The 121,896-nt window shown below is 34.0% G+C and overlaps 3 protein-coding genes, 1 long non-coding RNA gene and 1 other non-coding gene across 12 annotated transcripts; 2 read left to right on the plus strand and 3 right to left on the minus strand.

Annotated features, from left to right (window-relative positions):
- The first annotated feature begins 14,169 nt into the window (after positions 1–14,169).
- Positions 14,170–28,261, plus strand: LOC122139483. The gene is made up of 3 exons (XR_006156341.1): positions 14,170–14,182; positions 23,985–23,987; positions 28,125–28,261. It is a non-coding gene; the product is annotated as an uncharacterized LOC122139483 (long non-coding RNA).
- LOC109065493 (mitochondrial import receptor subunit TOM20 homolog) lies at positions 21,865–24,728 on the minus strand. Its single transcript, XM_019082460.2, has 5 exons — positions 24,513–24,728; positions 24,091–24,137; positions 23,230–23,311; positions 22,997–23,139; positions 21,865–22,308 (listed from the first exon to the last, which is right to left on the minus strand). The coding sequence occupies exons 1-5, from the start codon at positions 24,634–24,636 to the stop codon at positions 22,264–22,266; spliced, it is 441 nt and encodes a 146-aa protein (XP_018938005.2). The 5' UTR covers positions 24,637–24,728; the 3' UTR covers positions 21,865–22,263.
- On the minus strand, positions 22,834–22,966 carry LOC122139514. Its single transcript, XR_006156356.1, has one exon. It is a non-coding gene; the product is annotated as a small nucleolar RNA SNORA14 (small nucleolar RNA).
- A 2,289-nt stretch (positions 28,262–30,550) lies between the features above and the next one.
- LOC109065494 (AT-rich interactive domain-containing protein 4B-like) lies at positions 30,551–97,801 on the minus strand. Of its 5 annotated transcripts, none has more exons than XM_042737572.1 (24): positions 97,595–97,801; positions 92,273–92,337; positions 69,409–69,519; positions 66,358–66,423; positions 63,925–64,015; positions 62,461–62,540; positions 61,279–61,379; positions 58,771–58,909; positions 54,762–54,841; positions 52,989–53,065; positions 51,931–52,079; positions 49,702–49,774; positions 49,312–49,406; positions 49,137–49,234; positions 47,905–48,124; positions 47,232–47,434; positions 42,268–42,450; positions 39,846–39,930; positions 39,078–39,282; positions 35,614–36,777; positions 34,469–34,579; positions 32,879–33,046; positions 32,650–32,796; positions 30,551–31,317 (listed from the first exon to the last, which is right to left on the minus strand). In XM_042737572.1, the coding sequence occupies exons 2-24, from the start codon at positions 92,276–92,278 to the stop codon at positions 31,184–31,186; spliced, it is 3,786 nt and encodes a 1,261-aa protein (XP_042593506.1). In that variant the 5' UTR covers positions 92,279–92,337; positions 97,595–97,801; the 3' UTR covers positions 30,551–31,183. The 5 variants fall into 5 exon arrangements, with proteins under 5 accessions (XP_042593506.1, XP_042593509.1, XP_042593505.1 ...); XM_042737575.1 differs by having other exon boundaries at positions 30,551–31,314; positions 92,273–92,331; positions 97,591–97,801; XM_042737571.1 differs by having other exon boundaries at positions 92,273–92,331; positions 97,591–97,801.
- Positions 97,802–98,028: 227 nt separating this feature from the next.
- Positions 98,029–121,661, plus strand: ggps1 (geranylgeranyl diphosphate synthase 1). Of its 4 annotated transcripts, XM_042737579.1 has the most exons (5): positions 98,225–98,298; positions 99,680–99,717; positions 103,220–103,300; positions 109,077–109,147; positions 120,476–121,660. In XM_042737579.1, exons 1-5 carry the CDS (start codon positions 98,225–98,227, stop codon positions 121,298–121,300), a joined length of 1,089 nt encoding a protein of 362 aa, XP_042593513.1. In that variant the 3' UTR covers positions 121,301–121,660. The 4 variants fall into 4 exon arrangements, with proteins under 4 accessions (XP_042593512.1, XP_042593511.1, XP_042593513.1 ...); XM_042737578.1 differs by lacking the exon at positions 99,680–99,717 and having other exon boundaries at positions 98,029–98,318; positions 103,203–103,300; positions 120,476–121,659; XM_042737577.1 differs by lacking the exon at positions 99,680–99,717 and having other exon boundaries at positions 98,030–98,318; positions 103,206–103,300; positions 120,476–121,658.
- Positions 121,662–121,896: the final 235 nt, after the last annotated feature.

A 121,896-nucleotide genomic window follows, 5' to 3' on the forward strand; every position in this document is an offset into this window, starting at 1 on the left:
ACAAATGAGAAAAGCACATAAAACTGAACTTAAAGTAAAATTAAAAAAAAAAAAAAAAAAATACAAAAGCTAATTCAAAATATTAATACATACACAGAACACCCTAGCAACGCCCTAGAAAGCACTCAGAACACTGAACTGGAGGCTGGATGCAAATCATGGCTGAGAGTTTTGCGCCAAACACTTTTAGTATACATAGTTTTTTTGTCCATGCTGTTTCTGTCAAGAAGCCTGACATTTACTCTCAACCTGCAGACATTCAAAATACGGACATTCCCTGTTCACTGGTGAGCTCTGAAGTGAATTTCTCTTCAGAGCAGATAAACGGTCACAGAGAAATGAGTCAGCTATGAATTTCTGGGCAGCTCGCCTCTCATGAGGTCACACTCGCACACACACACACACACACAGAGAGAGAGAGCGATTATGAAACCATGTGCTGTCCCATGTGCATTTCATCATCTGACTCGCAGGTGTTTTCCCAGGCGAAAACTATTTTTGCCATAATGCAAAGGGTGTTTGAAATTCCCCTCGAAGCAAACGGCTCATCATATAATCGACAGATTCCACACACATCATACAGAAATATCCCATCTGAAAGAGAAAGCACATACATCTCCATTGCCTCAGAATACAAGCTTGTTCACTTCTGCTTTGGTTTGCAAACATCTCATTTTCACTTCTACATTCATTTCTACATTCCCATGTCCCCATCAAGCACATACAATATATAGCATAAAATATTAAAGTTAAATTTTTTTTTTAAATATGAAAACTCACACTAGTTTAACATAAGTTCATAGGTTACTCCTGTAAGTTTTTCATCAGATCCCTAAACCCAAATGACATCATCCTCCAGGGAGTGACATCATTTTGGTGGGAAAACAACAGTTGATTTTAACATAATATTGTAGAGTTTTTACTTTTACACAAACAAACAAATAAACAAAAAAACTACAGGGAAAACAGATTATTTCAAATGTTTATCATAATGGTTATTGGCAGGGTTGTTGTTGTTGAAGTATTAAAAATCATTTTTGTTGATTAAAAGAAAGCTAAAGTAAAATAAAATATATTACATTAAAAACCTAAGCTTAAAAGTTTTAGAAATTGAACAATATTGCCTTGGCAACTAAGTGAAATAAGTTTAAGTACAAAAATTCCTGAAACTAAAAACTGAAAAAAAAAAAAAACTAAGTAAAGATAGAAAGACTTTGTAAAATTTAATAACCGACAAAAGCACATAAAATGACTAAAACTAACATTACAACAAAAACCAAAAATATCAAAATAAAAGCTAATTATTATTTCTTTTGTTAAATAAAAGCAGAAATAAAATATAACTACTAAAATATAAATATTATTTTTATTAATATTTAGTATGAAACAAATACTAAAATATAAAAATTACATTAAAACTAAGTTTTGTTTAGAATTTATGTTTTAAGATTTTAGAAATTAAATGAAATCAGAAATGTTGCCTTGACAACTAACTAAAATAAAATAAGTTCTAAAATTAATATACTAATTTTACTATAATATTACTAATATTACTATAAAACTGAAATGAAAATAAAAAGATAAATAGAAAATATATATAAAAAAATAAAACTATATGCGTGTATATTTGTATATATACTATATATATATTATATATATATATATATATATATATATATATATACATACACATACACATACACACGCACGTATATAGTTTTATTTTATATATCAATTAACAACTTGACTAGCAACAGTATAATAGCATGTTCAAATATCTAATGTAAATGTTGAAATAAAATAAAATAAAGTTGAAAGTTTCATAAAAAGGTAAACCTCACATTTCAGCCTTCAAAATAAAGAAAAGAGTTAAAAGTCAAAATGATAATTGATTAATAAATGATTATGTATTTCATCTGCTCCATAAATAATTCTAGATAACTTATGTGAATTGTTTAAATGTGTAGAATCCACAGAAGCTTGTTTTTCATCAACCAGTCAAAATTTACAGCAGGGCATGCAAATTCGGTCCGTTTTTGGCTGAATGTAAATATAAGTCTCTGTTAATCCACTCACTGACAGCAGGTGGCGCTTCTGGGACAGCAGAATTACAGCCGTTTCCTGTAAACTCCATGGACAAAGCAGTATTGTGATTAAGAACACTTCCTTTAGGTATTACATGGAGCGAAGATGAAAACAACGCCATTGAATCGCTTCTGAAGACCGTCAGAACTTTCAGAGGTTCATTCATATAATTAATTGACAAAGCAGTATTTTTATTTCTTTTATATATTCATTCTCTTTTGTTTATCTTTTTTTATTTGTTTATTGTTATTTATTGCATAACTAATATCAATATTAAAATAACACTGGTTATTGGTCATAAAATTAAATGATTATCTATCCATTTCTATTTCTTTCAAAATCTGCAGTCATCTCTTTGGACTAATTATGATTCTGGTTATTGGTCAGCATTGTATTGAATGATTAACTGTTCATTTGTTTTTTTGGACTACAGCTCTTATGGTGTTTTGTTTTGTAAGTGTTATCCGCAGTGAATAAAGACATGCACCTGGGCAATCGAGCGCTCTATGTGAAAATTTAATATCTTAGATGAATCTCGCGCCAAGGAGTGTTTTTATCTGCCTCTCATGCAGGTAAGAAACCCTTCACACATCCTTCATGTCTGCCTCATCTCTCCTCATAACTCAGCTGTTACTTGGCAACATGGTGCCAGTGGCCACATTTAGCCCAGTTGCCATGACAACGGAATTCACAAACATGGAATGTTGGAATGTGCCTTTGTAGCAGTTTGTGTGGAAAGATAAGCACTGGCAACCAGAGCACACTCACTGCAAACAAACGGAACAAAATAACAGTAAAACACAGATTACGCAAATGTACTGTAACAATCAACTGTGTTTATTAGATCAAAAACACAGTAAAAATTGTGAAATATTATTACTATTTAAAATAACCATTTTCTATGTGGAAAAAAGTTAAAATGTAATTTATTTCTGTGATGCTGAATTTTCAGCATCATTACACCATTCTTCAGTGTCACATGATCTTCAGAAATCATTCTAATATGATGATTTTACTGCTCATTTAATGTTTCTGGTTATTTTTATTGTTGTTATCAGTTTTGATGACGGTTGTTTTTATGGAAACCGTGATACATTTTATTTTTCAGGATTATTTAATTAATAGAGGGTTCAAAAGAACAGCATTTATTTATTTATTGTAACATCATAAATGTCTTTACTTTTAGTCAAGTTAATGCATACTTGCTGAATAAGAGTGATGTTTATTGCTTACATTAAAAATAAGAAGCTGAATTACAGTAAAGAAAGTCTAATGAGACTCAGTGTTGTTGGTATTGTTAAATAAAACTATTAATAATCATTTTTTTTAAACGTAAAATAATGCTTTAAAAAAAGAAGAAAAAAAAAAAAAGTAACCTGCTTTAAAAAAAAAAGTAAACATTTGCCTATGACAACAGTCAAGTATACATTTTAACATTTATTGTTCTTTGAATAAATTTAATTTAATTAAATTTAATGAATTTTTTTTAAATAAAAAAGTTAAAATTTGATTATTTACAAGAATTAATTTAAAAAAAAAAAAAAACAACACTAAAACATTTGAATAGTGGTGTTACATTTTCCACAAGAATAAAGTGTGTTAAAAGTGTTAGAGAGTTAAAGCATCCAAGTATGTACAAAATAGTAACACTTGATTGATTTTGAACGCTTGATTGAGTAATTTTGAGTCATTGCATTCCGCACACATGTACATGCAATGCAAATAAAAGCGATTTTTAAGTAATGTTTATTGCAACATAGTAAAAATAAAATTCAGCACAACAGTGTTATTGTTAACTATATTTAAGAAAGAAAAAAAACGCAAACATAACATTTTCATAAAGCAACACAAATGTCAGCCTTCTCAAAAACACTATAGCTGTATAAATGGTCTTATCTGAATGAAGAGATCTACATAAACATAATATTTTGATTATTTAATTTAATGGAACAGACATCTAAAGGAAACTCGATTGCAAGCGCAATCTGGTTGCAAATGCATTTGTATTCAGGTTTCTGGTCTAAAAACAGCTCTAAATAATGTCTCTTAGAAGGAGTGGGTGATCAGCTATAGACTTCCTAACAGCAGCTGCAATAAACACTTCAACACAAGAGTCATTTTTCCATATGAGGCACTTTCACTCTTCACAACGGATGGCACTGTAGGAGTCGCTCTGCTTTCAGCCCACGTCTTTCTGCTTCTACTTCAGCACATCAATTATTCATATCCCGAAGTCAGGGAGAGTCGACCGGCCCAGACTTTCTGTCAGACTCCTCTAATGTAATCATTACAGGCCCCAGAACCCAAGAGAGACTCGAACTGATTCCCCACCAGAGTGAAGAAATCAAGCATTGCAGCCAGAGTATATGTGGAGTATTTGACCAATATTAACCAGAGCCGGACGCTAATGTACTGAACACACACCGTTACTGGCCTCCGACTGTCAAAGATCATCATGAGATCTGAGTTTGCATGTGTGATCTTACACCTGGGGTTATAGAGTACATCTCACCAAACCTGTCAATAACATGCCTGACTCATATTCCATCTAGAAAATAAAAGAAAGTAATAAGAAATATCTCATTCGTTTGAAGAAAATTAAGCCTATTCAAAAAAAAAAAGATTGCTTGCCAATTATTTTAATCAATCAGACTTTCTCTCCAAATTACTGTAATGCATATACTGTCCTATACAGTGCTAATGTACTGCCTTTAATTAATACTGATTTGGATTTTTCAAATATACAGCAACTTTTAAAGTAATGTTTTTTTTTGCAATACAGTAAAAATTTAAAATTCTCCATTACAGCAAAGAAAGTGTAATGAGAATCAGTGTTGCTATTTTTAACTAAAAATTTAAATCATTTTCTTTAATAGAAATAAAACCAACTAAAGACTAGAAATGTCACCTTGGCACCTTAATGAAATTAAATACATTTAAGTTTGACATTACTGAAGTTATACTGAAACAAAAACATATCAATTAATTTTATTATTATTCATATTGATTTTCATATATATTAAAATTTTTAAAGCTAAACAGAAAATATTTAAAAAGAAACTAAACTAATAAAATGACTAACTTAAACTACTACACTAATTTAAGCTAAAACTTCAATTACTAACTTACTAAAATGTTAACTGAAAGCTGAAAATATAAAATAAAAGCTCATTTAAAATAAAATAAAAATTGTGTAATTAATACTAAAAATGACACTGATCAGAATCAAAAACAATAAATGTTGGGAAGAAAATGTGCTTAACTGTCATTAAAAGATGTTACAACGTACAAACCCATAATGCATTTCTTTTGATTTTAGGGTGAAATATGACCTGGATATGTTCTCATTGGTTTTTAATCAAAAGAAACCTCACAACTAAAGTCAAATCTCAAACCTTATAAGTAATCCTAGGGCCAGAATGAACTCGGGTCAGTGCAAAAGCAATAGAATTACTGTAATAGAATATCATCTACTGTAAATGTAGATTTGTTAGCAAAGGTTCAACATATAACGCATCCAAGTCAGTACAGGTCAGAAAGTTATTATGCATGCAATGCCAATCAAAAGGCAAAGAACACTGACAAAAATGTTAATTTTAACAAGCTTTTCTGAGCAAATATAACCAGTCAAAACAGTTTCTTCTGCTTTTATTTTTCCATCATTGGTTAATCAGACGTATTTCAGGTTCAAAACGACCATAAGGTTCATTACGAAGTTAACAGACAGAGTAAATGTCCTCATAGGGTTGAATTTTCATGTAACACAATAGAAAACCCCAACCATTAAGAGCTCAGAAACAACAGATGATGTCATCCGACAGGCCTCATCTCAAAGGAAATGACATCATCGCTTCCCTTCCCCGGCCTCAACGCCGAACAAGACACTCTGATGGACGAAACCCTTCAGACAAACCGCTTTAAATCGATAGCAATCCAGTTTGCCTCCCTGCAAAGTTCAGCCACTTCCTTCACAAAACTAAAGTTGTCTTCTCTGGTTTAATTTAATCGCTCATAAGAGGACCACGAGGTTCTAAGGCAGGAAGTTGAGGAGTGCATTGCCAGGTCTACTTTTCAGACATGTGTATCCTGTTACAACAGCGAGAGAGCATTTCCAAACACGCCTGTTCTAAATGAATTTCACGCGGATCACCGTATCTTCTGCACACGCTCGAGAAGAGTGATAAGATTTGAGCATGCCATTCCCATCGCGAAGCTGCTGGTAAAATATGTGATCTATTTGAATTATTCAGAGAAACAGCTACTTTAAACAATATGGAGAAAGTCGAACAGTATCTAAAACAGGCAAATAAATAAAAAGACTGATAAAAAGACCAGCACTAACATATATATATATATATATATATATATATATATATATATATATATATATATATATATATATATATATATATATATATATATTACGTAAACAAGCAATTGTTAACTATGATGTTACTTTATTGCACCAACTTTGCATAGATAATAGCACAAAAGACCATTTCACAAAAATAAATATATAAGCAAACAAACACATAAATAAACCTTATGAGGGAGCATCACCCAGGACTCTAAAACAGTTCACACTTCAACCCCCCAATGTTCAAACCAAAACTACACCCTTGACATACAAAGCTGTAACTCAAAGCTGTGTTGGTGTCCTTCCTCCATATAATGGCCTACTTAGGGGAATATTCATCCAATAATTGAGATGTTGATATTTCCGTACATTTAGATTTCACATGTGCAAAGATAATGCATTTCATTTAAAAAAAAAAAAGTTGAATATAAGAAATAATGGTGCACTGTAAATGGCTCTGTCCCAAAACATAGCATGTAGGCATTTTATCCCTCATGATGCATTCAGGGCCATTTTGACGAGACATAACTTTCTGAAAACTGACTAGATTTTAGTAGGTGAATGAAACTTTGCAAGTGTGGTTGCAAGTCTAAACCCTCAAAATACACGTTTTTTTAAAGATTTTTTCATTATTATTTATTTTTATTTATTGATTTTTTAATTATTATTTATTTTGTTTGTGACTTACTTTTTTGCAGTACAATTAGGCGTCAAAAATACTTAAAAAGTTAAACAAAGTTAAAATAATGCGAAGTCAAAAAAAAGTTAAAGTTAAACTAAAACTGAGTAAATAATGACAATTTCACTTTTTGAGTGAACTATCTCTTTAAGTCTCTATTTGTATGACGCACAGAGTTGTTGCCTACGTAGAACGTTCTATATCGGTCACTTATGAGGATGCCGCCTTAGAAGGGAGCTGCTAATGTAAACAGTAGACAGCAGCTCTAAGTTTAGGAGCAGAGCCACTGTAAATACTATAAAACATTTTATGGACATATTCATCTTCAGGAAGTCAAACTTCGCTTTCTTTACCAACATAGTCTCACTTCTGAAAAATTCTCAAACAAGATTAAGATTTTGTCAGTTTCATATGAAACGATGTTAAAAACAGGGAAGAATGAAAAAGAAAAACTGACTGCAAAGATGAGGTTTGGTTTGCAGAAGTAAAGCCTTTAGAAAAAAGACTATTTTTGTTGGTGTTTCTGCAGGTGAAACTAACTCTGAGTACATCATGTTCATGTTCGAGATAAAAAAAAAATTGAGCTTTAGAGAGTAACAAACAAAACATACAGACCAAAGTTGCACATTTGAAGTCAAAATGTTCATGCTGAAAACAACTTTATGACCTCCAAAACAAAATCAGTCCTCCAACTCCAACTGATTTTATATGCTTGTTTATTTTTGCATGCTTGGACCAAAAAGAAAGAAACTATTTGTGAAGTTGCCTGCTGTCCCTCGGCCTAAAGAGAAATATATATCAAAGGTTTACTGATGTATAAAAACCCTCTGGGTAAAATGTTTTTTTTGTTGGTTTTTTTTATGTTTTTGTGAAACAAATGTGAAACATGTGAAAATGTTGTTTTTTTATTGTGATGTTATGAGAACCTGTTTCAGATAATATTGCGAGTAAATGATAAAATATACTAGAAACGACAAACTAAACCTTTGCAGTAAATACTGCATAATTAATCTCTGAAGTATCGTTGCAACATGTTTAGGCAAGCCATGCATTGTCCTCCACTCCAAAATGAAAATTGTCAATTAATCACTTACCCCCATGTCGTTCCAAACCCGTAAAAGCTTCGTTCGTCTTCATAACACAATTTAAGGTATTTTGGATGAAAACCGGGAGGCCTGTGACTGTCCCATAGACTGCCAAATAAATAACAGTGTCAAGGTCCAGAAAAGGTATGAAAGACATCATCAGAATACTCCATCTGCCATCAGAGGTTCCATCTGGGTTATATGAACATCCTTGCCACAAGGATGCACTGTTTCTATGTGTATTTAGCTTTGATTTGAAATAAAACAGCGCATCCTTGTGGCGTGGATGATACAGAAGAGCATACACAGCATACGGTGATATGAAGAGACACAGAGGAGACTGCTGACAAAGAAATTGTTGAATAAAGTCGTTATTTTTGTTTTCTTCGCTTACAAAAAGTGTTCCCGTCGCTTCATATAACCCAGATTGCACGTCTGATGGCAGATGGAGTATTCTGATGACGACTTTCATACCTTTTATGGACCTTGACCCTTCATGTTGACTTTTAAAGAAACAGTTCACTCAAAAATGAAAATTTGCTGAAAATGTACTCAGCCTGATTAGGATGAGTTTGTTTCTTCATCAGATTTGTAGAAATGTAGCATTGCATCACTTGATCAATGGATGCTCTGCAGTGAATGGGTGCCGTCAGAATGAGAGTCCAAACAGCTGATAAAAACATCACAATAATCCACAAGTAATCCACTGCACTCCAGTCCATGAGATTAACATCTGGAGAAGACAAAAGCTGAAACAAATCCAGCATTAAGATATTTTTAACTTCTGATCATTGCTTCTGGCCAAAATATGAGTCCATAATCCATAATAATGCTTATTGTGATAATAAAGGATTATTATGATGTTTCTATCAGCTGTTTGGACTCTCATTCTGACGGCACCCATTCACTGCAGAGCATCCATTGCTGAGCAAGTGATGGAATCCTACATTTCTCCAAATCTGATGAGGAAACAAACTCATCCTAATCATGGATGATCTGAGAGTGAGGACATCTTCTGGAAATTTTCATTTTTGGGTAAACTGTTACTTCAACATTTATGACTCTGAATGAAGGACTCACAGCTAGAGAAACATCAATGCTGTGATGTGAAGTGGCCGCAGCTGTTGAAAGGTCAAACGTACACAAGAAATTCTCAATAATAGTCAGATGCGCTCAAGTGACCTCGACGTCAAAGTGTGGGCCGCCGCTGCGAGATCCATCCCTTGATCTCTCTGAATAAAGCAGAGATGTGTGGAGCAAAGCATGCACTTTCCAAGCAGCTTTGGAAGTGTGTGGGAGATATGAACGGATCTGTGCATTTGTCGACAAAAGACGTGGGTTGGCTTTCTTTATACTTACAGGCCATGACCCTTCAGTATAGCATCAATCATTCAAAATGCATCAAAGACGAAGAAATCCCATGTGAAACAAAGGTACCCTTTAGCACACTTTTACAAAGAGCGTTTATGTAAATGATATACTGCAAAAATATATTCTTAAGTGCAAACTGAATTGAATGTTCTCTAACACTTAATTGTGTGTTATTTGCAATTAAATGAAAATTTGTTATAGGATAAATTCAAAATAAATGCAACAAGTTAAGAGTGTTTTTGGCTAAATGAGTACATGCAATTTCATAATTCTATTGTTCCTTGAAATATGATTAAAGTGCACTTAAATATACATATTAGTAATACACATGTGTCAGTAAAGATGAAATGTAAAATATATTAATGTTAAGTATAATATTAAATAACACTAGTAAAAATAAGTTTGCGAATGCTTTATTATGTTAGTCAACACTAAAATAAGTACTTTAAAAACACAACAAAAGATTAAAAAAAAATTATTGTATTTTTTTAAAATGTACTTAAGTGTGTTAAGAAACAGTCATGACAGTGTACTCTCTTTAAGTACACTCAAGTTACCTTGAATTTCATTATTTTAACTTCAAGTACAGTTTTTATTTTTATTTTATAAATATATACTTTTAAGATTTGAATCACACTAAAAGTGCACATTCAATGCAATTAAGCATTTCCCCTTCAATGGGATTAAGTTTTTCATATTTTTCCAAGGGATAATTTCTTATTGTGGAAATAATATACTTTAGTGCAAACTGAATGTTAAGTTTTAACTGCATATGTGTATTAAAATTACTTAACATGCATTAGTTGAAGTTAAGAGTTTTTACTTAAGTTTAATTTAAGTAGGTCAAAAAAGCCCTCTTTAAATATTCTTCATACACTCTTCAACTATACATTATGCACACCTTTATATATAATTTCATAATTACTTCTATTGTCTTTGGAATGTGGTTAAGTGTACTTAAGTGTATTTGTAATGCACATTTGTTGAGATTTAGTTCACTTAAAACATTTACATTAACTGTAATAGCAAACATACTACTGTTCAATATAAATCAAGTACTTTACATGTTTACATTTTGTTAGTCAACACTGCAAAAAAAAAAAAAGTACTTGGTAAGGTACATAAACCTCATTAAAAGTTTAAAGAAAAAAAACTAATTTGACATTGCAAGTAAAAGAAAAAGAAAAAAGTGTGTTAAAGTGTAAGTGAAAGTGTTAAGAAATCCCAGTACACTGATCGGACCTTTTATTTCATTAACATTATATTATCTGCAAGCACTTAAAAAAAAACTTTAAAAGATATCTAATAAGAATAAGATATGAAGTACACTACAAGTGCACATTCGATACAATTAAATGCTTTTTTTTTCATAAAGATACATTCCTGTTTATGTCCTCAAACAAAACCATATGAAAGAGCTGTACGAGTAACAACCTAAAAGCTGCACACACAAAAGCACCTAATTCTAAAGGTAAAACATGAGGGCGGCAACCATTTTCAGTTTCAATCTGAACTGCAACAGGCTTTTCATGCAAGACACTTGAGATGGGCTTCAGTGCTTAAAAGGAAGCCATTTTATCCTTCCTTTGGGAACAGCTTTCATGCACTTATGTCTTCAGATGCTGTCTTGGTAAGCAGCTCACTAGATTTGGGAATATTCTTTGGATTCAGTGCATTCTGCCATCTTGAATCTGAGATCAAATCACAATCATAAAAATGTGTCCATTTTTCAAAATAATTGTATAATGGGTTAACGTGTATGTGTGCATCGATCAGCAGCCCTACAGTGAGCAGCGAGCGCCGAGCGAGATTGGATGATCTCCACACAGCGCTGCATTCATGCGGCAACAGATCATCCATTCATGTGTTCAGCAGTGTTGTGTGTCTCTCTGATCGCTCGCAATATGAAACTACACAGCGCTAAAGATCACATGCTCTCATCCCGTGCGGAAGACAGACCTCATTGTTGACACCAGCTTTATCCTTCTGCTGCTTTGAGAAGGAAAAATGACTCAAATCATGTTCCCAGAATCAAATCCAAAAAGTTTTTGCAGTTGTCCTCTTATAGCGGGACAGGCCCATGGAAAAGCTCAAATAAACAAACCTTTAGAACAGACACTGACACTTCATTTCCACAGTTTCGCAAGAATATGTGAAAACTGGGTTGTATGTGGTTGCCATGGTGTTGCTATGATGTTCCCAGCATTTTCTAGCATGTTTCTATGTACTGTAGTTCCTAGGGAGTTGTGGCTGGTTGCCAAGGTGTCACTATGCGGTTGTCAAGGTGTTGTGAGGGATGTTAGCAAGTTTCGGTGTACTGTACCTCCAAAGGTGTTGGGGTGGTTGCCAAGGTGTCGCTATGCGGTTGTCAAGGTGTTGTGAGAAATTTTAGCAAGTTTCGGTTTACTGTACCTCCAAAGGCGTTGGGGTGGTTGCCAATGTGTTACTGTGTGGTGGTTAAGGTGACAAATTTAGTGTTTTGCAAAGTTTGCTGTTTAAGCTGTTGTGGTGTTCATTCACATTGTTTCTAGATTACTGTGTAGAGTGATCAGATGTATTTTAAACAACTACTAAAAGCTTCATTGGCCCCAAAAATGAACTTTTCACAAAAAAACTAAATTTCACAGTTTTTTGATCCTGACACTTAATGACCAGCTAACATTAATTGACTAATCATATCAGCAGCACATGTGAAAGTGTGAATGAGTACTTGTCAGGTGAAATCACTAATTAGATTGTAAGAGCAGACTGATCGCTATAAAAGGAGGGAAGAAGCGCTTCCAATCACTGTGTTCTTGTTAGCAATGGTTACCCCAAAGAAACACGTGCAGCCATCATTGCTTTGCATCAAAATGGCCTCACATGCAAGGAAATTGCTACAAAGAAGATATATGTATATAAATATATGTTATAAAATATACAAGACTGTAATGGCCAGAGAAAGCAATATAGATGTTGTGAGAAAAACAAATAAAACTTGCAGTGCTACTGCTATGTTTCTCTCCTCCACCATATTTATAGTTAATGGCTCACCCAACTCGGAAACTTGGATATCAAAATTATCTCTGAGTTTCCCAGTTGTAAATATGACTAGTGATGGTGTTCATGTCCAATTTCTGACTAGGAAACTCATATTTATGATAACGCCAATAGCATGTGAAGGCAGCATTAATAGCTCAAGTACCAATACCAGTTAACAACAAGAACGATAACTATAAAGTTTTAATAAAAAAAAATACTGAAATCCACACCAAAACCATAACGTTAACAACATAAAGGTCTCTTTGAAATCACTTCTAGAACATTTTTTCCAGCTTACGATTTACGAATGATAAAAAACATTGCCAATCAAAATCCATCCAATTTTAAAGTGTGCAACTAAGCATTTAAAGTCGTAGATGACATAACTACAGTAAGTGCTTATAATTAACAGAATGCTAATATATTTATCGTGATGGTTATCATTCTTGGTGTGCCTTTGGAGTCCAAGTCGCAGTTTTGTATTTATTAGTTTTATAATACAAACAATACGGGATAGAAATCAGCACAAAAATCATAGTAGAACATATGCAGTATAGTGATTTGTTCTCGGTCGTCTATTTTGTCTAGCGTGCTGGCTTAGTGCCTCATCATGGCCACCACAGTGCTGCCTTCAGCTCCCCTGATACATTATTTACATGTTCCCCTCACAGCTCGTCTCAGAGAATCAGGGCATGAGGAAACAGGAGCTTAGCTTGGGCCTCCGTTCCCTCGGCTGGGATAAAAATACAGAGCGGCTGGGGTTTGCCTCTCCTGAGGGCAAGGATTTGTTACAAGTCAATGCAGCACCTACAGTATGCAAAACAACAATCCCGTCTCGGGATTTCAGAAGCGGATCGCGCTGAGAAAACCAGTGTTTATTTAACCTGTTGTTTACCTCTTCTGCTTCGAAACGTCACAACAGAAAGGAAGGGAAAAGAAAAGAAGGTTTTCTCTGGGAGTTCCTGCCAAGATCTCAACTGACAAGCGCTGACAGAGAACAGAGCTCAAGTTTTATATAATCTCCTTCACTTCGAGAAGGAAAAAAAACTTCTACGCCTTTAATGTTTTCGCTCAAGGCATCCTCCCTGTTCGGAGCAGTCATTTAACACTTGTATGATGTTCCGGGTCAATTTGACCCATTTTGATTTTCGAGCTGTCGAAATACCAGTTAATCTGTGATTTCATTCTTGATATTTTGTGACTTTTTTTTTTTTATTTAGGGCCATGAACATGCATGCAAAGTGATGTGTTTTGTAGTGCACATTATTTTATTTTGTTTTTGTTTTTATTTTGTTGGTTTGAACCAATTTGATTTTTTTTTTTTAAGTGTAATGTAAAAGACCCAAATTAAATATATTTCTTGGGTATATGTTGTTATTTTGGTGTTTTGCTACCCTGCAAAGAGGAAAAAAAAAGAGCTTTTTCTAATTTTCAGTGCTAAAAAAGACTAAAAGTGAGCTATAATTTCGATTTTCAGTGTATATGAAATACTATTTAACTTATCTTTTTCTTCCCAAATTTTTTTAACTTTTTTGTCATGTAGGGCCATGAACATGTCTAAATAAGTTGTGTTCCAAATTTGAAGTTGATATAAAAAAAAATTGAGGTTCCTATGCAATTTTGTTTAGGCATTATACCAAAACTAGCCACAAACTCCACTGATTTTTTTTAATGCAATTTTTCTGTCACAAATGTATAACTTTTTCTCTCAATATTACTTCTACCACAAAATAACCACCAAATATGGAATCTTGAGACTCAGACCTTTCCAACGATATGTATTTTGTCAAGATTATAAAAAGTTTTGATTCTAAAATGTAAAATGACCCCCCCCCCCCACACACCCCACTAAGGGGGAGGAGCCTGCTAAAAGATTTTAAAGTACCATTTCCATGTTAACACAATTTCCCGATTTCAAAAGGGTTTTCACAGGATGATATATAATTTATGATGATTACTAAAACATGTGATAGGGAAAAATGAAATGAAAAAAATTGTGACAAAGGTCAGAACTCCTGTTATGATGTAGTATATGTTTTGAGGTGCACTCTTGTCATAAATTAATCTATTATTGTTCCTACATAATTTGTAACAAAGAACAGTGGTAAACTATCTATTTAGGTGTTTTATTAATTTTTTATTGTTTATATAGTTTGTCATTATTAGATTAGGATTTAACTGTAGTAGTATAGAATATAGTAATATAGAAGTAAACTTCTACCAACGGGAGGGTAACCGTTAAGGGGTTAAAAAAAAATGTGGTTTAAACATTTTTAAAAATCATAGATTTTGATATTTATTGTTTACACTGTGTGACAAATACTGATACATTTCATCTGTTCATACCTGATTCCTTCTTGTTTTTAATAATGTGATATTTTGGGAATTGCATTGAAGGCAATTAGGGTCAATTTGACCCGCTCCATCAAAATCGTACCCAGAAATCGAACAGAATACAAGGGTTAATCTGCCGTGCTGCACTTTCAGACAAAGCTATGTAATGATCTGTCGGGGTGGATGAGTGTCAACAATGTAAAAAAATGCAAAGCCCCTACGGCCCGATTTAAAGCGGTGAATGGCATTCCTGCAACACATATGCAGGCAGGACACATCACCGATGTGATACTCTTTCAACCAATCAGCATGTCATGAAGGTTTCCGAAACGTGACTCTGCATTTACCCTGACCTTCAAACCATGTGGCACCTAGTTGAGCTGAACCAAGCAGCGCTCTTTAAACTGAAGTATATGCTTGTTGCATGGATCAGGGGTTAAAAAAAATGGTCTAAAAAAAAAAAAATAAATAAGTAAAATAGGGCTAAATTAATAAACTGGTTAAAATGAATAAATAAAGTGGATTACAATAGTGTCAAATCAACCAAATTTCAGAAATTTCCCCAGCTTAAATTTTTTGATTTAGCTAATATTGTTTTCTGAGGAAAGATAAACATTTGTAGTGATGATAGTCCAAATATTAAATGGCATGGATGAATATTTACTAAGTAATCCACTATTTTGCAGAGGTGGGTCAAAATGGCAAACAAAAAATTACAGGGGGTTAAAAATGACTTCAGAAAGATGGCAGCATCACAATGTTATTTTTACCCAGAGATCTGTAAGTGAAACCTGTTGAATTTAGCAATCTTTGTTGCATTATGTGCCAGTGGTGACTATTCAAAAAAATGGGGAAAGAGCACTTTTCAAGTTTTTCCTCCAAAGTTTGCATGCCTGTAACTCAAGAAGTATAAATGATATCTTAATGCCCTTTTAAATATTGGGTCTTAACAAACTTCTCTTTTCCCATTGGCAATTTCAGTATGGCTTCAGGAGTAAATTGTACACATTTTCAGTCGTCAAAAACCAAATGTGGGTCATTTTGCAAAAATATGATACTTCTTTTCTTTTATAGAGGAATGTCTGAAGAACACATAATGTTGAAACTAGAAATGTATCTTGTTTCCTTCTGTCCAAACAAGTGCATTGAACATGCCAAATTTGAGCTGGGGACCTCTGGTTGAGTTGACATGGAATGACCAAATAAATAAAATATTTAAATAAATGTAAAAATATTAATTAAAAAGTTTTAAATAATACATATCAGTACTAATAGAAAAATAGTGCAGCGTAACAGAAACTCAATATTCCTTAAATAATATTTTACACATTTATAATAGCCTATGAATTTTTCACAGTATAAAATTATGAAAATATATAGCTGTAAACTATATTTGAATTTTGACATTTACGCTTTTGTTTGGATAAAAGTGTCTGCTAAATACATGTAAACATTTATGCACTAATCTAAAGTGACTTATACTGAATTCAAGGTAAACATTTTAGCACTTCATGCATTGTTTGGGAATCAAACCCATGACCTTAGCGTTGCAAGCACCATACTCTTCTGTCTGAGATTTTTAAAAACAACATTTCTCCCAAAAACAATTATTTTGTCATCATTTCAAATCAAATACGGTGCTTTTTGGTGCACCACATCAAGACATCAATACAATCACCAAAAGATGTTGGTTTTGCAATATAAACCTGATGCAATGTTTGATTTGGAGAAGATCTTCAATGAACAATGAATGGACCGAATTTTACTCTGTCTGTCACATTAATGCGGTGTTCCTCTTTTGTACATCACTTAAGATAAAAGTGCCTGCTAAAAGATTGAAAGCAAAATTCATAAATGAAAATGAAGCTACAAAGAGGGTATATAAACAAATAATGACAAACTTCAATTTTAGGTTAACAGTTCCAATAAATGTTTTAAAGAAGAATGCATCTACTTTACAGAATTCTGCATATTTTCCCTAAAAGTCAGCACAGAAATGGGAAAAGGGCCAGATTTTGTCTAAATCCCTACAATGAGCTGCCATGCTGGATCAGATGGCACAGCTGTTAGCACTCCAAGCACGTACACCTCTCTTTATTTTTAGGACGTGCCAAGGATTTTTCACCCTCCCCACTGTATTTTTTGCAACGCATGACACAGGGCTTAAGACTGCTTTGGTAATTAAAATCCCCCCGCTGCTGGCCCTGCAACACGCCACCATTATTATTAGCACGACTGTGACTCGGTTTACATTTCCTCAGCGCCTGCTGGCATGACAGCGCTCCACTTTCTCCTCGCTTGCACCATGATCCATTTCAGGCTGCACTCTCTCTCTCTCTCTCTCTTCCACTGGCACGTACACACAGTTGGCAGCACATAGCAATGTATTTCTGATTGTCTGTGGTAATCTGGTGGCCTGTTTTGAAATGCATGCATTGTGATCAAGGCACATGCATACGAGTATAAGCAATATTTGCACAATGCATGCATGCAAAATGTCAAAAACATTTGTCCAGTTATTCACATGCAGAGAATTAAACTCTTCAATTATTTAACACGTTACTGCAATGCAAACACACAAAGCACATTTAATAGTGGAGTTGCCTCACATAAACTAATAAAGTAATGACAGGGTCATTTGTCAGAGATCTCCTTTAATCATGTCAGCCTACAGGTTCTGGTGGTAAACTAGTCAACACCATGAGGACTAGAGAGCCAGGGAGGTTATTCAAGAGGCTGGAGCAACAGTGCCCCCTGTTGAAACTATGACAGACTCACATTCACACCAGGTTTACAGGATTATATTCTGTACAACACAAGCTGTTTGTTCTTTCGGTCTAATGTCATACACTCACACCCCAAACTGTCTTATCCAGTTAAAGTATGGTAAAGTTAGGTTTACCACAAGCATTTTACTCATAAATGGAAAAACCCCATAATAAAACCCTATATATATATTAGCAAATTCGTCTTACAGGTTCTGACGTAATAGTACATGCACCACTCTCTTACCAAAAGCAAACACTTGGCTACTGCATTTTGCATTATGTTCCAGCACCAGTAGTTTTGAAGAAGAACAAAGTTTTCTATATTGGCCACAGTATCATTCACACACAACACCACAAATCAGCTTCACTTCCTCTTATTGACTTGCTGAGGTCAGGAAGACATGCTTATTAAAACTTAATTAAACCATTCAAATGGAATCCAGAAAACATTGGGGGGGACATCTAGAAAGATATGGGGAAAATAAAATGGAAATTAAGAAAAAATTAAATATTTCATAGTGCCCCAAAATAGAATTTTTGTAATTAAACTCTTACTGAAATGTTAAATTGTAAGTTTCTTGATTTTAAAAAGAGTACAGAAGAAAAAAGTTGAATTGGGTTTAAAAAAAAAAATTAGAAATTGGGAAAAGTAAAATAAAATTACACTTTAAAACATATTCAACTTTTTACTTAATTTCACAATATTATTGTTTTACTCTATTTTTGATCAAATAAATGCATGTGTATATATATTTACATAATTAATGCTCGTTATACTGCCTTTAATTCATGCTATTTTTTAATTTATATAAATGAGGATAAATAATTTTTTCATTTCAGGATCTCTATCCCTTTAAAGCCCAAATCAAATCTCAGCAGCTTCGCTCTTAACACACTTTTCCCGTCTTATAAAAGTAAGGGAGGGAGCAGCTTTGGTATGAGTGCATGAGTTCATGGAAAACACACGGTCTGTCATTATGTTTTTATTCGACGGTTCTTGGCTCCAGTTGCGTTTTCATATTTTATTTTCTCTTTTACAGAAGTATTTTCCAGTTCCTGTCTCTTGGCAGCGCCGAGCGCCAGACTACACCTTCCAAACACAGTAAAAAAAAGAAAGAAAGGAAGAAAGAAACCAGCTGCAGACTTGGATAAAAATAATTAGGCCTGTATTTGTCTTCCAGAGCGACCAAACCCTTTCCTGTGCTGCGGTCATTAGAAGCTCTCTGCAGTGTGAATGAAGCTTTAAGCAGCTGAACATATTCCTCCAAAACAAAACTAATTAAGGCTTGAGTAAAAGCGGATAAAATACATCACAACTCCTATTTTCTCAGGCCAAACAGACCCTCCCAAACTCCTCTGGAGCCTCTGGAGCTGGACTGAGCCTAAAGTCTGGCGCACATTACACTTTAAACTATATTAAAGAGCATCAGACTGACATTAATAACCATGCTGTAATGAATATCACCCCATGACATCATCACAGTGTTTACGTCATTGTAAACTGATGAATCCGTCAATCTGAAATTAGATTCAGGTCGAAAATCCCATTCATTTTCTCCATTGAGCAACTTATAAACCTTCAGTGACAGACTGAGGTGAGCTGAGGTTGCTAATCAATTAAATATGTATTATTTTAACTATTTTTAATGAAATCATGCTCTCACGCAGTTGAAAATACATCGCTGCTCAAAGAGGACACTGACAACTTGTCGAGAGGAAAGACAGATCATTTCAAGCAGCACATGGACTGATGGTCTTTTTATATTTACTACTATTTATAACACAGAATAAACATGAATGAACATCTGAAGGCATGTTGTTTCAGCCATGGAAAGATGTCAATAAACAGTAGTTTAACGTCGGTGGACTTTAACTTGAACTCTATACACACCTGTGTGTGTCTGGGAGCAGATTTAGTATTATGATTGGTCAGACTGCCTGTCAATCAAACTCCAGGCGAAGGGTGATTTATTTTTTTTTAATCCCTGTGGGAAAATGAATGGGAAAAGACTCCAACTCACTCTTCATTTGTCAACATCCAGTAAAACTCTGGTTTTATAAACTTTCCAACATTGTACACACACAATGTACACAGTGCAAATGACAAAACCAGCAGCAAAAAATACACAGCAACATGAAGCAAATAAAGATATTAATAAGACAAGAGTTCACCACGGTTATACCACACTACAACCCAACAAGGCAAAACTCAAAAACACAAAAGTACCCAAGGATGGAACTAGGAAATGGCTTCAATATAACTTCAATATAATAATTTTTAGAAGATTATGTAAATCGGTTCAGCAATATGCAAAACAGGGAGGACCTGTGATCTCTAATTTCTATAAAATCTGGAGTTTTTGTGTTTTGCCTTAAAACAAAAGCATAGGGAAAACTCTCAAATTGATTATTTTTTTATTTTTTTTTTAAACACATTTCATAGGAAAACTGAAATATGCAGCTCTAACACTTTCAAAAGATCTGATGCCACTAACCTGATATACTTCGGCAAATCCCTCATCATAAGCGCTAATTGTATCATTGCGTGTGGTTTAAACACGTGCGGCTCAGTTGTTTCCGGTTATCAGCGTGCTACGGTGTTTGTTTTTACGTTCCACTCACTGCGCTGACTTTCGTAAACATGCGCTACAGACGCGTCTGTGTTGCCAAGTCTTCGGTTTTCCCGCGGAAGTTAAAAGGATAGTTTGGACAACTTTTGACTAGCAGTCGGGCTGGTTTTGTTTCGAAGACCTGGCAACCCTGCCTTCGACCGAAATGTCATTTATTACATACAGCAAAATTGTCAACCAAGTAACAATAATTGTGTATTGAATAATACATTCATTAGATATAAATTGAGTTTGTTTTTTTTGACGCTGATCTGGATTGACGCTGATGTGAGTTTGTTTTGTTTGAGATAGTTTTTATTTGATGAAAACTATTTAAAAATTGTACAAAAGCATGTAACAAAATTCCCAATACTTAAAATAATATATTAGGTGAAAAACTTAACCTTAAAAATACAAACTGAAAAATACACATAGCAAAATTACTAAAACTTAAAATATAAAAACAATTTATAACTCAAAATATTAATATATACTATAATATTAATATACTAAAATAACACAGTAACCCAAGCATAAGTTGTGAATGTGATTGAACCTTAAACATGACACAATCATGAGCATCCTTTAAAATCTGAGCGCAGAGCAGAAGGTAGATTTATTTCTGCAGTGAACATTGCAATTATTAATCATTTACACAATAATTGATTGCATTTTAAAGTTAAAATGTCAGTTTTCAGCTTTGCAGGTTTGTGTTTGATTGTTTTATTATCAATTTACTGTTGTGTTTTTTTTTATGAATTTAAAATGTTAAATTTTTCGTTAAATTTTTTGTTATATAAATTTAAGTTGAAAACTTAAATTATAAAAGTTGCCTTCACAAAACTAACTTAAAATAAGTTTGATTTGAAGTACTAAAATTGCTTGGACTGAAATAAAATCTAAACATTTAAAATAAGACAAAAATAAAATGAAAGCAAAAATAAATGTATTTTTAACTTTAATGAAAACCATTAAAAACCTGCACCTTTTAAAGTTTTAACTTCAATCAGAATGAAAAAGGGAATCGTTTTGTTAAGAGAAATAAAGCCACAATAAAAGAAAATAAAAATATAAGATGGAATTTTGAAATGAAAATTAGAAATATTTCCCGTTTTATAAAATGTTTTTATATTTGTGCCTCTTAGTAAAACAACAATCAAATAATCATTCTGTATTTCATTTGGTTTATTCATAACGCACATCTGAGCTAATTAGTAGTCTATCTGAATACTTATGAAAACTTCAACCATATGCACATAACATTTAATGTAGTGATTGTTGTTATATTTTGTAGGATGCCATTATAAACATATTTTGAAAAAGTTCTGAATTCCTGTGTTGACCAATAGCTTTAACGGTCTTTGCTCATTAAACCAAGACAGATGAGTTTTAATGTAAAATACCCTTCAATTCTCTCTTCAGTTCAGACGACTGTAAATCTCAAGTGAAGTTTGTAGTTTATAATAATCTGTGTGTCTGCACTGCCTCCAAGAGGAGGAAAAAGAGCAAGTACAGCAGCAGGAGCACATGTAGAAATGTGAGCCAGAAGACATTCTTGATTAAAGTATTTAATGAATAATTAAAAAAAAAACAAAAAAACATTATTTAAAGTTCAGTGCATACAAATTACAAATGTGCCCAAAACACTTTCACACTCAAAACGATTGATACACAAAAACATCTGATTACATTGCAGATAGATCAGCCGTCCTAATATATGATTAACCCCTAAACGTGAAATATCCAAAAACGACTGTCTGTAACATGATGACCTTATAATCAGTAATATATTCAACTCATACTTGGATGCTTTCGTTTGTATTCAAAGATCTGTTATTGTTATTAGAAATCATGTTTGGAATGAAAAACAGCAGCTCTTTATATGAACTATGATACTGCAAACTATGAACAGAGAGAGAGTGCAGCGATCAGGAGGACCGTGAATCAAAGAGCTTCACTCCACGTCATCTTCCTCCAGACTCTGAGAGCTTACTATCCGCTGTGAACGGGAGAAATGATCAGTAGTACAACTAAAACAAACATGTGCAGAAAATGTACCCATCCTCGGGCTATACGTGAACGGGAGAAATGATCAGTAGTACACCAGAAAATGTAGCATTGCATCAGTGTCGATAGCAATGAATGCTCTGCAGTGAAATGTAGCACTGCATCAAACAGTGTCTCATCAATGGATCCACACCACTCTGCCGTGACATGGAGAAGAAAAACTGTGCACGTCCTAACAACATGAGAGTCCATGTTTTACCAACCAGATAATTTTTGTTTTGTTTCTTGCAAACACATCTTTTGTCTTCTCCAGTGCTGACTGGATTGTTATCGAGTGTGCGAGAGTGTGTGTGTGTGTGTGAGAGTGTGTGTGTGTGTGTGTGTGTGTGTGACATACATTGCTGAGACACTGATGCAGTGCTACATTTCTACAAATCTGATGAAGAAACAAACCCATCCTGATCTCGGATGACCTGAGAGTGCAATTTTTCATGTCTAGGTGAAGTGACAGGTATGTCAATGTCCAAGAGGTGAAATAGCTAATAGTCACTGTGAAGACTTGTAGCTTTGGAAAGTTCTTGGTTTTCTCTTGCATTCCTTCTTGTCCCAGAAGCTACAGCAGCAGCTCACGGGGGTTTTAAGGACTGCGGTGATGGGTGTGGTGTGTATGTGGAGCTCACCTGACTGATCGTGGGCAGTTTGGTGAGCAGCATCTGGAAGACGGGTGCAGGCAGAGTCTGCTGGAGCACCTGCAGGAGCTGCTGTGGTTGGCCGCAGACGGCGATGGCGTTGGTCAGGTGATCAACACCCTTCTCGTAGTCTCCTGAGGAACACATTTGGGTGTGTATCACTTCATGGCAGTCAGAGTAGATCTAGAGACCTCGTGAAAAAGATACAGAGACAAACATCTCACCCTGCGCCAGCAGCTCCTCGCCGAGCTGGATCTCATCCAGGAAGAACTTCTGCACGGCTGCCGCATCTTTAAGATCTGGCAGCTGAAAGATAAAGAACCAAACTTCATCACTTCATAAAGCTCTAGAGACGCTTTTAAAACTGAGGTCAAAGGACCACAGTGGTGTGCAAAAAGTTTACAGGAAAACATAAATAAAAATTAGATCTGAATCATAATAAATAAATAAATAAAAAGATCTGACTAACTAAATAACTTGATTTTTTAAAAAAATATTAAAATTAAATAAAATATTTAAATAAATGAAAAAATTAAAATAAAGATAAAAATAAAATAAAAAGAGCCAACCAACTAAATTTGTTTAAAATAAATAAAAAAGATAAAAATGAGAAGATGAATACAATAAAACGGATTAGACAAAATAAATAATGAACAATAAAGTCTAACTAAATAATTATTAAAATAGAAATAAATTGATTAAAAATAAAAATGATTAAAATAAACAAAATAAATAAATAAAAATAAGATCTAACTAACTAAATTGCTTAATATGTATAAATAACAAGTAAAATAAAATAAGTGCTTTAAAAAACATAACAGTAAAGTACTATAGTGATAGAAAAATAATAATGTATAATAATGTAACGTAACATAATCTTAGGTCTTTATACATGATGAAAACATACAGCTGTCTTTTCAACTGTAAAAATAAACTTTAAAATATATATATTTAGCATGAGGTTGATCATATTTGGGAGTCTGTGGCATTTAATGCTTTAAAATGAAATTCCTGCTCCAGAGGAATATCTACTGAATTAATGACGAGATTGATAAACCTGTAAAGTGATCAGATGTTTGACCTACTTCAGCGAGTCCAGATTTATTCTGAGCAGCTCTCTGCTTCTTCCTCCCTAAAAGAGAGAGAGAGAGAACGAAACAGCACATCAAACTACAGATATATACATTTATTTATTTTCTATTAACATATTTAATGCACATATGATCATGAAAGCATGATCACCTTATGACTCACAATTGAACCGTTCAAACGAGTCATTCAAACGAACCGATTCAATGAAGCGTTCATCAGGGGTCAAAATACAGTCTATTATCTGAAGGTGACTGACCTGCTAGTTACTATCAACACAGCGTGCTACATTTACTTTATAATTAAGTTACGTAATTCCGTTACAGGTAACTAGTAACTCCCCAACACTAGTGTGTAATCTAAACACCCGCGCGCTAGTAATCTTTAGCTAGTCTCGCGGATCTCAGGACTCACTCACGTTCACGCAGTCTAGTTTTGAAGTTCGGATCGCTGCGTCGTTTTCTGTCGAAATAGACACAGTACCCGATGAAGATCGCGCCGCAGACCCCCGCGGCGATCGCGCTCGGTTTGCCGCCCATCATCGCGGCGCCGTTACCGGAGATCTTCTGCGGCTTCTGCAGGGCACGTGCTCACACAGCGGCGAAAGGACCCCTCTGATGATGACGCAAGCTCCGTGGGAGTGTTCGCTGCAGACGCCTGAAAGATTCAAAACATCTTCACGGAATACTGTTTTCTAAACAGGGTGAAAATGCTTTTATTTTTTATAGTTGCTTTCAAATATTCCCTGCCCTTTTGTTCTGATTTATTTTGTATGCATAACTGTATAATATTAAATATTTGCATTGAACAAAAGTCTTTCTTCAGGTTTATAGAAATCAAATTTATGGAACTCGTTTTACTAAAATTAACAAACTGCATATAAGCATTGTTTTTTTTTTTTTGTCAGTAAACACTAATAATAACATTAGTACAATATTTAACATAGTGTTATGAAAAAATTCTATATTAATTTTTCAATTGAACGTCCATTAATTTCCATGAACTTTCCAGTGTTCATGGCTGTTTTGTTTTACAGTGATTACTGGATATATTTCTATTTGTATAACATGTATCAATCTTCTGTATTAACAGATACAATTGATTATGCTTATTATTGTACAAATGTTTTTATAATATTGTTAATAATAACTCATCCTGGCCTGATTTTTTATTCTACACAAGCTCTCCCAACAAGCATATAACCCATGAACTACTAAAGCGCAGATCAAAATAAGAGAAAAATAAAAAATAAAAATATACTACAATTAATGGCATCCAAATTAAAAGTTTGTTTTCATAATGTATGCGTGTGTGTACTGTGTATATTTATTTACATGTATATAGGCTATTCATATTTATGATTTATACTTTACATGAATATTATAAATAGGAATATTAAATAAACAATATTAGACAAATAATATTATATAAATGTATATGTGTGTCTGTGTAATTTTATAAATAAAACAAAAATTATAATAAAAAATATATAAAATTATAAAGTACACACACATATATTATGTAAACAAAAACTTATTTGGGAAGCGATTGTTTGACAGCACTATTAAGTTTATATGGAAAATTAAGATTTGAGAATACACACACACACACATATGTAGATATATATATATATATACAGTAGTCAACATTTAATAAAGTTGTTAATAGATGGTTAAAGATGTCCTTCAAGAACAATTTTGGTTTCAGGTTTATAGGACAACTTTGATTAAAGGTTTTGATCCACTTCAAATGTTGACTACTGTGTGTGTGTGTATCAAAAAGTTAAGTGTGTGTGTGTGTGTGTTTGTCTGAGTGTGTATGTATGTATATATATATATATATATATATAATAATATATATATATATATATATATATGGGCTGTCAGTCGATTAAAATATTTAATCTAATTAATAGTGTCCTGCGATTAATTAGAAACTAAATTTGGCTGTGAAAATACCCCCAAAAGATCATTTAAACCTATTATTGTGTTAAATGTTTAGGCTACAATGACCTAACATTAAAAAAAGATAATTCGAGAAACATCCCTGTATCTTTTGTTCATGCAATGAAAGTCACTAGCGACCAAAACAGCTTAGTTATTAAAATACCTTTTATGTTGTGAAAAAGTCAGTCAGTCATACAGTAACTTTATCAAGAATGTATTTATTTATTTTTGGTGAACTATCCCTTTAAGATTTTTTTTTTTTTTTTTAATAAATGAAATGATTCTCCGATGAAGAAACTAAAACTACCAGCAGGTGGCGGTAGATGTCTTTAGGAGTCGATTCGTTCGAACGGCTGATTCATTCAGGAATGAAGTAATCGGCTCTCTGTATGAACGGGCTTTGAATCATTGATTCACGCGATTCGTTCAAAACGCGGATTCATTCAGAAACTAAACACGCTGTGTTGCTCACAGACACACAACAATTCAGCTGTGGCTTTATAGGTTATAATCTCGTTGGCAAAAGTTTTGCACAATATTAACTTATTTACTGAACTGTTGTATAAAATCACATTTGAACTCGTGATATTCGGGACAAAAACAGTTGTTGCCTTGCATCATTTATCAACAGTCAACTGTATGAAGCGTAAGATGACGTACAGGTCTGGGGGCGGGGCCAGTGCGTTAAAATATTTATTTTTTTCATAACTAATTAAGTTAAAGTGTTAAAGTGACAGCCCTAATATATATAACGTTATATGTCACATACAGTAAATGAAGTTAAAAATAAACTAATTTCTGTTCCAAACTTACAGGTTTTTGTTTATATTATTTCGTTTTGCATTGTTGGTTATATAAACCTTTGTGCCATATGGTCAGAGTCTCAAGTTGTGCTGTTCTTCAGAAGATGTTTTAGATCAAAACAGCAGCAGATCTAGTATCGTGAAACACATTTCTCATCACTCCTCTCTGATAGGAAACAAAGTGGACATTCGAGGTCACAAACTATGGCATTTAATTCAAAGGCTTTTCTGCTTACATTTGTACAATAAATTACACACGGTCCATCTTCTGATGAGCTTAATAAATATGATAGAACTTCCCGTTAAGCTTTGACACTCTCTCTCTCTCTCTCTCTCTCTCTCTCTCTCTCTCTCTCGCTCGCTCGCTCGCTCGTCTTTACAAACACCTCTGAACATTTTTGTAAAGATCCATAAAACTTTACAGTTCATGTACAGACTGGAAAATACCACATTATAAGAAAAAGAAAACCTTGTACAAGCACAGTTTAACAGAAACACACAAAGACGGGAACCAAAAAGTATGAAAAACTGAATCAAAACTAACTTCTATGCGAGAACCAAACACAAAAGAGCGGAGAGGAAAATGAACATGCTTCTACTTTCCGGATGTACACAGATGCTACGGTTAAAACAGTAAAACTGTACAGAAAGGTACATGGTATTAACAGTGCAAGATATTAAATAGCTCGACTCAAAACACACTTCTCAATATACAAATGTGTAACAAAGGCATACAGTTACGTACAAGTGCCAACCGCTACAGACCTTCAGGTTATGATACAAGAGGGAGTCTATACAAAGGAAACTCTGGAGATCTTCAGGACATACGACGCTGTTTGACCATCGTGACCCTTTCCCCGGTCAGATGGAGCAGGTTTAGAGATGACAGCGCTGACGCTTTCAAAGTAAAGAGAGCCACATCAGATGTTCCTTGCTTCTCGGAGCTTCTCCTGGTTTTACTGTTAAAGCAGTAGTTCACCCCAAATGAACATCGACTCGTCCTCATGTCTTCACTCAAACCACGCTGTTGTTTCTTCTTGGAGTGGCTGTTGTGCTATATTAGAGGTCTTGTAGATACGTAAAAAATAAGGTAATAGCGACGTTTTATCTCGCAATTCTGTCATTTTCTCGCATCTTCATTTTTACTTTTTTTTTTTTTTTTCTTTTTTTTTTTTCTTGCAATTGCAAGTTTACATCTACGCGATTCTGCCATATTTTTTTTTCTTTCAGAATTCTGAATTTTGTGACACAGTTTTGACTTTTTCTTCCTCGGGAGTTCAGCATAAGTTTGACTTTACATGGAATTCTCGGACAATTTTGAGCTCGTCACAATCCCGTTGTTTTTATTTAAATCGGAATTCTAAGTTTAAATGTTGCAATTCTGATGCATTTTTCTCAGAATTCTGCATTTACATCTCACATTTTTTAAGAATTCAGATTCACAATTTTACTTTTTTTTTTCCTGAGAATTGAGTTTGCATCTTGCATCTTAAAATTATGTTTTTATATTTGAGTTTTCTTTCTTTTTTATTCTGTATTTTTTCTGAGTTGCAATTATGCCATTCTTGTTTAAATTCTTTATTTAAATTTGTCATCTCGCACTTCTGAGCTTTTTCTCAAAATTCAAAGTTGCATGTCAATTTTTTTAATTTTTCTCAGAATTCTGAGTTTAATTCTTGTAATTCTGATGTTTTCTTCTCGAATTCTAAATTTACATGTTGCAATTTTGACTATTCTCAGAATTATTAGTTAACATCTCACAATTCTGCCATTTCTTTTCTTGGGCTTTCTCTCTGCAATTCTAAATTTCAGCTCACAATTCTGCCATTTCTTTTCTTGGAATTTCAGTTTAAATCTGCAATTCTAAATTTGCATCTCACAATTCTGTAATTTTTTTTTTGCGAGATTAGGAGTTAGCTCTTATTTTTTTATACTGTGGTGGAAACAAGCTTCCTCTGATAGATTTGTGTGAGAAACAGACTGAAATTATGTTGTTTTCAGAGACTGACAGATGTTGGAGGAAAAACAAACATCTGCTTTTGTGTTTCACGGGAAAATATCATCAAATGGTTTTGGAAGAACATGAAAGCATTTTCATTTTTAGGTGAACTCTTGCTTTAACCCACAGTCCGTCTGTCACTGCAAGCACAAGCCACCAAACCAGCGGACCGTTTCTTACAGAGGCCTACACTTACGGCAGTGGAAAAAAGAGGTGGGAAATGGAAATAAGGAAGACATAAACACACAAAGGCTTCGTACAGAACAGAACGGCATCTGTCATTGCACACGATCACAGATGAATCTGCCATTGCACTTCTGAATACTGCCACATTAACCATTTAAACCCCACAGGGTCTGGATAGATTTCAGTAGTAAAATACATTTAGAATCCTGGCTGCCAGAAAAGTCATCAATTCTCAAATTGTCAACAATCATAATACATTTCACCTCCAGAGATACTGAACGCAAACTCTGTCCGTCTCCAAACGTGAGCGCGTGGCTCATTAGCCCTTATCCCGGCTCGCTCGCTTCTCCATCGACGAGACAAACACATGAACAAACGCAGAGGATCGAGCGGGGAACGCTGAAGATGAAGGGCTGAGCAACATATCGTTCATAAGGCTTTCTGAAATCATTCAAAATAAAACAATGGACAAATTGGGATTTAAAATTCATAAGGCGTGATCTGAACCAAAACACATCCAAGTCAAATTTAACCCTAAAACTAAACTAATTCAATTGTGAAATTAATTTATATATAATTATTAAATATACAGTTCTTATCACTTTTAACAGTGATTTTCATTACGGCAATATGGCATTTTTAATTATCTATTTAATAAACAATAATATGCAAAAAATCTTTCATAATGAAACCAATTTTTAGGGCCATTAAGATTTCTGTTTTTCATTATGACATGATTTATATATAATTATTTATTAAATATATAATTCTCAATTGCTACTGTAACAGTATTTTAAAAAACTGCATATTAAAATAATAATAATAAATAATAATAATAAATATGATTATAATAATATATAAAATAATAATAATTTAACATGTTGATTAAAAAAAAAATCTAATTATTTTGAATGTTTTTGTAAAATTACTGTAATACAGTATATTTTAATTATATATTTAATAAACAAGTACATATATGAAACGTTTCACAATTAAAAAATGAAACCTATTTAAAGGAGCGTTAAGGTTTTTTTTCATTGTGAAATTTATATGTAATTATTTATTAAATGTATAATTATTATTGTCAGAGGTGATTCTCAGTACTCAAATACAGTATTTTAAAAGTCATATTAAACAAATTATACAGAAAAAAAATTCACAATGAAAAAAATCATAACGAAACCTGTTTTTTTTTTGTTGTGAAATTGCTTAGATCATTTCCAATCTCAGTGATTATCATGAATCTCATTACTGTAATACAGTATTTATATTAATATACTGTATATATCAATGTGAATTACATTCATTGTGAAATTCTGAATCAGTGGTGATTCTTATTACTGTAATACAGTATTTTTTAAATGTTATATTTAATAAATTATCACAATTAAAAAATGCAGTAATTTACTTTCATATTTTAGTTTTTTCTGAGCAAAAAAACAAACAAACAAACAAACAAACAAACAAACTACTGTAATACAGTATTTTATATATAATATATATACATATATATATTATATACATATATATATATATATATAAAATTTTTAGGGTGAAATATGACCTGGACAGACTCTTGATTCCTGTTATGATTAAAAAGAAAAGCAGACATTCTGTTTCATGTGAGTTTGGGCTCTGTTATGAAACACGTATCTACCCCTGGATTACAGGTTAGCCAGCACTGAGCGTTTCCCAGCATTCCTCACGAGTGCCCAAACCGTAAGGCACTGCAGCGTCGACTGACCGTCAGTGAACGTCCATGTTTCTAAACTCTGCCGCCTCTTTAACGGCCCGGGACCGCTGGATCTGAGGGTGAATTACAGTGTTCAGTCACTGTAGACGAATTCATATTCAAAGACAGAATCAAATATTCATAATGGTCAAAAGTGAATGGGATTGGTTTGTAAAACGAACGGACGAAGAAACAGAAATAGTCTTTGTCCCGTTGTCAAACCCGACCCACCCACAACTCTCAGAAAGAAAGTGCACTTGAGTGCAATTAGCTTGCCAAGGAAACAGTTGTCGATATAAAATAGTGCTTGTTGCTGTCTGGTGGCTCTGGTTTCGTCCCGTCGCTGTGTCCGTCAGTGTCTCTGGGGCGGGCCGGGTGCTGGTTAAGTGCTCTGTGCTGCTCGCCGCCGGCGTCCCGCTGCTGTCACCTGCACTCCACAGACAGCCCCGAGGTCTGCGGCGCGCTGGACACTGTGGGCTCGGCCAGCGTCAGCATGACAGCCGCCGTCAGAGAGCTGGAGGAGGGCGAGGATGAGGACGAGGATGCCGCTGCACCTGCTGGGACACAAGAGGGGTACGGGTGAGCAATCGTCTTGTTCAAACTCTTGTTCTGTCCAGGATGGACTATTGCAGTGTTCTCTTCCAGCCAGTTCTATCAAACCTTTACAATTAATCCAGAACACGGCAGCAAGATTAATTTTTAACGAACCGAAAAGAATGCATGTCACACCTCTGTTTATAAATTTCCACTGACTACCAATAGCTGTTCGCATAAAATTAAAGGCATTGATGTGTGCTTACAAAACCAGCACTGGCTCTGCACCCCTTTAACTAAATTCATTCCTTCAGACTTATGTGCCTCTAGAAGCTTGTGTTCTGCAAGTGAACGTCACTTTATTGTTCATCTCAAAGAGGCACAAAATCACTTTCACAGACTTTTACATTAACTGTTCCCTCCTGCTGGAATGAGCTGCTCAACTCAATCTTAGCTGAGTCCTCTCTATTCTAATTCTATTTCATTTGTTGACTCTACCCTCTAACTCTAGCACTTTCTATTTTAATTCTATTCTTTAAAAAAACTTGCCCCTTTTAGGCTTGAACTCTATTCCTTTACTAACTACGTTTTCTTAAAAAAAGAACACTATCTTCTCTATTCTTTTTAGCTTATAAGAGTGTTCTATCATAAATTCTTTTGCTACTATTTGTGTACTTTAGAAGTGTTTTGTTTTAAACTGTTTTGCTGACTTTAGAGTACTTAATCTTTTATTTTTTCTAACTTGTACAGCACTTTGGTCGGCCTGTGGCTGTTTTTATTTGTGCTTTATAAATAAAAAATAAAAAAATAAAAATAAATAAAGCTAAACAGAAATATATATATATAGCTAAACAGAAATATATATATATATATATATAACTTTAAATTTTTAAAATGACAAAAGCTCACAACAAAATTTCCAAAAATTAGAAAGGTTGCCTTGGCAACTAAGTGAAATAAAATTACCAAAGTTATCACGGGAATAAAATATATTAAAATTACATTGAAACATACGTAAAAACAACAAAAAAATGACAAAAGTAAAAAAATATAATAAAACAAAATTAGAAATGATTTCTTGGAAATAACTAAGTACTTAACTTGCTAAAGCTGACAGAGAAATATAAATAAATTTAAGGTTAAACAGAAAAAAATGAATGTATACATTAATAAATTAACAGAATTAACAATGCCAAAAGAATGACATAATAACTAAAACTTGTACCCAAAATATACTAATAAACCTCATTCCAAACAGTAATAAATACTATATAAGTGTATAAGTAACACTAAAATAATACTGGCCAACACAAACCGGAAGGTGATTAATAAAGGCGCGAGCTGGAAGCACTCACTCTCTCTCTCTTTCTTCTTCATGCGCTTGCGTCTCCTGTCGATGGAGGCCACCTCAGATTTGAGCAGGAGGTAGTGATTCCTGATGTCCTGCAGTTTCTCCTGAAGGAACGCTATCCGCTCTAGACTGCTCATCTTCTCCAGGTCCGCTGGAGGGACAGGAGACAAAGGGATCAGCATCAAACATTCGTGTCTTCTCACTGAGAATCTGTGGCAGTCTGTGGCACTTACACATCTGGAAGCTCCACTTGCTCCGGCCGTGGGAGTGATCCGGATCGCCGTGTTTGTGGTACTTGTGGCCTGAGGGGGGCGTCCGCTTCAGCTCGCTGCTGCTCTTGGATGTGGGGGATTTGGCAGTGCTCTCGCTCATACACTGGTCCTCACTGTCACTGCTGTGAGCTGCAGCGCCACCCGGAGGAGAGGAGAGGACAGACAAACATGAAACCTCTTCATGAACGCTCATATGGTACATTAAACATTTTACATTTGCCTTTACATTACATTTAGCAGATTATTTGCAACCCTGGAGCACAAAACCAGTCATAAGGGTCCATTTTTTTTTTAAATTGAGATGTAAACACCATCTGAAAGCTGAATAAATAATCTCTCCATTGATGTGTGGTTTGTTAGGAGGACAGTATTTGTCTGAGATACAACTATTTGAAAATCTGGAATCTGAGGGTGCAAAAAAATCTAAATATTGAGAAAATCATCTTTAAAGGTGTCCAAATGAATTCTTAGCAATGCATATTACTAATTAAAAATTACGTTTTGATATATTTACGGAAGGAAGTTTATTAAATATTTTCATGGAACATGATCTTTACTTGATATCCTAATGATTTTTGGCATAAAAGAAAAATGGATAATTTTGACCCTTACAATGTATTTTTGTTTTGATCATTTTGACTCATGCAATGTATTGTTGGCTATTGCTACAAATATACCCCAGCGACTTAAGACTGCTTTTGTGCTCCAGGGTCACATATATCCAAAGCGACTTAAAAGAGCAATGATATGCAAGTGCTATAACAAGTCTCCGTTAGCTTAACACAGTTCATGTAGCGAGTTTAATTTTAATTGTAGTTCTATTTTATTTGTTGTTAAATTATTGAAATAATAAATTAATACCACAGCTAGTACTTTTCAGCTTCAATTTCAAACATTAAATCATCAAAACGTTCATTTTGATAAAAAAAAAAAAAACAAACAAAAAAAAAAAACGGCACCTTTAAACCTTCCCTTTTTTTGTTAAGCACTTATTGTTACAGGTAAGGGAAGATTTGGCGCATGGTACCAAATAATGCAGCCCTAATATTAATATTACATTACAATAATCTAACCAAAACACAGTACTGAGAGAAAAGTGTGCTGAGAGTTCATATTCATGTTAAGATACAGTGTGAATGGAAAAGAGAACTAGACTCTTACTCCACACAGATTGAGAGGACTTCAGTGGAAGAAAACCAAACCTTAGGTATCTGTTTTGACTGCCAGCAGAGTGTGAGCAAACCATCACTTCATAAGCCAACACTTAAAGTGAGTTACTGAAGTCACTAAACCCCTGCAGCTTTTCATCACAGCTGATGCTACACTGCTGCAATACACACTCGAAACGCTTTAGACAAAGATGTGCAGAGACACTTGAGCACGCTCACATCTCTCCAGGAATAAAAGACTGGAAGGACTACAGAAGGACTGAATTACACAGAAGCTGCTTTTTTTATAGAAATAAAGCTCCTGAGCAGTTGTGCTGAAGCTTATCAACGCTCCACTGACATCTATGAAAACGCTCTTCAAGCAGATGTCGATTTCTGTTACCTGGTTTGCGGTTCTTCTTGGGATGTAAGCTCAGGTTTTTATGACTGCGCTTGTGTTTCTTTGATGCTCCGCCGCCTTGAGACTCCTTGTGCCGCTTCTGACTGGATGAGGCTGAGAGACGGATGAGAACTCAGTCAGAAAATGCATTTCTTGGAATGATGATGATGATGATGATGATGATTATTTTTTTTAGATTTTAACTAGTCAAGGTTCAACGCGCCATATCGCCCAGCCCTAACTCTTCTAAATGAACGCTTCGCCACCATTGACGAGTTGTTACGGCTTTTCGTGTTTTCACTGTTATACACTTGGGGGCGCTATTACACATCCTTTGAATGAGTACAAAACCTCCCGAACAAAAACACACGTGAACACGACTGAAAAACTAGCGATCTCTTATGTAAACAGATGCATATGATAAATAATGCGATCATCAGCAATAGACAGCATATAAATGAAAACTGCATGATGTTACAGAGTAAACTGTTGATCCAGGAAGTGGTATATCTCTGTGCAAGCTTTGGAGGTGTTGATGGAAGCGATTTACTGGATTTATGCTTGTATCCAGATGTAGTTTTTGATAAAAATGTGATTTTATCACCTTTTTGCTCAAAATGAAAAAAAAATTATGAAAACTACCTATATTCAAGTGTTGATAAAAAAAAGAGAATGCTTTAAGCTAGAATAAAACTGATTTTTTTGTTTAAAAGTAGAGGCTTTGATCTTTATTTTGGTGTATTGCATATTTAAATATTCATACAGCCAAAATATACTGTACGCCATCAAATTTTAGTGAAAATCATCAAAATTGCTGGCAGAGGCTGGCAACTTTTTTCAAAAATGCTGGTGGCGAAAGAGTTAAAGTTGCTGCTATCTCATAACCCTCTCATGCAAGCACTTCTCAAAGCAGCAGTCTGTTGTTGTTGCTATTTTGTTATTGTCATAATTCCGTCTCTTTAGTTTCATTTTCTTCTCTGAAACAGCAGCCTGGGCTAGTCTTGCCACCTTGTGGAACAAATGATTAGTGCAAAACCAAGTCAATGCGCATGTTGGTCATTATAGTGGAACTTGGAGAGACCAATATTTTCTGAGGTGGTACTTGGCATTAAAAGTTTAAAAAAACCACTGATGTAGTACGTACGTACCTTTATTTTTCTGCTCGCTCTCCTGCTGGCTGCAGTTGCTTAGCGTGAGGCTACAGTTGCTGTTACTGTTGCACGACAGGTTTCCATCGAAAGCCTTGGAAGGGGAACCTGCCCCCTCTTCTTGAGGAATCTCCTGGATTTCTCCACCCAAGCTCTCCACCTCCACCGTGCTGCTGTCGGACTCGCTGCGCCCCCCCGCCTGCTCCTCCAGCAGAGCTCCTGTCGGTGAAGACACGGCTGGAGGACTGGCGGGCGGCGACGGCGCTCGGACCTCGGCGGGTCCTTCTCCCGCGGCGGGCGACTCCGGTGTAGTCGGAGGAGTGTTGAGGACCGAATTGGTGCCGCTGCTGGGATGCTCCTGCAGCTTGTCCTCGGCGATCTCCTCGTCCCGGGAGGGTTCGACGCAGGGCTCGTCCGGGGCCGTTACGGCGGGCGGAGGCGAGTTGGCCGCCTCGGTATCCGAGTCCGAAAACAGCTCCTTTAGGGTCTTCTTGGGCCACTGAACTTGGATACTGGACCACACGTCCTTCTGGCCTTTGGTACGACAGCCAGGCGATCTTTCTTCAGTCCCTGTGGATATTTTGGCTCTTTTCTCAGGGATCTCCCAGAATCCTGAACGCCCGCTTTTATTTTTCTCCTTCACTCCGTTATATTTCTTTGAAGGCGAGCCCTTAGTTTTGGGATTCCCTCTTTGCTCTTCCTTGGTTTGTGGTTCTGTTGGAGGTTCTGCTTCATCTTCAGAGCTGCTACACGACTGAGAGCCTCTATCCTCCACCGGGCCTCGTTCTTCTAACTTTTTGGGCGAACTACTTGGCAGCCAATCGCCTCCTCTGCTGCTTCTAGTTCTGCCTTTCACTGGGCTTTTCAAAGTACGTTCGCCCTGACCTTCTGCCTTTTTTCTTCTGCCGCCGGATCCTTCGAGCTCCACCTCAAATTGGCCCTTTCTCTTGCTTGTTTCGGGGCTGTCCTGGACGCCCGGCTCCTCATCTGTGGGAGCTCTGAAGGCTTCAGACGGGCTTCCGCTCTCCCAGTGCTGTGGCGTAAGCGGGCGCTCTGGAAGACCTGCTTTCCGAAGGCTCGCTTGTGCTCCTGGATGATCCTCTTCGTCGAGATCAGCGTCACCGTCGTCTTCTCGCTCACTGTCATCTGTGGAGCTTTCAGAGCCTGTGGGGAACAGAGGGATGGCACTAAAACATTAGCTCTGCTCCAGTGCTAAATTAGACAAATGAAACTGGTTTCCCCTTACCTTTTGATCAATGGATTTTCATGCAATTTTATTTTAGTATCATTGATATACTATTAAAGTTTATGTTAATATTTTGAAAATATTGATTGTATTTTTTATTTTAATAAAGTTTTAGTAATTTTGTTTTTGTCATTTTTATGTCTACATGATTTTAATTGTTTTAGATTTTAGTTTGTTTTTTTTTGTTTTTTTTTTGTTTTTTTTTTAAGATTAAAATTTATGTGAAATAATAATTTATTTTTTCCAGTTAATGTTTATTTTACTACAAGTGTTAGAAATCCAACCACCAACATTTTCTAGTTGTTGTAACTTAATTTTTTTTTTTTTTTTTTTTTTTTTCACTTTTTTAAAAGAAGTCTCTTCTGTTCACAAAGGATGCATTTATTTGATTAAAAATACAGTAAAACAGAAATATTGTGAACTATTTTTACAATTTAAAATTGTTTTCTATGAGAATATGTAAAACTGTAATTTATTTGTGTGTTTAATAGATTTGTTTTTTTTATTTTTTTTGTGTTATTCAGTGTTGTATTTTCTTCAGAAATCATTCTAATATGCTGATTTGCTGCTCAAGAAACATTTGTTTTTTATTATTATCGTTTATTATTATTTTTATCTATTATCATCATCAGTGTTAAAAACAGTTGTGCTGATTCATATTTTTTGTGAAAAACGATGATACTTTTTTCCTGGACTCTTTAATGAACAGAAAGTTTATTTGAAATCAGAATCTTTTGCAACATTATAAATGTCTTTACATTGACTTGATCAATTATGCATCCTTGCAGAATAAAAGTATTAATTTTCCTAAAAAATTATCTTACATAAAGAATCTTACATGTCATGTCTTTAGCGTCAGTCATAATTAATTTAAAGCAAAAAAAAAAAAAAAATTCAAGTTCAATAATTGCCTAACATTACCAAGATTTCCATGATTGTGGGAACTCGGTAAACAAGTAAGCTTAAAGGTGAAGTGTGCCATTTCTCAGCTACTAGTGAAACAAAACATGAACACAGGCAATGACAAGAACAATCATTTTTCCAAAGAAGTTTCCAAAATGCTAGCAATGTACATATAGATTTTTGCCAATTCTGATTTTCTTTCTAAAAACTATAATTGACAGCATATACGAACAAAAATCTATACTTTTTTTTTTTTAATGCAAAATTATTAAACATTACAATTCCCCCAATCTGGACAAAGTTACAGATGTTCTCTCACTTAAACAACTCTCAAAATAAAGTGCTCTGTGACTAGAAAGGAGGTAGAAATAACAACTGAAAAGGAGTTGCTGTATATTACAAAACAGATTTTCCTTACCACTGTTTCTTAAATTGTCATTTTTTCACTAACCTTATAAAATGTGTCATCTTACAGTCAAATTCTTACATTGTTTCAATTAATTTAGTTACAATAATAAGAAACTGTAGAGCTGTTACCATTCAAATGAAATCAGTATCAACAAACTCCATCTTTCCACTGCAGGAAACACAGAAGCTGCATCTGAAGTGACATTAGATGCATTTACACACTGTTTGATGAAGCTGAGCTGCTATGAATGCATTTACACTGCTAAATTTCGAATGCATAAAGAATTTTATAATATTAATGCTTAAAATATTTTTAAACATACAAATAAGAAACGTTGGGGAAAATGCAATGATAGTTTTAAATATGAAACCAAACCAGTAGGTGATGAGTCATTTAGTCATTCATTCAACAGATTCATTCAAACGGCTGATTCATTCAGAAACGAGGCGAGTGTCTTTAAGAATAGGTTACTGAATCATTGACTCACTTGATTCGTTCAAAACGAGGATTCATTCAGTAACGAAACACCGCTGTGTTGCTCGGAGACACAAAACAGTTCCGCTGTGGCTTTTGTTTGTGTTTTATTGTTTTGAGTGGTTGTGTTTTAATCAGTGAATTTTGGGTATAATATTTAATTTTGTTTATTTTGTGTATTTTATTTGATTTTTATTTATTAGCGAAATTGATTGAAATCATTTTGTATTGTTTTTGTTGTGCAATGATGCGTACCTGAGTCATATATTATACTTTTTTTTTTTTTTTTTTTTTGTGACACTCTGTAGGAAGTCAAATTACTAATGACTGTCGTATAGTGACTCTGAACACAAGGAAGTATTTTAGCATTTAAAATTGCACACTTCACCTTCAAGTAAGACTTGTAATGAAGCAGTGTGAATATAAAGGTACCTGGGAGGCCGTTGAGAATGGATGTGATCTCAATGGGCTTGACGGGCGTCTGCTGGCTTCCTTCATCACCATACTCCTCCTTCGTGGAGAAAGCATCACTGCCGGAGTTTGGTTTGGACAATCGGTTGAAGCGATTTTTGGCTGAAGGAAGATCCTCTATGTCTGTCAGTCTCTCTATTCGGTCTCTTTCTCGTTCTCCTTTATTCTGCGATTAAACAAAAACCAAATTAACAATGCAACCTCTCTAAATATGAATATTCATAAAGAATACACTACAGTTTAAAAATCTGGAGTTAATACTTCTATTCAGCAAGGATCTATTAAATTGATCAAACCACAAATATATGCTGTTCCTTGAACTTTCTGTTCAAAGTAATAATAAAATGTATCATGGTTTCCACAAAAATATAAAATGTTCAGCAGCACAACTGTTTTCAATATTGATAATAATCAGAAATGTACAGCAAATCAGTATATTAGAATGATTTCTGAAGATCATGTGACACTGAAGACTGGAGTAATGATGCTGAAAATACAGCTGTGCATCACAGAAATAAATTACATTTTAAAATATATTACAGCAGAAAACAGTTATTTGAAATTGTAAAAATATTTCATAATTTTTACTGTATTATTGATTAAATAAATGCACCCTTGGTGAAGATAAGACACATTTAAAGATATTTATAAAGTCTTACAGAACGCTAACTTTTAAGTATGCTGAAGAAAAAAAAAAAAAAAGAAAATCTTAAGGAAATCAGACTGTACCTTTATTTTTTTGCGGTGCTTTATTTTAGGGACGTTCTTATTGGCTGGTCTGACAATCTTATCTGCTTTGATCCACTCGTCATACCTGTTTAAGAGAGAAAGACTGGTCAACATTTACTAAATAATATGGCTACAAAACTCACAAAACTCTCTTTTGTTGCAATTGCGAGATGCAATGTACAAATAATGAGATATTACATTGCACAAGTCACAACTGCAAGATACAAAGTCACAATCAACGCTGCGAAAGAGACAACATGACTAGTGTAAAACACCAAAGCTTCAGAAGACCCTGCTCTGCTATTTTTGTCAGAAAATGTCCACGCAACACAAACTCAAAGTCTGAGAAGAAAAACCTGAGTATGTCATGATGACATGTTCTAGTTTTAAGGGTTGTTCATACTGACAGCAATTTGCAATGACAAAGCAACCATAATCATTCCTTTTCAATGAGGAAGAAAAAAACATACACTCAGAATTGAAATGAAGACGACTGTGTGCTTCGGTTTCATATGGCAACTAAAGAACTGCCCTTGAGATGAATGGGAACGCTAACGGACCGAACCCTGAGTTCACGTGATCCACGTCCTCACACAAATGACTACAAGTGTGAACGTACTTTCACACTCCATTCGTCTCTGATCATCCTCTTAGATGCAGTAAAAGAAGAAGTCAAAAAGACTTTAATGTGTCAAGTATCAAATTCACAACTGACTTATTTCTATAAACCACCCAGAAACCTTCTTCAAAGATGATAAGAGGCTGATAAGTCTATCACTTAGATTTCCACAAGATGACACATGAAACTAGAGAGCACCTCCTCAATCTGGCGAGAATGGAAACCAAGACGAGTGCACAAAGTATCCAGTTTGATATTATAAACGCTTAGGAAGAACTAACTGCAAAAAATTACCAAGTTTTCCAGGTTAGTGCATCGAATCTCTGACAGGAACTTGGTAATATCGAAGTGCAAATTCTGCTTCGTTTTTGGACTTAGATCTGTGAAACAATCCGTATTTAATTACTTTTGAATGAGCAGGAAGTATTATTTAAACACATTTCCACATGTTAAAACCAAAAAAAAAAAAAAAAAAGCTGTGTTCGGTCAACGCAGCAGCAATGATGTGTTTTTGTAGGTCGACCTGTAGGTTAGCATCAACCTGGTTCCACCCACAAAGCCCCAATAGGATTTTTCCATTGGCTCTTGGATTATTGCAGAAAACACCAACAAGAGATCGATTCTTACGCATTTTGCTCACGCTGATCTTCACAAATGAACACATTTTAAAGCCTCAACACAATCAGCAGAAAGCTAAACGTAGGCTATAAACGAACAACAGACATCAACACCACCACCATTGAGTTTCGACAACTCTCTTTATTTAAAAACATTTTCAATGAAAGTTTGAGTTAGAAGAGTTTGCCAGATAAACACGAGTTCTTGTTCGATTGATGACGTTTAATGTCCCGACAACCTCTGCAGTGCCGTTTAACTACTCGTTAGCAGCTGTAAAATCTTCCAAAAAACTTAAAACCTCACAAGGTGGCATTACTGATGCAGTTTGTGTCGAGAGTGAAACTGTTCACCAGTTGCCTTATTTCAGACATTTAACCAAAAACACACTGATTTTGAGTCAATGGAGCCGGAAGTGCTAAAATGCCTATTTCTGGGTTTAGGCCTAAAAACCAATGTGAAAATTAGATTATATTCACAACAGACCTTATTTCTACACAAAAACCCAATGAGACTGAGACGATGGAAATGGAAGTGCTAAAATGTTTGTTTTTGTGGTTTGGCTTATAAAAACAATGTGAAAATACCTTGAGATCATGTTCACGACAAACCTTATATCAGGTATTTAACCAAAAACGCATTAAAAAAAAAAACTGACTTCAGGACGATGCTATTGGCAGTGCTAAAATACACTTTTTTAGGTTTTGGCCTAAAAAAAAAAAAAAAAAAAAAAAAAAAAAAAAAAAAAAAAAAAAAAATATATATATATATATATATATATATATATATATATATATATATATATATATATATATATTGAAAAATGTATATATATTGAGCTTGTTTTATACATTTTGCTTATTACATACTTTTTTCAGGAAGATGGATGAATTAGTGATGATGTTTCCTGTTGTTATGTTTTTGCTTGTTAAAACAATGTGAACATGTCTTGAGCTTTTGTTCACCACTGGCCTCATTTCAGACATTTAATCAAAAACCCATTCACAAACCCACGGACTTCATTGCAATGCAAATGAAAGAGCTAAAAAGCTTGCTTCTGGGTTTTGGCCTACAAAAACTCTCGATCCCTGCAGACTTTCTGACTCCATTACCATAATCTGACTGGGGCTACCAGGTTTTTGGTAAATGCAAACAGATTAGGCGTGAGCTCCCAGGGTCCTGCCTTACCTGACGTTCCAGCCACAGTAGTGCACCAGGTAGAGCACCTCTCCCCCCTCCAGGTCTGACTCTTTCACAGTGGCTTCGTACGTCTTCTGATTGCGGCCTCGCCCATACCTCACCTGCACCTTCATCCCAGGAGGGTAACACTCAAACTCCTCCCCTTCCTCCCACTCCTGACTGCTGACATCCCTGCAAGAAAGACAATTCAGTACTTCCTGATTCCTGGCACTAGACTCCCCCCCCGACTGCCCTCCCCAAAAAACCCTCCCCAAAGTGATCTCGCTGTCTCAGCCTAGTGCTTCTGGAATCTAATTATCCTCATCTTTCCCTGTCGGATAAGTCTAGCAATCCTCCTGATAGGATGAGATTATCAGAGGAAGACATTATGGGGTCATCAGCCGGCTGTCTGAACCTCAACCTGGAATATATTAAGAACTACTGCCTGTTTAAAAGGAATATTTCACCCAAAAATGAATCTTCTGTCATCACTTACTCACCCTCATGCTGTATTTCTTATGTGGAACATGTCAGAAATCTTCCAAGCTGTTTTTTTTTTCTCCGTATATGGTGACCAGTAGCTGTCAAGCTCCAAAAAGTACTGAAATAAAAGTGCTCCATACAATCTGTGCACTACATCCATGTGTCCTGAAGCCAATGTATTTTGTATACTAAGCTGTTATTTACTTTCCACACTTTAAATGCTCAAAAAAATTATTATAAAAATATTATAATAATAATAATAAAATTTATAATATTAAACCTATTATAAAAAATTATAAAATATATTAAAAATATTTTTATTATTATTATTTAATATTTTAAGTAAATAATTGTATACTTAAAAAAATCGTATAGTAAATATAGTATCTAAATATACATGTAGTACATATAGTATCCAGTTATTTAATGTATTATACATAAAATTGTTAAATATATCATCAAATATATATACCATTTTTTTTTTACAATTAATTAATTAAATTGTTTTTATATACAAAATATACAGATGTTTCACCATTACCTAATTATGTACTGATTTATTGTCACAAATATACAGAATATAAAAAAATATAAAACATTAAAAAATAACTGGAGACTGGTGAAGCATCTACAATAATACCATGAAATAGTATCAATTAATATGCTGCTTGCAAAAAGTGCACAGTCACTTTAAACTGGCCGTAAATGGAGAAAGATGCATTTTGGTGTAGTTCCAGCATCTACTAGTAGGGACTAACTATTCATGCTAACCAGCCAAACACTGTACAAAAGTCCTCAATGACCTTAAAATTACCTTTCTGGTGTTTTTGGTCTTTTTTTGGAGCTTGACAGCCTGCGGTCAGTCACTATATGAACGAGCAGCATTAACATTCTGCTAAACGTCTCCTTTAGTGTCCCACAGAAGTCAGACAGTCATACGGCTTCGGACCAACATGAGGGTGAGTAAATGAGTTTTCTAACCTTAAAGATATTTCAAATGTGACTTTGAACTTGAGTTCGGGATGTGTGCGTGTGACAGGGGAAGGGTCAGAGTGCAGCGAGAGGCACAGCGAAGCTCAGCAAGGGGCAAATCACAATCACGTTAGAGAGCAGAGAGGAAGCCACGTTAGACAGTTAGCACACTGAACCCTACCGCTGCGACTACATCGTGTGGATAGCTCCACTGAGAGACAACCCTGGTTAGTTAGCAGCAGACAACTCAACTAGTGATGCAACAACTGAGCTGGGACTAGGCAGGACCCTGGTTCCACATAGTTATTTGATTCACTCTGAGCAGAACCATACAGGAAACGGAGGGGGAAGCATCACTTGAAAACCACCACTGCAGGATGATCGTTGAGACGGCGGCGAAAAGCATCTACGAACACCAGCTAACTCGAGAAGACTGGATTAGTTAGGCAAGTGTGATCTCAAAAGGCATTCAAGTTGAGTCAGCGCAACCAGAATTAATATATGAAGTAAAGACCAGCAGTAGAGGAGGGAATCGCTAGACATATAATGGTTGTGATTCCAATTTGGTTCTGGTTTCTTAAAGTAGTAGTTCACCCAAAAATGTGCTGAAAACGTGCTCACCCTCAAGCCATCCAAGATCAGGATGAGTTTGTTTCTTGATAATGTTTTGAGATTTGTAATTCATAGGTTTGTCATTAATGTTTGGTCTGCAGTGAATGGGTGCCGTCAGAATGAGAGTCCAATCAGCTGATAAAAACATCACAATAATCCACAAGTAATCCACACCACTCCAGTCCATCAATTAATGACTTGTGAAGACAAAAGTTGTGCGTTTGTGAGAAACACATCCATCATTAACGTGTTTTTTTTTTATTAAAATCCATAATAATGAAAAAGTGTTCAGGTCTGAATCAGGAGATAAATCTGCACAGATCAAGCACCGTTTACAAGCTAAAATAGCTCTAAACAAATATGTTGCTGGATTTTGATGTGAGAGACAACTGGAGGAAGTGTTATTATGGATTATGGACTCGTATTTTGGCCAGAAGTGAAGTTAAAAACATCTTAATGCTGGATTAGTTTCAGCTTTTGTCTTCTCCAGATGTTAACTGATGGACTGGAGTGCTGTGGATTACTTGTGGATTATTGTGATTTTTTATCAGCTGTTTGGAGTCTCATTCTGACGGCACCCATTCACTGCAGAGCATCCATTGATGAGACACTGATGCAATGCTACATTTCTACAAATCTGATGAAGAAACAAACTCATCCTGATCTTGGATAACCTCAGAGTGAGGACATTTTCAGCAAATGAAAATATTTGGGTGAACTATCCCTTTAATGATTTCATGATTCTGTTAGTACTGTTGAGTTAGTTCAGAGTTCAACGTGACTAAAAACCTGCAAGTACAAACAGTGGGCAAGCCATTAAACCAAATGAGTTCTACAGCTTAGAAGAAGACAAAGAACCATTTATGAGACAATAACAGAACAACAGTCTTATATAATTCTATTACACTCTTAAAAATAAAAGTTCTTAGAAGAAAGTGTACTTCACACTAAGAAAAAAGGTTCTTTTAAGAATTCACTGTAAGGTTCTTTGTAAAACCAGAAATGGTTCTTCTGTGGCTTTGCTGCAGAAAACCTCTTTGGAACCTTTATTTTTAAGAGTTTTTTTTTTCTCTTTTTTTTTTTTTTTTTTTTTTTTTTGGGAGAATAGAACAGCTTCTCGATTCCCAACCCTAACCAGACACAGATCTCCACACGATCTCAGCATCAGGGTCTGTTTCCATCCACAGAACATCTCACAACATCACAGCAGAACACTAAAGGCATGATATGAGAGAGCAGAAAGCGTCAGGGCAGCAGTGGTAGAGCTCAACTGATCAGTCCATCGCTTCAAAGTCACACCTGAAGAGTGTAAAACAAAACCTAAAACACCCAAATCAGAGATTTGACTAGAAACAGTGAACACAAAAACAGTGCCAGAATAATTCAGATCGACTATTTCCCCTAAGAAATTAATACTTTTATTCATCAAGGATGCATTCAATTGATCAAAAGTGACAGTAAAGGTGTTTATAACGTTACAAAAGCTTTCTATTTCAAATAAATGCTATTCTTTTGAACTTTCTATTCATCAAAGAATCATGGAAAATAAAATGTATCACAGTTTCCAACAAAAATATTGGGCAGCACTACAGATTTCAACATTTATAATAATCAGAAATGTTTCTTGAGCAGCATATTATACTGATTTCTGAAGATCATGTGACACTGAAGACTGGAGTAATGATGCTGAAAATACAGCTGCGCATCACAGGAATAAATTACTATTTTAAAATGTATTAAATCACAAAAGTTTTTTTTTAAATTGTATTAATATTTCACTATTTTTACTGTATTTTTGATCACATAAACGCAGCCTTGGTGAGCAGAAGACAACCTGGTTTTGAATCTTATTGGTAAGAAATTCAATCTGATGAAATGTAATGGCTGTGTTCATTCCATCACAAGCTGGCTGTGATATAGTGGCTGCAATGTGTTATATTCTATAACAAAATTCACAGGAACTGTCACATGATACAGATCATTTAAATAATTTCAAACAGACAGAGGAAAAATAAATTGTCCAGTGCAACGGAAAGTAAGAACTGTGGTTTTTTCGGTTGATATATTTTCAAGGTAAAACAACCTGCCGCTGGAAAAAAAAAAAACAGGGGTAGAGAGAGAAAGCAAGCTTAAAAGAGCAAATGCTTCGGCCAACATGCAGTTTCATTAAGGACGTCATGCTGGGCTTTAACGTCTCATCCGTCCTGCTCAACATCCACGAATAAAATCAATGGAATATTTTCACAAAAACTAAGTGCTTTCACGATCGATCGATGTAATCAGTCCATCCCTAAAAACAACTTTTGAGTCACACATAGCAAAAATACTGCATGAACAGTTACTTTTGTGTACATTTCTCACTCAGTCTTCCTTAGTTTTGTCTTCTGTAGAGCTGCTTAGAACTTGGTTCATAATTGATGAACTTCACATTTATTAATCTGAACTGAGCTGAATACTGTTTTTAGAGCAGAATCTGAATTTGTCTTGTATTTGAAGCACTTGATTCTGTTATTTCCCTGTTTATTTCAGAGAAGCCACCTCGAAACGATCTGCACTGTATAAAAGTGTTCTAGAAATAAAGGTGACTTGGCTCTTCGTTCCTCTGGTTCCTCTCATCAAAATCTCCAACACAGGCTCGTTGGAAATACGTGCCTCTACCTACATTTCTGCAAAACTCAAAAAACGTACTTCTACATCCGAATCCAGTTGAAATGAACACTAGATGCAGTAAAACTCCCACAACTTTTATTCCTTTTCACACAAAGTATGATTTGAGGGTCCACAGATTCGATATAATTTAAAAAAAAAATTTTTTTTTTTGACAGCCCTAATCCAGAGATCCACATGCTCAGACAGGAAGCACTGAAGCTCAGACAGGAAGTGAGGAGGGTTTAGGCTGCACCTACCCTGACAGATCTTTGTTATGGTGTTCCTCACACGGTTCCTCCTTCACGCTCTCAGTGACGGGACTCTGCGCTGTCCGGATGCTCTCTTCGGCCTCCTCTTTCGTATCGTTCTCCTCTTCATCAGCGTGGTAATCCTCCTCCTCATTTACGCTGCTGATGTCCGCTTTATCTTCACACGGCGCTGTGGATTCTGCGTTCTCCTCCTGAGATCAAACAACACGTCATTCTCACCCATACGTACTTGCAATTAATATCATTTGACCCTAATTAAACTCAGCCTTAGCTACATTTGTAAATGCATTTGTTGTTGTTGTTGTTGTTTCAGCAGCTTGTGTCGGGGAAAAAAGCATGACTTACGAATATACATGAGGTCAGACAATCCTGCTGAGAGATTAAATAAACAGCTGAAGATACTGGCTGTGCTGCAGATGCAATAGTAGTGTACTGCTTACTGCACAGTATGTAGTGTATACTGCTTACAGCAGCTTTGAAAAAAATAAAAATAAATACATGATAAATTATACAGCTGTTTAAAAATGATCTGAAAATATGTGAAGTAGAACTGAGGATGTAGTAGGTAATGGTTGTGTATTCAATGCTTGAGGACAGACGCAGCATGAGAGGTGTGTTTAGTTTGCTATATCAGACACACCCTGAGACGATGCTTCAGTACCTTGGCTGCATGCTGCGTGCTGAAGGTCTCTGGTTCTTTGAGGGCTTTCTGTTCTTCTCCTGCGCTGGATGTGCTTAAAGAGACAGCGTTTCCGCCGCTGGCCGTTTCCTCCGTGTTCACCTCGCTCTTTGAGCTTGTCTTCTCGGCCGTCTTATACGGCAGATCCATGCGGAACGTGATTCCTGTGGAGGCGCAGAAGTCCTCAAAGCCATACAGATACCTGCAGGAGGTTCAACAACACATAACCACGTCACATGATGGTAAAACTAAAGTCAACTTATCATCACTGCACCTTTAACCCCCTAACTGCTGACAGGTATATCAATAATAAGATGATCTGATCCAAATTAAGCAATTTAGTTAAAAAATTATAAGCTAAAATGAGCATGAAACTTTGAAATACTGGTGGCTCTATAGGCTTTGAGCGAGGCAGCGTTATTTTAGAATTATTTATATACTATTGCAGTTTTTTATTAATGTTTTGAAATGGTTTTTATACTTTTATAATTTCAGTTTTAATTTTATTTTGTTACAACTAGTAATTGACTATTTAAGGTTTATAAATTATTTAAGGTTTAACTCATTTTTACATTTTTAATTTTATTTATATATTTTTTATATTTTGCAATTTATTCTTATATTTTTTTTTAAATTATAATCAGTTTTTTTATGTCCAGATTGTAATTAGTGCTTCAGCTTAATCTAAATTAATATATATATATATACAATTTAAATTTTTTTTTTTTTGCAATTTTATACCTTTTAAATTGCATTTTTTTAATATATATTTTTATTGTATGTCTATTTAGTAATTAGTGCTTCAAAGTTGAACTAAACAAAACTAAAAAGTTTGTTGCTTTAGACAAATAACCAAACTTACGTTTATCTAATATTTATATTGTGTTTGTTTTTTTTTTTAATCATTTTTATTAGCTTTTTTAATGTCCAGCTAGTAATTAATGCTTCTTAAACTAAAGAAAAATTATAAATGTTTCCTTGGAAAATAACTGAAGTTTTTCATTTAATATTTAGAGTTTATTTAAGCTTTAGTTCAATGAACAAAACTGTTTTAATAGTTGTAGTAAACAACAACAATAACCCTAGATAGAAGACGGTTCTGCGCTAAGAGACAGAACAGGTGCATTCAGTGCTGCTTCTTCTCAAACTTTTTACAATGAGCAGCTCACGGTCTGCTGTCACTGTCATCAGGGGCTTATGAAGGATGTACGTACTTCCTGTAGGCGCACTTGACGTTGTACCCGGCTGCAGAGTTGAGCACGGGGATGCCCAGATCCTGATACACCTGCTTCCAGACAGATCCGCTCTCGATCTGAAACACAGGGAGGAACACGAGTCAAAGCCAACGCCGACGGAGCAGCAGACCGTGTCAAATAAAATAAAACTCACGCTGTCAAATCCTCCGAGCTTATGCACCAGCCTGTAGAGTTTAAAAAGATTGAGATTCCTGTAGCCCAGCACCGGCCGCTTATTGATAGGAGTTCCTGAGCAGAACAGTCAAGAAACCGCTTAAACATTAATGCATTCGGCAGAGGCTTTATACAAAGTGACTTTCAAGATATGCATATCATCAAGCACTCCACCTTCGGTAACTGAAGTAAAATAAAATAAACTAAGATGAAACTAACTGAAAAAAAAAAAAGTTAAAGCACTAAAATTACTAAAACTGAACTGAAAGCTTTATGAAAATAAAATAAATGACAAGCACATGACAAAAACAGACTATATTAATAAATACTACAATAGTATAAAAATGAATACTGAAATAACACTGCTCACCTCTATCCTCCATAAATTTGTAAAGCTGCTGCAGGAAGTTGTCCTTCTCTTCTGGGAACGGCTCTACTTCCTCCTGCATACAGGAAACACAAGCACAGAGAGTAGGGTTTCATTCAAAGGTGCCTTTAAAACAAAAAAACTAGTTAGCTGCACTATGAGCTACTAAACAAAATAAGTTGACTACACTGAAGCTATTTAAGTTCTGTTCAAAAGTTTATGCAAAGAAAGATTGTCTCTTCTGCTCATCAAGGATGCATTTATTTGATTAAAAATAGAGTAAAAATTTTGATATATTTTTACAATTTAACATAGCTGTTTTCTATTTGAACATATTGTAAGATGCAATTTATTGCTGTGTATTTTCAGCATCATTACTGCAGTCTTCAGTGTCACATGATCTTCAGAAATCATTCTAATATGCTGATTTGCCGCTCAAGGAACATTTCTGATTATTATCAATGTTGAACACAGTTGTGCTGCTTCATAGTTTTGGGATACAATCTTTTGTAACATTATAAAAAGCTTTTAATGACTTTTAATCAATTTAATGCATCCTTACCTAATAAAATGTAATTCTTATATATATATAAAAAAAAAAAAAAAAAAAAACAAGATATAAGAAAAGAAAAATTTGAGAAAGATAATGGCAAAACTAACTAATAACACAAACAAGACAAAACAAAAACACCCCAATCAGAATAACGAAGCTGAAAACAGGGATAAATAACAAGGTCTAACTAGTTATTCAGATGCTCAACGCAAACATACAATAGTGGGTGAGGGCTCAAATGATTCAGTGTCTCTTTTTTTGAAAAGAATCAATTAAATGAACCGATTTGCTTAAAAGAATCAGACCTCAGTGATTAATTTGCAAGAGAGGACAAGCAGCTGGTTTTTGCTGCACATAATAGGACATAACACATTAGCCATGTAATTTTGGGTTGCTACTTGTTGGAAAAAATAGCTTCTGTTATGAATGTTTTGTTGTTGTGTTTTGTTATTCTTTTGTATTGTTTTTTTTGTTTTTGATTGAAAAAACACACACGTCAGCCGCGGCTCTGACACACTGAACAGAGAAGCCTGTCATCACACACACAAGCTGTTCATTTATCACTAACCTCGCCACTTAAACTCTCAAGCTGATATTCTGTTGTCAATAAATCAAGGTGAACAGACGTAAGAGTGGAAGCGCATCTATATCAGCTCACACCAACATAAACACTGACATCAGATTCCCCCATTCAGTCAGATTCACACCACAGAATATTCATCCTTTTTTTTCCTCAGAATTGCGAGGTTACATATCACAAATTCATATTTTTTTCTGCCAAAAAAAAAAAAAAAAAAAAAAAAAAAAATCTTGCAATTCTGACTTTTTTTCTCAGACTTCATTTGGAGTTTCATTTTATTTATTTAGTTTCTACCACAAAATTCTGACTTTTTTCCTCAGATTGGTTTTTTTTCAACCACAGAATAAACAAAGCTAATTGCTACTTTTTAATCTCAAAATTCCTGATTTTGTATCTCGCAATTCTGACCTTTTTTCAGCAATTGCAGGTTTACATCTTGCAAATCTATTTTTGTCACAATTATGAGTTTATATCTTGAAATTAATTTTTTTTTGCCACAAATTGTAAAAAAAAATGTAAAAAAAAATATATATATGAATTTTACCTTGCAATTTTGACTTCTCCACCCTCAGAATTCATTGTTTTTTTTGTTTCTTACCATAAAATGTAAAATAAAAAAAGTTAATTTCAAGTTTTTGTCTTACAATTAAGTGAAAAGACTTTTTCCACAGAATTCATTGGGTTTTTTTTGTGCTACCAAAAAAATTAAAATAAAAAAAAATACTAAAAAGGTCATTTTTATCTCAAAATAATTTTCCCTCACAATTGTGAGCTTACATCTCACAACTGTTTTTATTTCTGCCACAGAATATAAGAACATTTTTTTCAGAATTTTCACTCACAATTCCGAAGTTATATCTCACAACTCATACTTTTTAACTCCAAATTAACTCAGGAAATTGCAAGTTTAGACCTAACAATTCCAGTTCCAAGTTTCTATCTTGCAATTTTGAGTTTTTATCTTATATCTGACAGAAAAGTGAGATCAGAAAAGTGAGATAAGAAAGATTTTATTTTGAATATTTGACTGATGTCAAAGCAAACAAAGTGCCATGTTTCTCCCCAGCACATGCTTTATGATTATAAATGCTGCGGTCACCTCTTCCTCCTCGCTGCTGGCCTCTTCCTCTTGCTCCTCCTCCTCTTCCTCATCCTCTTCCTCACTGCTGGAGCTTTCATCCTTCACCTCCGTCCTCCACGTGTTGGGCACAGTGCCGTTCCGCTGGAAATCCCACGCTGCATCTAACGCTGTGACAAACACAAACACAGAGAATGGGCTTAGAATGAGCTGCATGTGACTGGAAATCCCTCGCTTGGGCAGACTTTTTTTTCCAGAGGCCTTGGTTTAGGAAGTATTTTTCATATTCTTTCTCTCCATAGGGATTAAAAAAAAAAAGTAGTATTTGTTAAAGAGTTATAAGCCATGAACCAAGCTAAGCAGCTACAAGGAGAAATATAACATTACAAACTTTGATTAAAACAAAAAAGTATTTGAAAATCAGACAAAAAGAAAGAGATCACAGCTTTAATGAGGGAAAGAACTACAATCCCATGAAGCTTTGCAAATGACAAATTTAAATAGGATAAGTATAAAAATACTTGATTTAAAGATGCTGATTATGTATATAGGAAACATATATAAATATATATTATATATTATGTTTATAGAATATAAATATGCATATTGTGTACACCGGGTCAAAACTGCATTGTTGAGAGTATAAAAAAAAGTTGCATTGGTGCATAAGTCACATTTTATTATTGAATGCAGGGGGGAAAATGAAATATTTACAAACATTTCAAATAAAAACAAAACAGTATTTTTTGTTCATATTTTGAATTAGATTTTATTTTTGTATTTTCTTGTGTTTTCATTTTAATTTTGCTTAATGTTTTGATTATTTTAGTGTGCATTATTGTCCTTTTTATTAGTATTTTCATTTTTATTTATTTTATTAAGTATGTCTATATATATATAGATAGATAGTTGTAGTTTTCAGTTTATTTAGCACTTAAAATCAAACTACAAAAAACTGAAATAAGATATTTTTATGTATTTATTTTTTATATATTTTATTCCAAGCAATGGAAATGTTTTTAGGGTTTTAGTTTTTACTGAACGATAATAACCCTGCCCTGAATCACACTCGTCCTCACCTGGTTTGAGTCCTGCGTCCGCTTTAGGAGCTTTCTCTTCATCCAGCTCTCGAATGTCTTTCCGCAAAACTGTGTAACTAAGATCAAACACAACACTGTCATCTTTGAGTCTTTTACTGATCATAATTCAATACACTGCTTCTTAAAAAATGCACCAAATTTAATACCATTTCTCAGCACCAGATATGAAATGTGGCTCTTTTTATTCGGAAAAGCAACCAATCAGTAAGTCTCACACCCTAGCAACCATCCAGAGCACCCTAGCAACCTAATAAGAACATAAACCAGGTCTATCCATCATCCCCTTCAAAGTTTTTACATAGCTGAAATATCAAGATGTTATTTATGACTGTATGTGCGCTCACTGCTGTGGATGTATGACGTCACACACCTTCAGCAGCTGCTTTATTGAGGGAATTAAGAGGTGATTATTAGCTAGCACACATGTCTCTTTGTTCATGAATATTCATTAATCTACATGGGGCAGTGATGTCATTACTGTGCCGAGGCAGACACTAGAGGGAGCAGTGAAGATTTGTTAGGTAGCAGAGATGTATCTCTGTTCATTGATACTCACAAGCCTTTCATTTTCCTTATGCACTGCAGTCCAAAAGTGCTTCATAGAAAACAGTACTTTTATTCAGCAAGGATGCATTACATTGATCTGAAGTGACTGTAAAGACATTTATAATGTAACAAAAGATTTCTATTTTCAAATAAATGCTGCCCTTTTGAACTTTCGATTCATCAGAGAATCCTGAAAATGCATCAAGGTTTCCACAAAAATATTGTGCAGCACAACTGTTTTCAACATTGATAATAATCAGAAATGTTTCTTGAGCAGCAAATCATCATATTAGAATGATTTCTGAAGATCATGTGACACTGAAGACTGGATTGATGATGCTGAAAATTCAGATTTCAACACAGAAATCAATTTTAAACAGCTATTTTAAAATGCAGTTACTGATTTTACTGCATTTTTAATCAAATAAAAGCAAAACGGACTTCATAAACAAAAATAAATCTTACCGACCCCAAACTTTTGAACAGTAGTGCATAGACTATATTTACACACACACACACACATACATATATACACACACACACACACACACACACACACACACACACACACATACATATATACACACACACACACACACACACGTATGTATGTGTAAGTGTTTTATGAAATTTTCATACACGAAGGTTGAGATGTTATTGTCTGTGTTTGTTAATGCACCAAAATTGTAAAATGACATCATAAATGACATATTAGGGACTAAGCAACCACCCTAGCAACCCCAAACAGAGCACCTTAGCAACCGATTACCAACATCCAGGCAATTTAGAGTCTGCTGTCAATCCACAGAAGGACAACATTATAAATGATATGTTTAGTTATTGAATCATCATAAGCTCCGGTCTGTATATTGGCAGTTCTCACAGGTTTAACAAAATAATCTCTCTCAGCTTAACACTTGAATACCTTCAGCATACACTGCTTTCAGAAGGGCGTTTAACTACAATATTCTCTGACTGTCCCTGCAGAAATATCAGCAGCTGCTTCCTTACATGAGCCCAGCGATGGCTTTTTAGCTTTCTGCTCTCTGCCACATTTAATGGATGCTTTGTAAAATCACAGCTATAAACAGACACAATGCTGTGAAATAAAAGCACACGTGCCGCTTTCATAGCTTGACTTTTCTGCAGCTCGAGCGCTAAAAGTAGAAGCACGGACTGAAATAACTTCATTTGAAAGTTACTCACAATTTTCCATCTTTGAAGGAGCGCACAAAAACGTTGTCTTTCTTCAGTGACACATCTTCATGACAGTCTGGAGAGATGACCTTTAGAAGAAGAGAGAAACAGAGGATGGATGAGCGCGTCAACGAGAAAACATTACTTGATGTCATTTTAGTCATAAATCATTTGTATCCATTTGCCAAAAAAAAAAGTTTCACGCTTGAAGAAATGAATGCTAGACACAAGCAGGTCTATTTTTAACTTCAAAACATTTCATTAATTCTTATATGCAAACGTGTTACCTTTCCAGTTGTTTGTACCAATTAAGTTAAAAGGAATAATTCATACTTAAATGACAGACGTTTATTTTGCTCACCGAGGCTGCATTTATTTGATTAAAATTAATAATAATTTTGTGAAATATTATTACAATTCAAAAAACTATTTTTTATGTGAATATACCTTAAAAATGTATTTTATTCCTGTGATGCAAAGCTGAATTTTCAGAATCATTACTTCAGTGTCACGTGATCATTCAGAAGCAAGCAATGAAAATTCAGCACTGCATCACTAGAATAAATTACATTTAAAATATATGCAAATAGAAAATAGTTATTTTAAGTTTTGAAATTGTAAAATATTTATTGTATTTTGACAAAATAAATGCAGCCTTGAAAAAAAAAAAATCTAAAATTTTGACCAGTAGTATAATTTCTTAAATACTGAATTTGAGCTTAATATTATTTTTATGAGAGCTGTGCATTATTAAGAAGATTGCATTTTTTTTTTTTTAAGAGTTTACCGATTTTAATAACGGTTTCAGGCCCAGGTGTTTCGAGGTCTGAAATGTTGGTAATGTTGTGAATTTTTTTTTTTTTTTTTTTAAATAAAATAAAATAAAATAAAAGACTTGGTGCACCTTGAGCATCCATTAATAAGTACAAGATCCACATTCTAACAAAGCCTAAATGACATTAGCATTTTTAAAACGACTGCTACACCCACGTCTTTTCCTTTTCTTTCATGTCACGGCTGATCATTTGCTTTGTTTTCTTTCTGAATGCTGTGATTCTGCAGAGAGCCGTGAGGAGGAGTCCGAGAGCGACGCAACAACAACAACAACAACAACTCACAGAGCAAGCAGCAAAATTTAAAGAGACAGCGTCTGGTTTGCCGTGACTGTGAATCATCATCTACTGCATGTAAACGAGGGACGGAGTCAGAGAGAGAGTCTGTTACATGCAGCTTCAGGAAGCATGCGGTTTAAAGGTGAAGCATGTCGTCTTCTGGATGCTATAACAGTTTGAGTGTGTCAGCTTAATGAGTCACTGTAAGTCAGTCATTAATAGTTTGACGTCCTGGAAAGGAAAATGCCATGACGCTTTAAAACACTTGTCTGTTTGTTTTTGGATGGGACTTTTCAGAGATACCAGATGACTGGATGTTTCACTATGACTACTCCCTCTCCTCGGTCTTTAAAAATGGCTGACATTAATTTAGTGATCAAATGTAACATTCTAATGGAAATATGATAATATTTATATCTGACTAATTTTCAAATTGTTTGTCATAAATCAACATCTCAGAAAAATGTTATGGGGTTTCAAATCAAAATATGATTTCATACATGTCCACTGTAGAAGACACCAGGACTGAAAGCATGTTTATTACACATACTGGGAGACACAACAAATGAATAGAGAAACAAATTATATATCAATATTCCTATTAAATACTAGATATTATTATTAAACTCTTGCTGATTATTACTCCCATTATTGCACTTATTTGTTCATTCTATGTTGCCCCAAAAACATATTGATATGCAAATTAGATACAGTTTATAGATACATTGTATAGAATGGAAAAACTAGTTTATGGCCATTTTACACACATTTTGCATAAATAAAAAAAAAAACAAAAAAAAAACAACTTCCACAACATAGTTGGGAATCATCTTTATATAAAGTTTGCTATAAAAAATTAAACATTTTATGAAAATCCCACTGTTTTTGCCTTTTCATGTTTATTCATGTTTTTTTATTTTTTAAAAAACAGGATTTTTTAAAGTCCCGATGTCCTCTACAGAGGAAACAAACAAACACTGAAAACACTACTACTAGTAATATATTTTATTCTATACATATGAAATAAAATTCAATATTACATGCAAGTAAAACACATATTGAAATAAACTGAAATGAAAGATTCAAATACATCATAATTTGAATATATTGAATATAGAATATCATTTATTTATTTTAATATTTTACATAATTATTACAATTTATATTAATTATTAGGGATTATAACTGCGCTCCTGTACTCATGTTCAGACAAAGAAACAGCGCCGATAACAGAACGACAGACAGCAGAATGGAGTTATTAGAGATTAAGGATGTCTACAAGGTATATGATTGCAATTAATATAATGCTAAACATTCAATATTCATGACTTTATAATATCCCTTTCTCACAGACATCACTGGAAACTTTGTAGTTCAGTCGGATGTGTCAAAGCAAGTGAGAAAACCAATGCACAAGTTATTTAACGGTAAGGAGAGAGAGAGAGAGAGAGAGAGAGAGAGAGAGAGAGAGAGAGAGAGAGAGAGAGAGAGAGAGAGAGAGAGAGAGAGAGAGAGAGAGGCACTTCTGTTGCCGTTCGCTTTAGCACATGCATTTTTTGGATTAAAATTAAATCATTAATATAAAACTTTATTAACTAAAATTATAGGGGCATTCACTGTAAACAACTTTTATTTGAAACCTCAAGCTTACACGACTTTATGGGGAAAGTGAAACTAGCAGGCTGTGTGAAATGCACTAGGGCTTACGTGTCTCTCTCATTCTGCACCAATACAAACGTGTGATAAGATAAAAAAAAAAAAAAAAAAAAAAACGACTTACATTTCTGAAAATATATGTTCATCACAGTTACAAGACTTACACATAACGAGTAGTTTCCAGCATTATTACAGCAGAATGTCTTGATTACAGTACTGAGACGCTGCAGTGGAGCAGCTATAATGCTATTAAATTAAAGAAAATGTAGCACAGAAAAAAAAAAAAATGAACGGTGAAAGTAACAAAAACTTGTAAAATACATTTTATTGGGCATAATTAGGTGTGAAAATAACTGAAGGAAACATCTATTTGCTAAATCAACTAACATTACATATTCTTTTGGTTTCTGTACCCAATATATATATTTTTTTAATTACAAATGCAATAATAATGAACAGATAAAAATGTGCAATTAATCACGAGTTAACTCATGACAATCATGCAATTAAATATTTTAAGTCGATTGACAGCCCTAATATATACAGACACACGTGTCCCTGGAGCACAAAAGCAGTGTTACGTCGCGGGGGTATATTTGTAGCAATAGCCAACAATACATTGTATGGGTCAAAATTATTGATTTTTCTTTTATGCCAAAAATCATTAGGATATTAAGTAAAGATCATGTTCTATGAAGATATTTTGTAAATTTCCTACTGTAAATATATCAAAACTTAATTTTTGATTAGTAATATGCATTGCTAAGAATTCATTTGAACAACTTTAAAGGTGATTTTCTCAATATTTTGATTTTTTTGCACCCTCAGATTCCAGATTTTCAAATAGTTGTATCTCAGATAAATATTGTCCTCCTAACAAACCATACATCAATGGAGAGATTATTTATTCAGCTTTCAGATGATGTATAAATCTCAATTTCGAAAAATTGATACATAAGACTTGTTTTTATGGTGCAGGGTCATATATATACACACATAGACACACAGACACAGACACACACACAAAGTATATATTTATACTAAATAAACATTTTTTCAGTTTTTTTTTTTTTTTTTTTTTTTAGTTTGAGTAAATGTTTTTACGTTTTAATTAGCTTTTTATTTGTATTCCAGTTTTTGTAATTTTAGCAATTAATTTTTATACTTCAAATTTATGTAAATATGCTTTTTAAAAAACAAACAGTAATACAGGCTTGATTTTTGTGCTGTGTGCAGCAGTCGTGACTCACCAGCGCTGGATACCATGTGGTTTTCTTTTTGTCACTCGTGACGACTCTGTCCACACACACCACTTTGCCATAAAGCTCTTCGTTTTGTTGATCGCCCTCCTCTTCCTCACTACACGATGAAGAGGACACCTCTTCATGACTGTGGAACAAGACTATGTGTTACTGCGTGATAAACAACAGATTGAAAGGTGCTTGAGTTAACATTAATATCCCCGATAACACAAAAACAGATTTAAAATTCAGAGTGAAATATCGCTGCTGATCAACAAAGCAGAATCTGTTCTTTTAAAAGCTGCAATAATAAAACCTCATTTTACATTTATGCGATTAAAAAGGGTTAGATATGAAATGTTCAAATCACATTTGACCGAAATAAAAAAAAAACACTATATTTTGCATACAGAAAGTTACATATATTTTCAGATAAATTAAAAAATTAAGAACTACTATGATATTATTTGCATGACAATTTAGCACAACTTTTTTTATTATCTAAAACTTTATTATTATTATCCATTACATTTGTTTTTCTTTCAACATTACAATAAGTTTTAAAACTGACTCAGCATATAATTAATTTTAAGGCTATTTAAAATTAAATGTAACATCTTGAAACTATATGAACTGTAATTAAAAGTTCTCAGCATTTTTAAAAAGTGAATTATTTTAACCAATCAACAATTTTGTTTCAGATTCTGCTTTTCAGTGCTAGCAGGGTTGCCATGACTATAAACAAACAAACATTAATTCAATTCAGACTGCAAACACACAAGTGCATCTTAGTTTGGCGTTCAGACGGTGAAGAACTGTCTATAACTAATCACTGAGTTACAGACTCTAACGGAGAGCCAGATAAAGCCAAACATGATTCAACCGATCCACTCACAGAAAGATAAGCATCACCTGTCTCCCTGCGGCACAATAGAAGATGCTGCTTTTCTTTTGCTCGCGTGTTCTGATGAAGATAATCAGTAATTAGGCTCTGCGAGCTGACGAGCTTCTCACTTGCCAATACTGGATATGGAGCGTGACTCCACGGCCGCTCTCAATTAACAACCGACACTACAGCTCACCGCCAAGAGAGCCAATCTTGTTAGCGTTAAACGAGCCAATCAACAGCCTGCATCACGAATAAACATGACCTGATAAACCACAGGGACTCCTGCTCACTCAAACAACCAAACAAATCCAAGAAAACCTGCCACAGACAACTACTGCTTCAGAGCACCTGGGTGGAAAAGATCACTCTCTGTCATAGTTTTTCTTAAAATAGTTCTTTTTTTTTTTTTATTATTATTAACCAAAAAAATGCTAATTAAATAAGAAAAATAAACTTCATGCAACTTTTACATTTTGCAATTTTGCTTCCAGCAATGGCGTAAAAAAATTTAAAACTATTATTATATTATAAAACTATTGTGAAATTATATTAAAAAAAAAAATTTAAAATTTATTATATTATTAAAATCTTTTATTTTAATTTGTTTTGTTTTAATTAATAAAACGTTGAAATACAATAAAATATTGCATGAAAAATTTAAATGAACATTTGAAATTGATAAGTATATGTTTAAGTACTAAAATTAAAGCTATATGGAAATATAAAAATAAAAAAAATGACAAAAGCATATAAAATTACTAAAACTTAAACAAAAGTTAAAATAAATAAAAGCAATTAAATTCCTTAATAAATACTATAATAATATATAAATACTAAAATAATGAAAGAAAAAAACTCTATATGTAAATATTAAGAAACTGATAAAGTAGCAAAAGATTTGTTAATTAAGTAGGAAAGATCAAGTTTATGTAATTATACATTTGGCAATTTTGCTTCAAGCAGTGTTGTTAAAAAATATATATTATTAGATTCTAAAACTACTTTAAAAAATTAAAACTATTAAAACCATTCATGGTAACTGAAATAAAGTTGAAATAAAATATAAATACTGCATGAAAAGCTTCAACATTTTAAATCAGTTTAAGTTGAAGTACTACAATTATGAAAACTAAAATAAATTAATCAAAGCTATATGAAAATTTTTATAAAAATGACAAAAGCAAATGACAGAATGAGTACAACAAACTAAAATGAAAATACACAAATAAATGTTAAATTTTTTTTTAAATACTTGTATATATATATATATATATGAATGCTAAAATTACTTAAACTGAAGAAAAAAAGAAAGCTATATGGAAATATATAACATAAAATGACAAAAGCACATACAATTATTAAACAAACTAAAATTAAAATAAAAGCTAATTCAAAACGTTAATAAATTCTATAAAAGGGTGTATAGATAATGCTAATACAACACTGACGTCAAGTCAATTGAGCTTCATAATTTTACTGAAAAACAGGCAAAAATGCTTGTTAAGGATCCACAACACTATTTCCTCACTCGCGCATGTTTCTTTATCAGACTAACGTGTCAATAACTTCCAGCAGCACCGTGCTTTTTGTGATTCAATGACAAAACATGCAGGATTGCAAAATATTACACTATCATGGAATTGGAGCGTCGGCCTCCGCGGTTTCCTTTTATGCCGATGACAGGAGAGCCGAAGTGTTCGGGGTTCGTCAGAGGAAGCCTGTCGAGAGTCTGGAAGAGAAACAGACATGAGATTTACTAGTCAGGGCTAAAATAAAAATAAAACCAGAAAAATACCAGTGCTGTCAAATGATTAATCGCAATTAATCGCATACAAAATAAAAGTTTTGTTTACATAATATATGTATGTGTACTGTTCATTTATTATATATATATATGTATGTGTACTGTTCATTTATTATATATATATATATATATATAAATAAATGTATTAATTATAGTTTATATATTATATATTATATTTAATATTATTATATATATATATATATATATACATAATAAATATATACACACTCAATATTATGTAAACAAAAACTTTTCTTTTGGATGCGATTAATCGTTTGATAGCACTAAAAATGTAAAATAATAAATAAAAATAAATACTAATTTTATTAAAATTTATTTTTTTTTTATTGTTGTTGTTAAGTAATTAAAAATTATTCAAATTTATTTACTTTAAGTTGTTGGATTTATATAAGATAAATTAATATTAAAATATTAATTTTAATTATATTATTAAAATTATAATTGTGTGTTTTAATTTTAATTAAGATATTAAAATTTAAAATATGAATAATAAAATTAAAACTTTATATTAATTAATTATAAATAAAATATTTAATATATAAAAATAACTTAATATTTTCCTTAAATATATACAGGCATGTGAATGTAAGGTGTGCCTTTATATATACTTTAATATCTTCATAATAAATATTCACACTGTACAAAAACAACACTCAGAAATTAAATAAGTACAAAAATTAATCATCATAATATTAACAATCAATGATACAAAAACTTTTGCTTCAAACTTGATATTATGTAAACAAAAACTTTTCTTTTGGATGCGATTAATCGTTTGATAGCACTAAAAATAAATTTCCATTACTTGCAATAAATCGTTTGATAGCACTAGTTTTTGTTCTCAAGATCACCTGAGCGCATGTCTGAAAGTCTGTTAATCTTCAATAGAAACACATCCTAAATTATATTATCGTCCAGAACAGGATGTGATGTACAGGAGTCTGCTGGCGATCTAAACCAATGAGAAATCAGAAAGCGGACTTGCCTCACTCTCAGCGAAGTGTCTTGCTCCTTTCAGGCAGAGAGACGAGCGCCTGAGGGTCTTCTCATCACCGTCATTAAACACTGAGCCCAGGAGAGAGAGAGAGAGAGAGAGAGAGAGAGAGAGAGAGAGAGAGAGAGAGAGAGAGAGAGAGAGAGAGAGAGAGAGAGAGAGACGAGTTATCAGACACACAAACACTCCAGGACAGAGTTAGGAAAGATCAGTGCTTTAAAAGAGCCGCCCACCGCTCTTCAGCTTTAATGAGAAACTCACAGACCACCTTCTCAACTGAATCACTTATTGATTTAATCAGAACCTCTGGTCCTTGATGCACTTCCGGCGCAGTTTCTGTGTGTAAACGGCTGAAGAGAGTCCATTTCGTGTGTTTATGAACAATAAAGCTCGGAGTAAATCACCAGTTGGCTTGTAGCTTCATTAAGAGCTGCGGCATACGATATGGTTTAAATTGAACTGAAAGAACGACAGCGTCAGATTGAAACCATCTGCCAGAGAAAACATGTGCTGTGACTCATCTAGGGTGCATCAAGTTCATCTTCTCTCCACGTGAAGACACATATGAGGATTAGAATTCACATTAAGACATCAGATATAAAAAAATGTTTCATGTTTTTGTGAGAGATGGACACTGACTCATCTCATTCATGATGCTGAGTGACAAACAACCTGTGATGCTTCTCACGAACATGCATTAAAAAAAAACCTGGCTAATTCAATTGTCATAGGTATAAAAACATCACTAATACACAAATACAAAATATATGTTGATGACTATTGTTATTGATCAGTGTGGCAAAAAAAAAAAAAAGTTATAGTTGAATATTACAGGAAATTATGAACCATATAAAGGATATTTACAATTAAATTATAATTTTTTTTGTCTTGAGAAATCTCCTTTTTTAACTTTAATTTTTTAAATCCTAATTTAAAAACAAGTTTTCATCTGACTTCATAAAAAAAAAAATTATATATATTTTTTTAAATATTTATTATATATAAATATAACATTGTGTATATTATATACTCACATACTATTATATTTATATGTATTTTAAAAAATTATTATTATTATTAATATGATAAAAATGTTTAATCTGACAAATATATACATATATTATATAAAATATAAATATATAAATAATAGTATATTTATATGTAATAACCTATTTTTAAATAATGTATATACATAAATTCATTATAATCTAATAAATAATTAAATTATACAAAATTATAATCTAATAAATGATAATTAATATAAAATAATATACTTTTTAATTACTGAGCCCTGAGATGAAAATTACCCAGCATCTCAGACTGACCGTGCTGCTCTCACATATGACGCTAATAACTAAAGTAAACCATAAAACACAGATGGAAGTGGTGTTTCCATCTCTGTCTCAGACACATGTGCAGTGTAGGATGAGCTGAGATGAGATGAGATGCTCTTACCGACGGTGTACAAACTAGCATCAGTGAGTTTGTTGATGGTGGCCTCCTGATAGATCCCATCTGGGTTCCTGGCTTCCACCACAGCTCCCACCTAAACACACACACACACACACATGTATCAAATAGCATACAAAACTACACACACACACACACAAACACTCGTATTTACAGGGTTTCAGTGCTCCTGACCGGCTGGAACTGGACTCAAACTGGAGATAAACACACTGACATGATCACAAGAGGAACGCCCTGTGAGGGATTCTCACGTTTCCTTTACAATAAAATACCCTGGACGTACCATTATAAAGTGATGCTATCAGATGATTCTGAATGATTAACATATTCATATAAAGAACATGCCCAGGTCACATATTCTCTTGACAATTAATGTGATTAATATGACTAATGCAAAATACAGTGCATGAAGAGAGCAAGCACCACTAATAATTTTGTGACATTTTCATGACCGTTTAATCTGATTATTAATATTACTGTAATGCAAAATAAACAAATAAATAAAGAAAAACATAATATACATTTGTACTGTTTTTACATGTCATGGTAGTATCTGCTATACTGCCTTTAAATAAAATTTAAATAAATTCAAATTTTCGATTTTATTGCAAAAAAATTTCACAATACAACAATACTGTACTAATTTCTTATTAAATATTTATTACATAATTAGTGATTTTTTTCATCATTAAGAACACTTTTACAGTAACAAGAATCAAATAGGAATAACCAATGAGAGTTACAATTACATATTAATTAATTAAATTAAAATAAATAAATTAATACAAATAAAAAAAAATCTAATTTAAGGATATATCCCGATCTTTTCTTTCTGCCAAATATAATTCAATTTCTTCCTTTTCAGTTTTTTGATTGTAGGAGAAATGTGGACATGTTTTGTTAAGATCTTCAAAATATACACTCATTTTAACAGTTTTACCATAGTTTGCAATTCTTGCAATGTTATTGCTTGCGTGCTCCAAGCATAACCAATAACTAACTAGCTGTGTGTATTAATCTAGTCTGTTTCTCCTCTTCCAGCCCGTCGAGCTCTTAAAACTTCTGCTTGTAAAGACACTCACGAGCACATTTGTTATTTATTCTCTCTGAAAGAGAATTACTAAGCGCTCAAAAAGCAAACAGTTCTGCCAGACATCAGTGAGATGTTTTCTGATGGCAGCCGGCGGAGAATAATTACTGTCATATTCATAATCACAGCTACAGATGCAGCGGCTGCTCTGCCAGGAGATGTTCAAACAAATGACTTGGCTAAAAAAAAATAGAAAATAAAAAACCACATCATTATGAAACGGAGGATTATGCGGATGACTGACATCGCCGGCACCATCAAACATCAGCTCCAGACCAGTTTTAGATCAGATGGGCATTATGTTGACAGATCAGTGTCTGCTTTCACTGTACGTAAAGATTCTTTAGCCCTCTACAGCTACTGTATCATACAGTATTTGATGTGCAAGGCCTCTAAATGATTGACATAATCAAAACTCTGCTGTTAATCCTGTCTCACACAATCTCCTTCATGTCTTCTGTCGTCTGATTGACTTTTATTATCCAGTAAAATTTAAAAACACAGCAAATTAACACTACAACCAGTAGATGGCAGCACAGGAGCACTTATTGGCTTATTAGTCATTCATTTCCACTTTTTTGCTTTATATTTTGATATTATAAAATCACTTTTATAAAATATCAAATCATCAAGAACTCAAATGCTGTCAAAGCTTTGCACTTTCCATGTGTTTGGAGAAAGAAAAGTCGCAAAGTGCCTTGAATTTTTTTTTATTTTTGTTCAATTTGCGAGTGAATCGAAGTAAAGAGCGCTCTCTTTATAATCACTGATGTTGTCGTCAGTTCAGTATAATACTATACAAAGAATAATGCTACATTTAATGAGAGCAGAATATATCATTTTTCACATTAAAATTAGATTTTGCGCATTACTGTTGTTAATAAAAGTACATTTTGTATGCTTCCCAACTCCAGCTCAGTACTTTACTGTTTAATGAAGCCAAGAATACAAGAAATAAACGAGTTATATTATTAGTAACTGTACTTGTTAATGCAAAACAATATTTGTTTATTAAATTAATTTTTTTTTTAATCACCAGAGTGGTGTGGATTATTATTGTTATGTATTTATCAGCTGTTTGGACTCTCATTCTGATGGCACCCATTCACTACAGAGCATTCATTACTGAGACACTGATGCAATGCTGCATTTCTCCAAATCTGATGAAGAAACAAACTCATCCTAATCTCGGATGGTGAGTCAATTATCAGCAATTTTTCATTTTAGCTTGAACTGTTCCTTTAAGACACGTGTCACAGTTTATAAAGCATATAAGTATGATCAGAGAGAGCCTGTATTTGTGCTGCAGGAGGCAGATTGGCTCTTACCTTCAGCACTCCTCTGATGTGTTCATCGTGCACCTCTGCAGTGGACGAGCTGGGTTTGAAGGTGACCTGGAAAGAGCCACACACAGTCAGTGAGGATAGTAAACATGGAAGGGCTTTCCCTAAAGGCTAAGATGCATCGATCGCTCATATCAGGCAGATGATCCCCACCAGAGAGAGCCGAGGGTCCCTGTGCTGATATCACAGACACACTGTCTCAGAAGAGGATTACACTGAAAGTGGGGCGGTCAAAACATGCTGTGCAAGAGGATGGGATAAAAATGGAGGAACAAGATGTCATATTTCCATAAATACCCACAACACTGTGAGACGTCACGCATCAGGCTGCACAAAATGCAGAATTAAGATTCGGTTCACAAACTGGAATTTGATTTAAATTGAAACTTTCCTGCAGGATGTTGAAATTAAATGACAGGAAGAAGATTTACTGAATTGCAACTGTAGAAACGCAAAACAACACCACAGTCTAACACGGGTTTTGTGAATAAACATACATGATGCCTTCGCTAGCAACACCAATGCCATGGGTTCGATTCCCAGGAAATGCATGAACTGAAAAAAGTACAACACAAGGGGTTTTGATTAAAACATAAATGTATTAAAACGCATAAATGTAAAACTTAATTTATAACTAAATCAAATTGTGCCATTTTTTTCCTTAAGTAGAACATATTTTTCTAAATTCTCTAATACATTTTTATGAATTTTTTAATAATTGTATTTTAATTATTTAAAAATATATTTACTAAACTAAGTTTATTATATTTACATTTATGCATTTTGCAGACACTTAAGTAATAAATTATTTTTGTGAATTATTTTAATAATTTGTTATAATTTATATTTTAGTAATTTTTATAATTGTATTATTTATTCATTTCTGTAAACCAAGTTTATTATATTTGCACTCATGGATTTAGCAGACCCTTTTATTTATTTTTTTATCTTTTAACTTTAAATTTTTATGTTTTTTTTTATAATTTCTTTTTAAATAATTTGTATATATATTTTTTATATTATAAGTTTATTATACTTTTATGCATATATCAGAAACTTTTATAAATGATTATTTATGAACATTATTTTTTTATCACTTCTTTTACATTTTTTTTTAAAAAAATCAAACAGCATCATAAAATGTCCAGTACTGTTCTGAGATAATCCCATAAACAGAAATATGAATAAAATGTAAATACATTGATTATATGATATGCATTAATGTACTAACAATAAGAGAAAGTCGGAAGTCTATTATTTCTCACACACGGCCACACAAGCATTACTCCAGCTCACAAGTTGAGAGCAGTCTGTGTGTGTGTGTGTGTGTGTGTGTGTGTGTGTGTGTGTGTGTGTGTGTGTGTGTGTCTCGTCGGCGCAGGAGATAATACGTCTCACACTTCAGCATCTCGTAACAGTCGTGTCTGATGAAGCTCTGATCACATACAGACACTGCCGACACAAAATAACCCTAATTACAGTCACTGTCAGGACCAGGACGCATGGAGGAGTCCAGACAGATATAACAAGCTCACTTTAACTTCAAACATCACCCAATAATAGACTAAATAATAATAATGAAATCTGCTTAATGACAGTGATAAAATTAATCCTTAGACTACAGCAACTTAAGCATAATATACATTATGAATATGTAAAAAAAAAAAAAAAAATCTAATATTAAAATTATATATTAAATAAAATATAATGAAAATAAAAACACAATGAAATTATAATAATAAAAATACAAATAATACAAATAAAAAATAATAATTAAAACCTTAAGGTCAGACAGCCACATAACATTATCTCAATGAGATATTTATAGCAACAGAATACGTTTTCAAAACATCACATTTCCATCACGACACTTCTCTCCAAAATGAGAAGTAAAAACTCTTCTTTCTAATGCATAAACACAGCCAGAGAGAGAGAGAGAGAGAGAGAGAGAGAGAGAGAGAGAGAGAGAGGAGAGAGAGAGAGAGAGAGAGAGAGAGAGAGAGAGACTTAAAATTCTAGATTAAACTACATCACATTGCAAGAAAAAAAGGAGGGAAATTACCCATACACGTAAATAATACAGATATATAAATACTCACACATATATAAACATAAAACCACAAACTGACAATAGAGAGAGAGAGAGAGAGAGAGAGAGAGAGATGCAATGATGTCATCAGAAGTACAACGGCAGGAATATGATTACAACCTTGAACAAGGTCTCTGGTTTGTGCGCAGGCAGCTAATCACATTTCTGGACTATGAGAGAGGAATTATAAAACATCAGAGAGCCATCAGGAGAAACACACGAGGAGAGAGAGGAGGCTTGAGAAGAAAATACTCCACTCCTCGGAACAGACAGCAATGATATGAGGAGAGAGAGGAGGCTTGAGAAGAAAATAGTAATGTAATCGGATTAGGTAGGGGTGTAAATTTGTTCTGTAAGTGAATTTTATATATATATCTTTTTAACGGAATTTTTTTTTTTAGGTTTTGTTTTTTAAATTTCTAATAAATGCTGTTCTTTTGAACTTTCTTTGGAAAAAAAAGTTTTACTTTCCACAACAATTTTCAATAAATAATATAATATAATCGGAAATGTTTCTTGAGCAGCAAATCAGAATTTCTGAAAGATCATGTGACTGAAGTAATGATGCTGAAAACTTACATTTTAATGTGCATTCACATAGCAAACAGCTGTTTTAAACTAGAATAATATTTCACAATTTTTCCTGCATTTTTGAGCAAATAAATGCAGCCTTGTTGAGCAGAAGAGACTTTTTTTTTAATCAAATATATAAATTTAGAATAAATAACAAAATAAATAAATCAGTTAGACATTGTTTACTTTTAAAAGCAGGGATGAACAACACAAAAATAAACGACCGAAAGACAGACCTCCACCTTTATTTAGTGTATTAATTTTTGACATGTCAAACATGCACAAGTCTTCTCTAATCACTGATCCTCCACACATTGAGAACATGTCTCCGAACGATCCCAAACAGCACACACAGGGGCCCGTATGCGGCTCACCTTTGCTTTGACGAGTCTCTTGGCGGTCTTGATCTTGGCCTCACAGAAGGCACCTCTGTATTTGGCGCTCACGTCAGTGCCGACGGTCAGGTAAGGAGGCTCCTCCAGTGTCTGAACAACAACAAACACACAAAACATGAGTGAATTTCATTGAAGATTAAAGGGATAGTTCACCCAAAAAAAAAGTTCGGACATTGCGTGAATCAGAAGTAAAAAAACTATATAAATACTGTTCAGTTTCTTGCACAGACTGATCGTTTTGTGTCTTTACACATCAATATATCGTCCCGAGTCGCAGGGTTTCATTTGGTTTTGTCTGTGCATGCATGTTTTTTTTTACTCTCATAGATTTTGTTACCATTGCCAAGCATTATACGACTGAGAGACTGCAACAGTTTGACTTAAAAAAAAAAATCATCATTTGTGTTCTACTGAAGAAACAAAGTCACCTACATCTTGGATGCCCTGGGGGTGAGCAGATAAACATCAAATTTTCATTTTTGGGTGAACGATCTCTTTAAAGATAAAGTGGCATAAGTGAGAGGGAGAAAAAAAAAAGCTAAGGCCATTTGTTCAAAGCATGTAAGGTCAGGCTGGAGAACTAGAGAAATGAACGTTTAGGGCACTAAAGCACAATCCCCCTCGTCCTGAGCGAAAAACTGCTGCATGACTCCATTCACTTTACATAAAAATACAACAACAACAACGTGTGCTGGATACCCAACATGAAGATGTATGCATACCGCTGTAAACCTGTTTGAAATCGAAATACTTCTAGGAAACAAAACCATGAGAACTAGGGCAAGAAAAATGAAGCCATAAGAAAATACAGAGGGTGTAATGGTGTAGCAACGTCTGAATATGGAAACTGTTTGACATTAAAATGCATCATGAGTTATCTGATTACAGCTATGGAAAAAAACTAGTGTGACAAAAATAACAAAGGTGTTTGCCACAATATGAATTTTAACACAACAGCAAAAAGCTGTATGCCTACTAAACACTCCTGAAGTTAAATAGTAACAACAACACAATATATTACATATTATAAATACTAAAAATGCTATGAAAAAAGAAATAAAAATTGCAAGCAACATAATAGATATAAACAACAAACTTGATTTTAAACTTGCATTTTCAAGAAGACATTCAAAAGATGAAAAGAAATAAACACACAAGTAATCAAATGTAAAATAACAGCCTTCTACTTTAATTAACAACAGGACACTCATAAATGTTTATTCACACATCATAATATTACTAATATTGCATTCATATTTAAACAATGACACGTGCCTTTAAGTATTTGAGTAAACCTTGCTTCAGGGTTTCTCAATAATTATTTAAAGAAAGATTGATTAAAACAAAACAAAAAGATAAATTACAAGCAATAAATCAAACATAAACAGCAAATTAAAGCCAATTAGTAACAATGCTTGCTGGTTTTGAAGTATTTTAAATTAATTCTATTAATGCAGGTTCTATTTAAGCAAACATTCAGAAAATAAAACAAAAAGTGATGTAATATAAAACTAAGTTTTGTATTATGTTGAAATGTATGAAATTGGCGAATCAGTTTTACTTTAGTATCACTGATACAGAAGTTAAATTTAAATTTTAGTTAAAGTTTTAGCAACTTTGTTCTGTTTTTGTCATTTAAATTCTATGTCTAAATATTTCATTTTTATTCCAGTTTTTTTTTTTTTTTTTTAAACCAAGTTAAACTAAAATGTGAAATATCATCTTGGCAACTAGCTAAAAACAACACACGTTTTATTTCAGTAAATGTTTATTTTAATGTGTTTTTTTATATACAATAACAACCCTGATTTGAATCACCAAATTAACTTCAATTAATTTCATTTACTTTAAATTAAATATTATAATTTAAATTCAATTTAAATTAAACTAGACCATCTCACAGACTGTACTATACCGTAAAGGCACATATATTCTGCTGAAGTGAGAAAAATAAATCACAGGTAATGTTAGAAATGCAGCAGCATTCACCTCCGTTAATGCTCCGGTTGTGTTATATCTCTGGTAATCTGTGAATACAGTATAATTGCACCTAACACATGACAGTCAGACACACTTTTATCTCTGAACATACATTACTCTTGGTTCTTATTTGTCTTAAGATAAGCGTAAGCACAGGAACAGAGCGTGTAGGTGGAGCTGAACGCTGACGACCCGTCTCTCTCGTGTTTGAAGAGTCTGTGCTTTACGAGAACAGGCCGAGAGATAACTGACCCACTCACGCACTAAACATCTTAACCAACACAGAGACGAGGGACGAGGGTTCCCAAGACACATCCAGACCTCACAGCTCAACACTTTAAGCTCTCTTCATGTCCTGACGTGTCGTGTACAACACTATAGTGGATTTAACATTAAAAAAAAAACTTAAAATGCATGCTTTTTATGTTATGTTTTCTTTTTTTATTAATTTGTTTGTTTAGTTAGTATGATTGTTGGTATTTAGTGTCCAATTCTCACTATTAACTAGTTGGTTGTTAGCATGAATATTACTGTTATATTGGCTGTTTATTATTACTTAAAAAGCACACATTAATGTCTTATTCTGCAAGACCTTATTCTAAATCCTTAATCAATTCTTAAACTTAACAACTACTTTACTAAGTATTAATAAGCAGTAATTAAGAGTATATTGAGGCAAAAGTCATAGTTAATAGTAATTTATTTTTGTTGTTGGTTTTTTTCCACCGGTTAATCGACGTGTAAAAAAACCGGTAATCCCGGTGTCACCGGGGTTGCGTGTCGGGGATTTCGGGTGGCCGAAAATGCGGTCGTGCAGACGTGCACACGTCTCAATTTACTTTCACCTTAATTAGCGGCAATTCAGTAGCATTTGTTTTGAATTAATCATGGGTTAATTTATTTTATTCTTAATAAAAATACACAAAACAACAAGACACTCGCTTGTAATACACACATCTTTATTGCAAAATGAATAATAACTTAACACACCATGTATGTATTTCGTCACTGCACGTGTTCCACCTAGCACTGTCCCTTTTATATTTTGTGCATCGCGCAAATGCACCACTTATCGAAGGCTGTGTTTGTGTGTCAGGCTTTTGTGGTCCATTTTTTTTCCGCTGGACCCATCTTGGCCGCTTCATTTTTGTGGTGTGTTTGAAGATGTGCGTGTAAATTCGAAGTGTTACCTCCGGATGCTGCCACTTTCATCAGGCAAAGTTTACAGGTTGCCTCTTTAACGTTTTTCAGGTTCCCTGTTGGCATTTGGTTTGAATCCAAAACATTTCCAAATAGGTGCTTTTGCATTTCGCTTTGAAACCACGATCTTCCGCCATCCTTTGCCAGTTAGCTCGCCTCACTCTCCTCAAATGAAAATCGGACACCTGCTGCTTTACTGCGGCGCTCATTCCGCTTACGCTATATTACGAAGGCACGTAGTCACTAACTGAATTAAGTGCTTTATTGCTATAGACTAAAACTTCAACACGATGGGGACGGTGCCGTTGGTCAAGTGCTATGACCGGTAGGTGGGTTAAACACCGTGTATCACCGGTAACACCGACTATCGCAACAAGCCTAGTAAGTTTTTATAGTGATTTGTTAGGTGTGTGTTTTGGAAAAAGTGTATCACCGGTAACACCGACTATCAGATTTAAATTAACTGTTTCATGTCTATTCTTGAATCATGAACTCGTCGAGGTTGATATAGGATTTGGAAGCAATACTTTTTGGAGAGTGTAATTTGAATAGTACTCTAATTACACTGTTGAAGATGTAATTAGAAACTGGTAATTAATTACTTTTTTCAAGTAACTTACCCAACACGCATCAGTGATCGGGACTTTGGGTTTTCGAAAACAAAAGCAAGCTTTTTCCACAAAAAGCTAGACTTCTCTTGAGAGCCTAGATTTATGAATATTAACAACTCCTGATTCGATTCACGATTTTTATTTTTTAAACAAAGTGAGATTTCAGACAAATTATGAATTAAATGTGTCCTTTTATTATTGCTTGGACAAAATGCTGCACATTTCTTTGCGAAATTAAAAATTTAACTATAATAATATACTAATATAGCACTTGCATATCATTGCTCTTTTGTTGGATTTGATCACTTCTATTGTCCTCATTTGTAAGTCTCTTTGGATAAAAGCGTCTGCTAAATGACTAAATTTAAATAGAATGTAAATGTAAATAATAAAACTACATTGAAATTTTAAAACAAGCCCCAAATCAAATAAGTTAATCTTGCATATGTGTGTGTGCTATCTTAGAAACGTCACGTCACGACTCATTTTCAGCTAAATATTTTGGCGCTCCACTAGGATGAATAGTTGTATTAATGTTATGAAATGATTAAAGCGGTGGTTGATTGTGATTTAACTGTTTTAACTTTAGTTAGAGTGTAATGTTGCTGTCTGAGCATAAACATTATCTGCAAAGTAACGACATAAACGGATATAATGTCTTTTAAAACTATTGAAGTTTAATGCCTGCAAAAATGGCTCATAGGGACTACAACAAGCCTCTTCCCAGGTTGGTGACATCACAAACACTGACACTTACATAAACCCCGCCCCCGCGAACATGCAACAAAGGGGGCGGGGCCATGTTGCTCTGCTTTAGAGAAGAGGAAGAGTTGTTGCCATGCTGTCTAAACAAGGGGTGCACAAAAAAATCTATTCATGAATCATGATTCTGTCTTCTAATGATTCTAATGGATTCACAAGTTTCTAAATCAATGTTCCTAAGCAGCGGTTCTTAATACTGTTCCTCACGCCTCAGGTGCTTTTACATAACAAACACTCAGTCTTTTCATGCAGCTGCTGCATTATACTTCAGCAGAGAATCTGAACAGAAAAACCCATCATACTAACTCTAAAGCATCAGTAAATTAAAGCCAGCTGCTCAGTTTAAACTCCCAGCTTAAACAAACCCAGGACAAACCACCGACTGCCAGATGACAAGAGCCTTACACCACAGAAGAGCTAATGATTCTGATGATCACATGATGACCGGCATCATAGCATGTGTTTCATGCTCTAACTGCCATCAGATGTAAAACACTGTCACACGCAGCTGGACTACACGCACTGGGGTGACCACAGAAGCAACGACAGGAAAACCCAAGAAGGAAAACTGCAAAAAGCCATCCGAACACACAGAACTTCCAGAATGATAGAACGACAGATAGAAAGAACGACAGATAGACAGACAGAAAGACAGACAGACAGATAGATGGGGTGTGAATCGTCACTGGTTTCATGATTTGATATCACAATGCATCACGTTTATAAAGTTTATAATTTTTTTTGATTTATTTTTTTTTTTTTTTTTGTTTCTTTTATTATGCTTTTTCACTTTTTCAACATTAGTTAGTCTGTAATGTTGCTGTTTGAATAAACATAAAAAAAGATCGGCATTGTTTGAAATATCTTTTTAAAATTTACAAAAAGGTTTTTTTTTTTTTACAGAGATTACTTTTTTTAGGGTTTTGTGATACAACAAGGATCGACGAATGGGACGAGACCTGGTTGAGCTGCACTAGAGAAGGCACCGAGTGTTATCAGTTATTGATTCAATTACCAATTTGATTCGATTCAATATAGATTATTCAGGAACATTACGTGCCAAATTTTCTCAAGGAAAAAAAAAAATCTCTCAACTAATGCTGTAAAATATAGCCTTCATGAAAGTCAGTTGGTAGCCTACTACATTACTATACTATGGAAGGTTAAAATTGATTAATTTGTTAAAATTACACTTGATAAAGTTTTTAAAATAAAGTTACAATTACATAATATTTCTACTTCAATTCGTTTTTTTTATATATAAACTATAGTGGCTGTCATAAAACTTGATAGATTTATTCAATTGATTTATTTATATTTACTAAAGAACAGTAAAATTTATAATGAATTTGTTATATGGTGCATATATTTAGCAAAACACCCCTCTCTACAGTTTATTTTTTATCTAATGAGTTTATGGTCACCAAATATGTTTTTCTGAGGTAAATGTGACGTGAGATTGTTTACAAGCCGTTATACTGACGTCTTTGCGCGGCTGAAACACTGATTGAAATCACATAGTTATGGGTTTTTCTTTTTTCGCGAGTTTCGTGCATCTAATAGGTACTGGAGGCACAACCCAAACAATGCACACGTGTCTCACAGCACATATATTCTGTGCAATGAAGCCCGCCATGATTGTCTAGCACACACGTGCCACTATAAGCTTGTTTTTTCCAAAAATGTGCCCAGATCTCGAATTTAAAAATAGTGGGTGCATTTTTTTTATACTGGCGTGACAAGCGCGTATGCTAATGACGTTAGTGGGCTATAATTGATTACAGTCTATTGCTGAAATGTATTTTTTATTATTAAAATACAATTATTGATAAATACTAATTTATAATATAATGACCATTTCTGCAAAGTATTGAGAATCACTAAAAAGGAAAAACACAAAGAGTAAAACATCCAGATTCACTGCATTAAATAGAAATCACAATTCCTCTGATTCTGGGGTGAAATGTGACCTGGATCTGTTTTAATGAGATTTACCCACTTAAATGAGAGTTATTGACCTACTGGCAGTCTTTCTCAATCTCAATTCTTCAAAATACTTCACCTAGGATGTCTCGAGGGTGAGCGCTTTTGATTCACTAAAAAGAACCAATCAACTAATAGGATTCATTCCTTTGTGATTCGGTCTGCACTGGTCGCTATAGATTTAATGCTAAAGATTCAGTAGCAGTTAAACATGATTAAAATAATAAGTAGTTCAATAAGTGAGTCCGATTAATTTAATAACTGTTCTGGGCTGCATTTCCCCAAAGCATGTGAATTTGTGACACGCAGCCCTGGCTGATTCAAGTGCTTTTGATTCACTAAAAGCAACTAAGTGACTCATAAGAATCATTCTTTTAGGGTCACTATATCATATGTTCCATGCTATAGATTCAGTAGCAGTCTTGGCCTTAACAGTATTTTAAGTATTTGGTACTATAATTGAAGATTGAAAAGCAATAAACGGCATGAAAATCATTTAGTTCTGGTACTATTAACCACTTCCTTCTGTAACATTTTTTAATTCATTTTCAGTAAATATGCAGCTGATATGAAGTCGTACATATAACTTCTTTCAAATGCATAACAGATCTCACTTCTGCAAGGGTTCCCAGCTTCCCACACGGCGAGCTGCAGATCGTCACAAACTCTCTCAGTCTCTAGAAGGAACGGTGGCGCTGCCAAAGAGTGAAGTACCCAGCCTGCTCTGCTCCGCTGGCCCATCCTGTGGCTCTCAGCCTGACGGGGCATCAGCAGACACGCCACAGATGTTCATTAACATCACACAAACGGCCCTGACAATCTGCTCTTAGATGACTGCCATCAGTCCTCATGCGCTCCAGAGAAACAACAGTCAGCGACGGCGTGTAGATCTCCAGCGCCGCACCAAAACAACCACAAAACACAAATAAATCATGCACACATTTAACATTTCTATAACGTGCACAGCATGGGAGTAATCATCACACACGGAAGCACACAACACTCTCACTATACGAGGACATGAATATGTAAACATCATCTCCAGAGCTGCTCTAAAAGAGTCGCTTCATGAGCATTTTACAGTTTCATTTGACAAAACCTACTGTCATATACACACAGAAACTTAAATGTCTTCACAGCAAACTGTTAAAAAAAGTCTGAAATTATGACAAATATTACTACTGTACAGTAGAACATATATTTTAATGTAATAATTTAATCTTTAATTTTTAAGGACTAGTTACACAATTATTGTTCCTTGTTGTGCAGCACATTGTTTGTCTAACTTATTTTATTAAAAGATAAAATACATTTGATTTATGCTTTCATTTAATTACCAGAATATTTAAAATACAACAAAATTTTAGGGGGACAAAAACAATAACAAAAACAATTCATAGGGCCCTATTATTATAATATAAACACTTGAATAAATTAAATTGCTTTTATGAATTTAATTATTTTGATTAAAACATTCAAATGGGCCCAGAGAAATTAAAACTGAAAAAAGAGTTTGGTGTTTAGAGAAAAACAAACAATTTTATTTTTTACATAAACTGCACACATTTCATGACTTCAATTAATTAGAAATGCATTTTGATTAATAAAATTTAATTTAACCATTACAATGGTGTCCAGAGAAATTAAAACAGGAAAAAAATGCAATCGTATTTGGGGGAAAATAACAGATTTCATGCGGCCCTACAAAATGTGTAGAGTATAGCACCAGGGAAACATGACTTTGCACTTATAAACAACAGATGAAGCCACTTTAATGATACTTGTTAAAATATTTATCTTTGCATAATGCAACTCTGCTCATCTGTTGTGTTTAATAAAGGATGTAAAGAGATATTCAGCAAATCTGGACACAGATGGTGACCAACTGGAGCTGTGTGAGATCTGAAGGTCAGGAGGCCTCGAGCAAACACACTTATTACTGGAGCTTCCGGCTTCATATCGTCGAAGTCCTCATGCATGATCAGAGCGACCCTCCACTTCAAGAAGAGTTTATTTCAGCAGTTTAACTTTCAAAAATCCTTCAAATCCTCTTCAGTGAGGCGTGCAGAAAAAATGCATGCCGTGAAGCATCTGAGTATCCAAAACCGGGTTTTTATGAGCATAATCTGCTGAGTTCATGAGCGTTACATCAGCTTTGGCTTTATAGCCCATAATCACTAGCATCTCAAAAGGGGAACAGGAGTATAATGGGATATTATATATTCACCCTCATGTCTTTTCAAACCAGTTATGACTTTAATTTCTTTTAAACAAAACAACAACATCATGAAAGTAGTCAATAAGACTGGCAATATTCATCTGAAGTCATTAAGGCCATACAATAGCTGTGCCTAAGAAATACAGTGCACAAATCAAATGCACGTTTTTTTTTGTGTGTGTGTCCTTTTTAAAACTTTACAGGATCAGACACTAGGAACTGTTGATGTATGGAAAACAACTGGTTGAAGAGTTTGGGAAAAGGCTGCATGATATTGGAAAAACCTGCCAATATTTAGATTTTCTGCAATCTATATTGCAACATGAAAAAAAAAATAGCCTTATTTGAAAGAATTAATCATTCTAGAGTTAGTTGGGTGATTTTGTTGGGAGTGCATCTACATAGGAATTTAAAAGTAATAATAAAAAAGTATTTTTGTTTATATAATATATAAATAATAATTTGTTGTACTTCTAAATTTTAATTTTTAAAAAATAATAAAAAAATAAATATTTTTTTTTTTTAAAAAATGAACAAACTTCTAAAATACATGAAAATAATCATCATTGTTGTTTTGACCCATTTAACAAATTAAATTTCACAATTCTCAATTCCAATATTGATTGCATAGCAAAAACTAAGTTCAAACATTAATGAAGGTGCAGAAATTAAATTATCAAATGTAAAACAACACTGCATACTCTTGCACTAAGTCACATCACAATAACTATTTTATTTTGTCTATCATGCAGCTAGTTTGGAACGACATGAGGGTGAGAAAGACAAGGACCATTTTCATTTTTGGATGAACTATTCCTTCAAGATTTTAACAGTCTAACTTTAAGAAGGCATTCACAAAGAAAGCATTTATTAATGAAAAAAAAAAAATCAGGATGCTGTGCAGTGAATTGGGGGGAAAAAAAATAGCGTGTGTGTGTTTTTTTTTTTTTAACATGAAATGCATTTTTTATAAGTTAAATAGTTTTCATTTCTTAAAGACATGAGAGCAACAGTCAAACACATTCTCATGCACACACTTGTGCATGTTTATATAGAAAAAAAATGGAAAACCGGCAAAGTGTACATGGACAAACACCTTGTGTAAATGGCCATTAAGTTATTCACACTTTAAACCTGTAACCACTTATATATATTGAATGCATTTGAGCTACGAGCGATTGAAAGCATATAGTGTTCTTATATATATTGAATGCATTTGAGCTACGAGCGATTGAAATCGATTATTAAAATAGTTGTCACCTAATATTTAGTAATCGATTCGTTGCTAAATAATTTTTTTATTTGCCGTAAGCGGCTCATTCGTGCATATTTTAAATCTGCGGTGACCAAGTGGTGGCAGTAATGAGCCACCGGAGGTTTTACTCAGCCAGACAGCAGGAGAAAGCAGCGAATAGCCAATAGCTGGCTTTGTTTTATGTCACGTGCTTCCCGCACAGCGTCTCTGCAGCATTCAGCGTGATGGGTGAGGCAGGCGGCAGTTAGTAAGCTCGATAAAAAGAAAAAGAAAAAAGCGGAAGATAAAACTAATCGGAAGAAGTCATCCAAATTGTGGGAGCACTTTACTTTGAGCCTTCAAAAAAGAAGAGTAACCTGTAAACTGCGGCTGTTTTCTGCGACAGGAAACATATCCTCTAAAAAGAGAGCAAGCCTGACTGTTAAGCCCTGAACATTTGGACATGTTGACCTTTTTGCACTGCAATGCAAAGTTTTTCTCAAATAATGAGTTGATAGTGTTGTGCCTCATTTCCCACAGGTAGTCGAATTCCTGTCAGTTCAGGCATAAGCGGTTTTGTTAACATTTTATCGCTTTATTACAATTTTTGAACTGTTATAAGGACCACTACATATTTAAATCCGATGAAAATCACAGTGTGCAGACTTTTATTGTGCAGATTCTGCAGTACAATGTTTGGTTGCAAATGTTTAGTCGTAAAAGCTGATAACATTGCTTTTTAACAATTAACATTTAAATCTTTGTCGTTTACCAGTTCACTAATTCAGTCTTGCAGCCTAATTATGACTGACTGAGAGAGGTTTATGTTTAAATTTATTTGAAAGCACTTTTTTTCTAAGTATTACATGCTCTTTTTCACACAGAGGTTTTTTGTGTGTGTCCAATTTTTTTTCTGGACAACCTTCTGATGGATTTTACTTTAATTTTACTTTAAATGTGAGTTCCATTCAGGTTTCATGCCATTGGCACTTTATTCGAAGGATTGTTTACAGTTTCACAGCATAAGCCTATAAAGCTGTTTCCCAGTATAAGCTGTGTGTTTACAGGGAAAAAATAATAAAACAATTTACTGCAATTTTATTCTGGGTTTATTCTTATTCTTCGTGAAAAAATATGTTCTGAAAGATTTCTCCTTAATACGCTTTTGTTCGGATGAAAACTACTTTAGGAGCCCTAAAGGATTCCATGGTGAAAACATTATTTGAAATCTCCTTGTGAAATTTGCTAGAGTATGTATGGGTCAAGTGTTTTGATTGCAGAAGAGTTCGACAAAGGAATAACTAACACATAATAACACCCACATCCAGGTATGTTTTTGATGAGGATATGACAATGCAAAACTGGTTAAAATCTCTAAAAAGTCTATGTTGAATGATATAAGACCCTTTGTTAATACTTGGGGAAAAAAATGGGCAAAACTAAAATATAAGTACATAAACCGATTCATCGATTAATCGTAAAAATAATCGAACCTAACCGATAGAATCGATTATCAAAATAATCGTTAGTTGCAGGCCATATAGTGTTCCTAAACATATATAAATCAATCATTTTGTGTAAGCCAATTTGTAGAAGCTAATGACACATCATCGCATTCAAACTATTACGCATATTAGCCTATTTGTTCCCCTAAAGATGACCAAATAAACCACTTGAATGTACATACATGAGGTCATTTCCCACCTGTGTAAGCAACATTCGTGGCTGTCTGTCAAAAACGATTGCTTCACGAGGGTATTGTGAGAAATATAACGCTGGAAATGTATCAGCCAGCAGCGATTATGCTTAATGTTAGCAACATGGAGCAACCGGAGAAAACGTCGCCCAAACACGATGAAGCAATTTGTTAGGCAAAAACGTAAAACGGAGTTTAGTTGTTTACATCTTGCCACATTAACAGAATTTATGCGTGCTCATGGCTCATGCATTCATCAGCGATTTCAGAACTAATGTTTTTAATCAGAATTTCATCCGTTTTCCAATATAAGCTTTACTTTTACAGATGATTTCTGTAGCACTGAAGGATTGCATTCAACAAGTCACCCCTGTGAGTGTCACGGTAGGAGCTCTTTAGGTAAGATATGTGGCTTTATTGATGGCAATTAGTCAATACTGGCAGATCAAGTCAGTGGAAGAGGGAGTCGCAGGCATTTCATTCCAACATAAACACCTCATTAGTTCACCGAGTTCTGCAGAGTGTTTACATGACCATCCCTTGGCAATACGAGGCTGTTTCCCAAATCCCTCCCCTGCCGACCTGAGGGATGATATCAAGACATGAGGAAAAGTTTGGGTTTGGCAAGATCTTCATGACCAGAGCGGTCCGAATGAGTGACGGATCTACTGTGTTCTGCTACAAGAGCTCTGGATTGGTCCGGAGCAAACTGTAAGACCTCAGAAAACCCTTTTTTAATAAACTCGACTTGTTATTTTCTTCTCTGTCAGCAGCGTTTTTTGGTTTGATTGTTGTTGTTTGTTTTTTTTTGGTATGTTATTGTTGTTTTTTGTTGTGATGAATCATCAAAAAATATACTTTGTCAAAGAGTTACCGACTCATTTCCTTCCATTGAATTCTGATGAAACAAATACAAAAATAGCAGCTTCTCTGAAGCTTCAAACAAAAATGACCTTTCAAAATAAAAATACGATTAAGATGTCGGAAATGACAAAACTGATATATCCAGCGATTCTGGTCTCTAGATATGATTTTACATTGCTTAATTAAATTACAATTGGCTTTTTTTTCCACCTGTTTGAGCCGCTGCTAGGCAAAAACTAAGTCTGATTGCTTGTAAAAAAAAAACAAAAAAAAAAAACAATAGAAACATAAGCCTCTTGAAGTAACATTTATGCTCATTGACTTCCATTCAAAAAATGCTAGTATATTTCACAATTAATTACAAACAAATGCCAAGTAACACATCAAATTAATGGTGAAATTTTGAATCAGAAAGACTGAAATGGTCATTTCTTGTTATTTTTTACAGCGTAGGGTTTAGCTTTTCTTCAACTTAGTACGAGCAAAAAAATAAATAATAAAACCAATAATAAAAATGAAAAATCGTCAAAACTTATGATGTAAAAAAATGGACATTTCACCCAAAAATTTAAAATTCAGTCATCATTTACTCTTACTTTAGTTTTTTTCCCTGATGGACACAAAAGAAGATATTTTAATGAAAATTGGTTTTGATGGCAGCCATGGACTTCAATAGTATGGATTCTGCATGGATATACTCAAGTTGCGGATTTAATCAAGTTGTTCCAAACCTGTATGAGTTTCTTTCATCTTCTGAACACAAAGAAGATATTTTGAAGAAAACAGCTGCCAGTAGCCATTGACTTCCATAGTATGGGAAAAAACATTATGGCAGTCAATTCCCAGATCCCACATCCCCAGGTCCTTCCACCTCCCTCCCACTAACATATGGTGACATGCACCAGTCACTTTGTGCAGCATTGGTCTACTCACTACCTCATTCAGCATAGAACTGACATCATTCTACTACCTCTTCAGTCAGTTTAAATAAAAGAACTGCTCTCTGAGCTCTTTGTCACTTTAATCAGACTCAATAAGCTTTTTTGCACTACAATCTTTTTATCTGCATTTTTTGTTCTCTTCACTGGTTTGCACTCTATCTGCCATGTGCCTTGCGCTGCTTTATTTAACTTTATTTTTATTTTTTTACATGCCCTTATTTGTATAGTTGTATTTTATATTTAATCTGTATCTATCTGGATTTTTAGGCTCTACTGTTAGTGTTATCTGTATGCACCATAGGTCTGAGAGTAACGCAAATTCAATTCTCTGTATGTATGTACTGTACATGTGGAAGAATTGACAATAAAGCAGACTTGACTTGACTTGACAATGGCTGTTTGGTTATTAACAGTATTGGGGGTAATGCATTACAAGTAATGCGAGTTATGTAATCAGATTACTTTTTTTAATTCAAGTAACGCATTACTTTTTAATTTGCAAGAAAATATCTGAGTTACTTAATCATTTCTCTTTTGGTGTGAAAGGGCTTTTACGTTTGCCAAAATACAACTTTTTTATATTAAAAACAAACAAGCAAGCCCAGCCTGGATTTAAAAAGTAATGCAAAAGTAACATAACATTATTTTCCATAAAAAGTAACTAAGTAACGTAATAAGTTATGTTCTAGGGAGTAACTCAATATTGTAACATTACTTAAGTAACTTTCCCCACACTGGTTAATAACATGCTTCAAAATATCTTCTTTTGTGCACAGAAGAAAGAAACTCGTACAGGTTTGGAACAACTTACTGACAGAATGTTAATTCTTGGGTGAACTGTCCCTGTACCTAATTCATCTTTCTAATCACTTTGCTGTGAAAAAAAAGTTTACAAATGATCCAAAACAGCAAACCAGAAATTGAATTGGCTTTGCTCTAAATGACCGCATCAGTGTTGTTGTACTTTCACGAGTCACGCCTTTGCAGAGTGAGTATCCATTACTCTAGAAGAGCTAACAAAGAGCGGCACTCATGTATTTTCTGGATGGTGCAGCCAGCTTTTCCTCAAAGGCAGGGCCGCGTGTGCAGGAGAGCGTGATTCCTCCACGGTGCCATTTGCATTCGGCTGCAGGAACTTTGGCCAGCATTGTAATGACTTCAAAATCCTGCGCTGCGCTGCCAACGTTATTACAAAAGTCCACTCAAGTGAAGGTTATATAACCCGAAACGCCAGAAAAGCTATTGCAATATTGACGACTTTGTGCGAGGAGAAAACAGTTCCTCATGTTGGCTATTTTACAGCTTTTCGATTCAGCTTTCTCTGCTGGGGTGGAAAATTCTCCCCTGCCGTCCACCGCCTGATTAAACACACGTGTTCAGGCGGACAGAGGAGCTGCTCTTTCCTCTGACACTGAGCATGTCAACAATGAAGAGTGAAGAGATACTACTAAAATAAAAGACACCGCACAAACAACATACTGTGGTGGACAATAAACAAATAAATGAATAAAAGTAAAAATAATAATAATATAAAAAAAAAAAACATGTTTTAGTCCAAAATCATCATCATAATTTGGTATATATATATATATATATATATATATATATATATATATATATATATATATATATATATATATATAACATGTTTTAGTCCAAAATCATCATCATAATTTGGCTGGCTGGCACTGGATGGTAATTGTTTTTTAAGGAATTACATTAAATGATGAAACTGATTACTCAGACTTTGAAATCTGATTAGATGAGACATGATTGTAAAAAGCTTTTAACAAACATGGGGGATCTGAATTTGAAGTCAAAAATAACTTGAGGTTATAATATTATTATATTTATTTTGCTTATGTGGGCAACTGCAAATAAGTAAAAAGGCACTGAATGAATGAATCAATGAAGCAAACATAATAAATAAAACAATTTTATTAGTATTAACTTTTTAAAATTATTAGTTAACAGTTTATTAACAATAAAAGTAATTTAATGTAAGAGATTAGAGACAGTTTTTACTAACACCAAAAATAGTTAATAACTATATAATAATAATAATAATAGCAAAAAGTGTAAAATGGCAGCAACAAACCATTAAATGGCACCAATAATAATAATAAAAATAATATTAAAATTCATTTATAATGTGCCTTTCTTATACTCAAACTGCTATAAAAGAATTAATATTAAATAAATGTTAATATTTGTATTTATTAACATTTGATTTTATTTATTAACATTAATGGTTATTTAGAATTTTAATATTTTAAATATTTAAAGTCTAACTGTAGGTTCTTCAACTTTGGAAAAAAAAAAAAAAAAAAAAAGTATATTGATATAGCATAAATGTTTATCCTCATTTTGCAAAGACATAGTTCAGACTATGAATGAACCAAAAAGTTCAGTCACAAAATTCTGGACCCTGATCGTACTTTTCTAAAGTCAGAAATTCATCTGTCTGTTCTTGAAAAGAATTAAAGCACACATCTGTCGTGACCATGCGGGACTGAGTTGGGCTGGTTTATTAATCCACAGTTTAGTTCAGTTAAGTCTTGCCTCTGGCTTCAACATCAAACATGGTGATTAACAAGTACTCCCAGCCAGACAGCTTCCTTTGAACCACAAAATCTGTCAAATATGCCTCTTACAATCATAACCAAACATATCAAAATCTGTTCAGTTTCTATGAATCACGACCTCATCTCCCGGAGGATGAAATTACTATCAGACGCTCTGTAGCTCCAGGACAACTCATCATATTCATTCATCAGAGTTTGAGAAACATGGCCAAGGGCAGGCTAAGAAATTAACCAGAGCTGGGGGCAAAAACACCAGCGGATTGACAAATATACACCAGATATTCAAAACATGGGGACAAAATATTGCCCTACATGAATAACTATTAATTTAGGGAAGAGTTCAACGTAATGTTTGCTGAAAATGTCTTCACTCTCAGGCCAACCAACATATAAATGAGTTTTTTTTCTTCTTCAGATTTGTAGAAATGTAGCACTGCATCAGTGTCTCATCAATGGATGCTCTGCAGTGAATGGGTGCCGTCAGAATTCAGTCTAAGCAGCTGATAAAAACATCACAATAATCCACAGCACTCCAGTCCATCAATTAACATCTGGAGAAGTAAAAAACTGAAACAAACCCATCAAGACGTTTTTAACCAAAATACAAGTCCATAATCCATAATAACACTTCCTCTAGTGAAAAAGTGCATCTCCTGTTGTCTCTCACATCAAAATCCAGACACACATTTGTTTAGGAGTTGTTTTGGCTTGATCTGTGCAGATTTCTCTCCTGATTCACACCAGATGACTTTTTCACTGGAGGAAGTGTTTTTATGGATTATAGATTCATATTTTGGCCTAAAGCAACAGTTTGAAGTTAAAAGATCTTAATGCTGGATTTGTTTTAGCTTTTGTCTTCTCCAGATGTTAACTGATGGACTGGAGTGCTGTGGATTATTGTGATGTTTTTATCAGCTGTTTAGACTGAATTCTGACGGCACCCATTCACTGCAGAGCATCCATTGATGAGACACTGATGCAATGCTACATTTCTACAAACCTGATGAAGAAACAAACTCATCCTGATCTTGGATGGTAAATTCATCTGTAAGGGTGCTCTAAATAGGATGAAATGTAAAGATGCTTTTCCAAGAAGGTTTTATTATACAGACAGTCTAAAATACACAAGAAAACCTAGACAAAATAGTTCTCCAAACAGTATACAGTTGAAACAAAATATATCCTTTGGTCACTGAAAACCAGTTTTGATGCTCGTAAGACTGACATGAGCTCCATTTAAGACGGGTGTCATACGTGAAAGCAAACAAGGGTTAGGAACAGGTCACTGGGGTGGGCAACGCTGGCGGTCTTCTGTGTCACGCTTTATAAATAGAAACAGCCAAGAGATGTCCGTCTCTCCACCCACCCTAAATCACCCTCCTCAAAATGGGTCATTCTAGCCAGAGCAGCACGTCAGAGACAAACAGCAACACCCAACACACAGACAAACTTCACTGCTGTTTCAATTTTAGGCATCCTGAAGTGCATTCCAGGACAAAAATTCAAAGCAACAACCAAACAATACAAAGAGCAGAAAATAGCCCTGCTTTGAAGCCTCTCTTTGTTGTGCCGTTCAATACTTTAAACTGGTGAAGTAGTCTGTGCTATTGCGGACCTATCTTAGCATGCAAAAAAGATGTTTGGGAGTTCATCTTGAGGCAAATTACTATTAAATAGAACACAAGTGCAATTATTTATTTAGAAGGTTTTCAGGAACAACTTGTTAATTTGATTGTACATTTGCAGTAAAAGTATTTTATTATTATTATTATGAAATATAATAATAATAATAATAATAATAATAATAATAATAATAATAATTCATAAAAAAGGTCCTGAGCCATATCTAGTTGTGTTGTTATTGTTAACTAAAACTATGGCTAATTTTAGCTAATAAAACTGAAACTAAAATTAAAAGTATATATAAAAAAAAAATCCCATTACTTACATAAAATAAACATTAACTGAAATAAAATAAATTAATTTCAGCTAGTTGCCAAGACAGCATTTCTCATTGTTTATATAGTTTAACCTGACGTACTAAAATGAGAAATACTCAAAAAAGAAATACTCTAATTGTGTAAAAGTTATAATTGAAATAATAAATAAGTATAAAAGAAATAGTAGAATCACTAAAACTTTAACTAAAATTAAAATTTAAAGAATACAAATAAAAACTGATTCAAAATATTAATAAAAACTATAACAGTATCTTAATGATATCAAAATAACACTGCCTAAAACTAGTAAAACATTTTTATTAACATTTAATATTTTTTAAATTGAAATAAAGCTTAAATAAAATTAAACTTAAAATAATTCAAACTAAAAACTCACTGAAAATTCCGTCTAAAATACACAAGAAAACCTTAATGGCAAGTAAAATAAGTTGAAGTACTAAGTTCAAAAACTGTAATAAATATAAATATTTTTAAAAAACAAAAACTGCTAAAAATAACAAAAGCACACAACAAAATTATTAAAAATGTAAACTCAAATTAAAACTGTAAATATAAAAACAAAAGCTAATTCAAAACTTGAATAAATACTACAATAGTATATAAATAATACTAAATTACAGGCAGTGGCCTTTTTGAGACTACTAAGAGGCCACTAAGCAAGCAACCAAACAAGAACACCCTAGCAACTCCATAGCAACGTCCAAACAACAACAACACTGGTCACCTTAGCAACGCCCTAGCAACCACCCAGAGCAGCATAGCTTCACAACAATGATTTCTGCAAAGGCAAACACCTACATTTACTTTAAAAACACATTTGTTTTGCTGGATGCAGTCGTAACCTCATCACATTTCTACTTAACACATGCACACAAAGAGCTCGACTTCATAGAGTGCTCAGATGTGTCATTTACATATGAACAGCAGATGAATACCCAGTGCCATCTTCATTCGTCCACGGCGCTGCACAGTCGCAGGAACACTGACAGAAGTTTGATGTCAGCGTTTCTCGCCACACGGTGAAAAAAAAAATGCTTCTCAGAATGGGGACGTCAACACATCCAGAGGGATGTTAACACGTTCTGCGGAGTAAGGCGCCTTGTAAGGGCACTGTAAAGTGAGATAAACACCAGTCTTGTTAGCCATTTCTCTATTATCGAAGCGTCTCTTATGAACATCTTAAAATTAGCACACACACCCTGGCACTGCCAATCTCCTCACAGCACTCAAATGACTGAGGATGTGATGTAATGTCATATAATTACATGCCAACACACCACAACAACCATCCGTGCTCACTCAGCTGGCCAGAGATCTCACTGAGTTCTGGACAGTCTGTTATCTGTTGCATACTGGATAGAAAAAAAGGCAAATACCGACTGAAACTGCCAGCTATGCAACTTGCAGGAGTCCAGGGATGCAACAGTCGGCCTGAAAACCACAAGTTACGAGGCTATTTCAACGGTTGAGGAAAAACGAATCGCTGGATTTGCCAAAGTTTGTCAGGTTAGTGGCATCAAATCTTTAAAAGATACTCAAGAGGTGTTTGACATGCGCAGTAGAACTGCACAATTAATGGCATTTTAATCAAGAATGTAATTTCTGCTTCTATCAGGCATCAGCAATATTTGGCCGCTGGATATTTATCCATCCTGAAAACGTTGTTTTTAATTGTCATTTGCATTATATTGCATTGCTATCAATCCCCAACAAGCTTTCATATTTTTGGTGCATTTGTTGTAGCTAAATCTGAGAGCAAACCTTCTCTGGCTTTCACAAAACTTTCATAAAACCAATGAGAAATTTCATGATTAATGATTGCAATTATCATTTTTGAGCAAAATAATCTGTTTCAAAAATATTGTGAAGACCTACTTACTAGTAAGCAGTGTTGGGTAAGTATTTACTAGCTACTAATTACACCTAACAGTGTATACTTTCTTTATTACTAATTACTTTCTAAATCCCATATCAACCTCACCAGTTGAACAATATAAGAACAGACAAGAAACTGCTCAGTTAAGTCTCTGTTAATTCTTTAAACTGAAAGTATTTAAGGAAGAAGATTCCCAAATCCACTATTGTTTTAAATAGAATTGTTCTATACAGTATTTAATGCAATTGCCATCAGATGTAACTCTAATTGCATTACAAAAGTAATAACTTTTTCAAGGGAAGAGTAATTAAATTACAATAATTAGTTATTTAGTAATGCATTACACCAAACACTACTAGCCAGGAAATTAAAAATGCATGAGCAAAACTGCATTATTATGCCTTTTAATAAAATATTCAGTTCTTGGTGTTATGTCTGAGAAATAACCTACTTATTGCATTTGAATGAAGATTACAAAGACTAACTTGGACCAACATTTTTCCCAACCTGGTTCATTATTGTGGTATCAACTATATCATATAAACCAATGATAACATGCATAGACAAAACATTGTGTAACTGTTTACGTAACTTTAAATGTCAATCAGAAAGACTTTTACTATATAAGCCAGTGATTTATGGCCATAATAAGATGCAAAGTGGACTTAAGTTTATACCGATAAAAAGTCTGACTATGAGTGGATGATATGGTAAAAATATCATATCATGATTTTTTTTCCCCAGAAATATCACAATTCATGATTTTTTTTTTTTTCGTGATTCTTTGTCATGTTGGTTTTACTATTTTGCAAGTTGTCTGAGCATTAAAGCCAAACTAATTTCACTATTATAAAGAAAGCATTTCAAGGTAATAAACTATAAAAAAGAATGGCAGATGTTTAGGCAATTTTTAGGATATTAAGTGGGTGAAGAAAAAAAATCTTTGTCTTTTTTTTTTTTATCTTTGTTATTAAAAAAATAAGAACAAAGATACACATTATCAATACACATAATATTCAAATAAAACAAAAAGTGCTTTACTTTCAGGTACAATAGGTGTATTTAGCATTAAACCTGAATGAGTTTCTTTCTTCTGCTGAACATAAACGTTATTTTGAAGAACGTGGACCAGCAACTTGTGGGTTTGGTTACCCACATCCTTCAAAATATCTTCTTTTGTGATCAGCACAAGAAAGAAATTAATACAGGTTTGGTACAACATGTGAGTGAGTAAATAATAACAGAAATTCAATTTTCCGGTGAACTATCCCTTTAATGACAGTCGGCAGCATGTTTAGCACTGGCCCTTTAAGAGCTGCACGCATCTAATATACAGGCACGCATCTGTTTCCCTCTCAACTGTTTACTTTCAGACAGAGCTGAAAGACTTGTTGACAGAGAGAGGTTTGCACTGAATAGATCTGAACTTTTGCTGCAGTGTACTGAGACACATGCTTCAGTCTCTGGTGTGAAAGAATCTATGCAATCAAGACTATTAGATGGCCTTCTCTTCCAAAATGTAAGTAAATACCACAAACTCTCACTAGAAGAGCAATACAACCTCGCAGTCAGTTGAGCAGCTTAATGAAACACATGAACAAGAGCCTCTGGTTTTTCCCTCAAATCTCTACAAAGACAGACGTCAGTCAGTGGAGCAGATGGGTAAATCGCCTTGTACCACTTATGATTATTCAAATAACAGATAACAACAACCACAGCCAACAGAGAATCCGAGCGCCGCCACCGACCAGAGCACTAGTGCATGACGGATCTCTGCGATAATCTTCAAGCTGTCCACCTTGCTGTTGGGCATGACCATATGTTACAGAGGTGGATGCAAGAAGTGCAGGAGTTTGCTAATGGAGCATGACTCAGTGCCCACTGCGCCGCCATGAATTTTTATCATATTCCCTTTTACAGACTGAGCCCGGTATCTTGCGTAAGCAGACCTGGTTTACACTTGGTATTAGCATGCCGTAGGATGCACTTTCTATTTAAAATACATGCAGTGACGTTCTATTGTAATCAGAGATGCTTTACTTAATCTGGTCTCCGCGTGACAAAGCATGCTTTAGTTTCACTATCCGCTGGATTACTCTATTTCACTGAACAGACATTTGTTATTTAACTTAGTTTAGTCATTAAGTCCATGTCCAGGACCACAATTTAACTCTTTAGGTAATGATCTGGTCGCTAGTCACCATGGAAACAAAAGGAAAGCATAAAGGCTTTACATTAAAAACAACTGTCCAGCTGACTGGTATTAAATGCCCTACAATGATTTATAGATAAAAGCAGACCAAATTAAAAGGACAACCAGGAAGAAGAGCAAAGTGTTCATGTTGTCTTTATAGAAAACAAATCTAGAGTTAAGTACCAGGGAGTAGTGCGTTTGTAGGAAAATGTTTGCACTGCAAAGTTATCATCATAAAGCAAAATTACTATGCAAAACAACACTGTGAGCATTAAAATACACACGCGCTACACGGAAAAAATTCTTGCATAAACAAAAATGGCAGATACACACCAACAACCAATAAAATACTACTTGAAATACAAGTGTTTGTAGTTACATCACCAAAACAAACTTTAATACAAAAGCTTAGACTTTAAAAACAGGCAAAAAAGCATCTTATAGATGCCATGAATTCAAAATTGAAGGTTGCTGCATTTATCAAAAATCAATGTAGAATAAATTTACACATTTGTCTTCCAACCTCCAGGAAGACCAGGAATACTAATGCACTTACAAAATACAAAAATACAAATTGTCCAGTTAAATTAGAACGTCTTTTCCACAATACAAACTGCAATCAAATGGCAATAGCACATAGCACACCATGGCTTTGTCTTGCTGTCATTTCAAGTATTTAATCATCTGCCATGCTCCGTATCATCTCTATAAAGTGGCTCTTAAGTTCAACATCATTACCTTCATCTCCGTCCACGGTGACGGTGTCCTCTCGAGTGAACTCACTTTCAGATCTTCAGCTGAAAGACATGAAAACATATATATAATGAGAACAAGAGCAAGACGCAGAACAGATGAGTGAAAAGACTGCTTTGCTGAGATGTTTGATCTGACATTAAGTAGAACAGTCATAGAAATCTCATATGTAACCAGTTGAGTTGTTAGAAAATAGACAGAAAAAAGCTAGAGATGCACGACTGACCGGCCAGGGACCGGTGACCAGCAGTCAGTCTGCCGTTTCTGAGCAGATCTATTTGGACGTCACACTTACAACGACTGATAATGTATTGATGTCGTGCCAGATGAGGCTTGCGCAGCCTGAGTGAGTGTGTAAGAGAAACAAATGAGCGCAACAGCACTCACAAAAATTATAGATGTTTTTTCGGTAGGAAAAAAAAGCTAAAATGATTTTAAGAATGACGCTTGATATACAATTTAGACTCAAAAATAAAATTGACTATATGTTTTGACTCAATGTTTTTTTTTATAATTTTTGTTGATTGTGATTTGTTAAATTTGATGATGAAGATTTATTGTGTTTGATCAATTTAGGTGATGTTTTGTGTCTCCGAGCAACTTATTTGAAAGACACTCGCCTCGTTTCAATGATTCAGTGAATTAGAGACAGCCGTTTGAATGAATCTGTTTGAATGAATCTGTAGAATGACTAAATGACTCATCACCTACTGGTTTGGTTTCATATTTAAAACTATCATTGCATTTTCCCCAACGTTTCTTATTTGTATGTTTAAAAATATGTATAACATTGATCTTATAAAATTCTTTATGCATTCTAAATTTAGCAGTGTAAATGCATTTATAGCAGCTCAGCTTCATCAAACAGTGTGTAAATGCATCTAATGCCACTTCAGATGCAGCTTCTGTGTTTCCTGCAGTGGAAAGATGGAGTTTGTTGATACTGATTTCATTTGAATGGTAACAGCTCAACAGTTTCTTATTAATCTAACTAAATTAATTGAAAATGTAAGAATTTGACGTGAAAGATGACACATTTAATAAGGACAGTGAAAGATGACGATTTAAGAAACAATGGGAAGAAACATCTGTTTTGTTACATACAGCAACTCCTTTTCAGTTAATTGTTATTTCTACCTCTTTTCTAGTCACAGAGCACTTTTTTTTTTTTGAGAGTTTTTTATGTTAGAGGACTTGTTTAAGTTTGTGAAGATTTGTGGATTTGTAATGTTTAATATATTATTTATGTAAAGATTTTTTTTTTTTTGCATTAAAAAATTATATATTTTTGTTTACGTGGTCAATAATAGTTTTTAGAAAGAAAGCTGGAAACGGCAAAAATCAGTATTGGCAGGTCACAATCAGAATCAGCCAAGAAAAATGTAATCTCTAAAAAAAGCAATTATATTTACCCATCATGTTGGGCTTTTTGATATCAGGAAATGTGAATTACTTTAGATCTACAAAGAAACACATGTTCCCCAACAATGTTCCTCAAAACTGTGCCCTAAATAGAAGTAGTTCAGATTTGCTACTCAAACTATTTGAAATAAAAAAGCATACTGGTAAAATAAGTTTGTTGGTAATCAGCTGGTTGAAAGGGTTAGCTCATTAACTACAGCAGTTGTGCTCTTGATTGAAGTTATTTTGGATAGGAGTCTCAAATAAATGACTAATTAGTAAAACAACTGGTTGATTGCAGCTAAATGTTTGTAATTTTGCAATGATATCAAACTGTGCTTGAGAGTGTGCTGTGAACCGGGAGGAAGACATCTGCAGCTCTAGATATACTTCATGCTGCTGTCGAGACCATTAAAGCTGTACGTGAGCGGTTTATAACACACTTTTATTCAGCCTCCAAATCTAATACTTTTGTGACTAACATTTACATTTTAACACAATAAAGACCAACGTGAAACAAGTCTACCGTGCGACATCATATTTTCAAATTAGTTTAAAAATTTGATCAATCATAATCATAACAATCATAGTGATCATAGTAATACATTTTATATTTCATACAATTTCCACTGAGTCATCCAATGTCAAATCAACCAAATTTCAGAAACTTCTCTGGCTCAATTTTTTCTGAACAAAGACAAGCATAAATTGGGATGAAAGCCAAAAATTTAAATGTCAACTGAGATTTGAAGCCAAATTACAGTGGGTAAAAATTACTTTTGAATATGTCCGCAACATTTATTTTTTGCACAGATATTGGTAGGTAATATATTAGTTAAAATATGTTTACTTCAATTTTTGTTGCATATGCCAATGGTGACAGTTCTAAAATGGGATTTTTCCACAAAGTATGCATGCATGCATGGAACTCAAAAAGTATCTTAATATCCTTTTAAATTTTAGTTCTTAACACACTTTTCTTTTGTTTTTCTATTTTTAAGGCCTTATGTGGTTCATTTCCAGAGATACAGAGATTTCAATGTGGCTCCAGGAGTAAATTGTTAAATTGTACACATTTTCAGTGGTCAAAAACCAAACCAAGTGTGGGTCACAAAATTATCAAAATAATATATATATATATATATATATATATATATATATATATATATATATATATATATATATATATATTTTTTTTTAGCCAAGGTCCTCTGGCTGAGTTGACATGGAGTGACAATTTATATTTTACATTTATCAGTATATTGTATCCAAAGTGTCATAATTAGGAACATCACAAGCTAATTTGAAAACAACAGTTTTTTAAAAGTTTATATTGTAATTATCTATGGAAACGTAACCAGGTAACTGTCTCTAGTTGTTAGAAAGTAGCTTTATGATTGTATGTTAGCAAAAAGGAGAAAATGTAACTGGTTGTTAACCCTTGTCTGGTTACAAAAAGGTTGTAGGTTCATATCCTGCAAGTGTTGATCACCATCAGTCACCATTGTTGAGTTCATGATCAAGAAACAGCAATACTTCTGAAATACAAATACAGTCCACTATGTCTAATTTGCTATTTTTTTTTTTCAATATCATATTCATAACCTAGCTTAATATACAGAGACAACTATTCCTAAGTTGATTTCAATGATGATGTAAAAAGTGTGAGCCAAACGCAGCTTTATTAACTCAACGAATTGTGGCCAGGACTTGTCAACCAACGGCAGACATGGAAACTTGTTTGACAACAGTCTTTGCATTTACATTTTCTACAGACTAAAAACAAAAGAGTCCAACTGGTCATTAAGGCTTAAAAGCGACTATTTGCTAACTTCCACCAGACTTATGCCTTGTCCAAATACACACACTTGCGGTCTTGGCCACTTGGCTCCAGAGCGGTAATCAAGGCTTAGTGTATCCCATCATGCATCATGTTGTGGAAATAAATCGCGAGACTTTTTGCCAAGATCGCGAGAGTTCACGGAAACCTTTCCAATGCAAGTTAAATATGAATAATAATTAGATATTAAATATAATTTGGGAGTAAAACAAAGTGCTACACGTTTTGTTGGTGCAAAGATGAGTAGCCTATATTTATTTTGTACATCATTTGCAACTGCTAACTATCACTTAATTAAAAGCACCAGAAATTAAAGTGTGTCCCATCAGGTAATGAAAAGTTGTACACACACTTGTGGTCTCCATCCTCACTTGAAAACTTGGGCTAAATACAGGAAATACGTCATAGAAGTCAAGTGTGGGTATTTGGACAAGGCATTAGTCGCGAATTAAACCAACCCCCATCCCTTCAGCGACACGCCCTCTTTCCGAAACCCCGCCCTCCTCAGACATCTCAGCAATGTCAGCAAAAAATGAATGATGGACGGAGCGCGTCTCTGATTGGCTGAAACGAGGACGGGCCGCTCCCCTGACTCTTTGCCGTTTACAGAGCCAGTTGTGATTTGTAAAAACACCTAATCGGTGATAACAGCCAGTTAATAGGGCCATTTGGAGAAAAAATAGCTTACAGCACCTTTAAGCCATAAGTGTTGAAGCGAACGCTGAGCTCTTCGCTTCCACAGGCGAGCTCTTTGCTCGGAGTTGAGGAGTCAGCATTACAATCGAGTAAAACAACTCGAGTTAAAGTATAGAGAAAGTTAAGCGTAGCGTTCGTTCGGTGTAGATAAACTACAGTAGTGTGCGCCCGTGTAATGTCGACTGCGCTAGAGCATTATGACGCCATTTCTGTGCCACACAACTGCAGTCGCTTGACATCGACATTCTTAACATTGCGCTGCTCTGAACGCACAAAAGAACGAAATCTGCCGCCTGCTCGTTATTACTGCAAGCCGTGTTGACTTCACGAAGTGGGACGTTAGCGACAATGCGATGTCGAATAAAGCCAAATGTCGCGATGGGAGAAAAGCACGCGAACTAGACGGTTAAATAAATCACAAAGAGCTTTCGGGGTTTAAATGGAGGCGACAAAGCTCGGGTGCAAAATGCTCACGGCTTGCGTGCAACACAATGAACGATCAGAACAAGGTCAAGCTGAACGGGGTTTGTAAACTTGCTCCGATCGGGGAAATCGGACTTATTTGCTTTCGACATCAGAGAATGGAAAACAAATGCGTCGCTGTGATACGTCACTAATGTCACCTCAAACAATAACTGTCGCGTTCTTCGGACATCCGTCTCGTCGAAACAGAACCTTTAATCTTCGCTGACAACTGGTGATGAAATCGGCTCGCTGGAGAACCTGGCTCGCCAGCCATTTCTGCTCACGCTCGAGGATCCGTAGAAATCGACGTCGAGGTTAAAACATCATAAACACGGCGTTTCCAGAAAAATGCGCGATAATGGAACGCGTCGGAATCGCAAACTGCGACGACGTTGATTCATTCGAAGAGACGGTCGTCGCGGGAGAGTTCGCAAAGAGCGACTGAAACATCCCAGCTTCATAACATTTCGCCCTGTCAGGTTCCAACGCTTTCGGTCGAGACGTCTCTTTTCGATCGCACAATGACTTACGTAAGGCAGCGTTTTCCCCCATCAGCGAAAAGAAAGTGGTCGAGTCTTTTCGCAAATTCCAACACAACATCTGCCGTTACAAGTGGAGCCCAAAGTTGGCCAGTCTGCTGCATCGACTAATAACAAACTAATAAAGGCGAACAAAAAGTCCCCCGCTGTTTGGATGCACTATTTACGCCGTGAACCGTTTGGCCGGCGAGAAAACCAGGTTTTAAAAAAAAACCGTTGGTCCAGAGCGCGACGCCTAACTGTCAAAACAGCGTTCAAATGACATTCGCGTAAACAATGCTAACTGAGAAGCTCGACGCGGCGTAGTTTTCGCTCGATCTCCGTCTCCATTAAGACTTTATCTGCTCAACACAACGTCCTACCTGATATATATATCCCTCAGATCGCGATGCTCCTGCGTTAAATTAGTAATCCATTGAAGAATCGTGGGAAATTATCGACGATCAGCGCTGAAAACGTCGTCCGAAAATGTAGGGAAGATGTCGGGATGCGAATCCGACAGAATCGCTCCGCAATCGCACTCGTTTTCGGTGGTAATCCTCTCCGCTTCTCAAACGGACTGAAGGATACACAAACCTCCCACTGTCGAACAGCCCCGTCTCGGGCCGTCCTTTAATCGCAAAGATACATGGGACTTGTATGTTTCGAATGGAACACTCGCGTTGGGACGATGGACAACACAACGATGACAAACTACATTTCCCATGGTTCATCAGCGAGTGGGAAAATATCGCCAGGCTCCGCCCACTTTCACGCGCCTGCTCTCTGTGGTCTCCATGGCGTATTTAAGCGCGAGCAGCAGGGATGAGTGAGCTTCCTGTCAAACCCAGACGTGACAGATCGACTGAAGGCTCTCTGGCGCGTCTTAAAAATCTATTCTAAATCCATATAACGGGGTATTACAGTAACAAGGAGGATAAGGTACCGTTTTGATCGTGTTTTTAATGAGCTGTGAATCGAAGTGGAGTTAAATTGTCGTCTTTGGCTAACTGGCTAATGCTAGCGAGCTGGCTGTCAGTGGGGAAAAAATTGAGCGGAAGAGTGACGTGCTGGATCACGAAAGCGGAAGTGCAGATTCTCGATCTGAAAGGTGGGTGGGGATCATTTTATTTTACTGTTTAGTTTTTTTTCTTAATATGATTTTTATAATTAAATATACATTTATAACAATAGTAATAACAATTAACATTATAGACGTTATTGTATTTAATCAATTGTTATGTACATTTACAATAATTGATAATAATAATAATAATAATAATATTTTACAAGACATAATTATCATTATTACCATTAATTATATTATTATTATAGTTGTTACTATTTTATTCATATGCATTGACAATAATAGCAATAATAACAATGTTATTATTATTATTATTGTTATTATTATTAATGTACATTTAATAAGACGACATGTTATTGTGCTTATTATTGTTATTTTTGTTATAAATGTACATTTGTGAATTACATTTAGCAATATTTAGCTCATTTGGCAAATAATCAGTGCGTTTACATCATAAAAGCAAGTTTGATTATGATGATCATCTTTTTTTATGCTAAGCTTTTTTTTTTTTGGTAAAGAAATGCCATTTTATGTTTGCTAATGATACAAGGCTTTCTTTTCAAACCTCATGGTGAAGGCTGAAAGCTGTCAATGTTATGTTTTCATCACTAGCATGAGGAAAATCCCATCTGAAAACCACATGGAGATGCTGATGCAATGTTTTTAGGTTTAAAACAGGGTTTAGGATATTCTTCTACTGATCTAGACCAGAGAAATCCTAGATCTCCAGTCCTTAGACTGTATTGAGAATGAAGCCATCAGAGAAGCTGCTCACCGAGTGTTTTGTGTCAGCTGTGTCTCTCTTCGGGGAGTAAAGACAACATTTATTTGCTCTGTGTGGAAACATGGATATTCTGGTATCTTAACTGCAGTGTTATATGGTTAGTTGCATTTTATGATTTGGCATTATTTCTGTGACCCTGTCAGAACAGATGCTTAAAACTGGATGCTTTTTTCTGTCAAAGAATAAAAAAAACATTAAATCAAACTTACAATTCGGACACCCCCCACACATAATTCTAACTTTTAAAAATTCTGAGTATATATCTTGCAATTCTGAGTATGCGTTTCTGTTTGTTTCAGTTGGCTGCATTAACATTCTCACGTCACTAGCTTTAAATATGCACCTTCACAAATGCATAAGTGACCAAGTGGACATTAACCACTGCAAATAGATGTAACAATCATGACATCAAACATTTAGGTCGACATTCAATAAGCATACCACTGCAAATAGATGCGTGTGATTTAGTTTTGAATTAATTATTATTGAGTGAAACTTTAATAATATTGAAAAATTTATTATTAATTGTAAATTTCATGCTGAAAGTGTATTTTAAATTATAAATCTCTGGCCACACTCTAATCTATATGTGACCCTGGAGCACAGAAACAGTCTTAAGTCTCTGGGGTATATTTGTATCAATAGCCAACAATACATTGTATGGCTCAAAATTATAGATTTTTCTTTTATGCCAAAAATCATTAGGATAATGACTAAAGATCATGTTCCATGAAGATATTTTGTAAATTTCCTACTGTAAATATAGTAAGAAAACTTAATTTTTGATTAGTATTTGCATGCTAACAGCTGGCTACTGAAAAAGCTCTTAAAGATGGATTTTCTAAAATATGTTAAATTGTTATTAGATTTTCAAGTAGTTGCACTCTGGCGTTGCCAAATCCGGTCCGATCCGAATCTGTATACATCAATGTCAAAGGGTAAGAAATAAATATATGTAAATGTTAATTTTTTTTTATTTGGTTTTGTTTTTGTGTTTAAATTTTAATTTTAAATGAAAATGAACCATAGATCAAACCATACATCAATGGAAAGATTATTTATTCAGCTTTGATCACTGTATCCAAATTAGAGATAATTTGTATTTCATCTTAAAATGTCTTTAATCTTGATTATAGTGTCATGATTATAGTTAAAATTATCTTATTTATGAAGTTTTTGTATTGTGACTGATCACAAATCATTTCAGCAAGTTTTGTAATTAAAATCAACAAACAATAAATAAATATTACTAAAGATGTCCGAATTTTAAATGACAACATGACTGAATAGCATGTACAAATTGCTTTGAAAACGCTTCATAAAATGGTAAACCTCACATTTCAGCCTTTAAATAAAGAAAGGGGTAAAGTCAAAATGATAATTAATAAATAATTACATTTAGCCTATTGTATCTGCTCCATAAATAATTATAGATACCTTAGCTGAATTGTTTTGGATGTGTAGAAGCCACATAAATTGTTTTCCATCAACAGGTTAAGATTTACAGCAGGGCATGCAAATTTGGTCTGTTTTTTGGGCAGATAGAAACTGCAGACATGCTGAATGTAAATGTAACTCTCTGTAAATCCACTCTGTGACAGCAGGTGGCGCTTTTAGAGCAGTAGAATTAGAGCAGTTTTCCTTAGGCCTACTTTATTAGGTATTACATGCAGCAAAGATGAAAGCAATGCCATTGAATCTTCTCTGAAGACATTTATATAATTAATTAATTCATATATTAATCTGTATAATTCCCTTAGCACTCTTTAAAAAAAAAAAAAAAAAAAAAAATTCTGCCAACAAAACGAAACTAACGTTTGACCTATCATCAAACCGGTAATCGTTCCATCCCTATTTCAAATTCACCAACATTAAGTCAAGATTAAAGGGTTACTCCACCGCAAAATGAAAATTTTGTCATTAATCACTTACCCCCATGTCGTACCAAACCCATAAAAGATTAGTTTTGTCTTCGGAACACAATTTAAGATTTTTTGGATGAAAACCGGGAGGCCTGTGACTGTCCCATAGGCTGACAAATAAATAACACTTTTAAGGTTCAGGAAAGTATGAAAAGCATCGTCAGAATACTCCATCTGCCATCAGTGATTCAACCGTAACGCTATGAAGTGACGAGAATACATTTTGTACACGAAGAAAACAAAAATAACGACTTTATTCAACAATTCCTCTCCTCTGTGTCTCTCCAAATCAGTGTAGTGCCATTTTGACAAATCTAAGCAGTACACAGATGGCATACGCTCTTCTTTGTTCATGGTTTCATGTTTTAAATCTACATCCGAAGTTTCCCACTCTGTGTAGCACACAGTGTCAGGTGTCAAAACAAACAGCACGCAGTGTCAATGATTTGCCCCTAGAGGCAGCTCTTGTACTGTATAACAACAGCGCCGCTTATCAGCCGCTCAAGCAACGGAAACAACACGGAAAAACTGTCGGTATGGATATTTGGCGATAAACTGGGAAAACTAATCAATTGTGAAATAAGCTTGCAAATCTGAGAAGAGAAGTCAGAATTACAAGATATAAACACACAACTTGTGAATCTAAACATGCATTTCTCGTTTCTGAGTTTTAAATCAGAATTGCTAGGAAAAGTTAGAATTGTACACTTGAAGTATCACAATTTACCTTTTTTAAATTACATTTTTCCCTGTAGCGGAAACGAGCTTCCATAGAAAACCCCTGTCATGATTGTTGTTTCCTGTTTGGATCTGTTTCGGCCCTTAACAGCCCAGAAGAGACGAGCGTGTCTGTTTGAGTGATGGGATGCGACTGCAGGATCATGTCGCTGTTGTGTCCATGAAATGGTTTATGAGTCGAGTGCTGCGCTTCCATGACAGCTACATGCTATGATAAATTGTTCCCATTGATGCTGAAGCGCTCCCCTATTGTTTTGTGTCACTCCAGCTGCTGAGAAATCTCTCATTGAAAGAATAACCCACTTACATTTACTCAAATTAAGAATTGCATTACTGGAGCTGATGTTCTGCGCAGTTCAGTGAGTTTGAGTTTGTAAATATTGATCAGAATGATTTCCAGATAATCCAACTAATGCAAGTATTCATTTTGTTTGTTCTTTGATCATACAGTGATTAAACAGGCACGACAATTAAACACCTGATGGTTTAAATAGCAACAGTTTATCTGGTCACCATGTAGGATTATTCATTCAAAACAATGAGTCATTAATAAAGCAATAAGCCAATTTTAACTTCTATTCAATGGCAGCAACAGCAATAGAACACACCAGTATTCAAATAATAGTTACAGTTTAGTCATAATCAGAAAAAACTAATAATTTCAAGCATTTAAGCTTTAATTCCTTCAACTCCGTATGTAAATATTCAGGTAATATTTTATAATCAAAGACATTTGTAATGTTACAAAATAGTCTATATTCAAATTAATACTCTGTTCTTTAAAACTTTCTATTCATCGGAAAAGCCTGAAAAATAAAATGCATCACTTAACACAAAAATATTGTGCAGTACAACAGTTTTCAACATTGATAATAATCAGAAATATTTCTTGAGCAGCAAATCATCATATTAGAATGATTTCTGAAGATCATGTGACACTGAAGACTGGAGTAATGATGCTGAAAATACAGCTGTGCATCACAGGAATAAATTATATTTTACAATATATTCACATGAAAACAGAGCTATTTTAAATTGTAAAAATATTTCACAATTTTTACTATTTTTTTGATCAAATAAATGCAGCCTTGATGAGCAGAAGAGCACAGGAAAGTCTTACGGACCCCCGTAGTGTACGATATTACATTTCCTGAAACATGATACATTTCTTTCAAAAGTAAATTAAATTGAAGTCCACTAAAATAGGTTCCACTTGTTCTGGCAAAAAAAATGAAGCCCTGCTTGCTGTGGGAAAACCCCAGAGCTTCCCGACACCGCATGCATAATGTTAGCAGTTTACCAGGAAGTAAAGCAAATCAAATTAATGACAACTCAGCCAGGAATAATTGGCTGTTAGAAGCTGCTGCAGCACGAATGCGTCGAGAGTTTAAATACAAGAGAAAATCCTGAGCTGTCACCTTCTGTGGAGGATGTGGTTAGTCTCACTCTCTTCCTCTCTCTCAGCAGGTTTCTTTGTAGAAACGGAGGGATGGATGGAGACGAAAGAGCAACTTCTGAAAGGATTCTTTTGGAACCGTACAAGTACTTGTTACAACTGCCAGGTGAGAGCATCTGTGGGGCATTATGCTTTTATTTTTGGCTGCACGTACAGTACAGTAGTGCTGAAGGAATAAATCACACAAAATACAAATTCATTTACTCACCATGAGACTTTCTTCTGTGGAACATGAGGAAAAACTGACAAACTCTTCACTTTGGAACAGAAACAGACTGAATTTAAGTTGTTTGATAGGTTGAGACCAAATGTAAGCTATTTTGAAAATGTGAAAGCAGTTATCAAAATATTATTGTATATTGAGCAGTGAGTACTGACCTACATTTCAGTGGACTTAATTGTAATATAGTACATGAACATCTTTTGTTCATTTGGTGTTCACCACGAACAGTCACTGTATGAAAAAAAAAAAAAAAAAAAATTGTTTTTTTTTGTGGGTCAAAGACGTTAAGATGTTCGCATCAAAAGAAATTTACAAAAGTGGTTTTATAATCATAAAAAGCACATTAACTAAGTAAAGTGTCTACTTAAGGTTTCAAATGTTTTTTTGGAGAATAAAATGTCAAAATTTGGTTTAATGTTACGTTGTCATTCAGTGTAACAATATTTATATAAAAAATTCAAACAACATGCTTATTCATTATTGTACATATTAAAATATATAAAAGAATAAGGGAGCATAATTTTATTGTTTTAAAGGGGTCATATGATGTTGCTAAAAAGACCATCATTTTGTGTATTTGTTGTAATGCAATGTGTTTATGCAGTTTAAGGTTTAAAAAAATATATATTTTCCACATACTGTACATTATTGTTTCTCCTCTATGCCCCGCCTTCTGAAACGCGTCATTTTTTACAATGCTCATTGTTCTGAAAAACGAGGTGTGCTCTGATTGGCCAGCTATCCAGTGCGTTGTGATTGGCCGAATGTCTCAAGCCTGTGACGGAAATGTTACGCCTCTTAACGTACAGTGATGCGTCTCCCAGCAGGTCGAGACTCAGTCCAGCTGCTCTGATCATGCACATCCCATCATCGCTTTCTTTTAGCAGTTCAGTCAATGTACTGTTAGGAGTAACTGAATAACTCGGGATACTGGTTTATTTCACGTCAGAGGGAGTGTAAGTCATTGCAGGCTACTGGTTCAGGAAACAGTCCTCATTCTCAATACAATGTGCTGCACACATCTGAATATTTGGGTTGGACTGTTCTGGAACAGTGTTGAAATACAACTTAAACACTGAATTCTAGTCGTGTCCTCTTTTGGAAGACCAAACAAAGTTTCACTTCAACGAAACACACACAACATGACAGCGACGGCAACAGAGAGAATAAGCGTTACACCTTCTTTCTTTGCGTGAACATCTGGGCGACGCTATGCAAATCTCCCCATATAGTGACGTAGACGTGGGGGTGTGTTAGATGACATAGAGATGTGGGGGGTTTTTTTGACTATTAGTTTTTATATAGGGTGTGTGTTTTTGTTTATTTTTTTAGTCTTTGCAACTTCACAGATCTACTTCATGCACCAAGAGCTTGTAACACTCCAAAGAGAAAGGAAGAATTGAAATCGCATCATATGACCCCTTTAAACAAGTAAAAAATTCATACTGACTATTGGACAAAACCTAGGATAGTGGCAAATTTTAAAAATGTAAAATTACAACAAATCAGTATTTGGGGTAAAAGTAATTAGTCTTAATATGTCATAAATTGATTTTTGTTGTAAATATGCCTGAAAAGGTGGTTACATTGAATGACATTTTAGTGTCTTCTGTAAATCATGGAATAATGTATGATGTTTATTTTTTGCTCAGAAAAACAAAAACAAAATTGCAATTAAATTAAACGGAAAACTTTTTTAATTTTTTGTGGGTAAACTTTTTTTTTTTTTTTTAGTATTACACTTATTGTTTTTCTGCTTAAACCCTTTTTCGTCTTTGACCCATGTCTAAAGTCAGTCATGGGTTTGGAACAACATAAGTTTTCATTTTTGAGTATTTTTGCTTTAATGTTGCTGAATGTCTTGGATATTAATAGCTTGGCTTGGTCTTGTCTGAAATGTAGGTTAAATGATATTTTAAGGATGGCTTCGCTGTAGGAAAAGTGCTTTATGGAGATGAAGTGGGATTTTATAATGAAATGAGTCGAGTTCACTGTACTACGGTAATTTATTACAGAATTATGCAGCAGTCCTAAATGAAAAAAAATGTTTGCTGAAATGGTGAAATGCTTCCACATTTTGCATGACTTTATTTTGATCTGCTCTAAGCTGGATTAATTTAATTAATATTGATTACTCTCTTAAATTGAATGGAACTTTTTATGCAAAGTGTTTCTGTCCACAATTTTGGCAAGAGTAAACACTATTTATAGTTTTTCATATTTTGCAGTTCAAGTAACAAAAAGGTTTTTATGGTTTTATTTAACTATAAATGTTTTAATAAACTCTTTAGATTAGATACTGCAGGTTTTTTTATATTTTCTCTTTTCATTTCAGTTCAAATATTTTGTTTGTCATTTTATTACTTTTAAAAAACTAATAAATAAATTAATAAACTATAGAAATGTATTTTGTTGCAGTTTAGACTTCTATTTTTAGTTAAAGTTTTAGTAAAATTTAAATTAGTTTAGTTTTGTTTATTTTTTTGTTTTTTTGGTAATTTATTTGAAAATGAATAATTTGATAATGCTTTTAATATTTTATTTTTTTGTTTTGTTTTTTATTTTTTAGATTTAGTTTTATTTAAATATAATAGTCCTGTCTTAATGTTTTAATGAAAACCGCATGAAAACTTTGAATTATGCATAAATGTTCTTCTTTCGCCACAAAGAAGCCTTTGTGACACAGAAAGGTTCTTCAGATGTTAAAGGTTCTTTATGGAACCATTTAGACAAAAAAGGTTCTTCTCTGGCATCGTGAGGCATCTTTATTTTTAAGAGTGCATGCTGCTCTTTAAGCGTTGTATCGACAGTAAAACCCTGCTGAGTCTCTAATATTCAGTCTGAGCGGGCGAGGAGAAATGCTGCTGCTGCATCAGAACCCGTGCGGTTGTTTTCCCGTCGTCCTCTTGCAATTTTAATGAAGTCTTTTGTGACAGTGTGCGCAAACCCAGAGACGCTCCTCTCGGCTAGTTTTTGCAGAGGTCAGGGAAGACATCAGTGAGGAACTGAAACTCAACAGCGCCGGTGAAGGGCAAAGCAAGGGAAAACAGAGACGCATGTGAAGAGATTGACAAAGACTTCCAGAAGGTCATTTACTCACATTTAAAGAGGGGATCTCATTAAAACATGTCCAGGCCATATTTCACCCCAGAATTAATTCAATGTTTTACTCTTGGTATTTTTCTTACTTTTTAGTGATTGCAATTACTGTAAAGAAATGGTTATAAATTATAAAAGTTTTTTCCATTTTATTAATAATTTAAAAATATTGAAATTATTTTTAAATTACATTTAATTTAATTTATGAAATTTATCAAATTAAAACAATAAATTAATTTACAAAATAAAATACAAATTTAATTTTTATAACCAAAGTGCGCAATATAACAAATGGTTACATTATTGTAGTAAAAAGTCAGATTTAAACTTAATTTTAAAAACAGGGTTTCTGCAGGATTTTTAAGCCCAAATTTAAGACTTAAGACATTAAGACATGCACATAAAATTAATACCATATGAGTGGGGTAGGGCAATGTCTGTAGTACCATATTAAACTGTAAAATTACTGTAAAAAATTGTTTACAGTTCAGATACAAGTTCACAAACTTTTATAAATGATAAACTGTACATCTCAGCCTTTAACCATTAATCAAAAGTAATTATTATATTTAAACGATTATTATGAATAAACTGTTATATAAATTAAATAAATTATGGTTGTGCGATATTGACAAAAAGTAATCTCTCAATATTTTCTGGGATTTTATCTAATGATAATTAGACGATATTTTGTGTGTTATTGTGCTGGAGTACTTAAGGAGTACCGTGGACAGCCGACTCCTAAAGTTTTTGATATTCTTCATAGTCTGTGTTGATCAGTTCACAGCGGTGATAGAAATTAATATTTTCCAATAAGTTTTATGGGCATTTTTACCTTTAAGCCATTTTCTAAAAATGTGCACCATCTTTTGAGTCAAGTTCTTGCATTTGGGCTGTTAGCAAGCAAATTAAATCAGTATCAGCCAAATGTATCTTTGCAGTGCAGAGGAAACGCAGAAGCTGCATTAGTGTCATTTAGATGTATTTACACACCGTTTAATGAAGCTCTGAGGGACATGGAATACTTTAACCTGCAGCTACAGATGCATAAATAATATTTTATTTTAAATAAAGCATTCAAAACAACAAAAAATGAAAAGATACTTTAAATGTGAAGTTAAAGCCACCAGTAGGTGGCAGTAAGTCACTGTTAATAAGCAAGTCATTGCGATTGAACCGAATCATTTAAACGGTTGATTCATTCAGGAACAAAACACTGTCATGTTACTCAAAAATGCAAAACAGTGCTGTGTCTGTGTTTGGAATTATTTCTGTTGGCGAAACAGAACAAAAACAGGCAATATCGTGTCTAAAACACAAGCCTCTTAATATTAAATCTTGTTTATGAACTGTTGTATAAAATCACACTTGTTATAATGCTGATTTTTAAAGCAAAAAAAAAAACGGTGCTCGATCTTCTTGTGATATGATTTAACTGTATGAAATGATATAAATAAATTTTCCTCCCCCATATCTTGAATTATGTGATAATTCTAAATGCATTTTAATACTTTCCATCCCCAAATTTAAGACCTCTTGAAATCATAATTAAGACTTTCTTTAAATTTAAGACTTTAAGGCCTTAAATTTGATGCAATTAAATTGAGACCTTAAATTGAGTCATTTAAATTAATAATTTATTAAATTAAGAAATAAAATGAATTACAACAATTAAAAATGAATCAGTTAATAAAGTTAATTACAAATTGAGTTTTTTGTAACCGAAGATTTACAAATTTGTCAGGAATAGAAAATCTGATACAGTGATCATGTTTTCAAAGCTAAAATTGCTATTTTGAGGAATACACAATCCGCAGACACATCGTGCGGTGTTTTCTGAAAGTTTTCTTTGATTATTACAAACGGAGTTAAACTGAGGAAAACAGGAGGAGGAACATTAGCTCACTCGCTGGAGTTACAGGAAAACGTTCCTGAATGAGATGAAGTGAGATGAATGATAGTCGTTCTGAAGACAGCTTGCTGAATAATCAGAGCTCTGCAGGCTTCAGCGTTTAAGTCTGTGTTTTAAAAGGCAAAAACACTATTGATTTGTCTGCATTCTGCTTGATTCTTATTTCATGCCGTTCATTTTTTTTAGTTAACTATAATATAAACTTCTTGGATATTTTATTTCTATATTTTCTGTTTTCACTTTAAGTTCAGTTCAAGTTTGAGTACTTTTGTTGTTGTTTTTGTCATTTTTGCCTACTTTGTTTTTATTTATTAGTTTTTTTTTTTTTTAAGTACTTCAGACTAGCTGAAAATGTCTGGGTTTTGTATTTAATATTTTGTTAATGTTTATTTCAAGTTAAGAAAATGTTTGTTTGCTTTTGTTTCTTATGGTAATAACCCTGTTTTAATAATGTTTATTTTTATATTTTCATTCAATTTTAGTTCGTTTTAGTAAATCTGTTGTTTTTGATTTTATTGTTTACATCCAATTTTATTTATTAAGTTGTAGAATTTTTAGTTTTAATTATTTTAGTTATTAGCTGAAATAAAATGGCTGCAGCTCATTTGGACGTCTTGTCATCTCTCCTGCTTTTCTCTGTTTTGTCAGGAAAACAAGTCAGGACTAAACTCTCGCAAGCGTTCAACCACTGGCTCAATGTCCCAGAGGACAAGCTTCAGGTAAGGCTTTATTTGGGTTTATCAGGAAGTGTTTCAGTGTTTCTACATTGACAGTATTGTTGAAATATTTTGTGGAAGACGAGAAACCCATTTCTTCAAATTTGGCTCAAGTTTAAATTAAATATTCTCTATTGTAATGTGAGTATTTAGCAGTTCATGCTTCTTTTCTGTACAGTTAACAAAAATAAAAAATGAGACTATTTATCTCACAATTCTGACTTTTGCCCTTGCAATTCTGATGTTAACTGAAAAATAATTGCAATTACCTTTATTTATTGTTATTCTGTGGTGTTAACAGAATTGTGAAATGTAAAGAAAAGTCAGAATTGCAAGACAAAAGGTTGCCTCTTTTTTTTTTTTTTTTTTTTTTTTTTTTTTTTATTTAGGCTTCCACAGATCTGTGCACGTTATTGTCAGGTTTAGTTTAGACTGTGTCTGTTCCTCGTGGTATCCTCTCCCTGTCTCTGAGTGAAAGTCATCTAAGGTTTCTGTTAGATTTGTGTTGATTTTTATTTCAGTCAACTTGTGCTCGCCGAGGGCAAAGTTTAAAGAGACATAAAGCAGCAGATCTGTTTCACTTTCTGTTCTGCTGAGGAACTCGCGACTTGGCGGAAAACCTGTTATCGGCTGCTTTATGAAAGTCTTTTTAACATCCGACTGTCTCAGTGGCTAATTAAGAGAACAGATGTTCTCACACTACACTGGCTTTTGTCTTTAATCAACAACTAGTCTGCATGCTCCTAATGTTTAACGTGAATGATGTTAGTTAGGATCATCAGATCATTTTCCAGCCTGTTGCATGTTTCTGAATCGCTGCTGTACCTTCAAACGTTTATGTAAATGGACTCTTATGGTGTTGGGGTGCAAATGTGGTTGTGTTGTCATAACCCTGACATCAGTGATTTCTAGTTATTTCATCAGATTGCATGCCTACCTTTAAATGCCTGTCAGCTGAAAGAGTTTCTTTGCGTGATGCATAGTGATTTGGTTACATCAATCTACTCTTGGAAGGTTTTGCCTTATATATATATATATATATATATATAATTGCATATATATATATATATATATATATATATATATATATATATATATATATATATATATTACACACATATATATATATATATTACACACATATTATATATAATATTTACACACATATATATATATATATTACACACATATATATATATATATTACACACATATATATATATATATTACACACATATATACATATATATTACACACATATATATATATATATAACACACATATATACATATATATTACACACATATATACAGTCATGGTTAGTTCAGAAGGCCCACAATCATTCCTATACCCGCTTAAACCTCCCATGCAAACCTTGTGTGTGCAGACTGGTCATTGCCTGTTTTGTCTTCTTGTTGTTCTGCGCTGGCATTGCAGAGACTGTAAATGATCAATGCAAATAGATTTTAGCTCTCAAACGTCACATCATGGGTCATTTTCAGCATTGGGTCCTTCAGATTGAGTCGAGGCGTTCATGACGGGATCGTGTTACAGCAGAGAGAAATACATGCACATGAACGATACGAGAAGCTTTTGAAGGAACAGTTCACCCAGAAATTATTGCAATCATGCCACCCGAGTCATTGTGTGTGTTTTGCATAATAAAGAAAACTAGCCAAAATATATCTTCCAAGTTTGCATAATTAAAAATATATTTTTTAATTCTCCATTATTCCTGGTGTTTTTCCATTAGATCATGATTTTTTTTTTTATTTTTTTTTTTTTTTTTTTACAGTTTAAAAAAAAAAGGTAATCTGATTTCTTCAGATAAATAATTTATTGTTTTGAAGGTGCGACATGAAAAAAGGTGCATTCTCTCACAATTCATACTTTTGTTGATTTATTATCATCATAATTTTGTATATTATATAATAAATTATTTTTTATCATATAAACTTAGATTTGTGTATTTATTATTATTATTATTATTATTATTATTATTATTATTATTATTATTATTTAATACTGGGTAAAAAAATACTGTATAATATGTACGTGTGTATATAAATACTTTTATTATTATTATATAACTATATTTTTGTATTCTATAATACTAATTTTATTATTAACAATAATGGTTGGTAAAAATAATAATGCTGTATATTATACATAAATTCTACATTTTATATTTTTATATTGATAATATTTATACAATACTGTGCAAAAATAACTACTGTATACTGTATGTAATATTTACTGTACATGATTATTTTGGTTGTTGTTGTGGAAAGCTCAAAGTAGTCTGCCTTGGTTGCTTTGAGTCTTCTGAAATCATACAGTATGTTATCTTTGTTTGGGGAACAGACTGAAATTAAGTCTTCATTGATCGATAATCTTTTGCCAGAACTTTCAAACCTCATCCGCATTTGTTTTCATTAAAAAAAAAAAAAAAAAAAAAAACACAGTGCCTTAATTCTTGCACCTGTTTGTGGCAGGTTTGATGTCATCTGCTCCAAATGCCATTAAACTAAGATGTTTTCTCCTTTTGTTTTGACCCAGCTGAAACATCAGTACAGATGGTCATTGCCTTTTTAAGTGCCAGATGAAGTATTTACATTTTGTTAAACTGGACCTAAACATTTGTTTATACGTAATACTGAGCTCAGCTTTGGACTCATCATGAATCAAGCAGCGAGATTAAAAATGTATGCATAATGCATCGATGAGCTACAGGATTGCTTCATTAGCAAACAGTCTTGAATTTGTGTCTGTTTCTCACACAAAGCTATTGTTTGCACATACAGCTCTCCCAAGATACGGGAAGTCAATACGAGTCTGTTTTAGTTGTACAACAAGTGTTGATCATACTTGATTTTTAACAAATGTGATTGAATTGCTTTTTAAATAAGCAGATATGAGATCTGAATCTGGTCTTATACATGTTTTTGTTTTATGTTTTTGGTGTTATGAAGCATGTTGGCTGTTAGCGGTTTTAGTTTTGTTTGGTGTGTATAAAAAGGCAAAATCTCATTATACCCGTTAAACCCCTTGATATAGTTATGCCAACAATGCTCGAAGCAGTGCTCTACATGCTAATGCTAAACAGATTTGCATGAGCTGGAAACCATAAGCTGCCTGGATTTTCTGTGAAAAAAAAAATGCAAAATGTAATTCATTTTTCAGCAATGCAGCTGTTTTTTATATATACGTTTAATCCAGCATTGCAGATATCTGTACTGCTGACTGACACATGAGGAATCACATTTACACAGAAAGACATGCAATGATTATTAGATGTTGTCAGTGGCATATTCTTAGTGTTGGAGCAGAGGACTTTTAATCCATGAAAAATCACTTGAGAGCCACTGAAGAGGTTTTAAGTGTTTTTTGTTGCATCAGTTCCAGGTTTGAATTCATGTGCTAGTATTTCTGTGCTACTGATTGTTAGTGTTGGAGCAGGTGCTAGTATTTCTGTGCTACTGATTGTTAAAAATAATTGTTTTCCCTTTAAATTTTTTTGTTTTTAAATTTTATTTCTTTCAGAGGTCATCCGAGATCAGGATGAGTTTGTTTCTTCATCGGACTTGGAGAAATGTAGCATTGCATCAGTGTCTCAGCAATGGATGCTCTGCAGTGAAACATATTTGTTTAGAGCTGTTTAAACGCTGCTTGATCTGTGCAGATTTCTCTCCTGATTCACACCAGATGACTTTTACACTGGAGAAAGTGTTATTGTGGATTATGGACTCAGATTTTAGCCAGAAACAACAGTTTGAAGTTAAAAACATCTTAATGCTGGATTTGTTTCAGCTTTGGTCTTCTCCAGATGTTAACTGATGGACTGGAGTGCTGTGGATTACTTGTGTATTATTGTGATGTTTTTATCAGCTGGTTTGGACTCTCATTCTGACGGCACCCATTCACTGCAGAGCATCCATTGCTGAGACACTGATGCAGTGCTACATTTCTACAAATCTGATGAAGAAACAAACTCATCCTAATCTTGGATGACCTGAGGGTGAGCACATTTTCTTTAATATATGATGTGATTATGGAAACATCATCAGTGTTATACACTGTTGGATTTATTTTGAAACTTTTTGAAATTTCTATTAAACTTAAATCACAAAGTAATAAACTTCAACATGAAATTGTAAAGTAGAAAGACTAAACTAGCACTTAATCTTTATTTGCAACTTTGAAAAATCTTTTAGTTTTTTAGTATCGTAGTGAGTGTTAATTAGCATCAGATGATCTTTCAGAGCTCGGTGTTTTCTGCTTAGTCCGTCAGATCACATTCATCCAGCTGTTCAGCAGCTCTCTCTTTATCCTGAATATTTCATTAAAGCTCTTCAGACGGGAGAAAGTCAGCCGCTCGTGTCAGTAACGCTGTTTTACGGGGCTTGTCTTCTCCACTTCCACGTGTTCTTGATCTTGTGAATTGAAAACAGCTTCTGTTTTGGATGTGTGTAATGCGGTTGAATCATTATTAGGCTGCTTTATATCAGGTTGGTTTTCCTGTTTCACAGGGCTTGAATTTTTAATCATTCCAGCAAGTTTCACGCTTAATGCAGGGTTTGTTTACACTTATTGTCATTGCAGTAACATAGGCACAAATCTTTTGGCTTTTATTGTCCGTTTCAGAGCTTTAGAGGAGAAGATTATGAATGAATTATCAGTACTTCAGTTTTTAATTCTACAAAGCTATATCATTAGCTTCGGATTCATTAGTTTAAATGTAGTGCACATGTCTTATGGACTACTTAGGGTGTGCTTTTTGACATCTTTGTAGTATAAATTTGTAAAAATGTATTTTATTTTTTTACGACCGAATGATTAAGAAGAATAAAATTGAAACCAGATAATGGCTAGGTGTAATTATTAGTGCAAAGTCTATGATTTATGCTTTGCTTTTCCTTTTTCTGCAACAAGCAGCTCTTTTTAAAATGAAGAAATTCAGACAAATGTTAGAATTAGTAATTATTAAAATTGGTGACAATTTTAGTTGCAGTACTTTTAGCCATTATAATAATATTATTACAGTAGTAAAATATTGTTTTAATTTAAATTATAATCATTTTACATTTTTACTGCCCAGAAGCAAGCACAGCAAACCTAGAAAACCGCGAAAACACATTTTAAATCGCAATTGCAATTTTTAGCAGAATTTTTTTCCAAACCGTTTAATTAAACTTTTAAAGAACATCAGCTGAAGACTCATTTAAAAATGAAGAAATTAAAGCATAAGTATTACTATTGCAATTGTACAGTTGTACTGTAAAATAATTTCAGTAGATTTATACTGACATTAATAATAATAATAATAATTTAAGCTACTATTGCAATATAACGCATTGTAAAATAGTGTATTTTTATTGAATGCTAATAATAATCATTAAAAATAATTTGTTAGCCATATTGATATAAATTACAATATTTTTTGCAATTTAATTTATCTTTTTTATTTTTTCTCAAATCATTGTCAATAACAAAACGTATGCGTTTGGAACGACACTGGTGTAACAGTTTAGGTGTTTTTCTTTTCTAACTATTTATTTAAAGTTGAGCATCAGCAGAAGACTAAGCCCTCTCTATGTATTTTCAGTTATATAATAAGCGGATGATTTTCTGCTGAAGCAGTGCTGGTCATGTTGTAGTCTGTGTTGGTGTGCATGACATCATTGTTCTAATCTGTTTCTGTGTCCTGTAATATCTGCGCGCTGGGCTGTTTGTGAATCACACTCAAGGGCTGCTTGATCGTCAGTGATTGCTCATATTCCTGATCTCTCCGTCTCTGTCCTGCGGCGTGGTTTATCTGGCTGTAAACTCTCGCTGAACCCGTCAGCATGACTGCACATGCGCCGTATCACACGTGAACACAAGTCACATCGCTTCTCACTCAGCGTTCACTGAACAGCTTCAAATCTAAAAATACTGTATAAAGAGCGTGTCTGATATCAGTTTCTGGTGTGTTTAGAGGGTTCAAAGTGGCAGAAATCCAGTTTTCCTGAGATGTTTTGGGAATGCTGGTGTTTTAAGAGCTTGTGATTTTGACCCGAGTTTGTTCAGAAAGGTTTATCTGAGTTCACTGCACTTCAGTCAGAGGTCAGAATAGCCGAATAAAAATGGGTGAATCTCACAAAAACATGTCCAGGTCGTTGTTGTTTTTAGTGTGTGTGTGTGTTTTAAATCCAAAAGAGGAAAAACGACACCGTTTTTTATTTTAATTTTGTGTTTATTAATGAATTTGTTGTAGTTTTTTTTGATGTATACTTTTTTTTTTTATACTTTTAATATATTTTTTTTATTAATATTTAAATGTATATAAAATCATAGTTTAGCTAGTTTCTTTTGATTTAAATAGTCTTCAAAATGCATTTATTCAAACTGCTTACAATCAGGATAAATTGGGTTATTGTGAAAAGTTACATTTATTCAGTTAAAACGTATGAACATTGTTAAACTATGGTTAGCTGTGGAACAAGCAATATTTAATTAGTTAAAATATAGAAACCGAAATGCATTGGATTCATAAATAAATGCACTTATTTTATTTGCTTATTTTGTTATTGTATTTGTTTAAATGTTTATTTATATAAAAATCATGGCATAGTTTAACTAGTTGCATCTATTTGAATCTATTTAAATAATTTAAAAATGCATTAATTTAAATAGTTTATACTGAAACACATTGGATGTGATGAATATACTATTTTATTAATTGTTATTTAGACTACATAACTTTGCTTCCCCTCTACAAAGAGTCTGGTTGTTAATCAGTAATATTAGTCTTTTCCTCAGTATAAATATCTAAACATTGCTCTGGAATACAGTCAAGACTGATCAAGATCTGTTGCAGGCATCTGTAAGCGAGCAGCAACGCTGATGATGTCATCGCAGGATGATGTAATGTTTCTAGAAGGCAGATAAATACAGTAGTGATCTCTGTCTTACTGTGTGTAACATGCTGTCTAAGAGCAAGCATCAGAATCAGCGCGTGCTCTTACAGATGTCACACTGATACACCCCAGGACTTTTTCTTTCTTTCTTTCCTACATTCATCGTGTTTGAAGCGGAGGCCAGCGCTGATGCCCCCTGCTGGTCGCTTTGTTGTATTTCCATGCAGAGTTTTTCTTTAGGTCTGTTGTTTTTGAAAGTAAAGATCAAGTCAGTCTCTATTTAAACTCTTAGTAGGTTACTGTTATTCATCTAAATGCACTTTTGGGCCTGTAAATCAACTTTTAAGCCTGTTTCACACCCTGCATCACTCTAAAATATTATGAGCATATAAACCTCCCATGCATTTGGATTGGACACAATTTTAAAACTAAAACTCAATGTGATGCATTATTTGTCAGTCATACATGAATGAAATGAATCAGATTTACAGTGCATCTGGAAAGTATTCACAGCTCTTCACTTTTTATATGTTTTGATATGTTACAGCCTTATTCCAAAATGAATTCAATTCTCCCCCATTTTTTTTTTTTTTTTTTAACGTTTTTAAAGCAGGTTTAAAAATTTGGGGACACTTCGACCTGTACAGCGCTATACACTGCTGTTCAAAGTTTTGGGATCATTAAAGTTTTTTAAAGTGGTTACTTATGCTTATAAAGACTATTTAAGCAAAAATACTGAATATTATTTCACAAAATAAATTATTGCAATTTAAAAAAAAAAAAAGTTTTCTATTTTAATATCCTTTAAACTGTAATTTATTTCTGTGATGCAAAGCTGAATTTTCAGCATCATTACTCCAGTCTTCAGTGTCACATGATCTTCAGAAATCATTCTAATATACTGATTTATTATCAGTTGTGCTGCTTAATATTTTTATTTATTTATTTATTTAGGAACCTGTGATACTCTTTTTTTCAGGATTCTTTGATTAATATAAAGTTAAAAAGAAGAGCATTTATTTGAAATAGAAATCTTTTCTAACAATATACACTACCGTTCAAGAGTTTGAGATCCGTACATTTTTATTCTTTCTTTTTTTGACAAATGAAAACTTTTATTCAGTGAGGATGTGTTAAACGGTTCAGATTTATATTTTGAATAAATGGTGTTTTTTTTTTTTTTTTATTTTCATATGAGAATTTTTAAAAAGTGAGGATGTGTTGAAAGTTTCCAAAAAAGCTGTTGGCCACATTAATAATTCTAATAATAAATCAGCATATTAGAATAATTTCTGAAGAATCGTGTCACTTGTCACACTTTATACTGGAGTAATGGCTGAAGGAAAATCAGCTTTGCATCACAGAAATAATTTATATTTTAAAGGATATTAAAATAGAAACCATTATTTTATATAGTAATATTTTGCAAGATTACTGTTTTTTTTTTTTTTTTTTTTTTTTTTTTATTTCTGTATTTTTGATTTTTTATATGATGAATTGATGCTTGTTGAGTTTTGATTTTTTGATATTGAAATTTTACTTTTGTGTCTGTGATTAAAGTGCACATCACTGAGTGTCTATGAGTGTAAAAGCTCAGGTTCACCTGCTGTCTTTCTGTGTGTGTGTGGCTCAGAGGTCAGCTGAGGTCGTGTAAAGTGCTCAGCTGTGGACGGACCCCGAGGACTCGACCCGTCGTGTCAGCGCTGATTACTTTAACGAGTGAATGTGTTAGCTGGCCTCCCCTCTGCTCACCATATGCTCCTCATCAGCGCTGAGATACACACATTCACTCGTCACGAACAGTGTGCTGCCTTCATGGAATACAACACAAGTGATTAGATAAATTGTTTATATTATGCTTTCTCACTTGTGCTATATTCTTAAAAGAAAATGATTGTAGATTTAATGCGTGTAAAATACCGAAGCATTGATTTTTTTTTGTTGTTGTTGTTGTACATAATGTAAACTGTTTTAGCATCAGTAGGTTGTCATTATGATCGTATTTCTGGTGCATTTAAAGAACTTTTAAATTGGCCTACATTGACTTTTTTAATGTTATGATAGTTTTATTTGAACTGACTGATTAAAAATGCAATTCTAATAGTATTATTGTAGTGTTTTAATTATTAAAATGAATATTTTTAAAAAATCGCTAAAAGTTCTAATAGTACACTGAAAAAAAAAAAAGATACTAATTTAAGGTAAGTGGTTGCAAACAATTTTTTAGCTACGTTTAAATTTAAATTTTTTTTTTTTTTATGTATCTAAAATAAATTGAATCGCAACCACTTACCTTAAAAAAAATCGGAAATTAATCATTAGTGTATTAATGTGGTGATTAATTATTAAAATATTTTAAATTATAAAATTGCAATAAAACTTAAATTGGCCTACATTTGCTGTTTAATGTTATGATATAATATTATTTTAATTGATTAAAACGTAATTCTTATTGTATAAATGTAGTTTTAATTATTTTTTTTATTAAAAAATTGCATTTAAAGAACTTTTGAATTGACCTACATTGTTTAATGTCATGAAATATTTCATTATTTTAATTGATTAATCTAATTGTAATGGTAGTGTTTTTATTTATTTTGTTAATATTTTAAAACTATTATAAATTAATTTGCACAAATTACATGAAATTAATAAGTATATTTTATTATGCATTTATATTATGTATTTTAATAGTAAATTTTAGATCTCTTTAAAAACACTAGGCCTAAGAGTGTTATATTTGTCACACAACTGAATCTTTCTGTAGTTTTAGTTGAGTGCCTTTTACATACAATTGTCAAATCCTTTAATAATAATAATAATAATAATAATAATAATAATAATAATAAGATAGTTATGCATGTCACATTCAAATTTGCCTTACTTTGTAAATCTAGAGACAGGATGCGTCTGCGCAGACCTTCACTGAATACACAGGGATGATGTTTGGTCTGCATTTCAGACACACCCTGATTGTGAACCCTATCTAGTGCAGAGTGAGCAGCTGCTGCCCTCTGCAGGCCGTCACGTGCGTTACAGGTCATCCAGATCTCAACCTCCAGAACTGCTGATCTGACCCCATGCTTTTCTGCTGAGACACACTGTGTCTGGTCATAATGTCAGTGAGCTTTTACATGACTGCGCACATCACACACTACAGCAGGAGGTTATTAATACACAGAGTACACTGAAGCACCCTGATGTTTTGAGCAAAAATGCTTATTTTATTTGCAGACTTGTGCATGTGTATTTAGGCTATTTGATGTTTTAATGTTTAATTGATTACAGGTCATTCTAATAGTATCCATGTAATATTTTCATTATTAAAATATTATACATTTTAAAAGTTATTTTATCCTGTAAAGAAAGAAAGTGGCAGAAGTGGTAATTATATTTAATGTTTTTTTTATATATTTTAATTAAATGTAATTTGAATAATATTGATGTAATATTTTAATTGTTAAAATAAAGTTATACATTAAAATATAAATTTTAATTTAACATTAAGTTTTTATAATCTAAATTCATAAAATAAAATTCATAAGATAAATTCATAAGATAAAATAAAATCATTTTAAATTAGCACAGATGACACCAATAAATTATATTCAGTAAGTGTAATGAATAAATCGAATTTTAATATTTTAATTGATTAAATTAACTTAGTATAGTATTAATGTAATATTTTAATTGTTAATAACTTAATAAAGTTACACATTTATATTAATGTGGCAATAATAAATTATGTAAATTGTATGTTTACAAATATTGGTTATCTTACAAAATTAAATGAAAGCTTATATATATATAAAAACACACACAGTGGGCCATCATATTAAGATTTGATTACTGTTGCATATAAAAAAAAAAAAAAAAATTTAAATTGGCCTATATTTATCATTGCTTTGTAATATTATATTCTTATACTTTAATTAAAAAAAAATTTAAAAAAATGAATATGCATATAAACAGCCTTTTAATTAACAGAGTAGAATAATCTAATCGAACAATGGCTGATAATAAGACATTCAAACAAAAAAAGAAAACCAAACTAGACGAAAGAGAAGATATTTTTTTTTTTGCAAGAGTGTATTATGAGGGGAAAATGTGGTGTTGTATAATCTAAAACCAAAGCCATACCTTTTTTAAAAGCACATTATCATCAGATGTTTCTAAAATATTTATGTTCTGATGAGGATTGCCAGCAACAGACATTTTATGATAGTTTGTGGCTCGGTCTTAGTGTCTTCGGAGTCCTCTTCACTGCTCCTAACCTTTCACAGATTTAGTTTTAGCGCGAAAACGCTTTGTGGAATACTCTTAGAGCAAAAATTAAGGATCGACACGCCCATTATTTTTAAGACTTTCTGCTAGAGTTATGAGCTACTTCTAGCCTTGAGATGTTTTCAGTGCTGTTATATTTGAATCCTCAGGTGATTATCGAGGTGACGGAGATGCTGCACAACGCCAGTCTGCTGATCGATGACATTGAAGACAGCTCCAAGCTGCGGCGCGGTTTCCCGGTGGCCCACAGCATCTACGGCGTGCCGTCGGTCATCAACTCCGCCAACTACGTCTACTTCCTGGGCCTGGAGAAGGTGCTGACGCTAGAGCACCCCGAGGCCGTGCACGTCTTCACCCGTCAGCTGCTGGAGCTGCACCGCGGCCAGGGCCTGGACATCCACTGGAGGGACACCTACACCTGCCCCAGCGAGGACGAGTACCGCGGCATGGTGCTGCAGAAAACCGGCGGCCTCTTCGGCCTCGCCGTGGGCCTCATGCAGCTCTTCTCCCACTGGAAACCAGATCTGAAGCCGCTTTTGGACACCCTGGGGCTCTTCTTCCAGATCCGGGACGACTACGCCAACCTGAACTCGACGGAGTACAGCGAGAACAAGAGCTTCTGCGAGGATCTGACGGAGGGCAAGTTCTCCTTCCCCACCATTCACGCCATCTGGTCGCGTCCCGAGAGCACGCAGGTGCAGAACATCCTCCGGCAGCGCACGGAGAACGAGGATATCAAGCGCTACTGCGTGGACTATCTGGAGAAGGTGGGCTCGTTCGCTTACACTCGCCAGACGCTGCTGGACCTGGAGGCCGAAGCCTATCGCTTGATCGCTGAGCTCGGAGGGAATCCAGAACTGGAGGCTCTGCTGCAGCATCTGAGTCGCATGTATAAAGAGCCCGGGGGCGGAGCTTCAGCCGGCCAATCGAAAGAGCCCGGGGGCGGAGCTGCAGGCGGCCAATCAAAACACTGACTTTGCCCTGTGAATACACTGTACTGTTATTTTGACTCCACAGCACTTGCCTTCAGTCCAAAGTCTGTCGTTTTGTCTCGTTCACATTTCAAGGTGTTGTAGCTGACATATGAAGCGTAACAGGATTAATCCTCTTAGTCTGCAATATTTGGTCAATATTTATGTACTGTAACCGGTGGACAGATGCTCCTTGTTTAATTATAAATGATAACCGTAAACAAACATTTAATGTTATAACCATGTCTGTCACTTCACCACAAAATCAAAGCAAAAACATTTTGCTTTAAGAAAATTAAGACAATTTTATGGATCTTTACTTTTTTTCTTTACTATTGTCATGACAATTATTATTGTTATCATCATTTATTATATTATTATTTTTTTTTTTTATTATTTATATTTTATATTTTAGAAATGTTTCAAACATTTAACTTTTATAAAATGTAATTTCACTACAAATTATTTTGCTTTAATAAAACAAAGCCATTTTTTGCATTGTGTGATTATTTTCATGACAGTAAACAACTAATTTATATAAATAATATTATTATTATTATTATTATTATTAAAACAGTAAATGTTAGAGAATTTTTTAT

Source organism: Cyprinus carpio, chromosome B13 (assembly GCF_018340385.1).
Source record: "Cyprinus carpio isolate SPL01 chromosome B13, ASM1834038v1, whole genome shotgun sequence".
Classification (NCBI taxonomy): Eukaryota; Metazoa; Chordata; class Actinopteri; order Cypriniformes; family Cyprinidae; genus Cyprinus; species Cyprinus carpio.

Bases quoted from the DNA above. Each gene is read 5' to 3' on its own strand.
- ggps1 (XM_042737579.1), top strand. From the start codon at position 98,225: ATGCTAGCGAGCTGGCTGTCAGTGGGGAAAAAATTGAGCGGAAGAGTG. The intron at 98,299-99,679 runs GCAGATTCTCGA...GTGACCCTGGAG, and splicing joins TGGATCACGAAAGCGGAAGT to CACAGAAACAGTCTTAAGTC. The intron at 99,718-103,219 runs CAATAGCCAACA...TTCTTTGTAGAA, and splicing joins TCTCTGGGGTATATTTGTAT to ACGGAGGGATGGATGGAGAC.
- LOC109065494 (XM_042737572.1), bottom strand. The intron at 66,424-69,408 runs GTGAGCCGCATA...GGCTCTTTCCAG, and splicing joins AGAGACTCGTCAAAGCAAAG to GTCACCTTCAAACCCAGCTC. The intron at 31,318-32,649 runs GTGAGTGCTTCC...CTTGTGTCCCAG, and splicing joins GAAGAAGAAAGAGAGAGAGA to CAGGTGCAGCGGCATCCTCG.
- LOC109065493 (XM_019082460.2), bottom strand. From the start codon at position 24,636: ATGATGGGCGGCAAACCGAGCGCGATCGCCGCGGGGGTCTGCGGCGCG. The intron at 23,312-24,090 runs GTAGGTCAAACA...TTTATCTTTCAG, and splicing joins ATAAATCTGGACTCGCTGAA to CTGCCAGATCTTAAAGATGC. The intron at 22,309-22,996 runs GTGAGCTCCACA...TCCCGTTCACAG, and splicing joins AACTGCCCACGATCAGTCAG to CGGATAGTAAGCTCTCAGAG.